General features: G+C 35.8%; 1 protein-coding gene and 1 long non-coding RNA gene across 7 annotated transcripts; both read left to right on the plus strand.

The window, feature by feature from the left end:
- Positions 1-1,102: 1,102 nt before the first annotated feature.
- LOC114871907 (neuronal acetylcholine receptor subunit alpha-7) lies at positions 1,103-115,779 on the plus strand. Of its 6 annotated transcripts, none has more exons than XM_029178486.2 (15): positions 1,103-2,321; positions 2,725-3,087; positions 30,862-31,001; positions 36,443-36,487; positions 51,858-51,967; positions 59,927-60,107; positions 72,917-72,992; positions 74,570-74,764; positions 82,860-82,946; positions 89,200-89,286; positions 111,061-111,170; positions 111,858-112,069; positions 112,191-112,391; positions 112,661-112,795; positions 113,936-115,779. In XM_029178486.2, exons 2-14 carry the CDS (start codon positions 2,961-2,963, stop codon positions 112,743-112,745), a joined length of 1,656 nt encoding a protein of 551 aa, XP_029034319.1. In that variant the 5' UTR covers positions 1,103-2,321; positions 2,725-2,960; the 3' UTR covers positions 112,746-112,795; positions 113,936-115,779. The 6 variants fall into 6 exon arrangements, with proteins under 6 accessions (XP_029034319.1, XP_029034317.1, XP_029034318.1 ...); XM_029178483.2 differs by lacking the exon at positions 89,200-89,286 and having other exon boundaries at positions 1,104-2,321; positions 113,936-114,232; positions 114,373-115,779; XM_029178484.2 differs by lacking the exon at positions 82,860-82,946.
- A 17,527-nt stretch (positions 115,780-133,306) lies between these two features.
- Positions 133,307-134,228, plus strand: LOC114871915. Its single transcript, XR_003788664.2, has 3 exons — positions 133,307-133,481; positions 133,736-133,888; positions 134,129-134,228. It is a non-coding gene; the product is annotated as an uncharacterized LOC114871915 (long non-coding RNA).
- Positions 134,229-144,179: the final 9,951 nt, after the last annotated feature.

Genomic DNA, 144,179 nt, shown 5'->3' on the forward strand with positions numbered 1-144,179 from the left:
GCATTGTGATAAGAGGTGACCCTTGTTTCTCTATTTGGTCCCATTTTCCATGATTTTGAAATAACAAATGTTGACGTAAGTGGCAGTAATCAATCCTATGTCGAAGGATTAGTTAAAAAATCATTTTTTTTTTTAAATGGTTCCTTTGGAAAAGTTGACAGTCCTAGAATCGTTAGTAGCTTCAAAAATTTGAGTAGTAAGTGCCCTTTTCTTTAGGGAAACCTAGGGTGCTCGCCTCAGTTACTTGATTCGAGATCCAAGTTGACTTGAAAATAATGATAAAACACTTTTATGTTGTACATATATAGTAACCATCTCCGATCCTTAAACTGAATGAATAACAAACATACTGCTCCTGAAAAATCTAAAAGTCACAGGTGTTTATCATCTAAACTCAACTTGGAACCATATGGCCGAGGTCTCAGGATATTTCACAAGTAGTACAGGTGAAAATCACGCAAAAAGGGGGGGGGGGGGACGGTAAGAAAGTAGGTCGGTAGGGGACCAAAGTTAGAAAAACGTTGAGAAACACTGGGCTAAATGAGTAGTCATTGTCGTAATGATTACTTTGAGTAATCGAGCAGCTTAAAAATCCAAGATAGTCGCAGGTGTCGGTCGGCCAAACGACTAGTCGTTGTCCTGTCTTCGTGCGTTATGTAGAGGCTGGCATAAACGAGAGAAGAAGCATGTGTAGTGGTAGGTGTAGGTTGAGCTATGGGGGTTCGCGAGGTAGTCGAACGTAGCGCAGCATCCGGCCGAGTGAGAAAGAGAGGAACACGTTTCTCCGGTACACAGTGGTGGGCAGAATATTGATCTGTGGGGTGGGCTTCGGGGATGGTGTCCTCGAGCCTTCTACCCCAGGCCACCCACTCTGCTGATCCTTCTCTGTCTCACCAGAGCCACCCGGCTGGTAGCCTCGGCGGTGGTGGGGGGGACGCTAGTTGCGTGGTGGTCCAGTCCGCAGCTTCCCGCGAAATCATGGTGGGACCGAACTGCGAACGGTAGGGGTATTGTTCGGGAGGGGATGAAGAATGGTAGAGGGAAGGTTGTACCCATCGTGGAAAGCCTTACTCGCGTCTATATCGCGGCCGGTAGCTGCGAGTCGCGAGAGAGCTCGACCGGCAGCTCTTACACGACCCCCGACCGCCTCCTATTTCAGGGTACTTTCAGTTCCGTTTGGATACCCGATCACAGAACGAGGTGGTTTTCTCCCTCCCGTCCCCCTTTTCTCTCTCTCTCTCTCTCTCTCTCTCTCTCGCTTTTTCACTCGCCCACTAACGTTCTCTCTCTACCATACACACACACACACACACACACACACACTCTCTCTCTCTCTCTCTTTCTCCTACAATCACGGCCTCTCCGTCCTTCTCCTTGGAGTTACCCCTCACTCTGTCTACCTAGCTGTTGCCCCTTTGGCTCTATCCGCGCACACGCCTCACTTCTGTCCGCTTCGCCTTTTTCTCGACCGCTGTCTCAGTCTACCGCGAGTCGCCTACGTCTGCTTGCAGACCCGCGCGTGTCACAGTGCATCATCGTCATCGAAGGATCATCTGGTCGGACACCGGCCTGACTCTGCCACGTAGCGACCGGTGGGTGCGATATGTCGGCTACTCGTGCCTTGTGCGGGAAAACGCGAACAACGTTGCCGGAACGTCGTTGAACTCCCTCTGTCCAAGCCCACCATGGACATCGAATAGGGATGCTGTCCACCGAGAACGATGCTACTACCTTGTCGCGTACGAGAAAGGTTAAACGAAGTGGATTTCACGTAGATAGGGAGCAGCACGCTTGGCCAAGTTGCCTAGATACGGGCAAGCACCGTGTTGCGCTCCGGTGAAGTAGGAGGAAGCGAAAGGAGAGGTGGTGCTAATACACGAAAGGATGGAGGGTGCGGTGGACGGTAGTGGGACGAAGAAGATGATGCACGAGGCCGAACAGGCTACCAACGCAGGCTCGTGCTGCGTCCAACAATCGCGATAGCATAGTAGCAGCCTTCTTCGGATACAATCGCGTCTATGATAATCTCATGAGAAGCGTTGCTCGTCGAAGCAACACTGTGGCTGGCCGGCTGCTCTCTAATAATAATTTGCCTCGCTTCCTCGTCAAACCTCGAAGATGTGCTTGTGTCTCTGACAGTGAAAGGAATACCTAACACCTGTGAATCGAGTGTCTAGCAAAAAAGAAACTCGTGAAACTTTTTCTCCCTTTGTATACGCCGAGCTGGATAACAACGAGCCTTTTCTAAACAACGCCAGGATAGGGGGTTGGCGTGCTATTGATAAATGGTGGCAGGCGGCTGATGCCGGAAACAATTGTAGGTACGTTAGGAGGAATTGTTAGCTTTTCACGAAGAAATTTGCTTACATTTTCGGACTTTTCAAACTGCTACGATAATTCGAAACAATGATGATGGGAACACGTGTTGATGATAATTTCTTAGGAGTCATTGGCCACTGGGGAGAAACCTCAATAAATTTCTCAAAATGAATCTCAAATCATTTGGTCCAATTTTGAAGATAGACTATTTACAATTTAAGTCATTTTAAGTCGTTCTATTCTCTAATATCCAGTTGAACCCATTGGTGGTCACGAACTTTGACCCTTTCGTTTCAAAAAATCCCTCCCTCGAATTTCTATGAAACGAATCAAAGTCTAGGAAACGTTAGCAAGTAGTACAATAGCGTCTGGAGCAGTTTGACACGGTATAATAATTATTTGCAGGAGTTTCCTAGAATGCTGAACGACCGAGAGGACCTAGAACTCTAGCCGTCTGTCATTGGACTGGAAGAAAGTTCCACACCTCTTATCGTGCATAGTGATGATGGTTGTATGTGTACGTACGAGTGATTATGATGTTTCGAGTCAGTGATAGAAGCGAATTGACGGGTAACCGTTCGTGACGGTGACACGTAAACAGTGAAGTGAACAGAATACCGAAAGCCTTTTGCCAATAGGAGATGGCAAGTCTGCAGAATTCATTCGCGATGGCGAATCAGACGAGAGCTCTGACACAGATGCGAATAAAGCTTTGTATGGTCAGCGCTGGTCTCCAAATAGTCCTTTTGCTCACCGTCCTACCTCAAGGTAAGTTCTCAAGGCTTCTCCTTCAATTGAACCTGGCTAGGTGTGATACCCTTCCTTTGGGGCTCGGGTTAGATTACCTTTAAATTTCTTCTTCAAAATTATTAGAAAAGTTTTTGAAAAGGATAGAAATCTTGCGACCTCGTTCACAGTTTCCGAATAGCGGTTACCACCTTGTAAAGTGGAAATCCAAAGTGAACCTTAATTAGAGGTGCGCGAAGCTTATCGGCACTCGCTTTCAAAGCTATTCCCAACTCCATCTACTTCTTTCGTATGTACGCATTCATTCGATCGAACGTAAATTTCTCCTGAAACGAAGACGGTAGTCTTCGATCGGTCCAAAAAGCAATAGACTTCACTGATTCTATATACATATGTATTTTGATATGTTATCAGCCGCTAAAAGTTCGATAACGCGATATCGCGTGTTCATAAAATTTCAATGGTCTATCTTTCCCTCGACGAGCAATGGTCGACAGTCTTCCAGTGATTCTGGTGCAGTTCTCGCGAAATTCAACTCATCATGGCACCCGCAGGATGAACGATTGTCGATAAAACGTGATCCTAGGAAATTCGCGACGGAAACTAAGGACAGATTTAATGGGATACCGAATATCGAGCTAGGAGTATAAGGAGCATGGTTAATGGAGTGGAAAAATGTTTGGTGCAGGCAAACACCCAGTATTCTTCATCATTATTTCATGTAAATAGGTTTCATAATGTATTACTACTTGGAATCATTAAAATTGTCGACGATTCTGCCTTTTAAAAAATATTCCCTTTATTAAGTTAAATCTTTTAATTTTGTTCATGGAAAAATCTCCATCCTCTTAAGAAAAATTTCTGAAATTTGTTTTTCAATAATTTCGTTTGAATATTAAGGTATCCTCAAGATACTTTATTCGCTTCCTAATGCACTCGTATACATTCTTCCATCGATAAATCCTTCATCGAAAATAAAAATACACAAAGGAAACGTTATTACACGGCAATACCATTTTAGTCGTTGAAGAATGTGCTTTCGAAGGTCGAAGCTCGCACATATCTTCCCTCCAGTTGGGAGATTACAGTCGATAATAAGTCATCCGATTTATCGCCATGCTTCCGTTGAAATATCCCCTCGAAGGGACCAGATTTTCTAGGGGGGGGGGGGGGGGGGGTGGTGGTGGTGGTGGTGTCTACACCCCTACTGTTCGCGATCGTGAGTTATACTCCTGGCATAGCGTGGAAAGCTTCCCGGCAAAACTGGCCGAGACAAGCGCGTATTTTTTCATTTTAAAGGTTTTACCGCGACCGATAGCTGTTTCTCAATTATTTATCCTGGTTAGAGCGCGGACCAGGAAGAGATACCGATACTCATTTCTCAGCGGGGCCAGCTGGACTAGCCTTGACAGAAATTCTACGTTTCGCCAATCTGTCGAAGAACTAAAACAGCTGCCGGAATGTACATTGTGTGAGAATATAGGAGTGCGAGAGCTAACGCGAAGAGAGAATGAGAGAGGCGACAGGGTTAAGCCGACAAGACTTACCGACGCAGAACGGAAAAACATTTTTCCTCTTGGTGAAATCTCTCGCTCGTAAGCCTCTCGAGCGTTACTCCTTTCAGTTAATGCCCGTACACACGCGTATATACGTTTTACAGCGATACGATGGGGCGTGCATTTTCTACGAATCAATATCGGCCCAGTTATGAACCTGTTTCGAGTCTATTGCTAATGCAATGCAAAAAGACACTCGTCACTCTTACGCTAGGTGTTCTAAAAATGTATTCCATCATTTCCGATAAGATGGGTACACATTTCTTTAGAAATATTCTATTTTAATACGTTCCTGCCTAATGAGGCAAGTTTACTACTGTCAGATAGGTAGGAACCATTATTCAAGTTGGCATCAACCTCTTCCGAATCTTTTAATACATAATGCGATGCAAGAAAACGTGTAAATATACGCAACTAGGCTCGAACGTAAGATGATGATTTAATTAATCTAAGATGACATAAAAAATTCGGAACTTTTAGTGAATTTCTATCTCTGTCAAACTTATACTGACGATGAGAAGAGGAATTTATGAATAAGGTGTATACAGTTTGTTATAACTTCCGTTCTGTTAGGAAACTCAGTGAACGGAAGCTATAAAGGGGACGAAGCATCGTTGTGTATCCATGAAGAGCACGTTGAAGTGGGTACACGATTAGTCAGTTAACATTCTCCGAAGCACTCAAGTTTCAGTAGATTAGCTTTCAGTCGTTAACTACTCGGCCCGAAATCTCAAGTAATCAAGCTTCAATAACTTTGATAAGGAACTTGGGTCAATATCGTACAATGTTCGTGATGATCAATTAAATTTTAGTATCTCGATGAAAATCATTCAAATGAATGTTGATTCGTTCCCTGTAAGAGTCTTAAATATATTAACACTTTTAACGTCCGTATGTCATAGGAAGATAGCGAATCTGGTGCCCGGATGGGTTTAATTTAAACCAAATAATGGTCCTAGAAAATCATCTACGGAGTTTGGAAAAATTCTGTTCAGCGAACAGTACATATATTGAATCGATCACGTGTTTATCTGTCTGAGCGTGTTCTGATTTGGAATACAGCAATACCCAGCAGAGAAATGAAACAACTCGATGGCTAGAGCAGTCAGCCGACAAACGAAATATTATATACACGTGTATGAATCTCGATTCAACGGTTCGATCAACCGAATTGCTTGTTCTCGTTAAAAGAAGAAAAAAAAAAAAAAAAAAAAAACTGGAAAAAGAACAAAAATTGACTTAACGTTGGTACAAAATTCCCTGTATCACCCCGCGCGTTTTGCGCTGCATGGATTTATACGATTTCGCGTCGTGTTTGACAGAGTGAACGATATGTAGGTACCAGAGGAAGGTTTATTTTCTGTTTGCCACGTGTACGTGCGAGGCTAGCTGTTCCATTTGATTCAGAAAACGACTTGCACCATTAAATCAACCCAGCAATCGATGCAAGACCTGTGGTAAAATTCTCCTCTCTGGAAAAGTAGAAATGTTTCGCAATTTTCATTTTCAATTTAAGTAATTGTTTCACCGTCAAATTAATTGGAAAGCTTTTTGGACATGGCTTTCCATATGGTTTCCCTTGGGTGTTGGCCCAGCCTAGAAATGATTAATAATCTGTCGTGGTGCTGGAAATTCCACTAGCACTCTGTTAGAGGGCATCTTCGTTCTACCCTCAATGCTTCACAGCTCAAGGTTGCTCCTTTTATTTAAATCGCCGCCATTTATAACGTCAGAAAGCACGTTTAATGGTGATTTATGGTAACACAGTCTACTGGGTCAGTATTGACCCACACCGATGCATCATAATCGGTCAGGAGCGCCATGCATCTGGACGCTCAGGTTGCCCCCCATGGGACACCCTTTTTTTCTCTACCCCTTGTTCTCCTCAAGTTGCAAAGGGGAGCGACAGAAATAGGCTGACGAAGAGGGAAGATACCTTTTATAATTAGGCCCACGGGCGACGCGTTGCTCCTCTAATTACCTGTCCAACAATCCGTCAGCGAATGAGTAAGTGCCGCCTCTAGACGGTCGCGTTCCTTGTTACAAAGCTTATTCAGTTAGACCGACGAATTCGTAGAAATATCTAACATCATCCTTTGAAGTTCACATTAAACCATCTTCGCATGATCGTTATCGTTTATAAGTATTAGATCAATGATTTTTCAGGGTGACGTCTTATGACGCCATCGGGTAAAGAGAGAGATTACCATTCTATAACGATATCCGCTCTCAAAGTGTTAAATTTTAAGTTGACACGCTATAAGTGTTGTTTTGTGTCATTAAATGATGCTAGACTTTAAGAATCATGCTCGGGTCGCGGCGAACAAGGGAGGGCGAGGGCCAAGAATCTTGAGATAACCTACAATCTAAAGGTGCTAGTACTAGAGAGTCTGTTTTTTAAATTTTCTGGAAATTCAACTCAGGGTGCTTTTATGATGATTAAACTTCCGTATTCTTCTTCAAAATCACGTTCAATCTCGTCCCATGTGACAGGGATTTCAAGTAGACGACATGTATTCACGGTAAATTGCCTCTTCTATAATAACAGCATTATGGATAGCAACATCTGTTGCCTGTTACCTGCAAACTTCCTTCATGTTCGCCATGACTTTGCAATCCCCTATATGCGCGACAGACACGAGTAGATTGCTAATTACGCTTCCCTTGCCTTCCTATAATTTCTTGTAGAATTAAGGTAAATAGTGAAAATTAATAACGAAGGAGACTGGATGATTAAACTCAACGATTTGATCATGGGAGCAATGGGTTACGGAGGAAAATCGTAAAATCGTAAAATCGTAAAATCGTAAAATCGTAAAATCGTAAAATCGTAAAATCGCTGGAGCTTGAAGGGTAAAAAGAAATGCCAGACTAAGGTCGTCAAAAGAAAATTATTTACAACGCAAGTGCCGCCCAAGGTCGTCGTCAATATACCCTTATCTATTGTCTTCAGCCTGTGCCGTTGGCTGATAACGATCAAAATGGTGGTCGATCGATGGAGAGGGTTACATTGAAAACCGGTGGCCAAAGTGTTTACCTAAGAGACTGTAAGCCTCTGTGATTTGAGTAGCCAAGGCTGCCTCCGATATCCACGCCCTCTTAAACCTTGATGCGCATATACCGGTTGACCCAATAAGGATAGCATCGTTACTCCTAGCATTTTCCCTCGATTTAGTCTACTTTAGGACCAGGCTAGATCGAAATCCTGCGAGAGGCTGCAACGAACGGTAAAAGCACTCGACCCACGCCTCGCCTAATACTTGTCAAGTAGCAAAACTTTGATAAACATTTTTTCCCTAACCATTCCTTTCTTAATTAAATTGTTCTTCTTACACGTAGTTACCCTAAATGCCAGCGCTATTTTATCACTTGCTCTATTCACACATCGATAATCGTCGCTTGAATCGAACTGCCCTACAAGGGTAAAACATTGGAGGGATGAGGAAGGGTGAGAAGGGGTGGTAGGCTTGTTGCTGGAATGTGGAGCAGTGTGTCAGAACGACACCCTTCTGTCGCTTAGTCCCTCTGTACTTTCCACCCCCTTTCATAAAGACTTCTCCCCTCGCTAACCATGGATCTACCCTTGTTTCTCTACCTTTTGCTACCCCAGCAGCCGACCCTAACGCCAGCCGCCACTTGTCCCGTCTCCGAGCACCCTCCTGTTTTGTAAAAATTAATTGAATTAACATTTCTCTGTTAATTTTGATCGAAAGTTTTTTTCTACAATTAATTTAACATTAGTTGAAAGTAAAAGAAAAATCTATTCTAGTCGGTGGAAATTCGTCTTCGCATCACAGAAACGAGAATGTGAAACGATGCAGGTTAGTTCTTTTTCCATCACGAGGAGGGGAGAAAAAGTTCAAATAATTTCGCTTCGTCCGCACCCTTCACAATTTCCAGCAGGGAATGAGTTTTCGAGTCAGGAAAAGTAAATAACGTTTTAATTATTGACCGAGTTAGTTCTTCTTACTTTGGTGAATCTACATTCCATTCTCGCGTACGATTTAATCCTTTCGAATAACGTATGAGTTCGGATTCAGGTTAGAGTAATTAATTTTGTAACAACTGTTTTAGCGAAAAGATATTTTTAGAGAGATTATGTACGAGTATTCTAAGCTACCATCGATTTTCAGCAAGATCGATTATCACTTGCCCAATGGTTTGGCAATGTACGTTTCGCGCTGCCATATTTTTTGCTTCCTTCCCACACTAAGGAATTGTCATCGTTCAATCGTGAAATCCCCGAACACCATGGAAACACGGCTTCTAAATGGATGATTATAAATGAAAGTTCTTGGACCGATCGACCGTGAACTATTCTCCAGCTACAACGCCGTTTCTGATCGGTGAATCGCAATAGGGAGGCTGATTTATACCCGGCTGACTAACTCTCGTTTAAATTGAAACGAAACGGGACGAGCTGGAGACTTTTTCCTTGAAATTTTATTAGATTCACGGGAACGATTTGTCGTATTTCTACGTTTAAGCGGCGATACTAGTTTCTGTTCAGGAGGGTCAATAAGCTGTGCCGTAGAATGCGAGAAGATTCGAAGAAAAGACGAGGAAAAGACAAATCCTCTTATTTTTTTTTACTATTTTATCATTCGTAATTGATATTTTCATCGATTCTTGCCTGCGTATCAATCTTTCAACACTCTATTGATCGCTAAACGATGAGAACGGTCCCGTAATATAGGCATATCGTGGTAATAACCGTCCTGTAATAACGATCTTCTTTGACCACCGTCAAAATAAGTGTTAAACAAACCGTGCATATCGATCGATTGTTACACAACACGGAAAGGTTTGACGGGTGTACGCGCAACCAGACGCCAAAGCGAGAAGTATATCAGCAGTGATGGAAGAAGAAAAAAAAAAAGAGCGACGCGGGATTAAGCGGCGAGTAATTATGCGACAAGGTTCACCGTCCGTAGATAGCAATTACCCTCCAGAGGCGGGTAAAGCGTTTTCTTTAGAGGCGTGCGAAAAGGGGAAATACACGGAGCAGCTGCAGTTGCGAGGAGAACGAAATTGCCTCGATTACTTTCCCGTCGCAGCCAGTGAAATATTTTTTTTTCTTTCCTTTCTTTTTTTGTTTTCCTTTTTCCTCCACTCCGCCGCCACCTACTTGCCTCGTTCCCCTTTACCCCTTTCGATACGTTCGCTAAAGCATCATTTGCTCAGCAATCGTTGCTTCTCCCGGTGTTAAAGTTGAAAAAATTTCTTCCCATTATTGACAACATTTTACTAAATTGTACACAAATACCATTGGTCGAAGCAGAATAACATAAACGACATGCAAAAGTTATATTATTTTATAATAAAAGAAAAGAATTGGAAATTAATTTCCAATTGAATATTGGCAGCCAAAGTATTAATAGAAAGAGCAGAAGCTTACAAATTCATTTATTACAAGCAAACGTCTCCTTGATTATTTAAATGCAAATGTTTTCCTGAAAATATTTTTTATCCTTAACCACCAGTACATATTTCGTTTAAATAGTGTACATAAACGTGGTTGCATGCTTGTTAACACCGTAGAACATTCAGCCGATCGGAACTGAATATTTATAGGTGATATCAAAGGGAGATATTGAAGATTGATTTTATATTCATGCTTGATATTGATTATGATAAAAATAGCCTTTCATTAACGTACGTTATTAAATGTTTAATGTTATGCAACGCAAAAGATTCTTGCAAGTAAATAGCTGTTCATTTTGGAAGATTTCGAACCCCTTTCGAAATTATAACATTTAAATTATTTCAAATTATTTCAAATTATTTCAAATTATTTCATACTTTAGCAATAATAACTTTTATTGAAAGACGAAACTAAATGAACGAATGAGAATTTTGTAAAACCTTTGTAAAGCGTATCGCATGAAAATCTGTAGTGACAAAAAGTATTTTATTTTCGAGAGTGAAGAATTAACGCGAAAGATGGAAGAAAAGGTTCGCAACCTTGCATATTTGCGAAAAAAGACTCATCAAAATTCCGTACAAGAAGAAATCTCGTTTCGCGTCTTGTTTGAAGAGGGAGGAGCACTTTAAAGAGCAAAGTAACGTTCGTAGGAAACGTTTCAAAAGAATAAAACAGTCTTGCGCCGAGTATTCTTTCGTGTCTGTTGCTTGTCAAATAGTTTGCTTGTAAAGTTTTCTTGTAAACTGTTGCACGCGATTACGAATGAATGATAGGATTCGAGATATAAGTTTCAAATCTTTTCTCATATTTTATTTCTTATTGTTAGATAGAATGATTGAAAAGTGATAAAAGTGATTTTAAGACGATCATGAATTTCATACTTTTTTATTCGAAATAATAATTAATGATTTTATTTTAATATTAGATACACAGTTGAAACCAGACTCTTGCAAGCCTTATACATATAATCTCATTCTGGCCCATACTTAGTTACCCCAATGCCAGTTCTTTGTAGCCTCTAAAGTAAAGTGAATCTTTTAAACGAATAGCATCGTAAAAAATGGCAGGAAATGACATATATCAAGAGTACGGATTGAAAACATGTCCCTGTAATCGTGTACGCAACTCTGCTAGCATGAGTACAGGAAAAATATGCTTGGATCGAATACACGATGGCGTAACCTATCTACCCTGTCGAGCGAATAATGTCGTGCATCCATGATACAAGTGACGAGCACACCTTCGACGATACCGAAGCGTTTGAAAAATATTTTTCCTATTTTTCCTATTTTTCATTCAAAGGCAACTCGTACAATTGTTTTTTATTGTTTGAAGGCAACACTTTTAAACTTGGTATAATTAAAGGATGGGTCAAAGATAATTGTGTAGATTTTGTAGGAATCACACGTCCATCATTTTAGAATTAATAATTGCTTTCAGTCGTTTACTCAGTTTTAAAATGATTGAACTGCTTTGAAGCACTACTACTTAGTACTTTCAGCTTTATTAAAGCCCTTTCCAAAGTATACGATTAAGAGCTCTTGTTTGCTTTCATCAATTGCCTTTGATTATTGCAGCCATTGTTCCAAATCACCTTTAGTCTACCTTCAAGTCTTTGTAGTTGTGAGTGTACCTTTAATAACAGATATTTATGGAAATTAATTGAAAGTTTCGGAAATGGAAAGGGTTACATAGCCGCCCCGCAGCGGTTCCTTCTGAAGGAAGCCTTTAAACATATAGAAAATAGAAAATTCAAAACTATTTCCATATAAGATTTCCTATTGACCTCATAGTTTCTCCAGAAAAATGATTAAAAGTGGCTTTCAGAGAAATGTATAGTGAAGCTTACGAGAAGAAGCACGATCGATGAAAGGGAAACGGTTCGCTTTTGCTGATACGAAATATTTTCGAGAATCTTTCTGCTGGTGCTCAAGGGAAACGTTAGTTCTTCATCCTCCCTCGATATCGTCGTCATAGCAACAATGAGGGACACGGTATGGTAGCGCGGATAGAAAAGACGTCGCTCCGTCCAGCGCGATACGTTTTACTTCTTTTTCTTGTAGCTGCATTTCTAGAAACTCAATTTTCCAGGCTACTTTGACGCTCGCAGGGTAACGAAGTTATTCTAGCGGAAACGGAAGTAGCACTTGGCTGATCGTCCTACCACGAAATTACTCGCACCATCAACTTTGACCTCCATCTATCATGGAATTTGTCAATACACGTTTGCCACATTGTTGAAAAAATTAAAAGTCTCCTCAGCCAGATAAGAGACGTCCACGTCGAACTTAAGTCCTATTGAGAAGCGACGTTGACATAATGCTTCTGCTCTTAACTGTAATTAGGTCGTTCTTAATATTCCTTGAAGTAGGTCCAACGTTGTTCGACAATAATTTCATGTTAACTGGGATGCTGTGAATAAACTTCGAATATCCGATTATTTCGGCATTGTTGCGAGGAAACGATGGGTGGAACTTAATCCCACATTACCATTGTTGTTTGCACCAATAATATTCAATCAAAAGTCAGATATGATTATTACAGTGTGATTTATCATGCAAATATTTACATAAAATAAAGTCAGAAAGGCAATTAACCTATTTAATATTTTTCTTTTCAATTCGAAATGTCTGAGGTGTGAAAATGAACAAAGGATTTAAGGACGCCATTACCCTGCCTCTGCAGCATGACGCTCGTGCATGCGCAGACGCGTTTCAGTCACTAGCGCGAAAATTGAAACGCTATCAATGACTATTACTGTTTCAAGATATTTTATTTTCTTTCTTAAGTGTAAATAATGATTTCTATGGTATAATTTTGAAAGTTTAGAAAATTTTTGATAAATTTGTTATTATTACCATAATAAAAATTCAAACGCTAATAATAAATATCGTAATATCACTTTAAAACGTTAGATAATGAAAAAAAAAAAAATATAACGTTGTATAATATAATTTTGAAATTTTCATAGGCCTGAAAAATGTTATTTACACCGGAGGTTATTTTAATAGCGATGGTTTACTTGGAAGGGGAACGAAATCTCGCGGCCGAGTTTTTCGAGACTCGTGAAAGTGTTCGGTTGCGGTATCGGTAATCAATACTTAGCCGCGGTGTGTAATTATGGGAAGGGAAAGTAATTTCGGACGTGTCCGGTTTTAATCGTCCCTTGAAACTTTCATAAGTATCCACCCGAACGAGTCTCGATTGCTTATTTAACGAGAAATTTCGGACCGTTTATTGTTCCACGCTCATGAATAAACTACAACTCCGCCTGCTATAATATAACAATTACCAGAGATCATACTAAATTGTTATTAACAACTTGTACCTAGGATATTTACATTTCATTCAAGGTAGTTCCATGATTCATTAAGATCCTCGAGGTGTACAGCTGTGAACAGTCCTCCATCGAAGGGTAAGGATCGAAGAACAAGATTGAGGCTAAATGAGCTTCAGCGTCTCTTTAATGACTAAGGTCGAAAGTCAGCAGATTGAAAGGAAAAGAGCAAGTTGAAAGAGATGAAGACACTTCGAGCTCTTTTGATCGAAGAAGAGCAGAATTATTATACATTTATCCTTTATTCTTTAAAAATAAATCTGCTAACAATAAGAAAAATCTCGCGACAGCTAAAAGTTGTGACTTTGAATGTCACGTAAGAATATACCCTAACCCAATAGAGACAGCAAGCGGCGACGCTGAACAGGGGCGAAGCTATAGATAGAGAGAAAGACGGTGTTAAGAGGGACAGAGAATTTTGGGGTATGCCTGTTGCTATGACAACCATCCGGGGTTTAAACGACCAGGATGGAGGCATCCAGCCATGCTTCCACGATATGGTTATCCACGTGTGTAGAAAAATCTACTCCACTAGAAATCATAGTTGATTTCGCGCCATTTCTTCTCGCGCCTCTTGGCATCGGTTTGCCACAATTTTTATCTTTTTTGCCCCTCCTCGATTTAACCAGGCTACACGTCGGCCCTCGAATTATGGCACGTTTCCAAGCATTCTTTTCGCGTTTTACATTCCCATTTGCCCTGGCCATCGTACAGGCTGCCTTGTAAAAGCATGGATTAGGGCTCGGCAAGAAACAATTCTGGGCCATTTCTTTCTTTGGAAAATTTTCATTCGGAATGAATCGCATTGGCGGGACAAAAACAGGACGTGTATCGAGGGAACAGGACAATAGACTGCATCGAATTCATCCCCTATCGAATGTTCAACGTTCAACGTTCAACGTTCAACGTTCCAGCAATCAAAAGTCACCGTTATTGACAGAGTGACGAAGTTTTACGTCTGTAGAAAGCTGTGAAGCCCGGCATTCGATCGATAGAAACGTCCAACCGTTTTGTATCCGAATTGGTTGTCCGCACCAACGAACTTCCTGCCTGGCCGGATTAAGCTCGAACGCAATCGATATCGCCACAATTCTGAAATTCCACGACCGTTTACAATACCGTTACCGTTTCAACGTACGTTTTCCTACGCTCCTCGATGTTATTTACTCGCGATTAGGTAGTAAAATGAAGTCGTTGCCTAAATGCTAATCGAACATTCCAATCGTCCCTTTATTGCATCCTGTTGTTCTTCTATGGAACGCTTTGAACCTGTCCTTTCATCTTTTAGATTAATCCTTGCAGATGGTATACTGTTTAAGCATTCATGCTGGCTAGTAGGTCAGCGACTTGTTAGAAGTTCGCTTCACTAGCTCACATTTTCAACTTGGTTTATTACTTACGTATAGGAAGTTGGAAAATTAATTGTTGTGGAATTTACACGGTGATTCCATGTGGGGATTTATGAGAAAATAACATTTTAAAGTAACCTTGACCATGAAATTCAGGGTCAGGCCTCTTTTCTTCAATTGTATCTTGTAGTATTCGTCGAGGGGATGAAAAGATTTCCGGATGCCAGAATTTGTAAATCAACCATAGGATTGAAAGCCTATATATGTATTGTCCTATCTACCATCTTGCAACGAGGAAAAAATTTCACCTTCAGTTTTCAGGTCAAGGTCAATTTTTCTCTATCAAACGACGCAGCTTCACCTGATGGTGATGAGGTTTAGTTACAGCCAAAGTTTTATCGCGTCCCCGTTACCGCGAACAACGAATCGAACGCGTATACATATAACCCACGTCAGACAATGGAGGAAGCGACGAAGGGGTAGGTAACTCATGAGGCGAGTTAAACGTAGTTTAAACTCGTCGTACTGTCAAACTTCACCACGAAACCGTCCTTAGTTCGTGCCCCGTACGAGAATAATGGAGGGCTGTGTACCGAGTTTAATTGTCACCGATTGCTAGGGGAGCTTGATGAAAGCATAATTACTTCGCGAGGCTTCCGGAAATTGGGATACACCGATACTCCCTGCAAATATTACGACTCGGTGTGCGTATCCTCTTAAACTCGAGCCTTGCCGTCATCTAACCTGAGTTAGGTTAGATTAGGTTAGGTTAGGTTAGGTTAGGTTAGGTTAGGTTAGGTTAGAGAAAATGAAATTTCCTCTTCACTTTGCTCGCGTTTAACGCAACATTCTACCTTCTTAGATAGTTTGATAGTATGAAATGAAAAATTGTTTAACAAATTTTTCATCAAAACTCCATGTCTAACAGAAAACAAATAAGGTTAGGTTAGTTTGGTAAGATGCAAACTGTCATGGCGGTCATCAGACACGTGAGACACGAAGGACGAGCAATTTTCCTGGGACGATTGTTGAAAAAACAATTTTATATAAAGATATGAAATTACAAAATATAGTACAACTGCTGTTACATAAATTCTGCTTCTGCGGGATGGAATAGTTAAGTGGAAATATGCAAATATTTGTATTTCTCAGAGGCATGCGAGAAAGCTTAGTAGAGGGAAGTTACTACACTGTTTGGAGAGGCAAATATTATGAGAGTAAAAACCATTTTCTTTTTAAGGTGAATTTCGAGATTTCAGATTTCCATTATACATACATATAATACAAGGAGAGTTTGAAGAAAAATTTCAATTAAAATTAAACCTGAACCGTGTGATTGTCCCACTTGCCTGTATCGAAGTTTGAAAATGACAAAAAATTTTCATGCAATATGGTAGAGAGAGAAGAAGTTGCACGAAATTGTGGCGAGTGAAATTACCTGCAATGTTTCGTTCAACTCTCATCACGATTCAAGCACACGCATAAGAGGGAGCAGACCGACTATCAATAACAGAAGTCATAAATATTCAATGCGCGTCGGTAGTCGACTTAGGGTGATCTATTGAAACGTCGATATTCGATCACGAGGCTGGCTGAAGCTCGTGGAAAACCTGGTCGGCCTCTGTCAACCCTGTTCCTCCTCATCCCATCGAGAGGCTTCAAGTATCAACAAGTCACTGCTGCTGGCTGGCAGAAAACCAATGAAAGTGTTGCTCGTTGCTTCGATCCGTGCCACAACGAGCCGGCAATTTTAAAAGGAACTACCTACTGACCTTTCAGTATTATGAATAACTTTGTTCCGAGCACCCTTCATCCAGACCTCGGTATACTCGAAGCGAAAGCCATTGGAAGTAACTGTTAAATAGTACAAAATGGTTTGACGTGCCTTTCAAAAGTGATTCCGCGTGGAGATTTGTTAGATAAATAAACCATCCATCAAATCTGACCTTGACCCATAATTTCAAGATCACACTTTTCCTTCCATTATATCTTGTACTATTCTTTGGAAGAATACAAATTTTCTTGAGTATCACAATTAGAAGCTAGAGAACCTTGGTTCTTAAGAAGTCACTGCGAGCTACCTTTTAAGATGTCCATAATATTCGAAGCTGGATCGAATATGCACGAATCGTTTTGAAAATTTGCAACGGATCATTTTGATTATCCACCGTTACAAAAGCAGACAGCGAGGGGTCAAGGGACACCATGTATCGTTTATGCCTGACGTTGTCAGCGCGTTATCCGCAGGCTACGGTCTCTGTTCTGCTGAATATTTCACGGTGCGTTTTCTCTCCCTAACGACGATGCACTAACGAGATGATAATAAAATATTTGCCGACCTGTGACCCCTTTACGAAACAAACCACGGCGAGATACCAAATCGTTGTACGCGCGAGACCTGCTGTGAATTATAGCTGAATGATTGGTGCTCGATTCTATGGGACCGACACGCATGACATCGTAAGACGACACAGCTAACCGAATCGGGGTTTTCAAAGGGTAATTCAAAATAATTGCTTTCTGGTTAACGAGGGTCTTTAACGACGGAAAACGTGGCCAGTGTATTCGTGAAAATTTATAACCTGACAGAATAGTTGTATCCTTATTTATTACACGCGTCTTTTCGCAGCTTGTCAGGAGCGTTAACTGCAGCCTTTCAGGAGGCAAGAAATTTCATGCGAGAATTTTCCTGCAGTCTCGAGGCAAGGGTGGTTTGCTGCCTCGTAGCCTACATGGCACGTCACGAACGTGTATATTAAGTGTCAGAGAATTTACTTTATCAAACTTCTATCTACATTAAACTCCCCAGCCCACACCTGTTCTTTCCGCGATCTGATTCCTGATTTACTATCTATGTATGTACACGGTGTACTACAATAATATTGCAAACTCGTGTGAGTCGGCGACCGCCAGGTGGCAGCGGGATTGAGTCTATGAGTTCCGGAAAGCGGGGTCGTCTGCCGTCAGTCAGCCCTACTGACGACGAATCTGGCAGACGATCCCGAGACGAAACCGCCCCTTTTTCCTTTCTCGCATTAACAACCATTGAAACGATGATCTTCAAAAGGAACATGTAACGCGATGATCGATATCCTGTCGTATCGTTGCCAGCATTTCGGATATGTGATTATCGCGATACGAAATCAGTTAACTGAACGGGAAAGTTATTAATCCAGGGAATGTGATTTACACGAAACGTCATAAGCGATTTTCACCGATGCGAAACCGTGTTCCGTACGTACCGCGCGCGTCTATTTGCAATTTAAACCTCGTGGGTAATCATACCGTGGATTTCCCTAGGCCGAGGTTATAAACACGAGGTGTATGCAGGTCAGTCAAGGCTGTCGAATATTCTCTGTTGATATTAAACCTCCAAGTGGCTTGGAAAAAATGCCTGCAGGCTGGGATAAGTTAAAAAGTCAGGAATTCTACGAGTGGAGAACCAGCTACGACCTTCTACCACGAATCGTTTTTTCAACCTAATGAGATGTCGATTTCTAATACTTAGCCAGGCCAGACAGTAGCAATAAGTCTCCCTCTAAGGTAATTTAGTTTCAACGAACAGCTATCTTTCTACGATTCTTCTTTCTCCAACCCGTTATTTATCTTTCGTTTCTGCAGAAATAAGTTAGTAATCTACAGTTTGTAAGTTAGGCCGAGTTTCTATCAGGTATCTGGAGGGGGGAGAAGGTAATTCCCAGGTAATTCTCGTGTAAACCAGGCCCTGATACGTCTCTTTCCATCATCCTCTGCATATTCAATTTAATCCGACTAAAAGATTTCTACATTTTCACCGTTCCACGTTCGCTGCGAAATATGAAGAAAGTTAATCCAACGGAGTAAGTAGATATTTGGAATTTGGACGTTGATCGTTGGCGATCGACGAAGAGGCGTATCTCTTCAATTTATTCCGGAGCAACCGGCTTTTGTTGTAAGCGGATTCGAGAGTCCGTCCATTTGCCGGCGGAAGAGTCTGCCACGGATAGAATTCATTCTGTTGTGCATACTATCGATTATTCTCGAGTCCCATTCACCCGCTCTTACGTGTCGTTTTCACTTTGAAAGAACCGCTGCCTACCATTCGACCGAGTCCGTTTCATCTGCTTGCCCTCGTAGATGATGTACCGATCAATTGGAGATCGGTAATCCATCGTTCTGATAATCATTAAAAAAAAAAAACCCATATAGCTTTAATAGCAGGCAGTACTGGGACACTGTTGCGAAAATTGTTTCTGGCGAAGCACCTAGACTTGATGATTGAACTACCAAAAATATTAATTATTATTGATCTATCACTGGGTTCCCGGTAATAAAGTAAAGCGAGCGTGTTGGAAATCGAACGGATCGATGTTAACGCTTCCGGCAAATATGTCTCGTTATATGTAGGTAACAGCTAGTGGATGCATCGCCGTGTTGCACTTTCAATCACCGTCGCAGTTACCACGAAACGAGGTCGATGATTCTCCTCGCATTTTCCACCCCTTTGGCTCCTGACTTGGCGCCTGACTTTACGGGAACGGCTATCTCCGCCACCCATCCACAATTAGGTAGGCGGAAGCGGGAATAACACGAGGAGACGTACAATTCCGGTAAAGAACGAACGCTATTCTCTGAAAACGTAGGGAATCGTTTTAACAGCAGCTTGTAATTTTTCACAATTTTCTTTGAGAAAAGATACATACGTTAAAGAAGTCTTTGTCTACCTTTTTTTTTTACTGTTCAGAGATTTTCATACGATGCGATGGTTTTAATAAATAATCCATAAAAATTTTATATATACTGAATTCGTGATTGCGTCGGTACAACCCTTTATTGGTTTCGCAATTTCCTTCGTATAACCAACTCCACGGTTGTAAAACCACGGTACAGTTGCATAACACTTGCAGTTCGCAGAGTCACTGACCTAAAACTCGAACCTTCCACGTAGGATAAACAAGAATTTTCTCTGATTTTCTTCTTTCAGAAAATATGTCTGTTCGCGTTGTTGAGCGCTAACAATGCTTGAAATTAATATTAACCCTCCGTTGGAAATTTGGTTGGAATTAAAAAACAAATACGACCCAGTGGCAATTGTCAAATTGAACACGGCTCAAGTACGTTGTTTCGGGTACAATCGCTTAAGTCAAATATAACCGCCTGAAGCTGGTGGTGGTATTTGAGTTAGGTTCGTGACTGGTTGCACTTAAAGGGTTACACACGTGTGTACACATGTGCCTGAGTCTGGATAGAACGACGCGTTCGAGGGAATCTATGGCAGATGGAATATCTGAATAACCTATAGACGCCTTTTCCCTTTGTAACCGCGAGTAGCGATGGATTGGAGGAGCTTGCGAGTAAATTTCAACTGTTTCTTCAAGCTTCAAAAACATTCTAAATACAATATTATTCTAAATTCGAGAATAAAAAGTAAGGACACATTTTACAGTGACGGTATAAAGTTAAGAGTCCTAGGTGTAGACGAAGCAATTTGTTAGGTACTTACATATTATGTATTAGGTAGGTAGATTAATAACTTAGGTACATATGTATCTCCAGCCGCTGAAAATTCAGCTGGAGAAACGTTGAAATCAGGATTAAGAGAGCAAAGTCGATAACGCCAACTCGCATAGAAACACTCGACATCCCCGGAAACGGAACAGGGTCTTCCGGGACATAGCGTTAAGTCTGTCCTCATTATCGAATCGGTTGTCGATATTATCCAATCGAATCGCTTTCGAGAATTTTCTTAATGAAGAAATAACTTTGATATTTTAGTGATAAAAGAATATTTAAAGTCATTTAATAGACAACAATTACGCTGTTGTTTATCAAATTATTAAAAATTATAAATAAAATAACACTTATGGTACCTACATCAATTTAAGGATCGAAGCATATTAATACGCGCTACATAATCGTTTATTAATATTTTTACACAATTTACATCAAATAAATTGCAATGAAGTATCAATAATATAGTATAGATAATATTCATCGGTGTTTCCAACTAAAGGCATCGTTAATTTTCACCGATTAAATTTATCATGGAATTGCAATTTTTCGTCGTCGACCTCTGGTAGATATATTGAAATTCGCATTGGTTGGTATAGATATTGGAGCAACCACGAAATCAGGAAATCACGAAATCACGAAATCACGAAATCACGAAACAGCGAGTGAATCGTTCGACGGAAAATAATGATAACTCGAGCGTAATTACGGGTCACGGTCGCAGAGGGAGGTAATTTCACGCGTATCATCGTGCGTGTCCTAAATTCCCCGACAACGGTTGAAACCAATCCAATCACATGGAATTCCAGTGGTGACCGATCCAGTAATACCGTGGCAGCTCTTCGAGTACAGGTGCTCATTATTCCTTCCTCCTTCTGCTTGATGCCACATGCATATCTCTCGTTGACCGACAAAGCACGGAATTCCATTGTGAAACCGTTCAATCTGATAATAATTACGCATTCACAAAATTTCATCGCTAATTAGCGGTAGAAAATATCGTTGGCTTCAACCGTCAACTGCAAACATTTTTCTTTCAAACAAATTATTTGGGAATTTTAGTTGTGAAATCAATTTTACCGTAGAAAATTAAATTAAATTTAATTCAGTTTCAGTATGAAAAGAAAAAAAAAAAATCGAACAATTACTTTTTATTAAAGTTTATACGAGCTATATCTTCCATTTTGTGTGTTACACACCGTCTGTACCGCTACTTCTATTACTTCTGTCACTCTCCAGTGATATTACGTTGGGACTGGAATATGGAAGCGCTCGGTGCTTGTAACCAGGAAACTCATATTCGGTGTACACGGAGTCTGTGGCTACGCTTATTGCTGTTGTCAGTGACTTTAACTGTAAGATGTGCTGCAATGCAACTTACTGTCTCGTCTGCATTGTCTTTATTTTATCGCGAAACCAACAGACGCGAATATTAAAAAATAGAAAAATTTAGATAGAATTTCATGGCAGAAAATTAATGTCAAATAGATCACTTTGAACCTTATAGTTTCTTCATCTTCAAATTTTACCCGTGTGTGTATTCAATATCCTCGGATACAGGAATCAATAATTTCCCAAGCGCCATAATACATCACACGTTTCAGATTAAACTGCCAATACCAGGAAAACTATACTTTTTTCAAAGGCATCTACAACTTTGCCTTCCTCGATTCCCTCAAGTAAAAAATAAAAAGACCAAGTGTTACTCTCTCGAGCCACTCTTCACCTTTCAAAGCAGGACAAAGCGAAGGTCGCTATATTTCTGCTCGAACTACATACATATGTATACAGTTACCAGACTATACCGCTACTCTTGCTAATAACAATGAAAATTTTGAATCAAATCAGTATTCCCAAGATGGCAGCGACCCAATTGCCTTTATCTTGTTTTCTATTATGAGGTCGAAAATATGATTTTCCCTTATCAAAGATCCAAAGTCTTTGAACCTGTTCCTTCTACTTCCATATTAGCCAACAACAAAGGATCACCACATTAGCCGTTTGTTGTTAACGAAGAAGGTTACACTTGCGCTGCTTTGTCGGCAAGTTTCGGTGGGACGAGTGTACACCGTTGTTTCTGGCCGATGCATTGTCTATGTTTTAATTGACCTGACGCTAACGGACCCAGTGAAACCATGACGGTGCGGTGCGGTGATCGCGCATCGATCACCCACCCTGTTGTCTTCTTTATCTTCGTAAACAAACGCTAACTACTTGATATATTATGTATTTCCGCGACTCGGGACAATGGGAGTCTGCGTTAGACAAGTGAACTTTACACGATCGTGAAACTTGATCGCCGAACAAGTTGAGAACATTCGAATCCGATGATAATGATTATTTCACTTATTCCAGAGGATTAAGAGTAACATATTGTATTATTTCAGCTTCGATTTTTCCACCACTTCTGTTTGAAATTCATTTTCTCTTGGAGATTTGTACGGTTTTCCCATCCCCAACTCCGAATATGTATGTATGATGGATTTTGAAATTGCTTTTCAGGTTAAACAGCATAGGTGTAGGTGGCTGGATGTGTATGCAAGGTTAATTAAAATGAACGAAAGACTGCATTTTATTTTTTTAATGTAAATTGAACGATTCGATCGAATTCAAAAGCTGCGTGGATCGAGCCTGATTTTCAATTAAACGTTCTTTTTCACCACTTCGGATTGACCTAATTTCGAATTTCTGAAATCGTTCGTGGAAAAAAGTAGGTCTCTTATGAAAATGTATTATTAATTTGTGAGATATCGAAGCTAATGATTTTTTTCTTTCTCGAGAAATCATGAAACGATTCGAAAATCTGGAATATTCCGAAAAATGTACATCACGTTTTAAAGAGGAAAAAAAATGATCAAACAAATTTCTGAAACAAAGCGAAACTTAAGACGCTGCTAGCCCACTTCTCTATTCACTGCTCGTTTCATAAGTTCATTAACGTACGGCAGACTAATTAACTTTTTTATTCGGCTGTGCAGCTTACTTGGTCGCTGTGTAAGCCTTGCGAAAAGAGAGCTAAAGGTACGGGAAACTGGTGTCCGTGAGATTGCGGTAAAATTTTGGTGTATGAAAAGAAGAGAAAGATGTTAACTTTACGATTAAAAGAATTGAGAAATTTCCATAACGAAGCCAATTTCTTTTTCTTTCTAATTTGAATAGACCGAAATTTAATCTTTGATTTATTCACAGAGACACGATGCTATCGATATTTCAATAACATCGTATATGTATAATATCTCTCGCTTCTGGCCATGGCTCACCATTAAAAAAACATTGAAATTGACGAAAAAAAGAGGCCGCGATCAAACACTACGCGACGCACGACGCGACGACGACGCGACGCGACGCCGCGAATTCAATTTATGAGGCATTTATACGGTACGTGATCGCGAAACTATTTCGCTTCATTGAAACAAAACACGCGATGCACAATTTTCAAGCGAGACGGGAATCAAAGCGACGACGCGACGCGACGTATGAATTTATTTGCACGAGAAATTTCATTCTCGTTCATGGATAGAATTCGGCGAGAAAAAAAAAAAAGAAGAGAGAATTTGTTATGCTCCGGAAAAGTTTAGAGACGGCCGACGCCATTGTTCAACTTCTGTGACGAGCGGAAAATCGAAAGTGGCGCGAACAACTTAAATTAGATTTTCTTCAGGAAATGAAAGAAAGGAAACCTGGATATCACGATGAAATTGAATATTCATCGGTTTCCAAAAGAAATCAAAGCACGTTGGATTGTTCCTCGGCTTACTTTCGTCCCTGCCTTCCAAAGTAACTTGAAACTTCTCTTTCAATTTATGTAGGTATAGTTTTTTGTCCAATTTGATCAGTGGCCGATGAGTCTGACGTGAGTCTGGGCACACTAGGCGTCAAGTGAAACGAACACGACTGACTTGAAGTAACACTTGATTCCGCAAAAAGTCTGAATTAAGCGACGAGAAATTCATGAAACGGTACGGCAGCTGCCGTAGTTTCATTATGGAACGAACCAAGACGGTTTTCAGCGTTCCTTCATTCCGCCCGAATAATTTTCTACATCTTAAAGGATTAAAGGCAACGTCAAGGACGAATTACAAACGACTCGTATCATCCACTTTAAGCTTATTTCCTCGTGGCATCTCATAAATATTAATGCGGCTATATCCCAGCGACAGTCTTCTGCAATTTATATCGTCTAAACAGTGTGCCCGCGTTAAGCCGAGCGTGCCGCACGAAAATTTTCAATGAATTTCGACCGACAAATGCATTTTATCTCTTTCCTATGAATAATTAAAGTCTTTGTCGTTAAACACGTTGAGGAATTGACATGAATTTCCGCCTGAAAAATTAAACCGATTTTTGACAATTTTTTTCAAAAGTCATCACGATGAGGCAGCTATAACTCAGCCATTTTGCCGAATAAAAAATATCAAAAAATGTAGCTTATTTAGCTTGTGTAGCTTATGTAGCTTAAGACGTGTACAAGAAAATGGTTATAACAAATTTTCCATTCGCTTCAGGATTTTTGCAGAATAAATAGAAACAGGCATGTAACTCATCAAGAAGTTTCTACGCAAGAAAATCTTGACTGGTTACAAAAACTTCCTTTTATACAACCATGTGACACATTTTCCTTCGTGGATGCGTGGACGACTAGGGTGGAAGAAAAAAATTAATTAGCCGACCATACCATTAACGAAGCCGCGGCACAAGTAGAGCGTAGGTGGATTAACGTTCGTCCTCTGCAGCTGTCTGCCAACAGAATGCGAAAACTTTCGTCCGACCAGCGTATTTCTCTTCTCCCATAAGGATTAAGCCGTTAAAGAGACGAGGTTGGAATATGGACTAGGCTAGTACCGTGGAGAACGATACGTTATAAATAGGACGTGTACACCCCTGATACGATGTTTCATCGTCAGAGAGGGACATTTCTGCCTCCAGTGATTGGCTGAAGGCGATGCTAGAATGAAGCTTCTACCTTGCACAAAGCCGGCAATTTTTTTTTTTCTTTTTTCTCTATACCGCAATCTTTTTTCTTTTTTTATTGGCAACGATAAATAGGTACTCTATCAGAACTTGCGAAGCAACAGATATTACATACGTAGCTACAGAAGAAATTCGCTGGAAGGAACGGGGGTCGTCTAATCGTTCATGGCCTAATCTCAGACGCGCCTTGAACCGTAATCTCAACCGTACATTATCGGTCAAAACGGTTGTGTCTGCTAATTAGACTCGTGTAAAGCCGAGTTTACATTCTGGTAGGTCTTAGTAAGTACGTAGGACCGAGGGGAAGGAAAGGACTATCCGGGCAGACTAGGCAGGCTTTCTCGCCCTCAGGTCCTGTACAGGCTGTTAAACCCGGCTACTTGCCTGGTGTGAATTCAACCGAAAATCGTATTTACCTACATTGAGCAAGTAGGTATGCAGCGAGGCCCAGTAAATTTCGTCACTGCCTGGGGGTATTACAGGGGAATGAGCATTTTGACGTGAGCTATGCTTTTCTTTCTTGCCCTGGCACTTATGTCCGCAACTTGTGACTTTCCGCGAGTACAATATCAGTTAGGTCACTTGAAAACACGAGTGCATAGAGTAAGAAAATTCCAAGGATGAAAGTTTCGCAATCACTCGTGCGGAAGCTCCTTCAGGTGTCTGGGATAGAGATAGCGAGCAGGTCGCACCGATTTACAGGCAACGTGCCAACACGCGACGATCATAAACCCTTGTACATATTCCGATATACATACTGGCACGTCTGCGAACCACTTCCATATCCCACGCATCGGAGATCAATTCTAACATTACCGCTCGAATGATTCCCGAAGGAGACCTTCCGTACCTTCCTAATTTGCATATATCGCAAGCTCAGAGGATCACGGGCTTTACGGATAGACGATATTCTTCTTTTCAGTTTAGTTTTGAAAATTGACCATCTTGAAAAATTATCGCCATTTTCGAATATCAAATTCCAGATCGAGAAATCATTTAACGTACCTATATTCTCAGGTTATTGCCGGAATTCATATCGCACGCGGCGAACTTGGATTTCAAAGTTTCTCATGGAAATGAGAAGTTCCATCTGCGCCTTTGCGCGAATATTCTCTCTGCATACAAACGTATCCCTCGGAAAAACTAAGAATTAATATCCTCCACGTGAATGTGAAATCGCATCAAGTTCTATTTTCAAGGAAAATATCGAATAAGACGACAATTTTCACCTGCAATGCATTCCATGGGAATTACATACATAGATGCAAAAAATAAAAGGTTCGATGTCACTATAGGAATAATAATGGCGTCACCTCTATCGAGTCAGAATAATCGAATTTCCGATGAAATCGCGGGAAAATCCATACGCCCGCGCCCGGACAAATCGGGCCTACACGTCGCGTCGCGTCGCGTCGGATCTCTGCTGGCAGAAACCCAATTAAGGCTTTTGATTAGTCCGGTTGGGAAGCCGAATTACCGTTCGTTGGATACCTTCCTGGTGACGTAGCATCGCGTTTTCATGACCGCACAACTACTGTACGTGGTCACTTGGTACACGCAGAAACGTGGCCTGTTCCTCTCTGCTTTCGGTTCTCAGCTGCCAACTTTTCTCCCACCTTGTTTACAATGAAACGAAAACTTGCTGAATGAGTTTTTATCATACATTTATATTTTACGGATCGAATGTCTTAAATATAATACTGTCTGCCTGACAGAAAGTTATAATAAAAAAGTTTCGATGTTACATTGAACCTGAAAATTCACGGTATATTTTGACAATTTTTTTTTTTTTTTTTTTGAAAAATAGTCAAGTCAGTGAAAGATCCATTATATGTATACGTTTTGTTGTGTGTACGTATCTCAGGCTGTATGGGATTATTTTTCGATTTTCTATAGTTAACAAAATGGCAGAGATACAATTACCTCGCTGCAGCTCTGTTCAGCCTCCCCATTGAAAAGTAATTACTGTGAGGCAGCTGTAGTTCTGCTATTTTGTCAAATGATATAAATCCAAAAATATTTCCGTCTACATTGAAGCATGGCCAACAAAATGGCTATAACAGATTTTCCATATAGGTACTTCATGGTTCTCTTCCAAAAAATTATCAAAGATTGCTTTGAAGAGAACCCAGATAAAGCATGGAAAACTTGTAATTTCAGTGTAATTATTTAACCAAATGAAATTCGTCGGATTGTAAATGACCCATAACAACGTCAGTAGTAGTCTGATATCGTTGCAACTGCAGCCCTGTATTCGTCGCAAGTTCCCCGCAAATAGAATTCTAAAAGAGTCAATATTTGCAAGAAACCGTGGAAGTTAAAGGTGCACTTCAAGTACTGTACACGAAGTAAACATAACGTAGCGTTAAGTTAGAACTGTCACAGATACAAATGGAAGTTCGAAGAGCACACCAGTCGATAAGATATTCTGTTTACAGCATGATCAAAGTTACGACATAGAGTGGAGTGAGGTTGGGTTATGTTCTTCGTTGGATCAATGAAGCTTTTCTCTCTTCTCCGACGAACAAATTACATTTTCTCATCGATACTCTACATCGTCGTTGTACATATGTACGTGTGCGACAACTTATGCGCGTCGTTAACAAACGTAAATTGAACAAGCTACACTCAACAAGCTTTTCCTTCTGGGAAACTAGTTGAAGAGCGTTGACAATGCGAGTAATCGGCCTTAATGATGTACATATGTACAAATTCTGTACAATGACGCTTCAAAGTTTATTTAGTAAAAAATTATCTCACCGCTTGAGAACCACTGCCAACTAGGAACTGGAAATTCAAGGGTCGTGCATACCCTTCCATACGAATGCACCCTTCCAGTTTATGCAAGTTTCGTACATGGTTCGTCTTTGTTACTAGACACGGTTTATAACCTCGAAACATTCTCAGCGTTTAGTTCTAATCCCTTGGATACTGTGATACCAGCATGGTTCACGTTCTCCGACAGAAGTTGGCAAGGGACAATTATAATTTTGGTTCCTCGCATAAGAAATGCAAACTATGGGTCGGAGATTTTCTAGAAAATTTTTCCTACGGGTGCTCATCGCTGTACCTTATCTCACCAATTAATTAGCTATCAATTTATTTAACAGCCTAATTGGAAATCGTGGCAGACGCAATCAAATGGACTGACACAAATGACGTAGGGTCTTCATTACGATTGATGATCTTGCTAAATAGAACAGGCATACGCACGTATGTATGTACAATAGATTGACACCGTAGCTCCGTGGAATTGCATTCATAAGCTGGTGATCCGCGAGTCATGCAGTTTCGGTAGCTTAACCTCGAATATACTATTCCTGTTATCCTGCTTATCAGCCGGCGTAAACTACCACCTCCAGTTAATTAACTGTCGCGAGTGCTAATTCGGTATCCTCGAGAACTTTGCTTCGAACGTGAAACTGTCTTCGCCAGAAAGTTTTCCCATTCGCGTTCGCTAACGCTTTGTTATCAGTTACATTCTCCTGTAACTACAGGGTGGTGATAAGTGCAACGGGAAGCGCGGTGTCAAGAATTTTCTTCATTTTTAATTTACATCTCGATATCGTAGCAGGCGCGAGTATTATTCGGCTAGGGTTATAATTTCCGGCATGAAAGTACCATTCATGCGGACGATCACCCGCAGGCAGGTTGCCTCGCCAATGGCGCGAAGAACGTTGACATGGAAGCTGCGAAAAAGACACCAACCGTCCCCCATTCACGCCCGATACACACACATATAATATATGTAGTTTCGTCCAGGTGTATGTACAACTACTCTGTAAGCGACATTTCTTTCCCTTTTCTATTCTTTCATCCCTCTTACTCTTACTCTTACTCTTACTCTTCCTTCTTCCCTCGATGCAGCTGAGGGGTCTTTCAACCCCTTGCACAGTCATTCTCATTAATCTAAATCGACGCTGACAACGTTCATCCGAATGAAACCACCGCGATCCTCTTTCAGCCTGCCTTTGTGGCTAACTACATATTAAAAGGCTCATCCGGTGTCTGGTTAGTCAAGCCTGAGGCATCGTGATTTGTAAATCTGGCCGGGACGAAATTGTCAGAAACTGATCAGTCACCGGTTATTACACGCGCAGAGTGTAAAAAAAAGTTATTTTGGAGGAAAGCAGGAGCTTTGGGACTATAGAGAGTTTTTCGGAGAGCGCGGTTCGTTGGCAAATTGTGGCGCTCGATGAACTTTTTTTCCTCTCAACGAGTGCTATAAAATATCAAGAGGAAAAAGCTTAGCCTTGAATCGTTGGGTCAAGGTTACTTTTATAAAAGTCCTCGCATGGAATTCCGGTTAAAAGCTATGAAAAATTATTTCCTCAAGTCCTGTGTCTTTGTATTGGTTATCCATCGATTTGTAAAAACTTCCTGTTGAATCGGTAGCGTAATCATGGCTGCCAAGCTTCTTACCACGCGTTGGTCCATCCAAAGGTTGGAACGGCCTAGAATTCATCGATCCCATCCCTTTTATTTATAGGCACACTTTTACCTTGATGGAAAATAAGACCGCGCCGCACGCCGCGCGCCGTCGTGGATCGTAGGGATTCATAAGGGAACATGGTGTATCATTAAATTGTCGCCGATGGTATGCCTCTAATGGAATTCCATTTAATCAATCTCCGAGTCACCGAAATTTTGTTGCATCAAAATGCTGTTAATGCAGTCCGGATATCTACGCCACGAATTCACGGCACGCGAAGAAGGATTGCCGGAGAATATCATAACGAAGAAATTCGCAGCACGATTGATAGGGGAAGGGGGCGAAAGAGGAGGAGGAGTTGCTGGCAGCTGAATTTTCCAGGAAAGTTCGGTACCGGGAACCGTAGAATGCCAATGTGCTCGGGCGAAGGAAATCAAGAGAGATCAATATATTGGCGCGAATGGTAGACGCGGAAGAAAAAGAGCTGGGTAGCTTCCGTTCAAATTTGGAGAACTTTTCCCACATTTCACGACCATGTTTTTCTGTGGAATCAATAAAGCGTTTCAATAAAAATATTGAGATGAATTCTGAATATTTCAAGAAATTTTGCAGGAAATAAAAAAATAAGAAGGGGGAAGAATAACGAATCCTGAAGGGGTTGGTTCTTCAACAAATATATTTCGGCTGATCCCACACGTGCATCGAATTCGCTGCTGGCTACCGCCATTATTCTCCTCGCAGACACAATCCTGTTGCATTCCGCATTTGACCCCAAACCCGTGGCGGGATTCTAAAGTTGTTCAGGGAGCCTCTGCCAGAATAAAGTGTAGGCACGCGATCGTACGTCAAGTTCTCATTGTTACGGGGTCCTCCCGGACCCAACTGCAGTTCAGATTAAAAATTGGTGTAGTTTCAATTTGACCCTGGACCAGAACACATGTACAAGGCTTAGGAGGTTTGCCAAGGGATTACACCGGCTTACTAGCTATCGTTGCTCTGTAATATATTGAATCCGCACCAGTATATCTTCCCGAAATAGAGGGAATTTTTGCTTAAAGTAGCGATTTTATGCTGCAGCGAAGTTATTTGTTTCAAAAAAATATCAGCCCATCAATTGTTATGTAACATAATTACGGAACCTTCTGATTCTAATTTATGATGGCTATTTATTGTAAGAGATTCACCCCTTGGGAATTACTTTTCTGGTGCTTATCATGATTTATTCTTTGTTATAGAGAGTCTGTGCGGACATCACGAGAAACGTTTATTGAATGAGCTGCTGTCGACATACAACACCCTGGAGCGGCCTGTTGCCAACGAAAGCGAGCCTCTCGAAGTGCGATTTGGCATCACGTTGCAGCAAATCATAGACGTGGTAAGTTTCTGTAACAATGCCAAATGGAAGAATTTTCCTTTTAACTTTTAAAACCCTTTCGGATAATCATTATATTATGTAGGTAGGTACATATATCGTAAGCATTTTAGCGAAACTAAAATTATTTTGGCTTTCGACTAAGTTCCCAAATATTAAGTCCCAAGCTCCGCGTTAAAAAATTCCAAACTTCTAATTCCCAAAGTTTCAAAGTTTCAAAGTTCCGAGCTTCAAATTCTAGAGTGTCAAAGATAAAAACTTAAACTTCCGGAGTTTCAACTTTCACCAACTGCTATCAGCCAACAAAAAAAAAAAAAAAAAAGAACCAATAACAGCAATATCTCCAAGGATCCCTCTTGACTTCATCACCATTTATCATCGCCAGAAAAATAATTCTACATCGAAAGCTGACGAAGTTTAATCAATACCGTCTCTGTTTACGTTGTTTTTATTCGAAAGTACAAAATACCAAACTTGCTCATTATTTGACACTTCCTGTCATCCTTTATCCCCGTTGCTTCGATCTGACATCTCCAGGGGGCGCAAAAACAAGATGTTTCTATTTCTGCGTTGGCTGGTGTAGAAACTCGCGTTTCCTTTAAGTCACATTATTCAAGCTGGATTTCAGGTTTTGCCCCTACGCTTTTTGAACGATCGTCACTCGTGCATTTCTTTTTTTTTTCCTTTTTTTCCTTTTTTTCCTTTTTTCCCTTTTTTCCCTTTTTTCTTTTTATTTCAACCGTCTCTGGCAGACGCATCTCGTGTTTTCGCTTCCTCGAGTCGAACGACTTTTTCCGTCGTTGATTACTTCCGCTCGCGACACAGCCGCTGTATTTTCCACGATCTGTTTCTCAGTTTTTTTTCCTAAAGGAAATTATTAACAATCTAATGACAGGTCCTGTATCGTTTCTTATAATTACGGAGGATGGTGTACATAGTACAAGGATATTTCTAAGGATGGTGGCGACTGGCTGTTAAAAGGAAGAGTGCATAAAGTAAATGGTCGAAGCAAGGGTAGCCAAGATGGAGAACGTAATGCAATCTGCCTCGTTTACCTTCCTTCGCCCACCCTATTCATTCCACCCCCTGGCCGAGTCTCTTTAACCGTGCTGTCATTTAGATAAGACCGATATTTTCACGTGCAAAAACTCACGCAGCTAATCTTGCCGGCTGCTTATCTTTCACGCAAAGGAAAATTGCAAACACCAAGGAAATTGTAATTTTCCATGGAGATAATTTTTAGAAAATTATCGCCTTTATTTTCAAATTCATTTTGCTCTCCGCGAATGAATGGAAAAATTTCGATGAAATCATTACGGGTTTCCATCGTCCACGTTATTTCATTCGGTTCCGATCCCGGCAAGCAATAGGCAGACGGTTGAACCAGGAATAAACGAGCAATGAATGCGGGAGAAAAGAAATTCGATCGAATGGTAACAGCCAGTACTCATATACCAGGCAGATAACTGTTGGTGTATGGAGAAAGGAAGCACAGGGTCATGATAGAAATTTTTCATATCGTACTTTCATCGATGGATATTTATCTGTATACGTACATACTTACACATATGGGTGAAGTAAATACATGAAACTGGTCTTATTGTATGTGCCTACATACAGTTTGCAGGCAATGGAAACGAAAATGTTTCCAATGTAGATCTTTTAATACAATTTTGCTGGGAGAAAATGAAAATGGCAGAGGCTGGAGATAATTTGTAATTCTTTTCATGCACATAGGAATGATTGTTGATTAAATTGGAAGGAAGTAAATGTGTTTCTCAATCGGGGGAATGGAATTCTAGGATAGCTTTGGAATTTCGAACCTGAGGATTGGATCTTAGAACTTTCTATTTGAAACTTGAAACTTAAAACTTATCGTTAGGGGGACTTAGAGAGAGAATTTGGAACGGTGAAATATTAGAACTTTGAACCTTCAGACTTGGAGAACTCGAGATTTCAGACTACATATAACTCTCTCTATTTCAAAGTTAGAAACTTGAATCTTTGATTCTTAGGATTTCTCCAGACGACAGACGACCGTTTTTCGGAACTGCTATTGTATATCGAAATCGTATGCCGAAAGACCGCCAGCGAGAACAGACTCAATCCCGCTGCCACCTGGCGGTCGCCGGCCAGAGGCTTTAAAGAGTATGAATTCTTTTGCAACCCACTGTACGTACTACACCATCATTACCTGAATTGTACCGTCACAATTTTCAAGTTAATCCTTTCATCCCTACTTCGTGGCAACTGTTGTCACGAAAGAGATTAATAGAATGCATACATACAGAATTACTCACAGAAGATAGACGATAAACCCGGTTGACTCTTGCTGCACAAAAGGGCGAAAACATCCCGTGGAGAACAAAAGCAAAAGGGAAAAGTGAAAAAAAGATTTGCGTGGCAAATTTAATTTGCTCGGTTTCACGCGACACGGCCGGCCACGAACGGGGTCAAAAGAAATTTCATTGCGAGCTAAATTACAATTTTCCCGAGTACAGCCTCATTAATGCGGCCGCGTTCAGACGTCGAAGTTTCCGAATTAAAATCGCGTTTAATCAGAAAACTTCAAAAACAAGTGAAATAGAGAAAAAAGGGGGTCACAGGGCAAGAATAAGGTCGTGTTCAAGGGAGAGGAGAGGAGTGAAGTGGAGACTTAAATTTCGCTGATCAGTCCCTTTATTCCGTTCCAACACGAAATGACGAAAGCTCGGTTAATATGATGAGCCTTGCTTTACCATTTTATAATTGCGATGCTGATGAAAAAGCATCGCGTCATTTTTCTGCCGCCTTTGAAGAGCAATGCATCTGTGCTATTTCCATTACATATAACCAACACGCATAATAATAAAGTTCAAGGTTAAATGACGGTTTCAACATCACCGGCTCACAATGACCGACTCGTTTCTCAGACTTTAATCCCCGAACTGATTGGACCGGAGGTGATCGACTGACCGGCGCGGCGCGGCGAAGACAAGTATAAAGTATCCGCATGGGAATGGAAATTCTGTGTACGAGTTTACACGGGCGTCCATCTGTTTTGGTCACGGATTCAGTTGGGTTTCGTTCTACCTCGAAATATCCAATTAAAATGGCGACTGACTACACTACGGAAAATAGGGAAGGGTGTTCTGACAGTGACGGATAAACTCCGGTTTGTTTCTATTTCAACTGTTGGGAATTTAAGGATGTGAATTTTCAAGTCATCAAATTATATTATCAGCTTTCTATGTTTTAGAATTCTATGTTTTTCACCCATATATTTAATCTTAAGTTTTAATCTTGTATGATTTTTTAATGAAAAGGTTTTGATGTACCTATTACAAGAATAATAATTTTTAAAAGAACAGTGTGAAATTTAACAAACGAAGATGATACGAAATATAAAATTAAATTACAATTGTGGCTCTCTCCATGGTCCGCTGTCCGAGATTTACAGGAATTATTGTCTTATCAGTGCAGCAGCGATGGAAAACAAAGGATCGTGATAATGGTTCGCGATAATAGTTACTGATAATGGAATATTGATTTTTCTTTAAAGTAAAGTAGCTTTGAATATTTAAAAGTACTTCATACATGTTAAGCAGTTTAAATTTACGTGTAGGTACATATCTATGACAGTGTAATTTGGTTTGATGAATGTTACGCGCTTCACCCATTCATCATTCCATTGATAACAAAGGAATAAGAGATTTTAAAGCAATATTTGTTTAAATATACTTTTAGATTATCATATCTTACAAATATCATTAAACGTAAAAAGGAAACGTGAAAAGTTTCGATTTGAAGATAACAAAAGAAATCGATAAAATCCCAGGATATCATTGCAAAAAATTCGAATAATCTAATAACCAGTTTAGTTAGCCTGAACATCTATAACGGGGTTTGTTTCGCAATGATTGATTCGATAATTTCATCGCTTATCGATTTTCAATCATCTGGCTCGCTCTTCCGCTACGAAACATATTAAATAACGATTAATCATAACAGTGTCAAGCACGAAATCATTTTCATCGTAAAACGGATACATTTCCATCTTCTACTATGACTGAAATTTAATGTGTAACGCAAATTATCTCTTTCTTTAAATGTTCGGTTTAAAAAATGATTTCCCCTGATTAAAATAAAAATGTAAAAATGTAAAAATGTAAAAATGTAAAAATGAAAAAATAATTGTTCTAATGATTATTATTCGTCACTAGAATTAATGAAAATTTAAGAAACTAAAATTTGTTTGAAATAGAGGAAATATCTGATTTTGTAGTTACCCTGTCGCATGTGCTTCTTGACCGGAAAGTTTTACGCACCGACGATCGATCTAATTTCGCTTTGAGCCGAACGGAAAATCGACCTTGGATCTGATTTCCACTTTGAAGTGGAAATCGAGCGTTAATTCGATTTCACTTTGAAGCGTAGACACAAGTGTTGTAGCAGCTGGCTGCATCAATATTCTATTCTCTTTTAATATCAAACTTTTATGTTAATAATAATTACATACTAAATGAATTCAAAAATTTTAAGTTTCAAAGTTTCAAATTTTTAATTTCTAAATTCCCAAAATTCCCAAAATTCCCAAAATTCCCAAAATTCCAAATCTCTATTTGCAGTACACTTTTATCACCTCCCCTATACATATATGTAGAAAATAAGAGATGTATCGGCGGACGTTTCCCAAAATATTTTGGATTCCACTGCCAAGGGTAGAGGGTCGCACAGGGTTGTAAAACCCGACGTGAAGTTGACGACAGTGGACGAGACGATTTCCGCGACGAATTCGCGTTAAATAATAGTGTAGTTCTAGTTAATTAGTTTAAGTAAGTACACCTTGATAAGCTAGTACAACTTATATGTACGATATATACATGTGTATAGAATTTATTCCTAGGCGTCACAATCATTCATAGCCAAAATTTTAATTGAAATTCTTGCAGTAAAGATATCGTGGCAAGAAGTGTACAGTAACCAATCGGTTCAGCGTGAACGTTTACAAAGCGGTTTGTCCATTGACACCATCCTTGCTATGTGCACGTTTTATAAATCACTTTGATGTTCTGATGAGTCTGTGGGGCGGAGTGCGGTTCCCTACCAAGCGTTTGGAAAACGAACGATAGTAACAGCAATTTGCGGTTATTGGCTCTCTAGTTTTCGACGTCGATTTTACGATTTTACGATTTTACGATTTTACGATTTCCCAGATCCACCTCCCCTTCAATGACCGTTTTTCCCCAGATTTTATAAAAATACATAGGACACTACGTGTTGCACTACATGTGTCATTCGATAACACTGCGCGTTTATTTTTCAGGTAAACAAAAAGTATGAAACTTGGTCATGTTTGATTTTTCTAAACAATTCTGAAAATAAATTCAAGTATTGTAGAATTGAAGAAAAATGTTGTAGAAGAATTTAGATGAAATTAATTGCTGTTTTCTCTGTTTTTGCAGGATGAGAAGAACCAGATATTGACGACGAACGCGTGGCTCAAATTGGTAAGTGAATCGAAAACAATTATTCATAAAAATATGTTTTTAAGTTCCTAGATTCTTAAACATAACATAACATAACATAACGTAACGTAACATAAACATGTTATTCGCTAACATAAAATTCCACTCGATCAGAAAAATATTGAAATCCCTCGCAGTAACCCAGATACTAGATAACCTAACCTAACCTCCTCCTTTTTCGAAGTCGGTTAAAAACAATCCTTGTCCCATTTCCCTATACACTTACGACCCCCATTCGAATAAAATCAATGAAACTGATGCTTTTCGTTATCACGTATCAGTTCGTACTCAGTCAGGGAAACAAGAAGATGTATGCCTCATAGTCGCTTCTCTCTCAGTCATTCATTTTTTCCTTTCTCATTTTTTAACATCCTCTTTCGTGGCAGCTTCGTGTTTCCCTGGGGTGCGAAAGGAAGGTACGAGGTGATTCGTCGGCCACGAAGACGAGCCTGGAAAGTAAGATAAAAGGGAATGGGAGGGCGAAGAGGATTGGGGAAAATCGAGAGAGCAGAATGATGCACTCTTGCGTCTTTCTGCAGCCTAGGTTGTTGGATCGAGATGAAAAGGACACGCGGAACGTTTTCTGACGTTCCGCTGCTACGAATAAGGGAATTGAAACGAAAGCCTTGGGAAAGCGATGGTCGCGTGCCGTTCACGGCTTTTCGGCTTTCTTCTGATACTACGTGACAACTACGTGGAATTTATTCGTAACTCACTACGACTGCGTCACCTATGCACACATGCATGTATTTTTATAAAATATGCAAGCTATTATATATAGCTGATTGGAGACACGAGGAAGTGAAACGAAAATTTTCTTACACGTTGCCTCGTTTCTGAGAAAATTCATTTTCCATATTCAGCTAGTCATAATAATTTGATCATCCGCTGTAAAAGGATTCGAAAGTCAAACAGTCTTTCGATATCCCAGAACCGGAAGATAAAGATTCGCTTGAACTACGAAAACCAATATGGTAGGATCAGCAACTTAATTAATTGTTAAAAAAAAAAAAAAAAAAAAAAAAAGGAAGGAGCTCCGTTTCTTTTCCTTCGTTGATCGATAGCCAATATTACTTTCGGATGGATCTCATCGTTTCCCGAAGGCTCTCCTTAACTATTGCCGGGAACGAACGTCCAAACAAAAAGCAAGTCGAAAAGAGCCTGGGACACGATCGGTTTTTCAGAGGGAGGAGGGTAAAGAGCGGGTGACGAGGTGAAAAGGGATAAGAAACGGTGTGACGAATTGGCTGAAGGTGGGAAGAGGGCAGGAAACCTTTACCGTGGTTAGAAATCAATTCCACGGAGACAATAAAATACCTATAAACCCAAAAGCCGGATGATATCGACACCACGTGATTTAACGATCCAGTTAGAGTAGTAAGTGCTACTGAAAGGCATAAATTAACTTTCATTTGCACAGGGTGTAAGAAAATCACTTCTTATGACTTTTATAGTGCATTTCATACAAAGATTTGTTTAAAAAAAAAAGAGCCTCAAAATTGATCTACACTAGTGGAATTAATTCTGGACACTGCATAAAAATATTCTTTATTTCATATTTGTGCAGTAAATGTAATATTTTTATCGTGATCTATAATGTTTATACTTAATATTTTCACATTTTGAATTTTCATAATTTGAATAAATGCAAAATTTAAGTAAAAATTTAACTGTCCAGAATTAATTCCACTAGTGTCATTATAATTGTGATTGCATTGATGGATTGCAAAGGTGATCAAAGGCTTTGTTAAATTCTAAAACCACCATAAATGATGCAGTATACCAGCTGCATCGACCTTTATCCAGGAAGGTCTTAACTGGCTAGAGAAACTTTCGAATATCCGTTTATTCATCGGTTGGCTGTGCATTAAAATTACACCGGTGAAATCCGTCGCTAATGATGAAATTTCGCGGAAGAGTATTAATTCCCGTGGCGTCGCGTCGGTCGCTTTGAAGTGGCCAATCAAAACTTTCAAATGCATTAAGTTAAATGGAATTTCGAAACAGCCCTCGAACGCAACGTGACTGGCCTAATTTGTACCCTATTGTAAAATAATCCAACGACTCCGGCTACTCGAGATATCTGAGCGACTCGATATGCCCTTTGATCCCGAACGCTATCCTAAGGCATATCAAAATGGTTGCCTCACGCTCCTCGACGTTTTTCAAGCAACAGTCAGTTGTTTGACGAAAACTACGCTCACAATGACGAATAATGACTCCTTGAAAACAGATGAATCGCGCTTGGTTTGCTCGAAAGCCTCCCTTGTTTCTCCCTTCTTTTTTTCTTTTTTTCTTTTTTTCTTTTTTTCGTTTTTTCTTTTTTTTTTTGTACACGGTCAAAAGCATGTTCCGAACGAGCACTTGTGCGCGCGAAAGGCCGAAAAATAATTCAGACCGAAGTCTACGTTTTTTCCCGTATACAAAATGTTGAATGCCCTCCTATGGAAACATTCCTGGACAAAGGATCAGGCAGAAAAACACTCAGACGAGGACAACAAACCGACGCGACGCGACGGTCGAACGTTGGAAATGGATACCAAGCCTCTTCCGACAAATTTTTCCGACGACAAAATCGTGCGCTGCGCTTTGCAGCTTTTTCCCCTTTTTTCACGTCTAGACTCTCGATAAACGTGAATGATTCTAAGAGAACATTTTAAGGCCATTGTTTGTTTCGAGTGTGTCCCACGAGGGATGTTACGAGGGTAAATTTTGTGCGATGCGCTTCAAAACGGTTTCCAAAAGCGAACAACGTATCAGAATAATTGCGCGCACTTTGCCTTTGACCGAGAGCAAACGAGATTGACGAACGGACCGTTATGGTGGCTCTTCATCTTTCTCGCGGAACAAACGGGACGAACAGGTAGATGTACCGGTACCGACATGGTCGTACGTTAGCACAATGTGTGTACATAGAAAGTGGAAAAGGTTGTCGTAACGCTCGTGCGCCCCTACCTTCGTACTCTTTGCCCGGGGAGCGGGCAACGTCGATCTTTAATAACAAGTGATTTCGGTGCTTGAATTTAAAAAAATTTTTTTCTTCACGCCATTTTCAATGAATTATAGACGTCATTTTGGACTTGAAAAATCAAAGCCACCCTTTGAAAGAATCACTTCATAATTTGTTCAGGTGAACTTCCTGATTATTTTAAAGTTCACGACTCGTAATTTAATTCTAATTTGAATTTTTCATATTTAAACCAAAGAAGAATAGGTATATTCTTCGCCTTATCTCGTAGCAGGTGAGCACCTTTCTGATTATTATCGGATACAGTTTGCATTTCGCGAAGGGCATTGCCGCTGCTTTGAATACGCGCCTGTTATTATCGTTTGGCCAGTCGATAAAAGTTGAAAACGAGCAATTTCAGCGTAGGAAAACTCCCTTATCCGCCTTAATTTCAACTTTATACTCCGCGCTACGTATGCACGGTAACAGCCCCCTTCGGAGTAAACATTTTGATACGTTTTTCTTTAAAACATCAGATTCTTTGCCTCCTTACAATCTCAATTCTTGTTCCATTTTTAAAATGAGTCACATTATTATTGCGATATTTTAAAAATAAACTTGCATAATTGATTAAACACCATGAAGAGCCATGTCGTAACATTTTTTTTCTCTAGTACCATGTCGTAAGAATTTTTATTAAAATCTGCAAATATTATATTTTTATGGAAAACCTTGAGCATGTCGTCTTCGTGTAAAGCAGCACTTTGTATAAATAATTAATTAGAACGTATAGAAGAAGTTGTTGCACAATTTGTAATAGGGCAAAGACAACTTTCAGCAAACTTTCCTTGTGTAAGAAGTTATCTAAGTACTTTAACATTAAGTAAGAAGTACAGTGACAGGCTGTGTACCCTCTCTACTTTCGAATATTAGGTTGCATTAAAGTGTTCCTCTGACTTCAAAAAGTTTCTGTCAAAAGGCTGACTTTAATTAATAAAATTGACAATGTGCCGCGATTCAAATTAAGGGGCGAAAATGTTACCTTCTCACACGCGAGGGGGGCAGTTAATATAATCAAATAATTCAATTGCACGCGTTTCACCGCAACGTTCCCCAAATTGGACGTCTAAGGACATGGATTAATTAGATCATGTGTCACGTTAAACGTTGCTGCCTTTTCCGAGCGTATAGTAATGGGTAGACGTGCGACGCGACGCGACGCGACGCGACGCGACGCGCAAACAGGGCGGACGCAACGGGCGACAGATGGAGCAGGAATTTCCGGGACTGTTGAATCGTAAATTCATCTAAACGATTAAATTAATGACGAGGGAAGTAATGACTTGACACGGAATAAAGACAGCTTCACTGTTCAACGAGTAAGTGCATACGTATAGTCTATCCGCAGAGTCGGCGACACACGGTACTTATGCGTGCACATTGTATTCGTATTGTGTAGTATTCCTAACACACTTTTAGATTAGAGTCGTTGCCATAGAATTATGGTACCAGACGCTTGAAATACATATCAAGGTGCTGTCGGGAAAGTCGGCGACACACGGTACAATGTAGAATCTGAGGCTTCCATGGTTTGCTTCTGAATTATTGTACCATGGTTGGTGTGCGTTAATCCATGGGATGATTCCCTTGATCAATCTCCGCCTAGACGGCAATAAATTTTAACGTCGTGTTAACAGTATCGTTCTCCATGATATCAAGTATTCCTGTTATGGCTGTTGGGAAATTGCTTTGCTACAGCTGTTCGATAAACTTCCCCCATTTCTGTAATATTCAAGACAATGAGAAATTGTTTGTTAACGCTAGTTTTAACCTTTGGTACTTAAAATTTCTTCATTTCTGCCCTGAGTTTGACAACTATTTGGATCGAATGAAAAATTTATAAAATTTTATTTTCATGGAACTTTAAATCAATATCAACTACTCTAAGTACCATATTGAGATACTGTCCATTTGACATGCATGCTATTCTCATTTATAGTAAAATTATTATTTGCGTCAATTTTAAATCATCGGATTCTTGTAAAGTAAATTAACTAATTCTTTTATTGTTCGATGAGATTCATCCTAAGAATGATTTCAATCATGATTCTCCTCGAGAGAACAGGTCGATAATCAATCAAATGGGCTTCCATGCTAATCGTTTACGAAATGAGTTTGTTCTCGTCGGAACTATTCATTCTCTTTCCGCGACACTTCTCGTGACATCCGGTCTAGACGATCCAGATATTGCAGCTAGGAATTGTAAAAGGTGACTTGGTAAATTGAATTCTCCATTCGTCATTAAGATGAAGTACATATTCGATTGTTAGTGAAACTTTAAATTGGTTCCAATGAAGAATATTAGAGAAGCATTTACACAGAAATTTTCTGGAAACTTTAAGCTTTAGGTTGGTACGTAATAAGTAGTATGTACCATATTTAACGATATAAATTTGAGCCAAAATATTCCAAATTCAAATATAGTCATCTCACACTTGCGCTTCTCCTTTCTAAACTACACACATATGTATACATATTGTATACAAGGTGTCTTACAATTTTCGATTTCGTGTTACTTGAAATCTACAGGGCGTCGTTAGAAGTGACAGGTACTAACAACCCACGATACAAGGGAATTGGATTGTCCGAAATCGCAGCAGGTATCCGTTCTATCCGTATCCCAAGGGATCCTCAGGTGGATCCTTCTTTTTCCAACGTTTCGCTTAGGAGCTCGTAAATCAGTCAATCGTAACTGCTCGAATTCTCCTGCGGATATCGTAAGCTGTGGAACGAATTCCATTGTAAGGGAAGATTTAAAGGATACTACCTTTCTGTCGGTGCATCCGTTAAGAAACCGATTCTGTGCAACCTTAGGAATTGAATTAACCTTTGAATAGCGGAGTCTAGGTCAATCGAGACCTAAATTTACAAAACGTGTACCTATCCGAGGATTAAATGGAACGCTATCAGGTTATTTGAAAAATTCTCTTTACATATAGGTATCCTTTGAATTAATATTTGACTGTGAGCGCAATCAGTGCTACGTCACTCCTGTTCCTAATCACAATAATCCTTTGACTGAATTGCGATTGACATTATATTGCGCATCTGCCTTATTGTATGATGATCTGGACATAATTGAACCATTGAATTGATGCAAATCAATATTCCCTAGTGTCTGATCCTTAAATTCCAAATCGATTAATTATCCAGCAACCGCGTACATTCTTTGAAAATTAATATTTATTAAATTATACGACTGGAATAACCCCATAGGAACAATGCACGACTTTTTATCCATCCTTAGTCGTGAACGTAATTTTATAGAATCTGCATAGACGTAAATGTTTACCCAAGTTCCATGGTGTAACGGAGCTCGCTGGAGCGTGCGATAAATCCAGTTGGTATGCAAATATTTGAGCTCAAACACGCACATTTCATTTCCACGAGAAAGGATGATCGTTCAATTTCGAATCGATGATTTACGATTGTTTTAAAGCTATAAGTTAAAAATTATGAAACAAACTTTTCGGATATTTCATATAAAAAATGGTACACTGGTCATCTGATTTGTCGCATAAATGCTTTATGCGTATATGAAATTTGGAAACGTTGAAAGTCTGAGAGACTTATGGTACATCAAATTAAAGCTTGGAGCTTTACGAAAATAGCTATTATAAGTGCACCGTTGATATTTTTAATACAAAATGACTGCTGCTCCGTTGAAATAAATTTTACATTATCACTCATTATGCAGCATTGTTCGTTGCGATCCGCTACCAGCCATTTTGTATTAAGACAGACTTTGTATTAAGTAAGTACTTACTGGTGTATAGCCATTATCGTAAAGTTTCAACGTTTCATTTGATACATATATTATAAATGCAATTCTGAGATGTCATGAAGCTTCTTATGTCATGAAGCTTCATCAGAATTTTAACTAGTTCTATTTTCTAAGCTTTAAATTTCTTAAATAAAGAAAGAATCTGATGTAGCAACCATCTGAAAGATTGATATTTCATTAAACGATTTCTGGAGGTGTTTCAAGTTCCTTGGAAATAGGGCTGACAATGATTTATGTGCACTGAAAGTCGTTGGTAATGGCGAAGGAAGGATTGAAAGGATTTCAAGATACACGTAACTACGTTGAAACAACTAGCAATTGTTCAAAAGACAAATCCAAGCACTAATACATTTATCCACCTCTTTCAGTACTTAATTATACGTAGTTCAATATAGTAATATACGTAGTACAACATTTATTATTTTCTAACGAATACTGAATTTTCATGAATCATTTTATAATAAATATTTGATTTTCTAATACTCTTTATAATGTTCTCTTCTCTATCAGAATTCCAATGATCAATTCGATTAATAAAATGATAAATAATTGCAATTATTGCCTTTGAAACGATTGAAATTCTCATCGAGATTATTGCTAATGGTGTTACCGAGTGGCCATGAATATCCTATAATCTTCCACTGAAATCTCGTTAGTGCTGGATTACCAAAGTTCCATACTTTAATTGTTTATTCCAAATCCAGATAAGTCCTGGACAACAGAATAGGATAAAGATTAAGTATCATGTGTTCTTGAGCTACAGGATTATCATAGTAATCCTCATCTATTAATCATTTGATGGCTCATGCTTACACATTCAATAGTTCATTCGATAATTCACAAATTTAATTTATTAATTATTCTATAATTGATAATATTGAAAAATTGTTTTTGAATTGTAAGTCAACGATCTTTGGCCAATAATGAAGCATAAAAGGAAAGGTCTGTGGATTGGTTTACAATAAGATGAATAAGCTATGGTAAAAATAATACAGGTTGAGGTTGAAACAAACTCTGAAGAAAAATTAGAAACTTCCAAGAAGCAACAGGGACTGCTAACTTGTTAATTATTTAATTTACCAGCACACCTTTCAGAAGTAAGTGCATTCTTGAGAAGTTAGCTCAGTCTGTTTCCACTGACGTGAAATCTCATTTCTTATAACGTGTAACAAGTTGAAAAATGAAAATAGGGAAAAAAGAAATTACATTGCAATTTATATATCTTTTTCTTTATTTCGAATGAAAAATTTTGTTAATTGCTATCAATTAAAACTTAAATTGTTTTCCGATGGTTTTTAAAACAGTTTTTCTGCAATCTGTACACTCACGAAACTTTAGTAAACAGCTGTTCTGTTTTGTATTATGGAACCTGTTACAACTTCCAGTTCACAGCTACATGGACCGAGCGTTGATTGCTCTTAATTAAAATTCTCTCACTCGAAAATTTTCCAAATTTTCTTCACTTCGAAGCACAAGCTGCCACTTCTTTCATATAATTTTGTAGAAAAACAATCCTTGCCTTTACTCGTACAATTTTAATATAGGTACTTAGTTCACTATTTCCACATTTACCGATATCTTTTTTCAATCCATACGTACTTATTCAATAAATTTATCGCCATTTTGTTTCCTTTTTCACCTCTTTAGATTTGAAGTTGCAGACAAAAAGTCTACTTAACAAATACATGTAAAGAAACTTTCAATTTTCTTCTATACTTTTTCGCGAAAATCATTATCGAAATTTTGATACCTCTATAATGACAAAAACAGTTAGTGTGACAGGAAGTTGATTAATATCGGCCATTTTTCTTCAATGTATCATTTGTTACTTTTTAATATTCTGCTATCAGTACACGGACAAGAAAGTTTTTCCGTTGCCACGTCAATCCACTGTACTATACAGTTAGTATAGAACGGTTAAAGCTGGTTGAATATCGGATGATTAATGTCCGCGAGCAAAACTTACACTGAATTCTTTCCGTAGAATTGTTACCAACTCTTACAAACTTTCTTTCTGAAAATCATCAATCTACATTGATTCGGTTCGTAAGTCGATATACTATACTATTTGATACTATTTTAAAATTTACTATCCATTATTACCCTTGCATGCACGTCACCTGCGCGTCCGGGCAACTGAGGGGCACGGTTTACAAAAAAGAATTTTATGCACAGTCAGAGTTGTTATGCACAGAGTAGAAGTGGTTTCATTGGTTGCCGTTGGGTCGATTAAGCACCGTATGAATTTTTAACAAGCCCAGGCCACTGTATCACGTAGATACATACATATGTACGTATTAAACCCGGTGCATTTGGCATGGTTGTTGGTTAACCCACAATTTATCCAGCCGAATCCACAAATTCTAGTCAGCTTCTCTCTCCAAATAGCAGCCTCTGTGCGTTTACACTGGGCCTTCACTTTGAGAGTGATTTAGGCAGCGCCAAGTAAGTAAGTAAAAGGGGCTAAGGTTAAATACACATAACATTCTCTATTAAAATGCACCGATTGCCGGCAATTCATAGCTCTAAACAGCAATTAAACTTGCAAGGTGTTGATGAAAATTCTTGAAATTCGATTCAATGTTTCTTTGAAATATGCGATGATGTAAGAGGATAAAGGGTGGTGTTTTGTAAAATTCACTATGTCACGATGTTGTCGTTTTGTAGATAGACGGAAACGGATGCCAGGTATCACGAGCATATATTTGCCCAGTCGAGACTCTCACGAGAGACTCCCACAGCGTAGTACATACATACATATACAGAAATTGCATATTTGACGAGTAGCGCGGGCGAGATAAATCGTCGCAGGAAAAAGATGGACGTTTCGCAAAGGGCATCCTTACCAAGGGGAAAGTTTCATGATAAAGAATAAAGAATCTGAAAAGTGAAACTTCCTTTGTCATCAAAACGTCATTCAACTTTCCTTTTCAAAAGTAAGAGAAAATGAAAATTACTGATTCATTGTTTCTTCTAATGGTCATCGGTTCTAATGGTTATTTTCCGTTAAGAATATTGAAGGGGCGTTTATACAATATGTATCGCGTTTCAGTAAGGTTTAAGCTTTAAATCGATATATCGTAAGTGTAATTCGATGACACTTTTCAGTCATGGAATCGTCAAAGACTAAAACCATGTTCCGATTGAGAGCTTGTTTTCGCAAGGAAACAGCAATTGAAGCGTGTCCTTTGGCGGATATCCGATTTCAGAGAAACGATAACGCGTGTTCGTGTATCTGTTCAAGAATTCACGCTAGGTTGCCTTTGATTCCCGGCCAATTAACGGCAAGGATTCACCGAGTATCGCTACGGAGGATTCATCCAAGTATAGGTACCACCGTGGTATTAAACGATTCAACGTTGGTAGCAGGTGTTGCGATTTCCAGGACGAGACAGGGGAAACGGTCGTTCGACGCGACGCGACGTCCCTGGAATGCAGTAAATTCTCGGGAATAAAGAAGACCGTGTGTTCTTTCACGAGTAAATCGAATCTTTTCACGGTTTATCGTTTCAAAGGACAGATACTTGGTTTTCACGTTTATGGGTGGTACCAGTGTTTCCACATTTAATAATTAAAACCATTCGGTGGGCCAATCGTCGTGACCCAGATCTATGAAATATCAACAATGGTGTATTTATTACAAATTTAACACTTCGGAAAAATCAAAGGCTACCCTTGACGATTTTTTTCCTCTTAAATCAATTAAGGTTATTGGTAAAATTATGTTTGTGTGCATAAAACTATTGTCAAATTGCACATCACATATTTACTAGCTTATTAACAAGTCCAAACAACACTCTAGCAATTTCTCTTTTTGTAAAAGTTTCTCCACTTGTAATTGTTGCCAGTTGTTCGAATTGAAACTACACATTTCAATCAATAGGTAATCAAAAAACAATAATTAGCCACTCTCAATGAGACTACTGTTCATGTTTATTGAACAATTGGAAAAGTACAGGCATCGTAAAAATTGAGGGAAAAATGAACTTTCCATAATTCTAAAATGATACATAATGGTATTCCAATCTGATTATTATTGTTATAATATCTCTGTTTAGTTTTAAATTTTAGATAGGTTAAAAATTAATAAGAATCATTTTTTCGAGTTTTACGAAATCAATGAAAAATTTGTATAAACGAGAATTTATTGTTATACAAGCAAAATTTCAAAAAATATATGTATGTATTCTCGACAGCCGTTCCTATTGAAAGACTGAAATTATTTTTCAAAATTGGAATTGGCAATCGTAGCTTGAAAAAACTAAAATCGAAATATGAATCTTTTGTATTTTGAGATGAACAATTTCACCCTATCAACACGGTTTCTAACAAAAACTCTTTTGTAACAATACTGATGAATTGTAAGTTTGGAATCATTATATGAATGTTCAATTTATTTTAAAATGAAATTAAAGAAATATTTATTATAAATTAGAACTTTAAAGGATTAAGATGAACAGCATTTAATACGGTAGAAATTAATCCTATAGCTTCCAGCTCGTTTCGGAATTATCCCAATCGAAGCTTTCAAGTTGTTCTTGATGCAATTAGGGTAACTGGTAATATTGAAACACCTTGTATAATTTTTTCAAATTTTTCTGCAATTTTCTCTTTTATTTAAATATTCTGCTATCTTGTCATTTTCCATAAAAAAGTCAGTGTTAGAAAATTCCCTATGGTTGGTTGAGCGTTCGAATAAAAATAAGGAATAACAAGGCGAATAAATCAAGTTAAGCGAACAATTTAAGCAGAATACACGCTTTGTATCCTTTCTTTTGAACCTCGTCGCTGGTGAAATAATTCTTGCGTAAATTTCAACCTACACATACACAATGCATTCACGTTTACATGCAATAAAATGCATGCACACCAGTATGTGCATTCATAGCAAACCAGCTGTGAAACGCATGACATACCAACTATCGTTTAAAATAAGACCCATCAGATTTTCAAGAACCATTTTTCCTTTTTTATTTACCGCCTCACTTTTGCAAAAACATATTAACTGAAAAACTGAAAATACATTTAATTATTTATTATTACATAATGGACTGATTCATCTGAAATTTGGCAACAAAATTTTTCACAATTTCAGTTTTTAGAATTGTTAGATTAAATAAAATATATATAAAGAATTTTTAATTAAGGGAAATCTTCAATGAAAGAAACTGTAAACGTGAAAAATACGTATAGGTGGTTTCTTAATAAACTTCAAGGTTGGGATAGGATTAATAGAAGAGTCAAATGTATCACTAGGGAACACGAAGGGTTTAAATGAAGAATTCAAGGTACATACGAGCCGTTCCTCGCTTCTGACACACCCGAAAACCCTTAATCTATCCGAAGGCAAAGCTTCACACAAGTTACCCTATGCGAGGGCAATCTCCTCCACCGCATAACCCGATAATTCTAATTATCCTAAAATGATCAATAATTTCACTCCTCCTCGAAGCAAATGCGCTGTCGCAATGTATAATCGTACCTCAAAATTCCTGCACAAAACACACATGCAATTTTAACGTCATTTAGGAAACTGAGAAATCAAATTTCATTTTTGACAATTTATTTCTCATAAACCATGAAGTACACCAAAAAGCTATTACAGGCATTTTGTTGTGTATATTTTAAGGTATACAAAAATGCTTTTGGATCGTCTGTTCTTAACAAAGTGACGAAAATATATGGGACCAACTTTAACCCACCATATATGTAATTCGCATTTGTGTCATAAGAATTCTGTATGCATGCCACAAGAAAGAACCAATCTTCTCCTTTGAAATGGTTATAGTTGCATGTTGATGAGCCATTTGGTTTTTGAGATATCATAGTTCAAAGAAAAGCACAATTTTGGACAGTACGATAACAGTGTCTGGTTATCGACTACTGCGTCGGTCAGTGATGGACGCTGAGTCAGCGTGTTTTTTTTTTTTACTATTTACTACCTACTACTAGCGTGAGTATTTCCGAGGCAAGAAAGTAGGTCACAGCATTTCCGAGAATTTCAAGCGTCATTCATCTAGGCCTAAGCGGTATTTTCAAAGCCTTGTAACTTGGCAACTAATTGAGTTACTGATTGGCAACAAAGTGCATCTTTTGAAAAGGAATAATTTTTCTGATTATTCAAAATTATTCAATCAAAATTATTCAAGGTAAATATTATCATTAATAAGCAAAAATAATAAATAATATTTTGTATCTTATACTGAAGCTGAAAACCTGAAAAGGTTTCAGATTATTATTTTAATAATTTTCAAGTTACGAGGGTTAAATAAAACTTGTGGTACAAATTCAAAAATCAAAATTTCTTACTATCGCAATGAATTCAATGGATCGATATGGTTGTAACCGAAGTAGATTCATGGTAACAGTGTGGTTGCGAAAGATCGCCAGCAATCCTGCTCCTTAACCGAAAGCACGCGTTGCATTAATGCACCTGAGAGGGCTGGTCAAGTGCATACGTCCACTATTGTGGTCATCCGAAGATGGATGTGGTAATCCATAGCAGCTTGAACGATGGGCATTTGCAGGAGGATAATCCAATTCAGATGTATCTGACCCTTTCCTATAGTTGTCTATTTTCTATACAAAATTAATATCGAAGGAACTTTTCCTTTTCAATTCAAATAATTTAGATGTTTATATTTTAGAGGTCTATATTTTCTTTATTTAATATTCAATCGACATTCTTTCGAGCTTCTATAATATCTCACCGGATAAACATCCATAGTAAGGTGCAATCGTTTCTCCATAAAGTATCTTATGGAAAAAGGAAACACCTGGGACCGGAAGTTCTGTAATTTTACCAGAGAAACAAGTTATCTATCGATCGATAGATAAAGTAAAATTTATTTATCTTTTAATAATTTAACATATTTATTACTACTTGTGTGTAGTAATAAAATATTATTTTCTAGTTTGTTTATTTATATTTACTTGACAAGTGAAAATTTGATGATTCACTTTACGTTGATTTATTTTTATAACTGAGAAGCTGTTGAAAACTTATCCATGCATAAGTGAAGATGTAAAATAAGAAACTTGAAGGTTCCAAGAAGAAATCTTTTATATTGTTAGACCTTTCTTCAAGATTCCTCTTTGACTATTCCTGCGTATACTTGAAAGACTAAAATGGCTTCTATTGGCACAGATTATCACTTTATACATATAATATTGTAATTTATAAATTAAAATCAAAGTTACAAAATTTTTCTAAAATCCTGAAACATTTTTATCTTGTCTGAAATAATTATGATGAATAAGAAACGATTCTCCATGATAAGTGGCGTTAAGTAATGGATGCACCGTCATACTGCAGCTTAAAGGCCATGATGGTATTATTACCTAAAAGGCTTTCAGCAAATATAACGGAACGACTTCTCATTTAATATTCATGATAAATTTACCTTACTATGTTCCTGAAATTTTAATTTTTTAATGAATTGTGAGCAATGCAAATAATGTCTTAAATAAATAAGAAACATGATGAAGCTTTTAATTGTAAGAAGATATGTAGTAGTAAAACAATCCATGGGTACTAAATTTATTACCAAATTTCAAGATAAAATAAAAGAAATCAAAATGAAAACTGTCCCTTTCGAAATTATCCAATGACAAATTGTGTACCACAAATTTTCTTAGATGAGTTAAATTCGACTTAGAATGAAAGGCAGCAGGTCAGGTGAAAAAGAAAAAGGGTCCGTATATTTCAGCTCAAGCAGTGACTATTTTTTTTTTTTTTTCTTTTCGAGGAATGCGCTGCGACCTAGTTTTATGACGTTCGTGTGCAAACTGCATAGAAAGCACGTCGTTTTATAATGTATACTTCAATTTCCGGGTCTGGACGGTGAGTCTCGGCGTTTGCTCATTAGATTACGCGGCTGAACTGCACAAACGAGGAATTCAGAGGGGTGAAAGTTCGCCTCCCGTTTTCTAGCCAGGCCTACAGAGATACGCATCGTGTGTCTGCCTCGAGATTCTCAAGTCCCTTGCCTTTTCTATGTACCGACGACGATTCCTGTGGACCATGCAAACGAGGCGTAACGAACGCTCTTTTTCAAATAAAATTTCGTCTCAACGGACCCCGCAGAGTACTTTCTGTTTGATGCCTGTTCAAGCTTGCGGAAGGAGTTTCGTATTTTCGAACAGTAAAGGATCGCTTTCTATCGTTTTTCCTCCTTTTTTTTTTTTTTTTTTTTTTTTTTTTTTTTTTTTTTTTAGAGTCCTGAAGATTTTTGGAATGGTACTTCATCGTTTCTGTAGGCGTTTAACTGGAGGGGAGAGGATGGTTCCATCTCCCCGGGACGCCCAGCATGCAGTTTGAATATGTAAAAAGTTCCGAATTGCGGTATGATAGGTTTCTTTTTCTCCCTTATTCTACATTTCAAAGTGAATACTTTTACGATTTGATGTCAGGTTGACTATCGTGTTGGCTACTGTTTGAATTCACCTGCTAATTTCCACCTCCAATGGCCCATTTCCAAAATAAATAAATAATTAATCTTATTTCGTTAATGTTAAAAGCTTGTTACTAGTTTACTGACAACGTCGCTCGAATGTTTCAGGAATGGATGGACTACAACCTCCAATGGAACGAATCCGAGTACGGAGGCGTGAAGGACCTTCGAATTACACCAAACAAGCTTTGGAAGCCAGACATACTCATGTACAACAGGTAACTGAATCTTGCTCCATTTACATAGGGAATTCAGTTTCGCACGGTAAATCGAGAGAAACCCAATTAAACCGGCTACAAAACAAAAGTAAAGTTCGAAAATCCTTTAAATCAAATTCCATTTTATTTTAGACACTTTTTTTTTTTTAAATAAAAAGCTGTCCTCGAAGGATCGAGGAGTTAAGGATTTTAAGAATGTTTCAGAGATCACCAGCAATAATACATCATCGAGAATGAAATTTACTTACGTTCATTTTTGTTTGAAAATTCAATAAACTAATTGATTGAAATCGTCGATGGTACGTAAAGAAAAATTTAAAAAACAGAAAATTATCCCAGTGTTGCTTCGCATCTTAAAATATACATATATATTTTATTTCACACACTGAAACACGCCTATAGTATATTATTATTAAATATCCGTGGATTGCATGCACCAGTATTTTGTACATATTTATACATAGTAGATAGATATACCTCCCTGCAGAATTTTTTAATCCTAGTCTGCTAGATTTTTATAATAAATTTTGAATTTGTCACACGAATCAGTTGATTTTCAAATTAGTTGGTTCGTGTTCGCTACATTTTAGTACATTTTATACATAAATTACGCGGAGGCATTTATTGCATTCACTTCAGCCATATTCATTTTTTTCCAAAACTGGAAGAGCCATGGAGTTACAGTCAATTTTTCTGAAAGTGTAATGTAAGAAAAAAAAAAATTTAAGGAAATCGAATTTTATTTGATGGTACTCGCTCATGAAGGAAAAAAAAATAAATGTACAGGGCGGCTCAAAATAAATACACATTGAGAAAATAAAAAAAAAATCATTTCATTAATTTATTTATTTGGCAACTAGTCTCCGACTTTGCAGAAATTATTTACATGGATTTTCATTTGAATCAATAACCCTTTGCAATATTTGAAGTTATGTTTGTTACAATAAAAAATAAACGATTTGAAAATTTCTCCTTCGAGTACCAGCAAAGGAACTATCGCCCAAACACTGGGTCGACTTTGATGGATGCGAACGTCCTTCAATCACAATAGAAGAAGAAAAGTAGACTTTCAACGTCATGGCTTGCTTCTATTCTCACTTGTTCACACAGCCTCCTAGATTAATTTAGTTCTAGATATTTAATAGGCCTGCAACTGCGGGGCGAGCTAGCAGGAAGGTAGATGGTTCTAACTTAGGAGATATTCGGGTGTCAGGGTACCCATGACAGATTCGGACGCATGAAAGTTTGATGGGAGATGTAGGCAGTCTCTCTCCATGGTCCACCGACACCTCGGGTGGAAGGAAATGGCTGTAACAGGGAAATCTTTGGCGGAGGTTGCGAAGAAGCTTATATATAACAGTTAACTGACATTGAACTGTCTCGTGCAGGCTATTCAAGCCCAAAGCTACAGGGGCGACCATACAAGACAGCCTTCTCCTTCTACTTAGAGTCCTGCGACATTGGGGATGGCCCTATACGTTCCACGAGATCCCCATGCTTTCGGGTATCTTACGGGCACCCGGTTCAAATCAATAGCCTAGTCCCGACGTCCTGCTGGCCCGCAAAATTGATACGCCCGCTGCTCGCCTGCTGTCAGCCTCGGATTCACCATCGTCCGCGGCGAAATCGATCGACGCGACGCGACGCGACGCGTTGAATACACCATTCGCCACTCCGACGAATTATTACGCATTCTCACTGTGAGACCACGTCACGTAGGCAGCCTGCATAGTTGCGGAATTTCCGATCCGCGACCATGAATAATGGATTAACAAGGGCGACGGGTGGTTTAAGCTAAGACCAAACGGACATCTTCGGAACTTCATTTCGCGCTTTCGGGGTTAACTTGATAGGTACTTCCAGTCAGTTTATCTCTGAATCATTTAATTCGACTACCTAATCCAAACCGTATCGCGGTAGGAAAATAAAAAAGACAAACGACCGAGTCGCAGACGAAACGCTGAATCCTCTTTCAATGGCTGGCCAAGTTGGTCAACCGGTAGCTAACGTGAACCCAGAGAATTTCGAACGTGAATGGGCGTGTTCGCAAAGCTAGATCGTTTCAATTAATTGAACACACGTTGGGGAAACTTCGGTTTCAACCAGTGATCCAATGGGTCAGCAGAGTTCCACGGTTAGAAACTCGACGTACAGTTTACTTAAGATTAAACGAACGATTCGATAAAAAATACAAGAATCAAGTGAAATATGTTTCTTGTAAAATGGCGAATCTTCTATTCAGAGGAAATTCGGTCGATTCGCGGTAAAGGCAGAGCGTTACATGTATCCGTGAAGGTGTTCGGATGAAACGGATTTTACGAGCTGTACGCCAGCTCCCGAAGCTTTAACCTTCAGGTTATAGCAGCTTAAATTCAGTAGTACCACCTAAAAGTACCTTGAAGCGGGATTCGCTTTACGGTTTCGCAGGAAACACCTTTCTCTTTGGAAGAAGTACTCATAGTAACTGTTCCCCAGGGTACGTACGCCCCGCTACTAAATGGGCGCACGCTACCGTCTTATTTTTACCGAAATACGATTAGCAAAGTTGTAATCAAACTCAAATGGAACGGTGTCCAGTTCAATTTACCGCAAAGTTGATCCAAGCCTTGATGTTTGATCGAGCAAATTTCGCTGTTCATATTTGTCCAGGCAAATTTCATTTCTGCCAAACGTTTCGCCAGGAAAATGTAACGGGGGATTCGACGGTAAATTTTGTCATTTTCACCCTGTTGGTTTCGACAATATTTGTTTAATCTCGTTGTCTTCGAACAGCTGTTGTACCGTCGCGTGCTGCGCGCGTTTAAAATTCCTCGGTTTTCCTGTCGCTGCGCCATGCCATCAAAATCAAAACACGTAACCGTGTTTTGTCGTTCATGTAATTAACATCGTTAGCGCGAACGTCATAATGAGTATTAAAATTTACGAACTCCACCGTGACCTGGGGACAATCAGATCATCGTTAAATGTTACATGATAAATTTTTTACTAGGAGTATACAAAGTTTCCATTGGAAAAGTTTAACCCCTTTTATACATCATAATTAACCATATTATGGAATTTAAAATGATGAAAAGTTAACCCACTGATGGTATGTACCACGTTTGAATACGTCGATATCCCCTATTCACACCCACAGCCTTTTCTTTTTTCTAAAATTCATACTGTTCCTGCAGGCCTATGAAGATTTTTCTTCAAAAATTTCTCCATCGTAGCTTCTATTTTACCATAGTACACCTTTCGAACATCTTGGTCATTCCTGACCCATTTCCCTTCATCCGAAGTCCAGAAGATGTGTAGCTAAATCAGTTGTCAGTATGGTGATAACCCTGTATCACCCATAAACGACCATGAATTCGTCATAATTGCATTACATGCTGTTCCTGTGGTGATCACTCGCCTTAATCGGCTTAAGAACCATAGGATTGGACGTTGATCGGAGCGGGTAACTAGTGATGGTTTTTGGCCCGAGCTGATCCATTACTCACTCTTCAAGGAGCTACTTCAAACTCCTATGCCATTCAAAACTTGAGATATGACCTGAAACAATTAGACGTTTGGCTCTGTAGAATTTTGCATAGGTCAATCTAGAGCAAAGGAAGGACCCCCTGTAAAGGCAAGCCTTAAAGCAGGAGTTCTCAAAGGAGGACCCAGCTACCCGATTTGGGCTCTTATGAAATGATGACTTGCACTTATATAGAAAATGGAATTCCTATATTATTTGAAATTTCGGATATAACCCGTCCCCATTGAGTAGCTGAGTCTATAGGATCCTGTCTAGTCCTCAGGGAAGGGGAGGATCCAACAATCCCATTCAGATTCTTATCAGATGATGGCATGGAGACTCCTTGGTAGTTGTACTTATGGTCAAATTGAAGTTCCGATACCATTCAAAACTTGAGATATGACCCAACCTATTTAGAGCAGCCTAGGGGCAAGTATCCTTAGGGAAGGGGATGATCCAGCTGTGAATTGATGTCATGCAACTTCCTAATAATGTATCATTACCTACTCAATACTGATCGACAACACATAATACTATTAAATTACTCACAGTGACGTCTTGGTCTCACAGTCCCCCAACAGTGTCTTCCTTCACCTGAATTTTATCTGAAACAATTGAATGCTGATCTTTCTGATCGCGACTGATCGCGACTGATCTCGGAATCTCACAGGCCCATGGCGTTGGCGATGAAGGGTATTTAGCGGGTGGCAGCGGGTGTAATTATGTGAATAAAATTAATAGAGACGCGACGTCAGGCCACCCCGTTACTGCGGGCCACCGCAGCACCGGGCCCGTTGCCCGCTCCCTCTGAAACACGCGCAACACGTAGCCCAATGTTACGGCATTCCAGTCAAACGGCTGGAATACCGGTGTACGCGAACCACTCCAGTATCGCGATCAACCTCCTGGATCGAGCCACGAAATCCATGACCCATTACACATCGGTATAGACTGACATATCTCGAATTCATGGGTTTGACCGAGATGGACGTCGTCGTTTTATTTGTATAGACTGGCGCTCGAGCCCCGTAAGTGCTTGTAAAGGTACATCTTGAAACACTTAAACGTTTGTATCGATTCAATCCGCGATATTGCGTGATGGGTCATTCGGGAGGGGAGCATCCAACATTTGGCAGCGTTTCTATATGAAATTTCTCGGAAAATAAAATAAAATGTAACAGCATTGAATTCCTTCCCAGAAAGTATCAACTTTTTTTCATCCAGAAAGGTATCTGCTGAGTCAGGGAATACCATGAGAACATAAATTTCATCTAAAAGCAACGGTTGCTCGTGTAAAACCGCTTCGAAGCGGAAATGAAAATTCTTAAATCGAATCAGCAGCGGTGTTGGTTTTCACAGGAACTCTAGTTTCTCGTGAGTTATCCTCGTAATTGAAGCAGAACACAGAGAGAGAGAGAGAGAGAGAGGGTGGGTGGCTCGGCGCAGGTTGTTGCACTCGCGAGAAGGAAAGTTTTCGGTGGTAGAATAAAGAAGGGAGCGGGTATCGCGGCATGGTCGATGAAACCTCAACCGCTCGAATTTCCGAGGGAAAGGCAACCCACTTAAAACTCGCTCAAGACGAACTTAATCCGGTCGAATTGGAACACGTCGCGACGTTGAATGTCGAGATTAAACGTAAATCGTTTCAATGACGAATAGGCTCTTGCGAACAGCTGATTAATGTTGATCGTGTGGAGGCACCTTTACGGCCAGGAATAATGGTTATTCGTGAAACAAAAGCACGAAACGTTTCGCCCGAGTGCGAGTTACTTGTTGCTCGACGCCTGCTCTTCTGAATATCACCGCAGTAGGCATCACAAAGGGAGGAAAAAAGAGCGGAAGGGTCAGCGATCTTCATCCCGAAAGCTAGACAATGCCATGCAAAGATCGCGTCTTTGTGCGGTGGCGAACAATCGACGGAAAGCGTACCTGCAGAATTGGTAAACGACGCTGTACCCAAGCGATGCTTTGTTAATGGCCACGTGAACGGGAAACGGAAGGCTGGCAAATTCGGCGGATGCTCTTACAATTAGTTACTCCTATTACATCTATTTATCGCTTTGTCATTTTGTACATTTTCAAATAACTTTATATCAATTTATTTATAACAACTGCCAATGGTGAGATAATCATTTTGTTTTTCTTTGGACGTATAGTTTCCTATGTGACAGTGATATACATACATATGTATAATGGTGGCGACGCGACGCAACGTTTCAAAGCATTTGTTGGATTCTTGCCCAGTCGAACAATCAAAAATTATTGAATGGCTCCAATGTATAACGATGATATTTCAATATTCAATTTATTTGGGAAATATGAAATAACGCAAATATTTATTTTTTATTACTTTAGTGTTATGCAATAATTATGCATAATTTACAAAACTTGTTCACCTGAGAATGTTGAATACAACGTTTCACGTATAATCATTTGTATATCCAGTATAATTTAGTAGTAAATATGCAGAGAACATTAATTATTAATACTCAATGGCCTATATTTCTCGACAAATTGTATAAAATGATAATAATTGAAAATGAAATGTTTATTTTCTTTCTTTGAATAAAATATTAACACGGTTACATGGGGCATAATTCTTCAATTTTATAGTAAATAAATAATGATGGGGTTACATGTTAGAAACAGCTGTTCGCAGAGCAATATAAATAATAATACACAAAATTTGGAATGATTATAAATCCAATAATTTGATAAAGATATCAATCATAAATTTTCGAAAGATAAAAAATCAGACTCTTTCATTATAATATCGGATTATGTAAATACATAAATGAAAATCTTGGGTGGCAACGATCATTTTTACTTCGTTATATGTTTTTATTTTTGGAGATTTGAATATCAAACTGATTTAAATATTTAACATATAAGAATTTTTACATAATCTTAATTTCAATTCTCGAATTTCTTATTTCTTCCAGCAGGAAATAAATACTCGCGATAGAATCACCTTATCTTTATAAAAACTCTTCTGTTCTTCGGCGTTTCTTCTCTCGAATATTTTCTCCCTTTACATTTCCCTTTTTCTTTTCCTAGAGAAAAGCATCGTAGCCATCATAATGGCGGAGTTACTCTTCCGAGATGCACAGATGGTGCAAAATAAAAAGACTACAGTATTTTGATGTTCTGAAGCTCTCACGAGTAGCATACATATCATGACACATCCTTTTTCACTGCGACGATACCTGTTAAGCTGCTTTTCAACAGAATATCTTTTGTCAAATGAAACGGAGAATTAATTCGACACTTTGTGATTGAAAAATTGAAATTTTCCATATTTATATGGATTGAAAAGCGCTTTGAAATTTCCTTTTGGTCATATCGAACGATTCAATGATTTATAAATGAAAGGTGAATGATTGAAAATTGTTTCCTGATTGAAAAACATGAATTATTGACAAAGTTAAAGCTTTCTCTCTGTATTTTAGAGGTATTCAAATTTAGAATACTTTCTTTGAATTAGGTACTTTTTTGTTGAAAATTCAAAAGATTAATATAAAATTATTTACATCATATAACCTTCCTCCTTTAACTGGAGCATTGTTTTAATAGCTTCAAGCCTTTATGAGGTATTCTACGATTTGGATTTAAACGTAATATGTACCCTGTATATTGTTCTAAAATCTATGCCTTTATATTCGTGAACAATTTGCGTTTAAACTGGTGAAGGGTGGGGGGTTGATTATAATTAAATTAATTTCGAGAGTCTCTTTGATGGCTCATCGTTTGCATAAGTCTGATGTACGAACCTTTAGATTACAGTGTAGGCTTGGACGAGCACAAGAACGTAAGTACTTTAATTTCCTTTTGCTGCGCCGCGCCGCCGCGCCGCCGCGCCGCCGCGCCGCACCGAAGGCAGCCGGTTAAAATCGTTTCAAAGAGGGAACAAAGTGAAAAAGCTAAATGTATTCGACGACAGACGACTCGACACAGATATTCAACGTTAACCATTCAATCTTCTGATTACACTAAATATTTCAACACTTTCCTTTGTCTTAAACACGTTTAGGATGATCACAGATGTCATTAATATGAAATATTTATATGAAAATTTTAATTCATTAATCCTTGACACATTTATCATATTAGAATTAATTATTATGAGAGAAAAAAAGAAACAATAATAATCCACAAAATGGTCGTTGCAACCCTTAGAATTTTCCGATACCCAAAATTAATTTTCCCAAAATAGAAAAAGGTTGAAACAACACAAAAGATCAAAAGTAATAAAACAATACCTTACAGGAAATTTATTACAACCGTTAAAAAGACAGCTATTGTTTAAAAAATTTAATTAAAAATTGATATCTACCAAAATGATCGGCCAATGATTAAGAAAAACTAAAAAATATGTAAAAATACGGGTGAATCGTGACTAAAAAGAAACGCGATTGAGGTTGATGACGAGAATTAATGATGTAATGTAAACATATTAGTGCGGATGAGGGTTTCGACGGGACGTACCAAACAAACGTGGTGGTCACGCATAACGGCAGTTGCCTGTACGTTCCTCCGGGCATCTTCAAGAGCACTTGCAAGATAGACATCACTTGGTTCCCCTTTGACGACCAACACTGTGACATGAAGTTCGGATCCTGGACCTACGACGGCAACCAGGTACACTACTGTCTCCACTTACACACTATACACGCTCAAAATACACACACCAAGCACCATATACTCTTACTGATCCCAAATTTCGCGTTCCTCTCCTTCGATAAACAAAAATCTGATTTTTCAAACTTTTTCACACTTGGCTCATTCAAAAAACATAATATCGTCATGGAGAGAAATACTTATATTTATTTTTTATAAATTTAAATGTTAGATATCAATTACTTATAGGTAGGTACATATAAATATTATATAATAATCAAAAAAGAATTCATAATGAAATTTAATTAATTTCAACAAAATTCTTAATCAAATTATTCTTTGTATTATTAATTACAGTTCATATTGAAATTTTTATCCGCAGTATGATTGTATAGCATATAAAACTTTTTATCTAAATGTTTATGAAGAATATCAATACTTTTTTAAATAACTCTCCATTAAAATGTTAATTTGAACAAACGCTTCATTCCTTTCCCCCGATAAATGATATACATAATTGGATTATTGTACCTATAATATTTAATATTTCTTCTCGTATTTTCAATTTCTAGAGTATTAATTGAAGTTTATTGAATTACTACGCCAACTGCTTATATTAATTCCTATGATGAAATCGATACTGTATTTAATAGAGTAAATTAATGGCGAACATTATTAAATTTTCAGTATTCAATTTCATCAAAATTTGTATCAATCTATTGTTTTATGACATAATACAATATTATCTGAAAATCGCACTTGTAATACATTAATTTAAAGCTCAGAGTATCGCAAAAAGTACTCCATAAAAAGCTCATCGATATTCTTAACACAAAATGAATGATTGCTATTTAAATCGAATGATGATGTTTTTTTGTCACGAATTATTAGCTTGATCAATCGATATGAAACAGCCAAAGTAGATATCAGTAATGACGTTTCATTTATAATGATTCTCTCGATGACGTAGGAATCGGTGCCAAGATATTACCACGATATTCAACCTGCCAGAAATGTCATCACGATCCCACTACATACCTATAAACTCCCTCTTCAGGCTTCTTTGTCCGACACAAGAACTCAATGCAACACAATAGCAACGCTCCATAGATAGCCGTTCGTTCTCACGCTTCGTAGCTTCAGCTCGGATTTTTATATATAATATAGGTATACATATATTTATAGGTATATTATATATATTATGCACATCTATCAACATACATGAAATATCGAGGAGTGGGAAGAATGATAACATCCGGTTGATAAGAATATCAAATCACCTCTCTCGCTATGTTTTTTCCTCGTTTTATCATTTTTTTTTTAAATTATTTTTTATTCGAGTTTTGGAACTGCAGTATTTAACACGTGAATTTCTCATCCGTAGCTGATTCACGCGTTAATTGTATTCCACTTCCCCGAGGCTGATTACCGCCGGAAATGTGTAGCGTGAACCATCGACGGATTAGAACTGGTCCTATTCAATTATTTCCGAATTGCGGCCACTTCAGGTAATCGTCATTAACCAAACGAACAGTATTATCGACATTATAATGTCGTCGAGTGGTTGCATAGATATGTTTGGGAATTTTTTCTGGAGAAATCATGAAGTGTATGAAAAATCTGTTATATAGGTACATTTCATTTTTCATATCTTAAGCTATAAAAGTATGTTTTTGGATTTTTTATAGTCAAAAAAATGGCGATAACCTTTTAACTTACATTATTTCGATCATTTTTATAATGAAAAGGTACATTAATTTGAGGAATGGATAGTGATTTATTGCAAGGAAATGAACAAGAGAAAATGAATAGCTTTGAAATTTCCCTGAAGTATCGTATTGGCTGCTATTTCAATTGAAATTAATTTCAAGCGAACGAAAACAGTCCTGTCAGCATTCCAATTTCATTCGTCAGGTTTCAATCTTTCTGCTAGTGAAACTGAAGTTATTCATTTAAATGGCTATCACATGATTGATACATCTCATCGTCAATGAGCAACTAATTATATGTATGTACATATGTAGGTATGTACTGTGTTTCTTCCTAAAAAGAATTCAATAAAATTAATTAAAATATACAATCATGAAACAGAGGGACAAAATTTTATTTTACCGATGTCATAAATTAGACAAGTAAACAATATTTCTGATTTTAATTAAAATTTAAACTGAAGCACATTGTGTTTGACTAATAGCTGACTTGTACTACTTACAAAAAGAAATTTTAGTTGTTGTAATTACTATTGACAAGTAAACTTGCTTGTATCTAATTATTTATAAAATGTTAATGAATTTTTTTTTTGCACAATTAAGATCATGATTTTGATTTTGCACAGTTTGCAATATCTGAAGCAAACTGGCCCATAAATAAAATATGAAATGGCAGGTTTGTCTCCTCTATGAAATTTATGCAAAATACGTTTAGTTTTTACCAGTTTTCAAAAGTATTGTTCTCAAGTAAATATTTGTTTATCGATTAGTAGGTATCGTTCAGGGGGTTCTGCTGTTAACAACGATCGAAATAAATCGAATAAACGTCAGACAAGCCTAACGATAATGAAATGTCTAACGAGATATCAATGTCTGTCGAGGCGAATTTCCGTGAAAAGCTTCACCTGCCAACCACCATTTTCCAACGTTAATTATCCTTGACATCGGTTGTCATTTTCTTTTTTGCACTCTAAAATTAACACTGGGACATTAACAAATTTATTGACAGTTTAAAATCTTGACTGCAAGCTTCTCTGATTTCGTAGTCCCTGATTATGAGCCTTGACTATTCGTGTTTAAAGGGATTTTTAATAATTATTTAATATGGAGTATTTTAATAATTAAAATTAGATAGAAGATAATTTTTACACGTAAAATTTGTAAAATTAAATTTTACTTTAGAAGTACTTGAATTTTGAAATGGCATCAAAATTTTATATACATACTCCATAATTTATTATATTTTTTATGGAAAGTAGGTCATGGTAGTGCATAATGAATTTGACATAGAAATTTGTTATTAATATGCAAAAGAAGTATAGGTAATATAACAAGTTGGGAATTTGTTTTTAATATACTGCTATAAGTTGAGTCATGAATAAATTTTGTTAGAAGGTTATGTAAATTTGTAGTATTACAATTATAATAACTATAAAATTGGATATTTTATAATGGCACAACCAGCCATTTTGTATAAAAAATATTGATAAAACGTTTATAGAATCATTTTCTTCAATCATTTTGCAATACTTTTATGTTATCAAATTTTGTCAGGCTTTTAGTGAATTTCTTGTCATATTAAAAATTTATGTAACCTATTAACATCCAACAGATAGAAAAAAAATAATTTACGATTCAAATTCACGATGCATTGAAAGATTCTTCTGTGATAAAGAAGATACCAGTTCTTTAGTTTTGTGTATGTATGTAAGTAAATAAGTACATACTTACGTTCTTCCTCACTGGCGAGAGAGGATCTGTATCTGTCATAGAGAACGATAACGATAAAGAGGGTCATAACATGCAGAGATCTATATTTTACCATTTCACCCACTTTTCGAATGTTTCACGACTGTTTGGAGTATAAAATTTCAATAATGTGAAGAATTCTGCTTAAAACGCGATGTCTGGCGACATCTTCTTAACGTTTATTACGATTTCTTATGCGTACGATTATTATCATAAAATATTTCTTTAATTTTTCTAATTTTCTTAGAAATCGTAAAAAAGAGTTTCATCGTCAGTAAAATAACAGGATGAACGTGTTTCCATGAAAATCGGATATTTACGAGAACACAAAAGGCGTACGCATAACAAATTCGTGAACGCAATCTCGGCACACGAATTGGCTATAAATGTGTTCGAACATCATACACGTATAGGTACAATATATACCGGTGTCGGTATTCACCTCTGGAATACCTATACATACATAGAAAGCAGGTGCTACGATGCGCTGATGTCGCTTGCCGGTGTTTCTTGCTTTCTTATGGAACATATCAGCCGAGCAGCTTTCCGTTATACCATCTACGAACACTGGTACACGAAAGTATTTGAAAATTTACAGTAAATTCCTAAATAGGTAAAATTCCTACTTTAATTTAAAAAAAAAAAAATAAAGGAATGATGAGATTGGATGGGTAATCTATGCAAATGAAAATTTAATTTAGCCACAAAATTATAATATTAGAACAGTAACGTGGTTTCATAACAGAAAAGTATCACAAAATAGCGCTTATGATACATCAGCTTAAAGCTTAAAGCTTAAAGCTTAAACCTTAAAGCTTACCGAAATATGCACCATACTCTCCCTTGATTGAACGCTTCTCATTAACGAATAAAGATATTGATGATTAACTTTTCCCAACAAATGACTACGCAAACGTTTCATTAATTTTGTTGAATCAAATAATGGACCAACCAATTTACAACTTACTCATCGTCAGTGTATGTAACTCAATCTTCCATCTAATTACAAAATAATGATTTTTGATTATTATTTATTTTAATTATCAATATATTAATGTTTGAATACTTTCGGGTACTAAACCGCGTGTATTAGGAAAAAATAAAAGGAGGAAAATATGACCCATACCTGACCCATATACCCTTCTCCACCCTCCGCACCGTTTACGGAATAAAACCACCCCGTTCCGGTGGAGATAGAGAAACCCAACAGTGATAGGCGGACGTAGGGAAACAGGATGACACAAATGACCCAGAATATACTTATACATCTATCACACACAGACACATCGACCAGTCAAAGCAGGGACCACGTGATTATGTCTGAGCTGGAAATTGCGACTTCTGCATGGAATTAACTGTCACGTGGCTCTACTATCGACTCCACAACGATCATCTTTCAATGATCGATATCCTTCATTCAAATCCCATAATTTCTCCAAGATTTCTGCTGCCTGTTGCTTTCGTTTCACTTTTTTCAATTAATGCAGAGCTTTGATGAAATGCATGACTTTGTTTTGGAAATTGCATGAAAAATCAGTTGCTATATTTGTTGGAGGAAAGTGAACTTAATTACACCGCTTCGAAGCTGAAAATTCATTAAAGCATATTTGATGATTTTTGGGGGAGAAATCGTGAAATAAACAAAGATCTGTTATGTATATTTTTTAGTATATTTTTCAAGCTAGACTAGAATATTTTTGGATTTTCTTTATTCAGAAAAATGACGAAACTACTTACAGCTGCCTCACAATGTTTACCTTCTGAAAAGAGTGTCAACTTTGAGGCAATTGTATCTCCGCCATTTTATTCAGTAGAAAAAATCCAAAAATATACTCGTGTACCCCAAGAAATGTACTATAAAATGTATGTAACAGATTTTTTGTATATATCATGATTTAAGAGAAAATAATTACCAAATTGTCTTCCATGATTTTTCGTGCTCAAAGTAATGTAATCCCTTAGTACTTACATAAGTATAATTTAAAGCTAAGTTAAAGTTTTAAAATAAATATTAAATAGCAGCATGTGTATTCATTTTTATTATTATTTTGTGAAGTAGAATATAAATTTAATATTCAAGGAGATTTGTATCATTATATTTTCTTGGATGACACTTTGGGTGAGTTACTACAGTTAAAATAATTAATTCTGCTTATGAGATTAAGAAAAAATATATATTTTTTTTTAATTCTATTTAGCGCAGCATGTTACTCGCAATTCTTGTAGTTTTGGGAATTTTTAAGAATATTTTGACTCTGTTCTTTTTTTTCATTAGAATTTGGCATTTCAAATAAAAGTAGTTTTTTTTCTTTGCTGTTAATGCAATGTTCAATGACTTGTGTTGTTGAGAAATATTTTATTGCCGCAACAACGATGTTTAACAATTAATTTATGCTGTTATACAATAAATAAAAAATGTGCAATACCTCGAAAATATTGTTTACCTTAAGAAATAATTGTCAATTGATTGAACAATTTATTTAACAAAGTCAAAGTAGTCTTAAAGAAAAACAATATTTACAAGAATATATTATAGTATTTCTAAAACATGTTTGTATTTCTGAAAATGAAAATAAAAATTAAGGTACAATAGTATGATAGTAGCTCATCCTAATTGCAAATTATTTCACTTAATTTATTTTATTATTAAAAAACTGTTGAAAGAATCTTTCTTTGTAACATCTTTTATGTTTCAAAATCAATTTCAAAAACTTTAACTAAACCTGTCAGAAGTATCACTTTCCTCCTAGAAGAAGTCGTTCCGTAAAAATAAATTTCTAAAGTATTGAAAGGAACGGGTTAAATTTCAAATTTTTCAGTTTTCAATCTGTATTCAATTAAATTAAACTTTTCTTTTTTTCCTTTTTGTTGATTTTCAATTTGATTCATCGTCAGTGACAAGATCCCCATAGTAAAGACAGTAAGGCAGATACGGGGATCAAGTTATTTACAATACTTGTAAATAAATGTCGACCCATTGCCCAGAAACCATGCAAAGTTTCCATGGTGGAGTCGATAGCTGAGTGACGTTTCCATGCCAGCCAGTAGCGAGCTTTTGCTCTTGAAATTCTCCGGTCTTCTGGGCATTGATGAAGCCTGCTACTGTAAATCAATTCTACCCTATCTCTAGTGTTTCTCTCTTTCTTTTATTTTTTTGTGTGTTTTTTAATTGTATTATTGTTCATTGTTATCATTATAATGTATATCAAAATTATTGAAATTCATGAGGTGTACATTATTAAAAATTATAATAATTCCTTTTTATCTGATTCAGACTGTTTTACAATATTGAGTTACATTCAACAAAATAAATAATATACATTTACTGCTTTGAAAAATCAATAATAAAATTAAATGTTCTACTGTATAAATGAATTAGAAATTATTTGAAGATGTCGAAAAGTATTACCAGTATACAAGGTACGTATTAAACAAGTGTCTGGGTAATGAAAATTAATTACCATTTAATGATTACATTCATCGAATAACAGCTCATTAATATTTATTAATGCTAAATTAGGAACAAAAAAAATGACACATTTCTTTAATTAATAATTCTTATTCCATACCACACGAAGTGTCTATTATTAAATACATATTCCTATGCATTTGAACGGGTGTTAATTCATGAAATGTGATTTGATGCTCACAGTTTGACCCCGAGGATATCTTGAATGATCCGTAACAACATCAAAGCCTACAGTTTGTCAGTTCCTATTGGCGGTTGGGTCTGTTATCGCGGAAGGGATAAACGCGATTAGGTTTATGATTAACAGGGAACGATCAACAAACGGTGAACCATCTCCAGTGCAATTTCATGGATTTACGAGCTGTCTATCAGCAGTCTAGCGACAATCGTAAACAGGATACGAGCGTAAGAGCACGGAATTCTCGTAAAACATTAATTGCCTCGCTGCTATCTACGATAAAACGATGTTGTTACGTTGGTTATTTCAATGTGTCCCTTTTAACTGGGCTCTGTTTAAATTTTATAAAGTTCAAGAGTTTTATATGTACATATTAAAATAATAATGTCCATTCAACGTAAATTTCAAAGAGAATTAAACTGTCGTTCAAGAATTACAGCACTTTGCTCCTGTCAAAGTAAGCTTGAAATAGCTTTTATTTATTTGTTTTATACATGTTATTGTATGTTGAAAATCAATGAGCTCTTCATTCGAATTCATGTAAATGAAACATCCCTAGATGCATATACCTTTAAATGTTTTTCACAGACTGGTAATACTTTTACTTCAAGAAACAAAAAAGTATTGAAAAGAAGTTATTCTTCCTTTAATTGTTTATATTTTATTTTAAGAACAATTTTTGGAATCGTTGATTGTTTACCTTATCTCACACCCCCGTTCTATGTAATTAATTAAATATTGCAATTCACCTTTGAAATTTGCAAAATAATTCAATGGAGAGTTTGAAGAGCGAATGTTCACTGGCTACGCTTAGGCTAAGTACCTATTTGTTACGCACACACCTGTTAGAATCCCAATTGCACAGAATGTTATTAACAATAATTATAAAATTCATTTTCGAAACACTAATTATATTAATAAGTGGATCGTCGAAGGTTGAAAACAATTTAGAATTTTCACAGTATCTATAAACTAAATTAATTAAATTTAATTATTATACAAATGGAAATATAACAAAGAGTGTGAACATTACTAAACAATTTTTGAATAAAAAGCTACCTGTGGTTTATTCAATTCTGCTGTCAGGAATGAAATTTTTGGAAACCGATATCAAAAGCTTCTGTTTCGAAATCCAGGTGGATAACGTTTCAACAGAATTTTCCAGGGTTTATTTATAGTAAAACCAGTTTCCCGAATTTGATTTCACGCTCGATCAAATGTTGTTTTATTTGCAAACCTCCACGAGTTTGAAACTCTATTCCCTGTTACATTCAGGTATTTTCGGTTTAGTTTCAAAAGATTTCTTGTGAAATTACAATATAACCGATACTTTAAAGGTATAAGAACATTTATTTCTTATTAATTAATATAATAATTATATGTCATGTTATTAACAATAAATTGGTTAACTTCATTTTAGTTAAGAAGAGTAGGGTGGTACGGTCCCAGTTTGTATTACTTACTTACTTACTTACTTCGTTAGTTGCGCCGCGGCCGCGAGAATGTAAACACGATTCTTATCTTTCTGATCCTCCGAACAGAACGCGTCAAGTTTGCTCCAACACACACAATTCACCATGCCCTTTAGTGATTACATTTCAGCAATCGGTACGTTAATTATTATTACTATTATTATTATTATTATACGTATCACGAATCATTAGTTCCAAATTAGTTAATCAAATTATTATATGACACGTGTAATTGAATACGAAATTCTATAGATTTGTAGTAGTAATAAATTAATTCCGTGGTTAAATAAATTATTTAATAACACGTTTCCCGCAATTATCAAATTCTGAACTTGTAGGATTTGAATGACTATACATAGGTAAACGTATTGAACGTATTAGGTTAATTTTATTACGTATTATCTCACGGAGGCGATAATTCCCACACACGCACGCACACTACTCTTAATATAATAGTTTATAAAATTATTATTGTAAAAATAACTTTATTATTACAAATATGATATTCGGTAATATGTAATACGTTTGCCCCATAAATTCATGGCTAACGCCAATTTTTTTTTCACTGTTATTCAACTGGTGCAACACAAAATGGAGTATGTACATAGTAAAATTTCCCATAGAATTGCTAAGAAAGCTATCAAATACTATCGACAAACAACATAAGCTTTTTACTGTTCAAATACTGAATGGTAGTAAGAACAGGTGTCGATCATATTGCCAGTACTATTGAACGTTTCTTTCTTCATCTGATATACATATACATACAATAGAAGTTGGTAAACAAACATTTGGTGATTTTCTGATGAAATTTTTCTTCTCTCGACGACCGAATACGCGAACCAACCACTCGATACCTAACTTTCACCTGTTGCACGTGCAACCCCTCCAACGATGTCTCCAGATACTTTACCCCCATTCTTTTCTCTTTCCAAAACAAACCACTTCACAAGCTTCATACTAGGGTTCTTTTTCGACATTGGGTCACTTCAATCTCCTATACAAATATGTACCATTATAATTGTAGACGTACAGTTGTTCTGTTTATATTTCCACTTGCTGCGTATATCGGTGACTTCAGTTAATTGACATGAGAAGTAGAGGTCATTTCATGACAAGATTTAATTTTACTTACGATTAGAAGTGAAGCTTTATAAATACCACGACGATCCACTTAACGGTCTCCATTTCTGTAGAAATTCCGAATAACACGAAAAACAAGTGTACGTACATAGATGTTAGCAGCTTAACGATTTACTCGTGTGTGCGAAGCAAATTCATTCCGTTCGGTTGCGCTCTTACCTGCGTGCCTCGCCTACCGGTACAAAGTAAACACGACACGTTCTAATAGAAAATAAAAACTAGCTGAGCGAAAAAAGAAATGACACAAGGCACACGCGTAAGACCTCAACCATTTACCCACCTCTCGATGATGATACATTTAAAGCATCGTTATCATCCTTAGTCCTTAAGTGTTTCTTCGCGAGGTGTTGGTAAAAAAATAACAAGGAAAATCATCCATTTTTTAATGGCGTTAATTAAATTTGTATGTTGGAAACAATTCTGTTCGTTCGAAGGTTGTAATTAATGAGTATATTTATTCTGCAATTAAAATAAAAACATAATAGAATATGGTAAAATGGACGATTTTCTTTTATATGCGCGTCGGACTCTATTATTGTTAATTTCAAAGAGAAATGTAAATATTCTTAATTGAAGAAAATTAATCAATACTTTCTGCCTCTAGTAAGACACAATGACAGCTGTTTTTCTTTTTTCTTTTTTCTTTTTTCTTTTTTTTTGTTGTCGATCAAATTGATGAAATGTTAAAACATTAACTTTCAAATTACATATGTATATAAATTAATTGTGAAATACTAAAAACTATTTTCTTCAAAATTGCAATAATTATTAAAATTTATTTATTAACAAATTCGATGTTCCTTTGTGTTTTACAAAACTTATAAAAGAATTTTTCCTAATTAATTTAAGTGACTTACCATAAATAACTAGATTTCAAACAGCTGTCATTACAAGCTGGTGTAAAATGTAGTCCGAGCGCATTTCATCGATTACTGTGTCGCATATAATATACGTGTCCCCACATGACCCCAAAGCTCATTCAAAGTGTAGAGAAAATCAAGAAGGAAGTTGTTCTCGAACACCGTTTCACACGAACCCTTTTAATACTGATTTCAAGCCCTTTTCACCAACCCTTTAGCCACCTACCCTCACCAACCACTTGTACATCACAATGAATCAACATTCGAACGGCTAAATATAGTATATTTAATGTACAACATGTGTGTGTGTGTGTACGTGTTGCATGTACATATTATATCATTTATGTAAATTTTCCGATCAATATGTAAATTACCAAATATGCGTTTTTAAGTGCACGTGTTCATCCTTACCTCACTTTTATATACAGACTGTTTCATAAAAGATGTACAGAGTTTAAATTTAAATATTTTGTTGAAAATAGAAAACTATCGATGATTTTTGTCTCATTTTGTAACTTGGAATTTTGTTTTTGAGATGAAAAACATTTTGAACCTGAAAAATCAGTTCTCTTTTGATAATTTTTTTTTATAAAAAAAATTTGTTCTATGCAAGTATATACAATATTTTAAGATGTAAGAAAATATTTTTGAATTGTTTTAATTCAACAAAACGGCTACAGTAGAAAACCAAAAATCTAAATTTTCTACATAAATTTTGCTTAAGGAATATGTAACTGATTTTTGTGAAAGTCTATGGTGTACATCTTTTTCGAGACACTGTGTATAATTTGCAATGTTTAGAGCTCCGTGCGTAAATAGACGGATATCGTCGTAACGTGTCATGCATTCAATTGATCGGGAGCTTCGTCACAATTTTGCCACATTAAACTTGCCATTTTACGATAGCACAGATTCATAGATTCACCTTGATGATGATGGCATACGTTTTTCACTTTTTTCATTTATGACGATATCCGGCTGAAAATGTTAATCGCGTTTCCCATCACTGAGAACGTTAATCCTTCATCGGTGGTTCTCAATTCACTGCACAAATCTCATCAGGGATTTGATAATTATTCTGAAAGGTCGATCAATAGCTTACGAATTATTCCAATTATATGGGGGTTGTGTTCAGTCATCACTTTTAGTGGGAAATTATATATTCGAAAATTGCTTTCTTCATCACCGATTTTGAATTAACTTGTTCACTGTATATAAATCGATGAATTTAAAAAGAAGAGTGCATATTTCAGCTATGAACATATTTTCGTATAGGATGATCCATTTTAATCTCAAAATCAATTATCTTTCAAAATGTTCGTTATTTGAAATACTTATTTTTCTATTTTGAAATTGTTCTACTATACATTTCTATTCTTGCACTCTTTTTGTGGAACCGAATTGAGTCTTCAAATTAATAATTTGAATTTTCGAATTTCTTTAAATCTGTCGAACGACTTATTCAATTTTCTTAGCAAAAGTTGAGGAACCTTTCCAATGTTCTTTCTTTCAATGGGTCAAACTTTATCGCGGTTTAGGGATGAAACAAACAAACTTTCTGACCACGGTAAACGGGATGTTCGATTTAAACGATCAAGATTCTCCAAGTAATTCCGATGAGCTTCGAGGATGGAAATGGTGATCGTAAAAGTTGAAACGGTAGACCACCGCATCTCGTTTGGCTCTCGATCAAAGAGCAACAGATACGAGGGGGGCTTAAAGGAAACCATTTAAAAACCGTTCGAGCAGGGAATAAGTACCCTTACCGAAGTTTCCTCGTTCTCTGCTGTTTCTTTAAATTGCAATAAAATTCTCTTCAGCGAGAATTTTAAATAAAATTCTGAAATTTGATAAACAAATTCTTTTTATTTCACATGAAATACTGGGAAGTTGATCATGAAGAGAAAAAAATCAATTGGAAATGCCTCGAGGTGTTTCGAGGTGTTATCCTCACGATCAGAGACAAAAGAAATTCGAAAATGAGATTTCCTTTAGGAAGAAAATGTCTGAAATGTCGTCAGAGAGTTCGTTGGAAATTCAGGATTTTTACTTTTCTCGATACCATCGCAAGACTCAATCTTTCAATCGCCATCGATTTCACTCTTCGCCATCGTGTTCCCTTTTATCCTTTCCCTTGCACGAATGTGACTGCAAAATTAGTGATAGATTGCACTACAAATGCACGTGTATTTGTTCTGATTGTCAGTATAAAAGAACATATCTGCTGTAATTGAATTTTCACTTTGACAGGTGGATCTGGTGCTGAGTTCAGAAACAGGCGGTGATCTGTCCGATTTCATTACGAATGGAGAATGGTACCTTATTGGTAAGTTTATTTTTCGAGCAGTTTAATTTATTCATAGACGAAGAGATTGAAGATTGTTTCACTCCTGAAAAATCGGTAACTTTTGATACTTTTTTCTGGAAAATATATGAATTCCTCAAAAATATTGCCTTTGAATGAAAGTTATTCATTGTAAAGTCACAAATACTCGAGTGTCTGTCCTTCAGAATTCAATTTCACCTCTTCGGCATTCTTTTCTCCGTATTTTGTTCGGTGCATCGAAACGTAAAGGCACGTCGCGTCGTCGCGTCGTCGCGTCGTCGCGTCGATGAAAATCGTTAAGGAAGCAACATTTCTGTTATCCCACGAGCAAGAAGAGGGCCCTGAAGAGTTTCACCGTGTTTCCCTTTTACGAGCTAAGTCTTTCGAACGATTTCTTCGATTCTTCGTGGCTATTTTTCCGGCTCCTCTTCAGCTTCGTCGATGATCCTTTCCTCGCTTATGAAAGTTGCAACTGGTATACTCTTTCCCGCATTCTTGCGCGACTTGGCATAGGAAAAGCACGCGGCAAGGAATTCGAAATGCGACGGATGAATAATGAAGAGAGGAGAGGAAATCTTGGCGAATATGCTGGCGTGAAATTGCATTAATAAATTTTGGTTTCTTTGACACGGCTAGGCAACGTAGCGCGACACGACCCTATAACCTGAATACCTTCTTCATTTATGACTATCAAGAATTTTCAGTGGGGAACGTCTTGGGTGTTGTTAATAAGGAAAGCCGAGAAATATTTACTTTTATAAATATCGAGGAAAGTGTTGAAGTGTTTTAATTTAATTATGACCCACTGTTAGGACTATTACTAATTAAAATTTACAAATTTTTTTCTATAAATGTTACGTAATAGAAATATTAATCTCAATATTAGACGAGTAAAAATGTCCCACAGGTGTAGCAACAAGTGCTTTCCTTACTTTCCCCGCCAAATTATTGTTCTCCTGATAAACCTGATCCCATAATTAAAAATCTTACTGTTACTATGACCATAGCAATCATTTTTGTTACTAAACGGAAGAGTCAATGTAACAGTTTGACTTTCTTTATTAAGTTTTTACGTTCTAACCAACTGTATCATATCGATCGACGCGACGTTAACTCCTTTATGAAACGACGCAAAATTACGTAGACATTTTGTTCGTTTCTTTTTTCCGCCTGGTCACCAGTTGAAACAACGAGGACAGTTAAAATTTTTACGCGACTATAAACGAGGTCGTAAGATTTCCGGTGGATGTATTCTATTCGTGAAGGCTGTTAAAACGAAATCACGAGTGCGCTCGTATTTTTGTGGTTGTTAGATTTATGGTTATACCTCGAGTTTTCAATGCTCGCGTTATTTCGAATCTTTATTTAAAAAGTTAGATATTGTAATTTTTTGGAATCTCTGATAGTTTAATAAGTAAATATTGGGAAGGGAACGAGAATACCAAGACTTCTTATACTAGAACCAGCTGGGACCGATTAAAAGCGAATAAAAATCGATCTGTATCGAGCCTCCAAGACCTGTAACATTAATCTCTACCAAATCGACAATATAAATTCTTAGTTTTCTTTTGTTATAGGTATGCCAGGGAAGAAGAATACCATAACGTACCAATGTTGCCCCGAGCCATACGTGGACGTGACGTTCACCATACAAATTCGTAGGAGGACCCTGTATTATTTTTTCAACCTGATCGTGCCATGTGTGCTGATATCAAGCATGGCTCTTCTTGGTTTCACATTGCCACCAGACTCCGGGGAGAAGCTGACCTTAGGTAACGTAACTCATAGCATGCCTTGCCTGCGTATCACACCAGCCATACACACCTGTTCTTTTCGTTTTCTATCTTCTTCCGTTCGTTCTGTCGACTTGTGTACACGACATGTATCTTATCTATTTATCTCTCTATCTATCTCTTCCTCTCTGTCTATCTCTTTTTCTACATTATGTATGTATGTATGTATGTATGTACATACACATACACCGGGAGTATTGCGAATTCTATTTGATTGATTTCACCAAGTCGGAATGCGTTACTATGACACATACTATAATATGTATATGACTGTCACGCGCGTTTCATTTCGTTTCGACGACGATTGATAGGAACGTGATCGACTCCAGTTTTTTTTTTTTTTATTAGATTTCAGTACGATCGATGTCATTGACAAATGTCGCGACGACAAGATGATCGAACTCACTGATAAGAGTTTACAGTTTACAGTTTACAGAAGGTGATTGAGAAATGGCAGATTTAGAAATGTAGACAATCCGAGATGATTTCATGACATAAAAGTTGAACGAAATGCCGCTTATGATGCATTAAATTAAACCATAATTCCTACTAAAACGTGCCAGTTAATATCGCGCTTTATTAATATCCTTAATAGAAAATGGCTGACGCTTCGTTAAACTAATATTATTCACTAACGAATACTCAATTTTCAATGGCTCATACCTATCTATCTCCCGAAATAATGATGATATTAATAAAGTGATATTTTGTAATACATACTTATGTACTTTTATGTCATGAAATTGAAATTGTATAAAACTGATGAATGATGCTTTTGTCAATGATACCGATTGATTCTTTATCGATCACAAAAGACAGGACGATACCTCGGACGACGTTTTCGATTTTTATCGATCATGTCGAATAGTTGGACGTAGTAGAACTAGCCGTGGGATTTTTAATTTCAAAGGGAATCGCCTTTGATATTGGATCAATAGTCATTCTGTTCTTCTTCCAACATCTGCTTCGTTTCATTAATCTACCGGAAGAGTCTAATGCAGATATTGACTTCCTTCCGATTTCTCCTTCTCTTAATTAATTAATTAATTAATTAATTAATTAATTAATTAATTTAAATTAATTTAATTTAATTTAATTTAATTAATTAATTAATTAGCTTTCGAAAGAAAAACAGCGATAGGAGGATTTTAGGTCGTACTAAATTTTGCGTAAAAAAAAAAGGAATTCACGAGTCTATTTGGTATTCTTTCCGACAGTCAGTAAAACACCCGTATCCACGGATGCGAGGTGACCATGTATCCAAGAAAGCCTCCAGCGTCGCATGATTTCAATTTTGGATAGGATGGATGCATCACACGGATTACAACGCGGCTAAAATCTGTACAGAGCAACGGTGCACGATGTGCATAATGCATTAGGTCGGCGGTGAAGTTCGTCGGGGTCGATGTATGCTTCATGAGGCCGAGAACGATCGTCGCGTATACGTCTTACGGGATGGTAGTCTGGCTTCTGCGGCTGTCAGCCCGTGGACAACCGATTAATTATTTCAGAACGACGCGATGCGTTGCCAGAACCGTGAAACATGAAATGTCACCCTTTTCCAGGGGATTCTATTCGGAGAATCAGATTGTACCACTTTGAAATTTTTTCGGAAAAAGTGATTAAAAAATTTGGAATAGAATGGATTTTTTTGTACGTTTCTTACGTTATCTAAGGATACTTTTGGATTTTTTATACTTGGAAAAATGACGGAGATACAGCTGCCTCAAGGGAACCACTTCTACAGAAAGTGATTGTAACTCCGTCATTTTGATAATTATGAAAAATCCAAAAATACCTAAATGTAGCTTAAGATATGTATAAAAAAATGTATGCATATAACAGGTTTTCGATTGATCTTATGGTTTAAAAGAAAAGGCTAATTTGCCAGGACGATGTGGTGTAAGACACCACATAACTTAAATAACGAAAGATATAAAGCAGAGTTGAATGTAATAAAAATATGCTACTCTTTGCTGGTTGAAAATTGTGGAAAGTCTATGAGTCTAAAACTTTCGTGGTTGGAGTGGCAAACGTGTCAGGAACTTGAAAACTCTTCGAACCATGATGGTATCGCGTGCAAAACTCGGCTCCATAAGTAAGGAGTCCTTGAAACGTGAAACCCTCCGCTAGTTCCGGAAACTCCAAGGTGCATGTTAGTCTTCGTAGGTCAGGTTAAAGGGTAATTACACGAAGCTGTCCTCTTCATAGAAGAAACTTTCCCATCGGGTTTATCGTTGAACCGCGTTTGAATTTATCTTTCCTCACCCGATGATTTTGTGCAAGTTATGAAAACACAGATGCTGCAAACACAGACGAGCCTAGTTTTCTGAGAAACAACTTCGCAATGGAAATTCAATTTCCATTGGCAATGACAGACAGGGTCGGAATCGATCCTGGCAGGGATTCGAAAGCTTGTTCCCAGTGCGGACACAATTGTCCGCTATGCACATACAGGCTCCGTTGTATACATACAAATAGGAACGTGGCCTGCATCCCAGCCGTCCCATGAGTATGGACGGGTATATAATTTTCCGAACACCGTCCAGCCGGGAAAACACCGTGAAAATACACCGTCTATGGTCAACGATCTCCTTTGGGGATGGACACGTCGCGTCGGTCTATCTATCGGTGGTCAACGGGATTTTCACTCGGTACAGATTGATCACAGTGTTGACATTAGAAATATCATGTATGATACATCAATTTAAAGCTTAAAGATTCATGAGTATAACGGCATCATCGATATTCTAAACATCACAAAATGAGTGATGTGTCATTAAATTATACATACTACAGTGTAACTCCATCCTTTTGTCGGGTCTTGTCGATATACACATATGTATACCTACATACATATATGTACAAGATCTGAGAATATAGAACCCAGATGAAACGCCATCATTTTTCCGCCGTCATCCTAAGTACTTGGGTATATGTACTACAATAATTTCATATGTTAGAAAACTCTGATTTCCTACAAATGGAGACGAGACATTTTGTATTATACATATAGCGCGATTCATTCAGTAAGGTTTAAGCTTTAATTTGATGTATCATAAGTGTCATTTTGTAAAATTCTTATGTTATGAATTTCTTTCGGTCTTTTCACGTTTGAAAATCAGGGTAATTGATACACAGTTAGGTGAAATTAGAGATAACTATGATTCCGAAGGTATGGCGAATAATCGGAATTTCTAAAGAGAATCTTATTTCTGATCTGACTTCGAAGGGAATTCGTTTTACATCTGGATATACCTGAGGCTATGGACGATGATGAAACTCTGCTGCAATGGAATTTCTATGATATTATATTCTCTCTTCCTTCGTGTCGGCCATTGGCTGAGCTATTAAGTAAGAACAGCTGCACACCGGTACAATATTCCGAATAACTTGATATTATGAATACGTTTGGGAAATTCGACGAATTACGGGCACCTGGGAAATTTCCTTCGATATCGTTGAAAATGAAATGCTTTGATTGTTGAATTGCAAAGCAAATGAAACTTTTACTACTTTTCAACACCTCCGCTTACAAAGAATCTTAAACTTTAAGTTAATGTACCATGAGTACCGTTTTGCAAAATTTTTATCCCATAAATTTCAATTTGACTCATGGTTTGCTATAATGACTTTTACTTTTGTCAGCCATTTTGTATTTAGAACATTGATAGTACTCTTATATAACTATTTTCAATCATTGATACGTAACAATTCTTCATTTATGGAGATAGACTTTTCTGAATCACCCTCTGTAGTGGGCGGAAAATGATCCAGAAGTTTTTCATTCCGCGAAACGTTGCATAATCAAATCCTTTTCAGGATGAGCATATTCGTGTGTATGTGTTTGTTGGCAGAGAACAAGGTACGAAGAGCGGGAAATGGATGGAACAGCGCAATTAAAACGTAATTGCGGTTCGTTTGTCGGGCTATGTACATGTCAGAACTGCTGTCGTCGAATCAGAAGAAGGATTTCTTAAAAATTATCCTCGTCACATGCAATTTCAAGGAGATAAAGGAATCCTATTTACAACTCTGATTTTGACTGATTAGAATAATTTTATTTTATATTTAGACAATTTTTCATTCGAAGAAACATTAATATTTTTCTGGATATGTTTGTTAATATTTCTTTTCTTTTTTCCTCTTTTTCTTTTTGTTTATTTTTGAATTCCGAATACTTCTCAGAAAAATTGTTTATTTTTCTAATAAGTGAAACATTTTTTACAACAATTCGAGATTGGCAAAAGATAGGAACCATAAATTCCTGTAAAGAAATTGAGGAAAAGTTTCGTGTTTCGAGATTCAATTCAAACTGGAAGCTTATTAGGAATTCAAGCAACGAACCATCGAGCTTTCGAACCACTTCTTTTCCGGTGAGCACGCCTTGAGCTATGCCCTTGATTGTTCGCGATTATATCGAAGCATACCGTCCCAATTTCCGCTACCGTACAATCAAAGTCCACGGAAATCCTCCACGAGATACCTTCGAGGAAGAAACGAATTTTCCGCCATTTTCTAACACGGAAGTCGATTGCTTGGTGATACGTGAAGAAATTTGCTGACTTGTAAGGATTTACAGCCACTCTTCTTTATTTCTCAATCAGTTGGTTTTCATAATTTTTTTAAGGAGAAATCATAGAATCAGTGGAAAATTTATTGCACAGATTTGTTATAAATTCCTCAAGCCATACGAGAATATTTTCTTATAATTTGAGGGATAATAATGTTAATTCCTTTCGACTTGTATCAATTCCAATTGTGTATACCTACTACCACCATTCGTATCCTCAATTTTAAGCTCCAAGATGGAAGCTCAGAAGTCGTTTTATTCTCATCGTCGCGTCAGTCTAATAGAACAGCTACCAAAACTATCAGATTTCCTCAAAGTTTCCCGGAGTGACTCAAGTTCTCTTCAGCTGCTGCCTCTGGAACAGATACAATGTAAAGTGACAACAATAGAGATCTTTCTTATCCAGATTTCCTACGGGAATTCACTTCCGTTCGTCAGGATAAATTGTAATTATTATGCTTGCCGAGTGTGAATAGACTTCGGATGATGCACGACCCATCGCCATTCTCATTTCAAACATGAATAATGAAATATAAAATACCGTAATGACGATGAGCGATCTTATTATTAACCGATCTTATCCATGATGGCCAACAGTTTATCATTATGGAGTAAAAAGTGCAGCTCTTTAGCGGAGGCGTTATTGCAACATCCATGAATGAAATTTCCATAATATTATGCCGTTGTAAATTCCGGCTGGTTTCGGCACATCGCGAATTTCATTAACCGGATAAATACGGAGGGTGTGCAGACCTACCTAGCATGTTAAGGCTAGCAAAAGCGACACCGACCCTCTTCACGGAAAGTGTATTTGATTGAGAATTACCATGACAAAAGGTTCGCTCGTGTCTGTGCCTGTGCCTGTGCCTGTGAATACACATGAGCCAAGTGAACGTTCTGTTGGATGAAGGCTGGGGCATCATTTTCACAGACGGATTCTCCTTGTTAGACCTACAACGTGTTATAAGATTCGTCTATGATTTGTCAGAGTGCAATCGAGGATTTTGGTACTGTGATAGGAATGAAAGTTTCAGAGAGTTTGAAGGTAACAGTTAGCTGAGAATGGGTTTAAGCTGAATTTGAATAGGATTTGAATTGGGTATTCAGGGTGAAAAGGTATTTATTCGAGTGCTGATTAACGAATTCATTGATATATTGAATATAAAATTGTTAGAGTTTCGTGATCGGTGACAGTGTTCACGCAAGCGGTAGCCCGGCATGCAGTTCGAATATATGTATGTATGTACAAATGTAAGTACATACATATGTACATACGAGTATAGAAGTTTCGAATTGCGGTCTGTTGTTAGCCCCACTGACGACGAGTCTGTCAGACGATCCCGAGACAGAAACTCCTTTTTCTCCCCTCTCTTACAAAATGGCTGATGGAAAATTAAAGCAAAAAGAATTTTAATTTTAATTTAATTTAATTCAAACTTATGACTTCTGCTGAATAATATTATAATTGAATAGGTACACAGTGTCAGTTACGTGCGTGATTAAATAGCAATGTAACTAAGCGAAATAAATACAAGCGTTCGAAGCTAATTGTAAGGAACTAATTGCCAGCTTTCCTCGACCCCATTTTCCATCCACAGACCCAACAAGCCCGGATGTTATTGGCGGTTTGCCACCTGCAACGGATCCACCTTGTCGCGGTTCGTCGAAATTTCACCTCGAACTCTTATCCGAGCCCTGTCGGTTACAGCTTCTGAAGGAATTAAAATCTCTTTGCAAAGAAACACGATCCAAATGTTTCTGTTTAACTCTTGAAAAACGGATACCTAGACACTAATTAACAATGGTAGCTGTATAAACAACCTAAAATTCGTGAAATCTTGATGGTTGCATTAAGTACGCTGAAAACTTAAGTAACTGTAACAGTACGAAACATCCTTGCGTTCAAAATACCATAACCAGAAACGTGTTAATCCGCTTTCTAAGTTCCACGTTATGGAAATTATGGAAATTATGGAAATTAACTTGGTATAACGGTGTACGTGTGCTTGCACGATAACAGCAATATTTGTTTGAACGTGGACAACGATAAACTAATGTTTATCTTCCGTCGCGTGAGTTCTCTCTGATAATGGACGCGATTTGATGAAAGAAAAGTGTCGCAAACAAAATAACACTTATGGCAGATTAAATGAAACCTTAAAGTTTATTTAATGCGTTGTTTCAACGTAGAACCAGCCACTCTGTATTTAAAATATTTATTACCGTCACTTTCCTGAGATTTTATGCTTCAAATTGATGATATACCATAAGTGCCATTTTGTGAAACTTTTCTATCATGAAACCATTATGTATTCGCTTTCCATGTGACGCGTAACAATTTAATACATAGGTTTCCTATAAACGATTGAAATATAATCACCCAATCTTTATAATAATTAATGAATAATGACATGTATAAATATTAGATTTCAAGGATCATGCGTTGGATCATGCGATTTTGAGTAGGTAAGGAGTAAGGGGAAAGAGAAATTGAAATTAATGGAAAATTCGGCTTGACTGAACAGAAATTATGGAGGGCTGGATCGTAAATGACGTCGGTTATTATGTAATAATGCAATTCCAGACACGTTAACCGCACCGCGTAAAGTTATTAACGAGTGAGCTGACTCTGTGTTTGCAGCATGGCTTCGCAACGAGTTACGCGGCTTGAAATACTCGTTGACGCGTGCGATTATGGTCACGAAATCGTGTAGGCTTGCAACCGGAAATTACGGAATCTTTGGTTCACCGATATACTCTGCGTTATAACGCAAAGGGAAATCATAAAGCAGCGTGAAATTAATAGTAATAACGGTTTGTTGAAACCACTTTCATTTTCAAGATTTACAAAGTAAATTTTAATTAGTGGTCTGCTTTATATTTTTCGTATTTCATGTTCAATTTCAGCAACAAAATTTCTTTGAGAAGGTGTAATTTTTTAATTGACGACATTCTATTTCTTCAAAATTCACAAGGGTTGTGATAGTACCTGGTATCAATTCTCACAGGCTAATTTATTCTGCAATCTTTGTTTTCAAAAACAATTGAACTTTGAAATCGTTCATCGAACTCTGCTAGACAGTTTGAATTCTTCCCAAAACTTGGTAGAATTTCATCGTGAAACTTTAAAAGACCCTTCAACAGGATAAGATCTAACCAACCGAACGACAGTATTACCCAGAAATTTCAGAGAAAAGGGATTTTCATCGAAATTCAGGAGAAAAGCAAGGGTTTAGTGAAAGGAATTTAGTTTTGATGACTCTTATATTGTTGCTTAAAAAAAAATTTGTTCAATTTCATTTTTCATTCCTATATCGAACCGATTGGAAACTTTAATATTCAATTAATTAAAAATTTTGCAATTTCAATTAAAAAAATATTAAATCTTCCAATAGTTATTCTTAATTAAATATCTTCTAGCATTGACTGCCACATATGTACGTAAAAACTGATCGAGTATTGTTGAGTGATATTGTAAAAAATCTTCTCAAAATATCACAGGAGTGACGATTCTGCTGTCGCTGACAGTATTCCTGAACCTCGTGGCAGAAAGCATGCCGACGACCTCGGACGCAGTTCCCTTAATAGGTACCTATTAATTATCCCCGTGATAATTAACGTATTTCAACCCTGGCAAAATGTGTGTCATAGTCTCTTTGTTTCGTGTCCTGTAAATACATATGTGTGTACACCACCATGATGTTTTGTGCCTATCGTTACGCATTCACCTTGAGGTAATAATCATCTTTCATGAAAATTACACGAAGATGAATTAATAAAATCTTGAAGGTCGTTCAGACTTGTCAAAAAATTTCTTCTATTTTAATTTATGGTTTGAAGAATATGGGACGCCATAAAAATAACAATTTCATGGCTCTTTTGAATCCAGAAACCATTTTAACACACCCTGTTTATCTGATCACTTTTCGTTCTGATATTGTCAAATTTTTGAAAATTATTCTTTTATATTTTGAAAATACAAGATGAATGAAAAACGGCTCTGATATTTTAGCTTGATTTATAATAACAAGCAATTTTCAAATTAACCGTGCTGGTATTAAATCCGGTTTATCGGTTAAGAATTTTCATATTTTCCATGAGGAAAATAGGTTTCCACGCTAACCGCGAAAAGAAATTTAATTTTCGTCCGAGTGGTTTGGTCGAGTTGCTGTCCGCCACTTTCGGGTCGACAAACTCCTCCTCCTGATTTCCGGCTGTAATCGAATGAAAAATTCTATTTAATCAGGAAACGAATTATGAACCACTTTCACGTATGAAAATTGCAGGACTTAGAAAATAAAAAAAGTGTTCTACAATATTTTAGAAATTTGATTGAGAAATATACTGGAAATTATGAATTACTATTATCGTTAATTTTCCATCGTTTTCAAGAGACAATTGATATACCAAAAATCTTTCAGCAAACAATTGGAATGCAACTTGAACGAGCAACAGTAATGCGAGCAATTCTTGCATTAATTAACGACGCATACTCTCGCTTTAATTAAGCCCAGTTATCGTGTTCGCACCGCATAATAAGCAACTACCGATCGAGAGGAACGCTCTCGAATCGTTCGGTGAAATTTTCGTAGAAAACAATAAGAATTTTCATTACTTTCAAATAAAACTTAAAAATTTTTTAAATGAAATCAAACATTCACAACCCAAGCTTGTTAACAAATACACTGTTAAACCTGTTATTAAAACTATTTATTTTATGAATTCAGAGCGAAAAGTAATGAAAAATAAGCAGGAAATTCTTGAAATGAAATTTGAATAATTTGAATTAACTCTTGGTTGTATAATTTTCTTTTAATTTTAATTTTCTATAAAAGATATTTTTTATTTTTTAAATTTATTTATTGTATGATATTGAAAATTTTCAAGGGTACGTGACACAAAATTTATTTCAAAAGTGATTTTTTTTCTTTGAACATCCCTTTTTAGACCCCTCAGCCTTGTGTGACATTAATGTTTAGATAATTACCCCGTTGAAAAATATTATCTCAAGATAAATAGTGAATTTCTCAATTGCCCATGAAACCGAGTCTATACAAATGGAATTACTATGAAATTACCATGGAACAATTATGATGTGATTAAATACCGCTGATACTTCCACTTTGTATTGAAAGTTTCTTGGGCACCTGTAAATCTTCTTCACCCTCATAAAAAAGTGCACGGTTACTTTGTTATCCCATTTTTTATGTATTGTATTAATTATTTATAATACTGTCCTATGACAGTCCCATGTGTTAGAAAAAATACATTAATTAACTCAATTATCCCCATATTCCGGTGTGATACTTTAGAGAATTATTATTGGTAGCAGCGAAACTCGTAGGTATATTGCTGTGTTAATTGCCTGTTGAAAGGTCCCATAGTTAACCCCATAGTCTACCGTTTTACCCTTGGGGGTTTAGCAAGGGATAGTCCATCAGTTTATCGGGAAACTCGTGCAAACAGTAAGTTCAATTTCATGCTTTAATACGCGTTATTTATGCTATAACACGATCAAACATTGTTTAAATTAAACAATTCACCATTTTCTTATTTTTTTAACTGACACAGTATAGGTAATACTTGTCTGAACGATCTTCCGGGTGTATTGAACCTGAAAAATCAAAGTCATTTGTGATTATTTTTTTCCAAACAAATCATGAGATAAATGAGAAATTTATTATATAAATTTTTAAGTATCTTTATAAGGGATATAAAAATACTTTGGAACTCTTTTTGTCTAACAAGATAACGAAGATACAGCTGGTTCAAGATGGCTACTTTTAAAGAAAGTGGTTTAACTGAGTTACGATGAGACAGCCGTAACTCTGCCATTTCGTAGAGTATAGAAACTCTAAAAATATTCTCGTACAACTTAAGATATGAACAAAAAAGTGTATGTAACAGATTTTCGGTTTAGTTTATCGTTTAAAAAATAAAAAATCATGAAAGATGGCTTTAATTATTCAGATTCAGAATGGTGTACCTCCGACTAATAGCACCTCAAAGACGATTATAAAGACAAGTAACAGGGAAAAAAACAGCGATGGAAGAAGAAATCAGTTCATTATGAAAGAAGGATGGATTCTTAAGTTAGGCTGTCTAGATCGAATTAGACTCTCTTGGTCACTTAGGCTAATTAATAGAAACCTCTATCTGAAATTAAAAAACAAAAAAGAAAAAAAGAAAAAGTTTCAAACCGATTAGCGCTTACTTCTTTATTTATTTTCCGGTCCCATCAATTCTCCAGGGAAACCAATAACCACGATGTGGCCACACTTCCCAAAACAGTTCCCAATCAACCCGAAGCAACTGTAGTGGCTGAGAAACTTTCTTTGCCGGGCAATTAGCGGGACACGTGGTCTGTCCGGGGGCAAATTAGTTGGTAACGAGCGATCGGTGAAACTTGAAGCTTTTCGTGACTTCGATCGAGGGTTGCATTACTTTGATCCATCGCGGCAGCTGTTTAATGAACATCGGATCCGTGGGCAATTAAAAGCCGTCGGTAATTTGTTCGAGTGTCCTTTTGCCAATGGACGGGAGAGAGTTTTAGAGATTTAATGGGAATCTTTAAGTGAACTTTAGTAGACGCTGCCTCGAAAGGAATTGTTTATTTGATGGGTAATTAGGTTTCTGATTGTTTGAGGTGATGAATGTTCAGTTTGAGACGAAGAGCAATCAATTTGGAAAGTTTTCGATCGTTTTAAGACTTAACCTGCACTTTGCAGTATAGTAGTGTAGGTGAATAATTTAGCCTTGGTAGAGATGACAGCTTCCATGGATTTTCAATGAAACAGGGGTAAAACGATAAGTTATAAGGCCATATAGTAGAAGTTGAGTTTTAGAAGTTTTTCCAGTGGTTTTTACGTTTTGTGGGAATCTCAGTAGTATAGGTCAACGATTAATACCCAACAGAAGTAAGCTGACTTTGAAATCTATGCTCTCAATAATTCTCAATAGTACTAATATGATAAATTGTAAACTGAGATGTTGAAGGAATTCATTTTTAGGAAGTTTCTTAATCGTTTTTGGGTCTTATATAAATATCAGTAGTGTAGGTCAATAATTAACAGCCAAGGGCAGTGAATTGGAAGTGAAACATTTTGTTACGTTAATTCTGAATAGTAACACGATGAACTATAAACTTATATAATGAGAGAAATAAATTTTTATACATTTTCATGGTTTTTTCAAAGTTTTATGTAAATATTAGTAGTATAGGTCAATAATTGACGCCCCCGAGAATAGATTTAGGCTTGAAATTGTTTACAATTCCTGTTTCCTTGAATGAAAGTACACTATGAACCGATACTAAATTTTTATAATACTAAACAATTTATGAAGTAAATTGCATCACACTGTCAGTGGTCCCTTTATCCTTATCTTAAATCAGCTTCAACATTATCCAATTTCCTTCCAACCTCGACCGTTCACCGTTCACCGATCACCGCAATAATTGAACATTTTCCATCGACCCATTTGCCCATGCCCATTACCTTCGGTCCAGCAACACTAGAAACCATCGATTTCACTCGGTTACAAAAAAAAATCCAGCAAGCATACAATTTCAGCCGGGAAAATCAAGCGATTTGCTAATTCTCCGACCGGTCCTTTTGCAATCTGGTTACGTTACACGTTCCCATTATGGTCGAAAATAGCCCAGTTCGATAGAACAGGAACGGTGTTACGCATAATATGATCCCCTCCCATGTTCAATGGTCTCTTTGATTTCCATTATATTCGACAATCAAATGCCATTACTTGGCCAGTTTCACAGCAACACGAATCGTTCGAATGGAAATAAATCAAATAAATCAAATGTCAGATGGGATGAAGAAAAAAATGGTCCATGGATAGCGAAACACAATAATTTTATGGTTTCTAGGGGTGTATAGACGTTAATGAGTAAAAACTGAAAGGGTGAAATTGAAAATTCATTTCCGGAATAATTTTCAAAAGGGTCATTTGTGAAATTGCATCGAGCACGTCGAGAAACTAATTAATTTTCTCGCTTGTCAGCATATTGAGCACTCCTTTGTTTGTTAAGGAATGTTGAGTTGAACGCTTGCATCAAGATAAAGCGACCTTCGCATCAATAAAATAATTTAATTTATCATAAAAATAATACATTGCTTAAAAGCCTTATGAATATTACAAAGGTTGATCAGTAGTATAGGTCAATAATTCCTGCCTGACGGTCTCATTTTCTTCAATTTCTATTAAAAATCTTCAATGGAAATATTTGAAATATTTTTTTCCGCTTTTTTCTATTGTTATATTAAATTTAGTCACATATTTTTGACGCTATGTGTAAAAGGTTCCAAATTCTCCATGAGTAATTACAATTTTATCTCCAAGTTCCTGGTTTAAAAGTTTAATGGAGCAACGAGCAAATTTGTGAGAGCTAAACTGGAGCAATTAACAGCTCCGAAGTATCGAAACGAATTGAATAAAAAACCTTTTCCCTTTTTTTCTCTCTTTTTGAATTTGTTGTGCATTGCCTGGTGCTTTATTAATTCTCTCCTCTTTTTCTCTATAATAATACCTTCCAACATGCTCTTACTATAAGAGACACAGAATTGTTAAATTATTTTTTAAAAGTTGAGAAGAAAATAAGTTTCAACAATTCATACCATTATTTCTTAAATGGCAGTATTTAAAATTTCTTTGCAACCACAGAGCGTGATAACGATGAAAATCGAAGGGTTATAATAATTCGATCAATGGCACTCTTCGATCAAAGTAACGCGAATTACCTACATTTCAGTAGACGTCCCCGATGCATTTGAAGCGTAATTACAAGATCGTCGAGAATTCGAGCATAAAATTGAAAGGATTAAATTTCACAGTCATTACCGAGAAAATTTCAACCGCGATGAGAGTATTACAAGGCGCCATTCTTCAAGGAAAGATATCAGAATGGTTACCCGTTCGCCCAGGAAAGTTATCTGCTTGTTTCATGGAGGACATACATAATATGTATATGGTCGAGAAACTTATTCGATTCCGAGGGCCACCCTTCTTTGTTTTTCCATTGGGCTTACGTTAGGGACAAAGTCATTTCTCACCGCGCTGTCAGACAGAGAGTCTACTGTCCTGTTCCATTTCAGCTTGAAATTTCTCCAAATCCTGCTGTCCATGGCGCAGGACTAGCGTATGTAGGAGGCGTCCATAGCAAAGAGCTTACGTCCTTAAGCGTACATGCTAGATGCAGAATTAGTTTTGCAGGCGTCCAGGGGCGTCCATAGCGCGGAATTAATGCTCATGGACGTTGATAGTGTCAGTTCGGACGCCTTCAGTTCGGCCCGGGGACCGCTAGGTGGCGGCGAGACGACGGTGACAGTGTTCTCGCAAGCGCTCCCCCGGCATGCGGCTCGAATGTATAAAAGTTCCGAATTTCGGTACAATAGGTGTCCGATAGGGGGCATGGATTTTTCTCCTCTCTCCCTACAATAGTGCACCCGACCCGACAGGTGTGTCTTTTTAGGCGTCCGTACCATAGGATTAACATCCATAGACGTCTATAGTACAAGGCTAGTGTTTGCACGCGTCCGCAGCGCACATGGCGGGTGTCTGTAGGCGTCCATGGGCGTCCATAGCACAGAATTGGTGGTGTCCATGAACGTCTACAGCACTGGACAGACGCGCGCAATACACACAGGGCAAAATATGTGTCTATAGGCATCTACAGGAGGCAGGCAGGCAGGGGTTATCCATAAGCATCCATATCCCCAGAATTTGTGTCACGGACGAGTGGGACAGAGTGAGATTTTGGTTAGGTTTGTAAAACGATGATGATATGGATGATGAAAAAACACACAGGGCTCTACGACTGTTTCAGGAGTGACCATCTTGTTATCGCTGACGGTGTTCCTGAACCTTGTCGCCGAGACTCTGCCTCAGGTCTCCGACGCTATACCTCTGTTAGGTACATTGAGTTTCTGCAAAATAGACGTGTGCCAGTGTGGATGAAATATGTTTCCCTTTTCTATTTTCTTTCCTCTTCTTTCTTCTAATGCTCGATGACGTTTTTGTTGCTTTCTTGCTTGAGACAATGATTTTCACGTTTGGCTTTGTTGCATCTTTCAGTTTGAAGGGTTTAGCGATGGAGATACTTTGTTAGTGTTTGATATAATTGTTATTTCTTTTTTCTTTCTTTTGTTTTCTTTTTTTTTGTAATTTTAGATGGAACAGTGCACTCCATGTTTCGTTTTCATTGAAATGAGAATTATATGATGGTTAGAGGTTTGTTGTATTTTACGATAAATATTTATGTAGATTATACAAACATTTACATTAAGACACTATTAATTTATCACACAATTTACATTTTAAATTAAACATAAAAAACATAAACAACAGATCTCTTTTTTCAATGTTTAATAACGATATTTGAAATTCAGTTGAATTGCAATGCAACGAGGATTCCCTTTCCTCAATTTAAAACGACCTTCCCTTGTCTATAGTTCGTAAACTTCCATGTGAACTCGTCGAGACTTAATTGAATAAGTTCACGCGATTGTTCGATACCATTCTGTGTACATACATACATACCGGAAATCCTCTAACTAATCGTAAGTAGGGCGGGTTCGTCGTACACTTGGTCGAATGTTGTCATCTTCTTACCTAGCCGATTTTTTTTTATCAGTGATCAAACACGATTCCCTTTCAATTAATTTCCCTGGACGATCCAATATCGCGAGTGTCATCCGCGGCGAAGAAAACGCCGATTTCTTTGACAGAACGGAATCGGAAGCGGAACACCCTCCGCCGGAACAAAGACAGGGTCTGACAACGAACGAACCCGACGATTGGGGCATTTTAATTTACTTCGATCCTCCGATAAAAGCTGTGCCAATCTAAATGGACGGGTAGAGAAAAAAACGTAGAAAAGTAAAGGCAGCAAAGGACGTTGAAATTCAACGGAACACCGCGTTTCCGGTCAAAGTTTTCAATGCAATAACAAGCTGAAGCTTCTCGACAGTTTCCACCGATACACCGATGTCCAAACTTTGTCGAACGATCATGTTTTGCTATCTTTTTGCCCTTCTAGCTTTCGACAGCAAATGGCGTTTCACCTTTTTCCCTTGAAAATGTCCAAAGGGTCCTTAAGAGGATGATTTCTGAACAATAGTTGGAACATTTGTATTCTGATGAAATTCTGGCTTTTATTTATTTCTAAATGTTATTTGTCAGAAATTATAATTGAACGAATTTCGATTGACGAAAATCGACGTAATATCATACGAAATCATCTCTCCACAAGTAAAGTGCTCGTTAATTGACAATGTCATGCTACAAGGTTGTCAGAGAAGTTCGAAAGGTGCCATGCTGTCGGATACGTTCACTTAATTATCGTACTTAGCTTGAGAACGTGTAAGGTAAAGTGAGGTTAAATGTATTTGCTGTTCTCTTACCTTCTGTACCTCGTCTTCGAATACTTTTATGGGAAATGATAAAAATTACGAATTTGTCGTTGCGAAGAAAGGTCGACGAGAGAAACAACGTCACACTAATTCGCAGACAGTGTTGTCACAGCAGGCTTACAACTCGTTTCTCTCGTTACATTTGTGAGATGCTTTTACATTTTCTCATTTCACTCTTTCCGTGTTAGAAGATAGTATTTTCTCTGTGCCCGTCTTACCACCTCGTGAAATATCACTTCGTGTATATCTTTTCGCCTTTCAACCTTCATTTCTAGCTATGTTTGAAATGAGAAACAATTTTTATTGAAAAAAAGAAACTATTATCATTTCTTAGAAATAGCTTTACAGTAAGATTCAATTTTTCATCATTTTTTCTAGAAAAACTGTGCCGACTTTGCTAAAAGACTCGGTTTAGGCGTTCCCTTTCAAAGGCATCACAGCGAGGCCGCTGTAGCTTCGCCATTCTGGGTAGTATAGAAAATCTAAAAATATTCCCCCATAGTTTAAGAAATATACAAGAAAATGACTGTAACAGATTTTCAATATACGTCACAGCTTTCTCAGAAAAAATTATTAAAAATGTACGGAAACGTAATAGGTGTTTTAACGCATGTTCATCTATTCAAGATGAGTCATTAAGGAAGTTGACGGTCGTTTTCACGGTTTTCCATTCAATTCGTACTTTTTTTTTTTCTATCTCCGGTCATTACGACACTCTTCCTACGACTATATTCCTTGGTGGATCTCCTTTCAAGCCCGGGGCTACCTCCCACCGCGGCGAGTACTTTAATTATCCTGGCCTTTGTCCTCGTGTGCGATATTAAAAGCGCATCTGTAGGGCTTCAATTATATTCAAAAAAGCCCAGGAAACCGGCGCCACTTGTCGCAGACCGTTTCCTACGCTTTCATCTAACTTCCGCCATCACACTTTTCATTTGAAAATCGAGGACAATGCTGTTTAAGCGTTTCTTTACCGACCAAGATCGACCCACATTACATCCTGTTTAAATGATCAAAATCTGATCTGACTAACGTGTTACAATTTGTTACTGGGTCATTGTAAATCTTCATTAGAAATGGCTTACATTTTTGGAACCATAAGACATTTTTAAATCATAAATGGAATGGATTTCTTAATTACTGGGCCTCGATAAACCATCAAACATTTAATTATAAGGCACATTTTTATACATTTTTTATCGATTTTAAAATTAATCATACAAATGAGTGCACTGTTCTATATTATTAATTAATTAATAACCAAAATTAAAATGAAACTTGAATTCAAAAAATTAATCACTATGTACTTATAGATATACATCTTTAAAATGCTAATATAATTTTTAATTTGTATAAATTTTTATTTAACCCTTGAATAGCAAAAACTGGATCCGCCGTCCGAGGGTTAATATCTCAGTGTGTGTCTAAATCGTGTAAAAGGGTACAAGTGTGTTTTTTCTTTAATTGGTAATTAACGCTAGAACAACCAACACTTAAATTAAAATTAAATTTAAAAAATAAAAGATGAAAAAATGAATAATTACTGTAATTAAAAAACTTTTTAGAATTCATATTTTTGATAAATAATTAGTGCTTGGTTATTTCAGTGTTAATGATTCAAATCGTTCTGAATAAATTTCTCAATTATTGTATCATGAATCCATGTTTAAAAATAATTCTATAGCAATCTTCTTAGAAAGTAAAAAAAAGAAAAACAGGCCGTTGTTCTCAAGACAAGAAAAAAATTTCTGTTCCTTCACTTCTTTTATTTATTTCTTCTTTTTTTCCTGCTCACCTACATACGCCAGCAATTCTTCTTCATTTTATATGCTTTCTTTTCTGTTTTCCATAAACACAAAACTGCCTGGCTTCGTGTCTCTTCGAAAGGACAGAAATATTTAAATTTTTAATAAGTAGATGTCTTTTTTGGGGGGGACTATACAACCCCAAATGAAGATTATATGTACATATTTCAATAAATACAATTAGGTGTACTTCTTAATATATTTTAACGAGAGATATTAAAAGTTTATTATTTCGAATTTCTTAGTAATCAGTTACTTGAAAATTTGATAAAATGTTAGTTGATAATGGTTAGTTTAAATCTTTAAATTAGCCATGATGTATTTTCCCTAAAATTTTACTAAAATTCATTTGATACACGAATTTAATAATGGAAGTGGTTCAAGTCGTTGTTTTGGCTACAATTGTACCGCACTCGAGTGAAGTGTACTTGTATTTTCAACAACGGTTGTTTGAGTGCAAGATATTAATTTGGGATAAAAGCTTTTGTTATCAATAATATCTCAACTCTACACAAACTTTCCTTTAATCTCTTTTTTATTTAATTCCAAAGACTCTGGAAGCTTTCACGTGAAAGTTGTATTGTTCAAAAAATTACGTTCAAAGTATCTTATAAATAAGCTTTGATTTTTTCGACGTATAATCCTTTAATAAATAATAAAAGAGTCCTTGAAGAGGATCAGAATAAATGGTAAAAAAAGTAAATTCTTCTAATAATTGAAATTCCTTCATCATTATTGAAAATTATCGAAGCTATCTGATTTTCAATAAGACTAACGTTATCTGGAATGGAATAGAGGAGACGTTTAAGAGTCGACGATCTATCAATTTCAGCTCAGCTTAAAATTCTTCATACATAAAAGATTCGGTATTTAAATGAGTGTCGAAAGTGTTGAATTCTATCTCAACATTGAAATTCTATCCTGAAAAGTTTTCATTGAAATAATTCTATAGGTAAAGAGTAAAATATTCTCTAAAAAATACTGTAAAATATTGAAAATCTAACAATTAAAATTTTTCAAAATTAACCTTTATACGAATTTTCTAATTTTTTCCTAATCAAATATTTGCATTAATCATGCAACAAGTTACACAATTGAAAATAAAATTAGATTATATTTTAATTACTCAAAATACTAACATATTCATAAGAAAAATATTAAATGAGAACGAATCCAGGCTGAACATGGACGAATGGACAGATTTGTTAATCACTATAGTTAATTTATTTTCTATTTTGCATTCTAGAAACACCAACTATCACTCTGCTATTTCTTTTTCCCCTTTTTTATAATTTTTATATTTCTTTCTTCACCTTTTTCTGTGCACAAATACACAGTCACTTTGTTCGCTTTAATTAACACATTCAGCTCGGAAGAAAATTTAAAAATACTTTTGAAAATCAAAAAAGTCGAAAAAATAAATTTGAATTGCGCGTGGCATCTTATGACGACACCCGTACTGAAAGTGTTAATCCACTTTAATAATAAAATTTGTCGCAAACATATACATTCACACTTGGATTTGATTTACACCAAAACACGATTTTTTCGATTTCTGAATGTGAAATTTCTGAAAGGGTAGAAATTTTGTTAACAATTGTCGTTTATTGAGAATAGACATAAGGAAATTATTTAAAAGGCAATAATTTGTTTAACAATACATAATTTTAGAAAAATGTGAATTTGACCAAATAGAAAAGGTGATGCTGTTAATTACAAAATATTGAAATTTACAATTCAGATTTAAATAAAATGTTAGTGATTTAGAAAAACCAATCAACATTAAATGATAAAATATGTATATTATACAATAAATTACAATATTAAATATCGTAATTTATTATTGTATAACTGGTACAAGAAAGAAAGTCCACTTAATATTGGAAAACATCCTGCCACCTGTTTGACCCAGGATGACAACTTCCAAGTTTTTATGCTGTCGTTTCAATCCAACTATGATCTCTCACAGAAACGTGCTTTGGCACGTGTAAGTATTATACTACACCGTAAACTTTACTTTTGATATTTTAAGAGAGACATCACTATCAATTGAATTTTATTTTATCAACCTGTAGAGAATTTGTGCCCCCATATAGACGTACATTGACACTGATAACTCAGAGTCATCTTTGACCATTTTTTCTGACAAAACCATGAAGTGCATAAAAAATCTATTATATGTATGTATATTGTACATTTCATTCTAAATGTCTCAGACTATACAAAAATATTTTCTATTTGCTTCATGATTGCTTCCGGAAAAAATTATAAATAAATAAATGGCTTTGATTTTTTACATGTAATTCTTTAAGTGTCAAACACTTTCTTTTAATATATGTAATGAAAATCATTTTTCTTTATGATACCTTGAGAAGAATAAATGTTTCGTCACTGAAACATCCTTTTTCATGCTTCGAAAGGAAAAAATAAGTGGCGCCACATTATTCTTACTTTATCGAGCGATGTTTTTTCAACAAAACCGTGAACCATTACCAAGCAATTAAAAGAGAACAATGATGGAAACTCGTAAAAAAGAGAATAATAGAAACTCGTAAAGAAGATTAAACGGTACCAGAAATTTATAACCAAATATTTTACCATCTGGCTGGGTGTTAACGTTGACACTAATCTTCCTATTAATTACTCGAACGTGGATGAAAATTTAATTACTTGTTTCCTTTTTCCTACATTACACGGTTTCTGCACTTAAATAGTATCTACATCCGGTTTTGCCAAATGTAATTCAAAAGTAAAATTGAAAAATTCAACTTGGTTACGTGGAAATTAATTTTGTTTTCCTTTTTCGTCATTTAAAATAAATTGGAAACGGGAATTCGCAAATTGTTCGAGCGTAATTTACTTGTAATGAAGGCTTTCATTGAAACGACGAATTAATGAGTCTGCAAAGTTCATTAATCATTGAGAGAGAAGATATAAAAAAAAGGGAGTAGATTTAAAATTGATAGAAGAAACAAGTTTATACAATTAATAAATAATATTTTTTACTCTAGGGATAGATTATTAAATTTTTAATTTTTCACCTGAAAACATTGTAAACATTCGTTAACTAAGACCGAATTTAATTAGAAACGGTAAACCAAAATGAACTTAACAATAATAGCTTTGACGACAATAAAATGCAAAGAAGAATAAAATGATTGAATTCTTCGCTACAACTCGTCGTACTTGCCCTATTTTCTAGTCTCTACATAATATAATGAGGAAAGAAAGACGACGTTGTTTCGCTTGAAAGGCAGGAGCTGTCTGTTCGGGTCTATTACTAACAGCTTGCTAAAAAGTAATTGATGCAAGAATCGCGCCTCATCCTCCTTAATTATAATCACAATTACATTTTATTCCTTGACAATTCGTCCTCTTAAGAAAGCCTTCAGAAAATTAGTATTTCAATTTCTTTAATGATTTGATGTTGATTGGTGTAATTAATCAATAAAATTCCTAAATTTTTCATTCATATGAAAAACAAATTATTACCTTCTGATTTCATAAGTTTAACCCTTTGAGTATTAAGGAAGATTCATTATAAAATCAAAGCAATTTGTGATGATTTTTTTTTTTTTTTTTTTTTTTTTTTTTGAAAAAATCATAAAGTGAATAAAAATCTAATATACACATTTTGATGTATATTTTTTAATCACAGATACAACTGCCTCACCATAACTCTGTTTAAACTCTCTTTTTCGAAGGAGTTATCGTGAGGCAACTTTGCCATCATTTTGACTACAAAAAATCTGGAAATACGTAAATGTAGCTCAAGATATGTATAATAAAATATATGTATATAACAGATTTTTAATTTCCTTCGTGATTAAAGAGAAGAAAATTGTAAACTAATGACACTGTCCAAAACGTCGTCCACTGACAATATGTCTTCTTACACCACATCTGACCCTTGAAGGACTGACCTGAAACAGTGACGTGACTGACTGATATCGGGCCATATTTGACCCATGCCTAAATCTTTATTATACATCCTTCAAATTAAATTTTTTAACGCAAAGGGGTATATCAAAAAAATTTTGATTATTTTATTAATAGCATGTATGGATTTCTTTTATCAGTAAAAATATGGGTCAAAAAAGATCTAACATCGATTGAACGAGGGTTAAAAATACCAACGAATGACGTAGAAAAAAATATCATTTTCTATTTTAATTTAATAATTTCATTGCTGCTCGTTCTGACGATCTCTGCTCATTTGCATGACGTAATTATTTATTTATTTATTTATTTATTTATTTATTTATTTATTTATCATTACACACTGTTGTTAGTATTAAAATAAAAAGATAAAAGACACCTAGATTCGTTATATTACTATTTGTTGATCTACGAATAATTTTCCTGTATCTATGATGCTGTCTGATGGTCGAATTGATTATGTGTATCTGGCGAGCTTTTTCTCTACTTTCTTATCGTCTGTTTATTTTGTCTGGATCTGCTGCTGCTGCTGCTGTTGCATAATGGTTACGAAACATCGATTATTCTACATATAATATTTGAATATTTTACTCAATATACAGGGTGTACCAAGTAATAATATCTATGATTTTTTTAGACATTTCTTTGATAGCTTTCTAACATTATTTTATTAAATTAAGGTCTATTGTAATATTTTCCTATTGTCCATCTTTCTACTTTTCTATGTTTCTATCGAAAATTCAAAATCCTATTGGAAATTTTCTCTATTTTTCTATTAGAAGTTTTCCCAATTGCCTAATTTCTTTTACAAGAATAGTAAAGATAAATTTTAGAAATCTGAATTTTTTGTTCTTTAAATTTGTTAACTTTTATTTATAAAATATTTTCCTTAAACTACACCAGATGTGTATGGAAAATCATGGAAATTTTTATACAGAACACCCTGTATTCGTGTCACAATCAATCTATCTCTATCTGCCTCTATTTCTATTATAACTGTCTCTTTCTTTCTTCTACACAAATCTCTATCTATCTCTTTGTATCGTATATCTACCATATCTATGCAATCTGTCTTGTATCTCTATCTGCCGCGCTATTTATTCTATTTCTGATTTGTTCATTCATTCTATGCTAGCTGCTGGCTAATTGGGTTTTTCTTAATGAAAGTGCCTGTAATTATTATATTCAGACATTGCCTGTAACACTTACTATTATATACGCTTTCCACATTCTATTATACGTTCAATCGTAAACACGTGTAATGTCTGTTCATTTGATGTTGGTATGTTTTGTATTACCAATCAATATTTCATTAATTATAGCAGCTAATTATATATACATTGTGTGCTACAAAAAATCAGCATCGTGCACGGTATTGCGATATATTGTATACATATTTTTATTGGGAAATGTTCGTAACAAATCAATTACTGTATATGTATATTAAAAAAAAAAAAAAAAAAAAATCACAGGTTTAATAGATTTCCATTTAGTGCCTTTTGTAATTTTTGTAGAAAAAGAAATGAAAGGAATGGAAATATATAGTTTCAAAATAACGTATTTGCAAACAATTAAAGGTTTCTGATTCTACAGTCGTTAGGTTAATAATTACGAGGCCCAGCCGCAATTACGGGAGCGTATTAATTCAAGCTTTATAGAGCGTATCTGTCTTTCTCGGTGCCGGTAGCGACGTTTAGTGCAATATGACCCGACGCCTGCCAGAATTACCGAGACAGGTAAATGAAATTGGCTAAAGCTTTCTCCTTCTCTCTCACTCTTCTTCCATTTTCCTTTTCACCAACGTCGAAGCTTGATCTTCCTGTTTCAAGCTTGATCGCTTTCATTTTCATTTCTCTGCTTATTCAGAGTTTCCAGGCATTTTCTTTTACAGGGTGTTTTAACAAGGAAATTTCATGTCCTGATATGTACTCTTTTGAAAATTTTTATTTTTTTGTTTTAAGTTTTGTTTGTAAAATAGTATTTTTTGGCATTTTCAAAAATAAAGCCTTATGTACCTACATATTTTTCGTTGTTGCATCATTTTTATTTTAATAAAAATAAAATAAAATTATAGAAATCGCTGATATAAAAAATAATCTTTTTTATATTATTAAAAAAAGAGAATGTTTAGAAGTATTAGACAAAGGTATTATAGAATCTCTCGGGAGCTTTAAATCATCCACTTCCTGTTCCTGATTCTATCATTTCATTAACGCACCTTTTTCACACCGTTTTCACGTGACATTTACAGCACGTATCGTCCCTTCGCCTTTAATTCCATTATCATTTCTAGCTACCTCGTATTTTTTACACTTTTTAACCGTTCTCTCATCAATTACAGAATGAAAAAGTTGAAAAAATATAGAACAGCTGGTCCTATTATTTAGGATAAATATCATATTGGATATTTTTAATATTTTCCTCTTCGAAATTTTCCAACAAAAATTAATTCCTTTCCCTAGATAAGCTCCAGAAAGTCCTGGTTATTTCCATTTTCTCGGTATAAAAATGAAATCCTACTCACCACTGCTAAATTACTGAAGCTCAGTAATAAAATACTACCCACTCAGTTATACTTCCCTCGAAAGAATCCACATACTTTTCACTTCTTTTTCTTCCATTTAATCATAAGCCCCAGTTTGCAAGCTTTCATTCCGGTCCTCAATCTATTTACCCCTGTCATTCTCTTCTTCACTCTCGTTAATTCTTTCAAAGTGTCCCCTCATCTGAAGTTTCTTGCTCGCTAAGCCACGTCTCACCTTGTCATCTTACCTCTATTAGTTGCTGCTACGCCCTGTTTACGGCTTATTTCACCTTATCTCAGTCAGATACATCCAAGATACTCTCCATCATCTTCATGGATATTTTTTGCATAAAGATGATAAAAATGACCGAAAGTAGACAATTTAATTTTCAACATTATGCGCTCTGTGTATTTGCAGCTGGGTACAAAAAAAGTTTTTTATGAATCACTGATGATGCAAGTCCTAGAAATTAAAAATTAAACAAATCGTTCAAAATAGGGGTAAATTAGATCTTTAAGAGAATTCTGGGAATCGATACATTTTATTTTTTTCTATTTTTAACTAGATAGTGTCAGTATCTTTGAAGTTATTGGCACTGATGACAGAAAATAAATACCATGTAAGATGATTTTAGGCAAATAGACGTTCAGTTTCATGCCTTCTATCGACATCCGTGTCTGTCGAAACTGAAAGACAAAATATCGTATTTTATGCCAATATTAACCCTTTCATAACGTCTTCTATTAACAGAAAATTGAACAGAGTCAATAAGTGATGGGCAGTCAATAGTTGAGGTTGATCTAATTTTTCTTCGTGAAGCTTCATTTTGAAAATTTTTTCTAAAATGGAATTAAGGAGCTGCAGAAGACAGAATAATTAAAACGGTCCCAACCACGATGATCCATGAGTAAACGAAGAAGACTGTCGCTCTTTTGAAAACGAGCAACCCTTCAGATGCAGGACTCTTTTTCAAATGGCCAGTAGAGATAACGAATCTAATCGGGACACGATCTCCCTCTTTGATCCTGACGAAATTCCATGACGGAGCAACGGAATTACACGGACGGACTATGTCCGATAAAGTTTAATCTGAAAACGATCCACCATTTCCAATCCTCTACACTAGGTTTACACAACGTTTTTTAGTGTTAGGATTGATGGAATGATACTTCTTTCTTTCTTTCTTTTTTTTTTCTCTCTTGCGTAGGCGACATGCACGACGTTGCTCCGTTTGTAATAATTTAAGTTGTAAAAGAGAATTGATTAATCATTGGGTTTCCATATCGTAACCAAGGTTAATTATATTTTTAACTAGAGCAGGTTAAAAATACAAGAAACCCTGCCATGATACGGATTACCCCTTCCTGGGACAGAAATAACCCAATCCATTCCAACAGCCCATGGTCCAGGGGTTACTACTCATCACCCTTATCCCTGGAATCCGAAAAACACATCTCAGAGCTTTTAAATCCTCTCGCCAATTGTCAGCCCCTCCCCATTCTCCATCTCGCCGACCACAAAGAAGATGGCTGAAAGCGAGGAAAGGGAGACAAAGGGAGATAGAAAGCAAGTTGAAAGTGGAGAAAGGAAGGTCGAGAAAGGGGTTGGTTGGTCCTTATGGTTGCTAACAAACAACCACCCTGGATCTTGAACAAAAGGATCCTTCTCAAGGTAGACGTAGACGTGTTTGTCCGCCATCTTTTCTAAACCCTCCTAGTCACAACGCACGAGTGCACGTCGTCTACGGTGATCCAGGAAGCAATCAATCAGCACGCGTGTGTGGATGTGTGTACGTTGTTCCAGGTGTAACCATCCTGTTGTCACAGACGGTGTTTTCCCTGCTGGTGGCCCATGTGTTGACACGAACCTCCGAGGCGGTGCCACTTATAGGTACCATTTTCCACCATTTTGCTACTTTCTATCCTATCTAACTTCCCGTTCGATGAGGACACACGGTAACGAGGAACCTTCCTTTTTTCATTTCATCTTCCAGAACACCCATTGCGACAGGGTCTCGATCTCTACACCTGCTCGATGAAAGAAAAAGTGGAGGATTGCGTGAGTTGCGAATGAACGAGACAGGTGGTTCTGTTACAGGCAATGTCTGCTGTAATCGCTGCATAAAGGCCGAATATAAATATGTAGTATATTTATCACGCTTTTTCGCTCACCAATACCAATCTTTATTAGTTCGACAAACGGGATAAAATTCTCCTATATTCGTTTTTTTAGTTGACACGCTGAGAACTGTGTACATACTGGTCGATATTTCTACCGCGAGTCTCATAATAGCAATCTAATCGGCCTTAAGGCGGCGCCGCTTGTCCGCGTTTAATTCTTATGGCTTTTCCCTACTTCCCATAGTTATTTAAAGCTTTCAATTATTTATCTATATGATTTTTTCTAAGGAAACAGTGGCCTCAGAAAATTTTTTATCCCTGCCAGTACAATGAGAGAAGGAATCTGACCTTGAATTTTTGGGTCAAGGTTTGGGACAATTCCAAGATTTCGCCATGAACGATTACTGTCTACCGTTCATCATTAACGATTATTAAATTTCTGTAATAGACATAATGTTTGTGCTTATGGTAGGCACTTTATAATTGAAAGCTTTGGGTAATTACAGTGATTAAGGTAAGAAGAAGAGCCCTGTGAGCACGGTAACTGCGTTCAACGATGATTTGTCCCGTCGAAACTTCTTCGATCCCTCCTTTCGATCATCAGCCCCCGGAAATCATTAGTTTCAATGATTTTTGTGCATAAGATCAGTCTGTTTTCTGGTGTAGAATTATCATTTGAGATAATTAGGAACGTGTTGAAGTCGGATCGAATAGTTAGACGAGGAATGGAGCAGTTCCCGTGTCGAATTCTCTATCAATCTTTCTATCTATCTCTTTCGCTCTCCTCTGTTTGTCTCTCTTTCTCTCTGTCGCTGTTGCCTATCTTACGATTAGATTTATTATACCTCTACACTGATCACAGACACATCATACTTGCATCGTGACCTAGGGTTTCCTAGGATCTAGGGAGGTTTTCGAGTGGCGTTTAGCTACTGCACGGTTTCGTTGAAACTTTTCCTGGACTTTAGGGCGTCTAAACTATCCTTTTTCATTACATAAATTGAATTGCCAGCGATTTTTCTTGCGAGGAATACAGTTTGTACTTGAAAAGGTCAAACCTTTCTTTAACAATTTTTTGTGGAAAAACCATAAGGTCGATAGAAAATCTATTATATGTATACATTTTGGTTTGCCTATTCCTTAAGGTATACGAGAATATTGTTGGATTTTATATATTTGACAAAATGACCGAGCTGTAGCCCCGATGAAATAGCTATCATGAGGCAGCTCTATCTCCGCCATTTTGTTGAATAAAAAAGATCCAAAAAATTCCTTTTGTAGCTTAAAATATGTACAACAAAATGTATATAACAGATTTTCTGTCCACTTCATGATTTCGGCAGAAAAAAATTATCGATAATAGATTTGACTTTCCAGGCTACTCTGTATTATAAACTAAAGTGATAATCCATTGAATACTATCAATCATTTTATTTATTTTATTTAAATTTTAATGATAACATTGACTTTCCATTGATCAAAACCGTAAATTGTGTCAGTGTGCAAAGAATTCCTTTAAAACTACCACTTCAATTCCACGGAATGTTATTTTTACGCGTCCAACAATTTCCCGACTGTAATCAATCGTGCTTCAATTAACATCGTAATCTCTGGAATTGAATCGATGTTTCCTGAACGGATGATTGCTCGAGCATGAGAAACGGATTAACGTGGACCGGAAAAAAAAAAAAAAAAAAAAAAAAAAGAAAAAAGAGAAAAGGAAAGAAAAAACAGCAGATGGTTAAATAGTAGAAAAACTCTGCGTTTCTATTAAAATCTAATCTGCGAATCGTTCACTTCCTTGATTGAAACACACGTGAATCAATTTACTTTTTATTCAAAAATAAAAGATTGTACAAATATTTTGCGATAAACGTTATGCCGTATGAGGCATCATACTTTCACGATTGTTTTTATTAAGAATTATTAAAATTCTTGGTAAGAGGTTATTAATCAAAGCCGAAAGATGATAAGTATTGTTTCTCAGCACAATGAACGGAGTTTCCGGAAAATTCGCCGAACAAGTTCGTCAGTTTATATTAAACTTGGAAACTTTACGAAATAATATTGCCGAGCTTCAAACCATGTGGACGAAACGTTTCCCATATTTTACCAATGGAAATATACCCTTTCTCTGCTTATTAATTATGTCGGGGCTGCTTCAACCGTTTCTATTTGAAGGAAAATCAGCCAAGCAACTTCCGGTATTGCCGAGAAACCGAACTGTGTTTACACGTGAAATATTAACTTGGTTGAACGATGTAGTGGAACTAAAGACATTTTAAAATTTTATTTTAAATAAAGTTTTATAAAATCATTTCATTTTTCAGTGGCTCTAGAATAATACAGAGGCTCGAAAAAATCGTTTACGTGTACCGAAACAAAGCGTCACAGCTTTTTGCCGGCGGAAGTTCAAAGGAAACTTTGACAGCCGTATGCTTCTTCAATCGGGAACGGTTTTGCATATCTCATCCATATTAACGTGCGAGCATATCAAATCGAGGGGAAAAAAGTGAACGTCGATTATTAAAATGTTTGAGAACTTTTGGGGCGAACAGTATTTAAGGATGAATTTGGAGAAGTTATTGCAAAAATGGTATTAGGATCTTTTATAAATTTTTAAGTCTATGCAAATTGAAAATATTCAGAAAAATTATTCAGTGAATTGCATTGGAATTTTCTATTTAATGAAACTGTGAATATAATTACATTAAAAAACGTTTAATTAATAAAAACCACTATATTTTTTAATAACAAGTGTATTTGAGAAGGAAATTTGTAGCAGAAATAAGTTTTAAGAGATATTACTCATTTATAAGTAGAATAGATCAATGTAAAGTCAGGCATTTAAAGAAAACTATTTAAAAAAAAAAAAAACACATTAATAAGCTCTAATGGTTCATTAATTTTCAATCATTTTATATTACACGTAAAGTTAATTGAATTTTCAACGAGATATCCCACACTTCTACTGCAGTGCACTAGTGATAAAAAATTCACTAGAATAGGTCAATAGAAAGTCAAACCTTTCAAGTAACTTATAAAATAAAACAATTGCAATCTCTAATACTTTATTAATTTTATGTTTTGTGCAAAATTACATGAAATTTTGAACGAGGAATGTTCCAATTCCACTGCAGTATGACTTTTACTCAAAAATTCATTGAAATAGGTCAATAAACTTTTTGATATGCAAAGGAATCAGCAACCAAAGACATTAATAAACTCTACTAGTTCACTAATTTTATATTAAACATGAAATTATATGAAAATTTAATTAAAAATGTAATAATTGTAGTGCAGTGTACTTTATAATGAAAATTTCAGTAGTATAGGTCAACAGAAAGACAGGCATATAATGAAACCCATAAAGCTGCCTAATTACAAAGTCTGATTCACTTCTAAAATTAATAAATGAATATTAAAAGACATATATTTTTATACAATTGAACACAGATATAAAAAAAATCGTTAAAAAATGAATTGAAATGAAATTTTCTTAAGTGTCTTAAGTATCTTCTGATGTTTAACGAATCGATGCTGAAGTAATTACTATTTAAACATAGAAAATACAGTATATTATTGCTTTTTAATTTCCTTTTTAAAAATATGTTAAAAGTCTCATTTATTTAAATAAATTCATGTTCGTACGAAATCGTCGGTTGGAAACGTCGCTCGTGCACGACAAAGTCTATTCTAGGCTTTCAGCTTTGCTTCTGCTAATAAGTATTGTATACAATTATACAAATAATACAATATTGCATAAATTTAATAAAAATGTAGATTTGCTGCATCAAAAGCTCTAAAGCAAGAAGATACCCTCTTATCTTTCTCTTTCCTTTACTCTTACTCTATCCTTTCATTTCTGAAACTGCCCTTAACTCTTAAGTGGTAGGTCTATTACAAATTTAATTAAAAAATGGGAATTCCATCTTCATAAATTTTTTAAGAAGCTTAGAAGACAGCAAAATTTAAAGATTGGCACGAAATTCAAAGTAAACAAAACCGTTTAACTCTCTAAAATTCTTAAAATTCTCAAAATCGCCAATAGTTGTAAAAATCATTGATGTCACCCTATGTATCACGAAACTGAATTATATCAATTATCTACAAAGAAATTTAAAATCAGAAGCTTAAAGTAAAACTTTCAGCCAAGTGAAACAGGAAAACGAATCCCCGATTCTTACCATTAGAACAATTTAAGTAGATCCTTCAGGTCATGGACGTTTAAGTAGTCTTAAAACATTCTTTTATACCTGCGGTATTATCGAACAGAAGTAGGAAGCTTAAGGTAGAGTTGGTAATACGTAATTCCGATAATCTGTTAGTCTGCGAATCGAGATTGCAACTCTAATACCACTCGAGGGTTAATCTCTATCTCAGCTGACCGCACACTTTCTTCTATTATAATACTTGTAGTTTCTCCTTCTGACGTCTATAAAGACAAGTCGTTCTCGACTGATTCCTCTATCACTGTCGCTGGTTCTGACTCTATTAAGCAGATGCTCTCTTACTTCCTGTTTAAGGCTGACAATAAATAAGTACTGTTGTGACACGAGGCTCTAGAAATTAAGACTGAAGCTATACTTTCTATTGGGTTGCTCTCTGCTATTTAGGAGATTCTATGATGTAGTGCATGGAACATCTAACCCTTTGATTGCTAAGGACGTATATATACGTTCACATTAGTGGAGATTTTAGGTGGATTAGATGGATTCGTGGAAGTATTTGAATGATGCTCCGTTGGACCATAAAGAGGGTCTATAATAATATGGTCCTTATAGGACCTTTTATAGTCCTATGGTCCTTAAGATCTCTGGGGGTTATGAGCGGAGCATACTTTCTGGCAAGTGCTCCATCACGGGCCTTGTTGATATATACCTATATATATAAGATCTGTGAATATAGAACCCAGGCGTCTGAGGCAGGGTTCGATCACGTCAGCCCCACTGACCACAGTTCTAGTGGACGGTTCCCGAGACGAAACGCCATCATTTTTCCGACGGCATCCTACAGATCTAGTAACATATCAAAGTAACACTGTGATAATCCTCAGAACCCCTCTCTCTCTCTCTCTCAGTCCTACTTTTAGGGTCATTCCTCCCTTCCCTTATAGTCCTATGGTTCTATAGGCTTTCAAATCTCAGTAGTAGAAACTGTTCGACTATCACTCGAATACTTCCAAAATTCATCATTAACTTCAGCACTCAAAGGGGGTACAAGACACATCTCCTCTATCTACAGTGAAAAAGCAATATCTATTGAATGAAATATAACTTTCTGAGCAATTCTGCATCTCTCACTATCGCCATTTCTCCAGCATCCCTCTCTTCCTATCTTCTTCTTCTTCTTCTTCTTCTTCTTCTTCTTCTGCTTCTTCTTCTTCTTCTTCTTCTTCTTCTTCTTCTTCTTCTTCTTCTTCTTCTTCTTCTTCTTCTTCTGTCGCTGCTACGTTTCCCTGTAACCACTTCTTCTCATTAGTTCCACTCACGGCTTCTCTGTACACGAAGTGGCACCGCTGAACTTGCAGCTGTAGTTACTTTATTATATCGCGTGGCCGAAAGAAGATGTGAAACCGCGAAAGTACGCCGACCATTTCCGCGTGCTCCTGCACTTCCTGTCCGACAACGACGTTGCACGGTGAAGGAATAATAAACGTTATTTAACTCCGTTTAACCGCGCTTCTCGCGCCACCACGCAATTGGACGAGACTAATTGCGAACCACTGTTTTTATGTACCCTCGACTTTTAGAAAGTTGTTTAATTAGAGAGGATCCATTGTGCTCGTCGAGTCGCGAATACCTGACGCGTTACGAAATATTATTCTTTACCGGCTTGTTTCTTCATCGATATTTATCGTATTCTCTAGCCAATACAAATTCCTATGGTTTCTACCGATCCCACCGGATTGGGAAGAAAATAAATTCTGTAGAAAGCAAACAGGGATCGTAATGCGCAACGGAAATGATCGTAACGCGAAGCGGAAACCACGTTACGAGGGTGATAATGTGAAATCCGTGGTCGCGGAATCGCAAAATGCTGTTACGCCGCTCGAATAGCAAAGCAAAGTTTCTAACGACGCGACGTCTCGTTTGGAATGACACAGAGGCTGCCATTGAATAACAATGTTAACACGTTGACTATCAGCGGGTAGAAGATGCATTTGAGATGCCAATCTCAATCATTTTAACGAAAGTTCCATTCTTTAACAGGACTTCTATGAGTTTCTGCTGAATATTTCAAAAACCCATAAAAGCTATCACAAATAATGTTCTTCAAGTAATTCTACTTTTTTTGTTTTTTTTGTTTTTTAAATAAACCTCTCTACTTTGGTATGGAAGTAACTTAACTGTGTCTTATTTTGGAAAAATGTTAAAAGTCTCTCCAATGTATGATATCCTTTGAGTCTATGGCTTCATTTGATGGTATCCGATGGAAAATAGAGCAACAGCTGTAGGAATGTCTTATTTAAACCTACGTACATACATATATCTATCGATGGAGCTGCACAGGAATCGAGGGTTAGGTATAAAAAGTCAAGTAGAACACGTTCTCTTCCAGACTATTCTTCTACTCCCACTTCCGTTTCCGTGAAGGGAACGAACTTCTTCGAAAATATCTTTGCAACTTTGACGAAACATCGGCTTCGGAGAACAGTTCCAGCTAACCCGGATGTACGGTGCTTTAGTTTCCGCTGTTTTGTCTCGTCTTCTGCACAGAAGGCTACGTTCCTTTCATTTTAAAGGGGTACATATTCTCCATTTTGCATTTGGTATTTTTTATAAGAACCAGAGCAATTTTCTGATCTGTGATGGGACGTATTTGGCTCCTCCATTAGACGATATTAATGTTTGATCATAAACTATTCTAGTTATTATGAAAAATTTTATTATTAATATCAATATATTTTATTACTCTTTCAGTGATGATGACTCGATCATCCTAATTTCCAAATGAGACAATTTTATACTAGCATACGAAAATTGTAATAAAAATTAAAAAATGAGAATCAAAATGAATTCATAATTAAATTCTACAGGTTTACTTCACTCTTTTCTTTATTTATTTGTTTCTTCAATGTGGTAATATGTAGCTGTAATTGAATTCGTTTCATATCGGTGCAAGTTAAACAAATTGAATTTAACCAAACATTTGAAAAATTGTTCCACTGTATCTCCCATTGAAATTTCTGGTCGCGCACAATCGATCCTCGATTGTTGTTGAAATAGTCGATAGTTTAGATAGTCGACGTTCAAACAATCGATGCTTTATTGCATATTCTCTTTTCATGAAACAAAAAAACAATGAAACCCCTCTTTCAAATTTACGTGTTGTCGAGAGCACTACCCTATCTGCGCTTTGACGTATTCTATTTTTCCATAAAAATGTCAACAATTGCTGGGACAAAAAGACCCCGATCAGTAGTCAACGTGTTAATGCGAAATGTTGGAAAACTTTTTTAAACAATGCTCTTGTTTGAACTACAGTCCAAGCATACCGTGTTTGGTGAAAGCGACACAAATACTGGTAGTTAACTGCTAATTAAACGTGAATTGCTAACTGGACCGTGTAATGGAACAGCCAGATTCGGATTGGTGGAACGAAGGACGAAAAAATATACCTTTTTGCGAACGATCATCGATGGTTAATAATATTAAAATGTTGAGAATCTTTTGCTGGGTCAGAAATAAATTATCCATTGAAGAATTTCATATTACTTTTGATAATTTATACAAATTTAAAAATTTTATTTTTAATATTTTATTTAATTTTCTCTTTTTCTTTAATATGTCAAACATTTTCTTATACATGTGTTCTTTTAGTGTCATGGAATCACCCATTTCTTTTTAACATATTTCGTTTTTTTCTTTTCCCTTTTTTTTTGTAGCCTGCGGTGTTTTGTTATTTAACAGTTTAAGTGCAAAGTCATGTTCCTGTTGTTTCCTACTAAATTTGATGAATGTCAATGGACGTACAATTGTCAAACTTTGGTTAAGCCTTATAAAATTGACAGGTGAAATATAAATTCTATTTTTAACGAAAAAACTTTCCATTAGAATTAAATTAAAAAAAAAAAAAAACTCAGTTTAAAGGATTGCACCAGTTTGGACTTTTGAAAAATCGAATAGTTTATAGAAAACTCTTATATTTTAAAAAAGCTAAACAATAGCTTTCATAATTCTTTATAATCCTAACAATTTTGAATTTTACATTGTGTCCAAGAAACACCCATTCAAATTGCAACCTCTTATAAATTATTAATTTTTTAATTTTCTCGATTCATATAAAATGAAAATACATTTCTTTTTGTTGCTATAAAGGAATAGCAGTATTTTTAGATTAGAAAGCAAGGTATGCATCGGTTAATCATTCCAGTGACGGTTAGATTGGCTCCAATGAATCTTTTATGAATAATCCAGGGTTTAAGAGTCATCCCTTAATCTCCCTTTCTTTTTTTCTTCGAATATTTTCGATGGCAACCATTTATCTTAATGACAGGGAAATCGCGACTCGATGATTAGCATTAACAACGGATTTGCATTATCAAAGATTTCTGATCGAACCAAATGAAATGATACTAAAATGGCACCAAATGGTCCTTTCTATAAAACAATGTATTATACTTACCTCTGATTATATGCAATGTATAATACAATCTTCTGAAGTCTAATAATTATTAATTACTATACACAATTCTATACAACATTACTTACAAATATATAAATATGATAATCTTTCTAATTAAGGATACAATTACATCTCCCAGTAAGTCTGTCGCATACCAGCATTCAATTTTCTTTTATAACTTTCTATTTAATTCTTCATATAATTGTTAAAGAATGGCTTTGATACTTCAGGTGATGTATGATCTCTTAAATGTATGTAGCGTATTAGTGCATTATTGTAATTGCATTCTATAGCTGCATGTCTGTGTGTTAGATATTTCCTTCTTTAAATATCCGGTAATTCAATGTCATACGTAGTCGTTAATCATTTTCAGAGAAAATATTGTTACAGTGTTTCTCAAACGCTTTGTAATTTGTGCTTTGCTTTATATTTCCAATATTTGCTGTATATTAAACTTTTCAAATAATCTAAATGATTCGGCACCTTAATGACACCTAACTGCCTCTTTTCAAAAACCTCTCATTCCCCTCTCGACACCAATAAAACCTCCGAACCGAAAATTGACCTACCAGAGCACACGTACGAAAGAGTAAACAGAGAAACGCGTTAAAGGAACACAGTAACAAGCTTTCTCGACGTTTTGCGGTGTGCCAGCGCCTAAATTAAAAGGTTTTTACGAAACCGCTTATTTGTTTTATACCCGTACGAGCTTTCGTAACGAAATATAGTTTCTGTTTCTTGTTATCCAAGCATGCTCTTCGGTCCCTTGAATGTTTCTTACAATTTTCATTTCCTCGACCGTGTATCCTTCGAGCAACGAGGAAGGATCTTGAGAACTACGGCCTTGGGTCGATATGGTACAAATGAGAAGACAATGTGTGATTTAAAATAAAAATGTCAGAATTGAGAGTTTAACAAGCGATATCGCGTGAACGACACTGGAGAGTGTTAAAGAATTTTTCAAATTTAAAAATTATACTTTTTCTTATTTTTATTAAAGTTATTAACTCTCAGTCCTACAATTATTTTGGTACCTATGCGTGCGAGAAGATAGTCATTTAATGAAATGAAAGATTAATCAAAGGGTTAATAAAAAGTTGAGAAGTTAATAAGAAATGATTCGAAAAGGAAGGCTCGTCTAATCTTTCATTCTTAACGATTAATTATTGAGTGTAAGAATGATCCATTACCGTGACTAATCGCCTCCTTTCTGTGTGTTTTTATTCTTCGGGGTATCTTCTGGAACACCCCGAATTCAGGGTCATACTTCAATTGCATCATGTTCATGGTGGCGAGCAGCGTAGTATTGACGGTGATGGTGCTAAACTTTCATCACAGATCACCGGACAGATACGTGATGCCACAATGGGTAAGAATGATAATTAACATTCCTTTATATTCATTGAGAACATTTATGAAAACTTTTCAAGTCCCCTCTCCTACAAAGTATTGTTTTGTTGTGGTTTCGTATTAGTAAATCGTGTCAAACTTGATAGGTTTTGACGATTTATTGTGGATTTAAAACGATGCGATACTTTTATGTCATGAAATGGTGAGACACTTTGTATGTTTCAAAATCAGTCGTTGTTTGCGGTTATAATGATTTTGTATCATAATTTTGTATCATAAATTTCAGTAACCTTTAAGGCGATGTATCATGTCATCAAATTTCGTATGTTCCCATTGTAGGATAATAATTTGTAGAAAAATTGCTACCGTATCCTCCGTTCTACCTCCTACTTGCTTTTACCGGAAGTGACGGCAAAGAGGTTGGAAATTTTTCGTAGCCGTAGGATTCTCGTCTCCACTTGAAGCACGTTTCACGTTGGTTTATGAAACTTCTAGTAACCAACGGCCAAGAGGAAGTGCTAACGCCTCGAAGGCACTTTAAACTTTCAACAACTAAAGCACTGTCTTTAATGGCTGTAATGGCCACTGCGGATGAGAGCAGACCTTTTTTTTCTTTTTCAAAACGAAACCATGAGCTGTATATTTTGCATACGTCTGACACGTTTCCGGATAAACTTATCACAGACTGTTTATCAATTTTATACAGATAAAAACGTTGTTTTTACAATGGCTGCCATGTTTGCTGCGCATGAGTCGTCCGGGGAAGATCACCAAGAAAAATATCCTGATGAGCGGTCGGATGAAGGATATGGAGCTACAGGAAAGAAGTAGCAAGAGTTTACTAGCGAATGTTTTAGACATCGACGATGACTTTCGTCACAGAAACAGCGGAGCAAATCCTCCTTCCGGTTATATAAGGTAAACTTTAATTCTTTCCTTAACAACGTTAATATTTCATCAAATATTTTCATCTGTCTAACAAATCTTCTTTTGCGAAAGAAAAATTCAAGAGTGAAATTTATAATAATTAATTTGATAGGTCGACGTACGGCACACCGTTGTCCACTGGAAGACCAGCGACAGTCGAGGATACGTCCGCGTCGTTACCTCTTAGCGGTATGCAAGAGGAATTGCATACAATTCTTAAGGAATTACGGTTCATTACGGATCGTATGAAAAAAGCGGACGAGGGTGATGAAGTAATTAGCGATTGGAAATTTGCCGCTATGGTGGTGGACAGGTTGAGTGCATTTTAATATTCTCTACATTTTTTATGATGGGATCAATAAAAAGTTGAACACTCGCTTGATCAATTTAAATCGATGCTCAATTTTTCTTTCCTTTCGCTAGTATTGTATAGTGATAACGTAATTCAGTTCTATTAGGTGTTAATCATTGACCTATACTACTGAAATTCTTAAATACATAGAGAGGAGGTGATTAAAAATTGTTTCCATTTTCTGAATTATTATATTGTAGTAACTGACTTGGAATTCTTTTCTATTGCAGGCTTTGTCTGTACACATTCACGTTGTTCACGGTTCTGGCCACGATAGTCATATTGTGTCGTGCGCCACACATAATCGTCCAATAAATAGACTGCCCCGGTCAAGTCACCGAAAATATGCACAAAAAATGCCAAAGGTAAACGTTTAAAATATTTTCCATTTATATGTATGTAAACACCTACATACTGACATTTTATATCCCTTTTTCACATTGAAACTTTGATAACTTTTATGAAAATCAAACAGAGAACTGTATATGTAGGTATCACTAGTTTTTCTTCACGTGTAACGTTATTTTTAACGGGACACAAGGGACACGCAGAAAACGAAATTAATGCAATACGGAAATGTTAATTTTATTTTACATAACGAGTTCACCTCGTTTAGCTACATGGATAATTCCCAGGAATATCAGACACCGATGGAAATTGTGGACGTAACTAAATTGAATTTTCGAAAATTTCTCACCAATTGTTGTGCGAATGTCATTACGAATTTCTAAAGAATGCTATAATTTTAGAATTTTTTAGAGCTTAAATTTCGAATTTTAGGATTTTGCAAACCTAGAATCTTGGAATTTCCAAATGACCTGATAAAATTGTAAGACAAAAAAATGGTTACATTCATTAAAGACAGGTTGGTTAAGCATCGTCATTAATACTCGTGCACGCGATTCGCCGCGTCATTTAAACGTTCCCGAATACCTACCCTATCCATCCAGCTAGCTGTCATTTCAAAAAGGAAACGTCCGCAACGTAATTTCACCATTTCACGAGCCATAGCCGGCCAGCCATTTGTTTACGTGCGCGAATTCACGTATTCAACAATCTCGTCGGTTAATTCAGTGCTGGAAAACGAGGCCAGAACCCAGTAGAAACACTCTCTGACTACGGGTAGGTCATTCAAAACGGCCTCCGTAATACGATGTTAAACTACCGACTCACCTCTTTCTTAGACTTACACTGATGGACTATAAAATATTTCAAAAATAAATATTATACTATATTAGAAAAATTTTCATTCACTTTGTGTCTTGTAATTATTTTAAAATTCTTAACAATTTTTAAGATCTTTCGAGTCTATAAAAGGACCATTTTTCATTCAGAATACCATCCTTTTCACCTCCTAACTAAAGAAATGTCCCCATTACCCTAAAATTGCTCCCAAACGTGGAAAAGAATTTCCAAATCTCCATAACTAACCCATACTTTCTCTCTGTCTCTCTCTCTCTCTCTCTCTCTCTCTCTCTCTCTCTCTCTCTCTGTCTGTTTTCTAGAAACGACGACACGTGGATTTCGAGGAGGCTGCAACGGGAGAGCCTGACGAAGACAACCATCTCCCTTGCTTTATATCTCCCTCTTCTCGCTCTCCCATCTCTGTTCTCCCGTTTTCTTCTCCGGCCAACGAAAACGGAGAAATTGGACGCGGAGCTTCCGGTTGAGCGAAGAGGAAGCTGAAGAGAAGAGGATGTTCCGATCTGTAAAAAGGATCAATTTCTTCAAGTAGGAATGAAATGTCACGGGAGGAGGACAGAGACGCCTCGACATTACTGTTGACAATACACGGCCACGTTGTGCGTTCACTTTCTTCGGTTACCCTAACTTAAACCTAATTAATAGACCGCTGTCACCTTTCTCTCCGGATAGAAAAAAATCAATGTTCGTCATTCAAATCATTTCGGATGATTTTCTCTCTTTTTTTCTTTCCCTGTAGGAATTCGAGAAACGGTGCTGTACATTTCTTCGGGAGAACGTTGTCGCGGCCTTTTTCAAGCATAGAGAATGAACAACAATAATAGTAATAATAATAATAACAACAAGAGAAACAACAATAATAATCGTAATATATTAATATACTGTTAAGGATTATTGAATGATACTATTAACGATACTTGTGTTAATAATGAGAATAATAAGTCACTCGTATGGGTCACTCGTGGAACTGATACGGTCTTTATATTACTGCCATAAGATACTCGAGACAGGGGTGTCCAATGTTCTCAAGAATTTGTATCGTGGAAGATTGATAGGTTGGGAAACCTGCGTACACGAAGGCCATAGATCTACAGTCTTAGATAGAAGAGTAAAATCTGGCAAATTTTTTCGATTGAGAAAAATGTGAATGAGAGGGTATAGCTGCCAGGTACGTAATGAATTTTTCTAAATCAAGTCGATTCAATTCAATACAATTTCGTTCATTACTTTTTTGCAATTCAATTTAATTTAGTTTTTAACAACTTTAAAAGAAAGAAATCATAAAATAAAAAATCTGTTATATATGTACATGTATACATATTTCTGCACACATCTTAAGGTATCCGAAGATATTTTTGGATTTTCTGTATTCAACAAAATAGCAGAGCCGCAGGTGCTTCACGGTATTTACTTTTGAAGAGAGCGCCTAAGAGTATAGTCACTGTGAGGTAGATGTAGCTGTGCCATTTTATTGAGAAAAGAAAATCCAAAAATATTTTAGTATACGTACCGTAAGATACGTACACCAAAATGTATGATTCAGATTTTTCATCAAGTCCACGATTTCTATTTAAAAAAAATCATCAAAGATGCTTTAATAATATTTTTAGATTCAAACTGGTGCAATTATTTTCAATTCCTTGCAGTTCACTGAAAAAAATTTCAGTTTCCTTCAACTTAACTATCACGTATGTATCTGTCAACTAGTAACCATTTGTCACTAATGATTTCTTTAAAAATTAATCCGACCAATTTAGACGAAAACGTCAAGATTGTACCTATTCTTCTAATTGTAAGAACAGAGTATAGTATCGTCAACAAATTATGATATGCAAATCAGTTGCAAATCATCAGGAATTGGAGGGAATGAAATAACAGACAAAAAACTGCCAGGTTGGACAACCCCTGCTTTCCGTACAGACACGAATCTGAGTTATCGAAGAATATTCTGATGAATGATTTTTGAATTGAACTGCGAGAAAGGTGTTTGATCGCGCGATTAAAGCATACCCTGCTTACCACTTAATTTTACCGACCATAAAGAAGTACTTCAATGACTGTACAAGGATCTGAATTTCCTCTTTGAAAAAAAATCAAAAGAAATTTAATTTTCTAATTAATTTAAAAAAATTATTGTCGTCTTAATAAATTAATTTTCGATCTTCAATAAATTGAAATTACTTTTTAGTAAATTAATAAACAAGTAAATTATCATTTGAAACTTTTTTTTTAAATAAAATTTGAAAATGAATAGAAAATTAAATTCATTTGCTGTCCTATTTACGGTGGATTAAGGTGGATTAAGGTGGATTAAGGTGGATTAAGGTGGAAATACAAACGTAAAAAGAAATATTGAATAGCTGAGGACACTCGACAGGATCTTGGAGACTGTCATTCGTTGAAGAGGCTTTTGACTATAATCGACGAAAGATAATGGCACAGTTTCCGGTAAACGTGGAGAACTCCTCAAACGTAATTAGCTACTTGATAAAAGAAACTTTAACTCCGGCAAGAATTCCTCAGCCTTTGAATAAACTGAAATCCTCTATTATTTTAATAAATATAATATTTATTTCAAGAACTGAAAAACTAACATTTTTTCCAAATTCACCATCGTAAACAACGAATGTAAAATTAACAAATATTAATGAAAAATTTTATTGCAAATAAAATAACAAATAACTGGAGGGCAGAAGTACAGTCATTGATCTTCGAATCGCACAAAAATACCGATCAATGTTTATTTAATTATCGTGACTTGATATATTTTTCCAGTAGCATGGCTGTACGGAATGAAAGCGAGAGAGAAAGAGAGTATAGTATTAAAGTCGTGTAAAATAAAAGAAATTCTTTTTTAATTCGAAAGAATCAAGAAAATTTTTCTTTTCGAGCCAATCGAGGAGATGAAGTTTATGTCAAATTAAGAATATTAATGCCGCCTTTGTGTAATCATTTTTTATGAAAATTTAATTACTTTTATATCATTAAAAAGAAATAATAATAATTTTTATTTCTTCTCACAAAATCCATCATTTCATATTACACGACCAGATAATACGATTGTTCTAAATGACGTGAAACAAAACATAATAATTAATAAATAATAATGAATAACTTCGAGGTGTTCTGACTAAATACTCAAATAAAAATAAATGTACATAGAAATAACATGTTTGCATGGCGTGGGACTCAATACATCAATAGCATTGTAATTAGGTACGGTGTCATTAATTAAATTTAAGATTAATTAATTTACACTAGAACTTTAAAGTAATAATATTCAGAGGGAAATAAACCAAAGAACTTTCTAATAAAGTGTCACGTTGAAATTTTCTCAAAAATATTCGTCGATTTTTGTTCGAATGACGTGAAATCAAAAAAAAAAAAAAAAAAGAAAAAAAAAATAAAGGGAATGGAGCGAATCGCCATAACTTGAGAATTTTTCCAAATTTTCTCTTGGGAAGCTTTACTTCCGTCTTATTGCTCGTAATCACCGACAATCATTAATTGCGATGGAAGAAATTGTGATAATTATTTAATGATTTCGTTGTGGCGATTGAGTGGTCAGTTTCGAAAACAACGAAATAATCATTGAAATCTTAATAAATATACCTATTTCATCGAACAAGATCGACAATTTTGATGATTTAACACATTCGCGTGATATCGCCTGCTGATAATGTCCAGCATTTGAATGTTGAGGCACACAGCAATCGAATCGTTTCTCAATTAAATTCGTCATCTTTAATTTCTTTTTTTTAATTAAAATTCAAGAGAATAAGAATTTTTGGAAAATTTCTAGATATTATTGTATTGGCAAAAACACGTGACACTTGAAAATTTAGGAGATAATTAATTGTAATAATAAGGGAGTCAAAATTTTGATAACGAAGATGATACGAATGCTCATTCTCAAATATCGAGCCTATCAATTATCAATTAAGAAAAATTTCTATCGTTTAAGGGGTTTTGAAAGCGTTCAAAAGAAAGGAATTCAAAATAAAAATCATTGTTCACCGGAAGACGTCATCGTTAACACTACCATTACACAACTATTAACTATTAACTATAAATGCTACCACTACTACATAGTAGGTACTATTGAAAACGTTATTATTATTGTTAATATTATTGTTGTTATTATTATTCTCATCATCATTGCTGTTTATCATCATCGTTATTGTTAATACGAAAAATAAAAAATCGTCATTGCTATCGCTGCTATCATTATTGCTGCTGCACAAAAAAAAAAACAAAAAAAAAAAACAACAAACACGATTAAACGCGAATTTGAAATGTGTATATATATATATGTAATAGAAAGATTTTTCACTTCCGTTCGACACGTTTGATACAAAGTATGTGTATCTATTATAGAATTGATTAATTGATAAGAGGTAAATTGATGAAACAATTTAATGAAATTCGTTATCGTATTCAAATTATAGTATACGTTAAACGATTTGACAAAATTGTTAAAAAAGACACGTTTTTATACAGGGTGTTTAAAAAAATTTTATCCGTTACTCGCAGTGAAAATTTTCAAATCGCTTCACTGATAGAAAATTGAATTTTTTGAAAATATTCATTTCGAGACTTATGTTCGTTCTGTTTAATTTTTTTTTGAAAATGTTGAATATATTTTTGAACACCCTGTATATTGCGTATCGAACGTAATAGGAACACGCACTAAAGATCAATGAAAAGCTCTTCGGTTTTTCATGAAGAAGAGCAAAGTTATTTCTCTGTCATGGAAACTGTGCACAATAAAACAGAGGAGACGTTTGCAACGACGACGGACATTAAAACGCGCAATTTTCTCGAGTATCTTTCCGATAGGATGGATAGATTTCTTGTCTGTGCTTCGAAAAAAGAAAAAAGCAAAAAGAAAAGAGAAAAGAAAAGAGAACGCAAACGAATCCTCGTTCGTTCGATCGATCGTTCGATCGATCGTTCGATCGATCGAGCGTGCATCGTGTAAATAACTTCTGTGATAAGAATTGATTATTAATCATTGCCGAACGCGAAACCCCTTGAGACGAGTGTTCTGTCGACACTGGTGCCATGGAAACAATACTATTGCAATTCATCGATCAACTATCGATAGATCGATCAGGTGTGAATTCATTTAGATTCAACAAATATTATACAGCTGACTTCTTTTCCTATTTAGGACGCTTTAATCTCTTACAATCCGGATGTTGTCATAAGACGTGAAACCTTTTAATCGAGTGTCATCTTAAGATACCTGTCATTGCCAGAAATAATATTCATATTTTTAAATGAAAATGAAATGAAAATGAAATGAAAATGAAATGAAAATGAAATGAAAATGAAATGAAAATGAAATGAAAATAATGACTTTGAATTGTATTGTAAATTTTGTATCATGGACGAAAAACATGGTGTGATAAAAACAGAGATTCTCTGAAGACAAGTGTTTAATCGATGGAATTCCCTAGATGTGCAACTCGCTGTAGCTCAATTTCGACGAGCCACGTCACGTGGTAGAATTTAACGCGTCTTCATTCACGGATAATTGCTGTCAATTACGTGTAGATCTGCTTGACGAACGAAGGCGGCCAGGATACCGGAAATGTCGGAGGCTTAGCCTGGGAAATTGCCAATTTACCAACCAATTACGAACTTGAGAGCGCGAACGTTTCATACACAATCTCACGAAATTCCTACCTTTAGAATATCCTTTACCTAGATTTAAAAAAAGAAAAAAAAGAAAAAAAGAAAAAAAAAGAAAAAAAGAAAAAAATTCATAACGTAATAATGAAAAATATTCGACCTTAAACTTTCGTGGCAACAAATTTCAATTTTAATATACGGATTCTCTTTGATTGCATTTAACATTAAAAAAGGCAATTAGTTAATTAATTATGACTTAAGATGGCACCACTGTCGACAATTAATTAAACGTCAACGCGTGGTCATACAGCACTTGTTACAACATTAAATAATAAAAAAGAAAGCGATCTCTGAAATTGTAATTAAAAAAAAAGAAAGACAGAAATCATATTAACATGCATAATATACACTAATTAGCGTGTTAAGAAATTATTACACGCTAATGAATGAGAATAGGACGCGAAGCGCGTATGTATAAAACAAAACGATATGTATATTCCAATCAGGTATAAATAATTATAAATGGGAGTGTGCTTAGGTAAATACGTTATATAAATATGGAATTCTATTAACACATATACATAAGAAAGCGTCAGAGAAAATCACTTTTAAATAGCGAATTAATTAATCAATTAGCACGTTGACTGATGTAAATGAATTTCAATTTCCTACCAGTGAATACTATTTTTCATTCTGTTTTATTTTTTCAATACAGTCAACGTGTTAAGAAACACCTCTAAAAAGGTGTTAACGTTAACCCTTATCGGGTAAATCAGTTTTTTTTTTCTCCTAAATCGTGAAGTAAATGAAAAATCTGAAATATATCTATGTACATTTCTTTTTCAGAATATCTTAAGCTATGTGAAAATATTTTTGGATTTTATTTTGACAGCAAGATGACGAAGGTACAACGGTCTCAAGATGACTACTTCTGATGAGAGCGCCTAAGTAGAGTCTTCTTAAGGGCACAGTGTATCTCTGCCATCTTGTTCAGTAGAAAATATCCAAAAATTATCCTGTATGACTTAAGAAAAATACTCGTATTGTATACTTATATGTAATAGATTTGTTATAGACTTCATGGTTTTTGCAAAAAAAATTCTCAAATATGGCAATTTAATTTTCCAACCCCAATTATTCGAAAATTAATTAAAACTACTCAAAATTGATTTGTACACCTAATAAATATAAAATGATAAAATGATAAAATGATAAAATGATGGTGTTGATATTTGAATCGATTAATCGGATAAAGGTTAACTGAATATAGTATAAAATAAAATTATTATATAATTAATTAAGGGATTCGTTTAATGAACTAAATACAAAGGAATTGAATTAGGTTACACGGGCAACCGAGAGTAGTCTGTCCCCGATATTCGTCTCTGTTCCTAATCTAAATGCAGGTGCGTACGAAGATGCTTGATTTTCTATCGTTCTTCATCGTTTCTCGATCAGCTGAACAAAAATCGCGATAAATATATGTATAATTAAGAAAAAAATTATTATAATGGAATGAATTCTCTTTATTGATAAAAATATACCAGCGAACGTTTGTTTACATTTATATGAATAATAACAGTAGAGACGTGTTACGGAGTACGAAGAAATCGAAGGAACTCAGAATCGCAAAATATACAGGATATTTCATTAAATTGCACACACTTATCGTAAAGAATTAGTTTTAATGAATTTTTTCTTTTTCTGTTTCATTGAAACGAATTCATTCCAAATATGAAAGATACGCGCGCGCGCGTGTGTGTGTATTTTTTTCATTTGCTTGTAATAGGAATATTCAAGAGCCAATTATATAAATTTTTCAATTCTTACCAGAACTTTCGAGTTTCAAATTTAAATAATTGGTATATCAACAATCTAACGATGTCTTTCTTAATTTATAATTTTGCTATACCTTAGCCATTAATTAGATGTACCATAAGTGATATAATTCTTGATACTTTTCTCTCATAAACTCGCATCGGAATTTATAGGTATCTTCCAAAATAGAACTCGTTCGTTAATCCTCATTCACTCTTTCAACCACGACGTACGAATCATTGAAAACGTGAACGAGATAACGATGAAGAAAATAAATAAAATAAATAATCGACCAAAAATAATAATCGATGAATCTGAGTTCGCGCGATTTGTCGACACACCGCGATCGTTGCATGTCACTCGAAATGACGCACAATGACGACTAATGAATAAATCCCGTGCATCTATTGACCATTTGTACATAATTATATATATATATATATATATATATATATATATATATATATCTCTACGTACACCTACACGAACACATACACATACATATGTATATCACAAATCATGTAGAGTCAGAGAAACAATATCTTCAAATAATGAAATAATGAGAAATTTTTTATTAATGAAACCAAAAAAAATTCCTCAACTTTTATTATTTTTAAACATTGTGTTTATTATTTGAAAAGATTGTTTCTCACAAAACTAACCGTTTCCAAACGGTCGGTTTTTAGATATTAATTATTATAATGAAATGTTGCTCGTTCAAGCAAAAGAAAAAGGAGGATAACATATGAATAAATAAATAAATAAATAAATAAATAAATAAAGCCGCGCGGTATGCTCAAACTGTAGAGGAAAGTTTTATCTCTGTACACATGCGCTTAAGAGGACTCCTTTAGAAATAATTATCGCATAAAAAAAAAAAATAACGTTTTCATGCGAGGTCGTTATGTTTTTTATAGATTGTAAGATGAACAAGAGGCTTTTGGATCGAGAATCGCGTAGCACAATGATATCCTAAATTGCAATGTAAAATAAAGGAACGTGATTGAAAATGAAATTTATGCTGTCTGAAATCTGTTGTGCTGTTACGTTTCTCGTTTTCGTATGGAAAAGAAGTCGGTTAATGATGTGTTTCGTTTGATATATGAACGAGGTGATTGTGTGGTGTTAAGTCGTTGCTAATTAAATGGTCGAATTTAACGATTCAACATTTTTTCTATTTCTGAAAAGATTAAGTTTTTTTTTTTCTTAATTTTCTTAATATTTTATTTCGAGTACTTTATTTAAATAATTAGAATTTTATAACGCAGTGGTTGATTGTTAATTGAGAACTTCACAGGTGAGTTTATATAGCTATTTTTATTAGACTTCAGCCTTTAATTCGACGTAGAGTATTATTCTTTTCAATAATACATTTTAAGAAACTTTAAACTTTAAATGAATGTATATTTTTTCTGTCATGAATTCAAGCTAGAGTTTCGATATTGACTATTTAACATGCAACAACTTAATATCTTTATTATGTACGTTATTATTATTTCATATCATAAGCTTGAATAAAATCAATCTTGAAATTGAAGTGAACTTCTAAACTCCGCAACGCTTTTTTAACAAGAACAAAAGAGAAGAAAAAATTAAACTATGTACGTAAAAATCCGTATTATCTTCCGAACTAAATATAATATTTACCTACAATGATACGAAGAATTTAAGGAATAACGTTAACGATTACCGATACGATTTAAATAAAGAATAAAAAATGCTCGATATAGAAAAGTGCAGGATTGATTCATAAAAGAATTATGTATATTTCAGAATTTTAGTAGAATTGTTTTGAAGAGAAAGAATAAAATAATAATTTGAAATTTCTTTTTATATAATTGTTCAGGTTGCATCAACGCAAAAAGGTTCAATAGGCAATTGGCAACCACTATGCCATTAAATAAATTAATATAATAACATAAATAATAACAATATCTTTAAGAACAATTAGGATAATTTCAACTAAATTAATGTTGTTCAGAATTTTATATGAATCTTGTTTTTAAGTTCGAATGAAAAATTTGTAATTTGGCGACTGCACACTATTTCTGAGACAGACTCATTTCCACCCACGCAATGACGATGGCAGTCAATATCATTTCTGAGGATATCGACAGGCGTTCACGCTTTGTTGAATATTATTTCGCGACGCCACTGACGGAAAAACGAACTTGTTTCTGGGTCGTCTTATACAGGGTGTCGCACATCCCAACCTACATATTATACATATGTAATATCGCCAGAACAACACAAGACAGAAAGAAGGAATAACATTTGATACCTTTTTTTAAGTATTAAAAAAATTTAGAAAGTATTAAGCTGCTTGGATCGAACATTGATTGCTTCAAAAGGATTGCTTTTTAGGGAAAACTGAATTTTCCATTAAATTTCATTTTATTCAATTAAAAAACACGCCTATACATAAATATCTTAAAAATTATATGAAAATCAGCCTTCATTTTTAACATATTTTTAACATAGAATTTAATATATTCTGGAAACAAGTTCAATTTACCCCACTTCAAATCTGAAAGATTAAAACCATCTTTGGGAATTTTTTTTTACATATACTGCATGTCTTCAATTCACAGATATCTCATGATGGCTCTGTTGAGGCGCTCTCTTCGGAAGAAGGAGTCTATAACTGCTATTTTGCTGAATATGAAAAATCCAAAAATACTCTAATTCATTTAATAAATTCTCCATCAAAAATTTCACAAAGATGGCTTTAATTTTTCACGTTACATCGCTATGTATATTCAAACATATCGCCAATAGTTGTCATGAATTTATTACTTTGCGCCAATGTACAGCCTCGTAACTTGAAATCCGCCTTTAGAACGAACTGCCGCCACGGAAAATAGTCTCTGACTATTGCATCGCCTAGAACAGTGGTTCTTAAGCCAAAACCAAAATTTAAAAATTCATAGGAATTTAAGATAATTACACTACCGTCATACAGTTTTATTTTCCTTCTATAATAATTGTTGATGTATGCGTGTAATTATTTTTCTTGTAAATACAAACGAGGGAAATAGTAATATTGTATAATGAATTTTATAACGAACAAACGAACGAACGAACGAACGAACGAACGAACGAACGAACGAACGATGCGTTTCATTCGCTTCCTGTTAGAAGATACATATAGCTAAATAATCTATTATTTCTTTCTTCTTACTTTGAACAACTAATAATTGTATAACTAATTTTAATGATTTTTCATGAATTAACAATTGTAACAATTTTCTACGATTAATTTCATCTTTGTACATCAAAATAATTTTTTTGTACAGAACCCAAAATGACATGTGCATCACACACAGTTGTGTTAAATAAAAGAGTAAAATGATGTGTTAATGATAATCAACATTCTTCTAATCAATTTTAGCTTCTTCTGTTCTTATATTATTATAAAAATCGTCCGTAACAAAAAATATCCAGTCTTTTTGAATCTGTAGGCACTGACCCTACTGGTATAAATTAGTCGCGTCACACTGCAGTGCTTCAGTATGTCTTCGGACGTCATGCTAATAGGAAGGAGGGTACATATATTCTCGCTTTCGACCGCAGCGTCATCTATCAAATCAGGGCTCAAACTACTCAACGAGTTACCAATTGGTTTTCTTAAACAGGGGAACACTTATCGATCGATGCCTTCAGTTGTCGGTAAATTGTCGACTTATCGATCAATCCAGTGACTACAGATCTAAAAGACTGGACATGCCTTTGTTTGACAAACTTGTATTCACTTTGGTAAACAAATCATTTGAAAAATGTAACTGAGTTATTGTTTAATTTACCCAATTTCATTTCTGAGTTATTTATTTAATCCTCGTAATTTCTTTTCTTAGCTATTTATTTAATTATCTTAAACTCTTCTATCATTTTAAGCTCATCAAAGAAGAATAAAATTAATTATGGGCCTCGCACATTTAAGCTCCGGGGTCCCTGACACCCCGGATACCATAATGCCGGTATGCAAAGAGTACCACTGGTGCTCCGGGGTCCCTAACACCCCAATATGAAACAGACCGGTATGCAGAGAGTCCCGTCGCAAAGGGGTCCCTGGCACCGCTAAATAAAAAATATTTACAGCCACTGATTCGAGTAAACGTAAGTAAAGAGAGGTATGTAAAGGTAAGTTTACAAATTCGGTTCCTTTTTTTTTTTTTTATCTTCTTATGTCAATGGCACTGCTCTGTTTCAAAAAATCAATCGGTAAGTCGTTGAGTAGTTTAAGCCGTTTTTGTATAGATGTCGCTGAAATAGAATTTGAAAGTAATTTATGGCGGTTTTTTTTTTGTCAAGCAAGTATTTTAATCATTTTTCGGTCTTGTGTTAATCTACTAATTATCTTAAATCAAAGGCAGTCAAAATTGTGACCTAAGCTGACATTGCGGTGTCTGGGATCCCTAAAATTATGTTTCTAATATATATGTATATAACACTTTTATTTAAAAATCATACATTTAACTTCAGGTACATCTTTGTAATGTTTTGCAACCTTGAGTAATGCTTAACCCAGACGCCGCTGATCAAGAGCTAATTAATTTCGATTTTACAATCATTTATTAATTAAGTTATTGTTATAGCTATAAAAATTTACTGTTTTTTAATTTTCATGTGGTGTATGAAGAAATAATAATTGTATTTTGATATAAATTTAATTTTAAATAATAAAATAGAAGTTAAAGTTTTTAATATCTAAAGGGATTTCATAATCTGTCCTACGTATTAACAAATTGCAATTAACTAATAATCAAGTTAACCGTTAACAGGTAGAACGAGGTCAGATCTAACAGATGGGGAAATTTATGTATATCAAAGTGCTCACCGACGCATGACTAATTAAACTTTGTTAGATTGGCTAAGTTTAATTAACGTAAATTCGCGTGAAACAAAATTATCGTCTATGTTGATATTTTTACGTATTTGTTTTTACAATCTCTTCTACATTCTACGCTGTTTTATGTACTAAGGGAATATCATAATTCTAATAAAGCAAAAAGAGATCTATCTACCCTATTTAACAATTTCATTAAAATCGATCTTTAATATTAAAACCATGTATGTCAAATTTCTATTTATATTTTAAAACATGATCAAATTAAAATTAATTTATTCAATGATACTATGTATTGAATTATTTTACTATCCTTTCAATTTTTCAATTATTTCAAGTTCTACACTGATCAGTGCTGCCTCCTGTGAACGCGGTATAATCATAAAAGTAACTATCTTACCACCGCAAGTTAACGTTTCATATACTTTTTAAAAAATAATCCAATTCAATTATACCAGCGATATATATTTAAAATATCCTTTATTTTGAAACTATCAAAGCAAATAGGTAGCTACATTTGAATAAATAATAAAAGAGGAATTTCATGTAGTTCATTAGTGCAGCAATTTTAAATTCGTGTACTTACATAGATACATATAATTAATCATGAAGGTGTAATAGAAAAATTTTAAAACATAAAACTAATTAATTTTTAAATTTATATTATTAACGCTTTTAAAGTCTTTGAAATTTCTACAAAGAATAACATTTTATTTTTAAGAAAATAGTAAAATAGTAAAAATTTATCTATTTTATTTATTGGTGATAAGTAATATCTTAAAGTGATTGTAATTATTTAAGAATTCATTTTAAGGTGTTAGATGTATACATATGTATATTGTATAACGGAAAAGAAACAGTCTAGTTAGCTAATTTACCGGACACGTATGTAATCCCCAGAAATAGTTGTCCCAATTTTACCCGACCTGTCTACCTGTCACCTTGTTATGTTCCACTTAAAATCTGCACTAAAAACACAAACTTCATTTTATACAAAATTTTGAACTGTTATTTATAAAATTATTTCAACTAAAATGAAATACATTAAATATTAACAATGATTTACAATAATAGATGGAGATCATTATAGATAAACAATAATGGATAGATGAATATTAATTTAAATGCAATTAATATTTCTAAGAAAATCTCAGTAAAGATTTAATGATGTTCAGTAGGTAAATTATAATAGATAGTATTAAATATAACTTCTACAACTGATAAATACGACAGATTCCATGAACGCGAAAATCCTTGGGAAGTGAGGCTAATTACTAATTAGTAAGGCGAATGTAGAAACGCGGAATAATTAACGCGCACGAGCAAGCACTGTGCGAATTGTTTAACTACATGTCACTCAGTTATAACTAGTTTAATCCTGAAGAAAATTTCTCGTTCCACTAATGATTAACGTTTAACTCATCCGTTACAAATTGACGTACCTATACATACATACATATATGTAGAAGTCATAGGTAATATTATATCAAATTATTGTAGAAATGGGAATGTTATTCAAATAATATTTAAAAAATATAATTAAGTAGAACTTAAGAAGAACTTTTGTTTGATGATTAAATTTGTTTTAGGTTGTATTTAAATATAATTATTATTAATAAAAAATAAAATAACGCATAAAATTGTTTCAGGAGGCGCGGCTTCCTTATAGTAGCTACGCCTACCAAGTGCTTATTGGTGGAGGAGTTTCCCGCTAAAATTTGAATTCAAATTAAAACTGAAGCTAATCAACAACACTAATTAATAAATACTCATTATAATTTCCATATCATTGGCTCTATTCTTTTTATTACAAAATGACTAAAGTGACCCTCTGGTATTCCACCAATACTCACCGAGACGGAAATCGTATTTCAATAAAAGCTACGATCGGGAACAAGGTAAAGTAATAAAAAATGGCGAACACCTAGTGGAAATCCATAGTTATAGATATTCTATCCACCCCTGTGTCATCGAAGGGAAACGTGTATGTGTACATACTCTGTGGTAGCCGTCCATGAGAGCGAACGTGTATGTACACAAGCAATGGCGCACCCTTTGTGCTAAAATTAGAAGTGACGAAGCGTATACTCACTTCGCTGGCTTCGAGCTTTTATTCACTGCCGTTTAGACATAACGTGTTGCAGGCCTTTTTCAATGGCGCAGACAGAGAGATGATGATGATGATGATGATGATGATGGTGATGATGCTGATGATGATGATGACGATGACGATGATGATGATGATGACGAAGATAGAGGGATACACAGTATCATAGAGAAAGAAATGGTGCGCGATGAAGATGGATAGGCGAACAGGGTTAAAAGAAACATGGCAGGGGTTAATCGCTATAAAATCTTCCAAAGGGATTCCAGAAAATCTACCTTGCTTCTTTCATACAGATTTCAAACTTCATTTTAGGGCTGAGGTATCATAGGTTGTTAAACTATATGGCTCTGCCTGTTGAGCGCGGGGTCTTAAGATGTTATCAGTAAGTGCTGAAAGTAACTGATAAAATTAATCTAATTTCGTTGATATAGTTATTACTCCTGTTAACTGTACTTATAATTAAATAATAATAGTAAGTATTAATAATAATTTGTGTGAGATAGGATGCAACAGGGTGACATTTCGAGCGTACATGCAAGAGGGTAAGATAAATATACTCAAGCGATCCCAACTTATATTTTCAATAAAAAAAACAAGTTGATTAATATTAAAATATTCCCAAATTTCAGTATACATTCAGTATAGACATTCTCTAAAGTTATTAATTAAAAACCCCAATTGACCCTTTTATTTTACAGCCTGAAATTTAATTTCACAATTCTTTTAATCGATTAGAATAAAAAATTAAAAAATGGACGTTTTTCAAATGTAAATTACAGAAAACACTATGAGCCCAAGTAAATAGATTCATTTCAAGGCAACAGTAGCAATTCCTTTATGACAACCACTTAATTAATAACGTCGTGAATAATTCAACGTCTTAATTACCGCTAAGAATATTTTGTACAACTTCCTGCGATCGTTAATTATCCTTGGGAATACATATATTTTTATTTAAATTAACAAATAAGGGAATTTCATTTATGGGATAGTATTCAAATATTTAATTAAAAATATTACAATTTTAAACCAACACTTTCCATATTTTTATTCTTCAACATTAAAATATTCCGTTTCGATAAAATATAAATCAGTGAAGTTTGAAAACTTAGAAATTAAATAAGCTAACAGAAAATTTTTAAAACTTTAAACATTTGAGATTTCGAAATTCCTAAGTTCTGAAATTTTTAAATATTGTAATTAACAAATTAGAGGCAAATCCTACAAGCAAGATATTATTATTTCGTTCTAATTATCATAAAGTTTTAATCAACCGGCAAACGCTAATGAAGCAATCTCATTTAATTCTCTAAATCATTAACGCTTAATTTCGATCGATTATTATTTAGATTAGTGGTATCATGATAGGCACTATAATCTTGTTTCAACTATGTATATGATTAATCAACTAATAACAAATTAATATACTTAATCATCTTTAATAACTTATAGCTAATTGTATTTAATTAATAGATGTTTGTATACCTGTAGATACTTTGATACATATTTACACTTTCTGTATTCACTTTGATGTATTGTAGTACAAGGTAAAAGTAAACACCAGTCTACTTCACAGCTAAAGAAAAAGCACGGAAAAACATGTATTATACATATGTATGTATAGAATACTTAAGACATAAAACGCTTGGTGATAAGTACTTACGTTAGAGTGATAAGAGAGGTACACGCGAGTCTTAATTTTTCGTTTGTCAACAACGCTGATAACACACTTATATTACTAATACTTTAATCAATAACTGCATGTATATGCATATTATGATAAATTTAGAAATCTGGAAAGAAGGGTTGACCCTTGGATATATGGAATTTAGAAATGTATTTGAAAGCTTAGAAATTTGGAAAATTGAAAATTTAGAAACTTACGATTAGAACTCTCGTTAAAAGCAGCATTTTTATTTACCAAATAATTTACAAATAATTTGCGCATATTGATATTAAAAATGACAATGACGAAAATTCTCTCGAAATCACGATTGCCTCTGGGCTTCTATATTTGATTCATCCGTGTAATTAAACGCCAGCATCGGTGCAGTATTTGATTAAAAATTTCATAGTCGCTTTCGCGACACGAGTGAAATATTCAGCTTGACGTAAAATCGCTCTTTATCTCTGCCGACCAACGATAATAACGATACTGGATCATCCGTGATGTACCATAATACAGATTAATTTGCATACATCGTAACAGATACACGTATTTATTAAATTTGATGTTCACTGATCTGCCGAGTTAAATATAACCCATCGTATAAAACGAGGAAAGAAATTTTATATTCAAAACGTTCAGGACTTATGGCGTCATAAGATTGCAAGACGTCAAGTCCCCTGGGCAATTTTTCGCCCGAAAAATTAATATTTTCGAGACTTTAAGGAAAGGAAATTTAGCTGGTGGTTGTCCATTGTTTTGAATCGTGGTACAACGGGGGTGAACTAAAGGATATTGTATAATAAGAGAAGCTGCGACTTTATAGCTGGTACGAGGAATAGGGATAGTAGTGACACAGGACCAGGGGAGGTTTTGGAGGTATTGATTTCCCAAGCCCGGGACCTCGTACCATCTGCAACTCAAACAGCTCGTCTGAGATACCCTTACGTGCTCTAACTCACCCCATAGAAAATCGTACAACTATCTTCATCCATGTCTATACATACTAACACATTATCGTTGGGACTTTGATCTTGTCATTGAATCATTATGAAGTTAAAAAAAAAAAAAAAATTTCTGATATTCATCAAGAGCTATGAATAGATATGTATCTCTCATTTCTAATGAACGATTAAATTATATAATTAGTGATTTACAAAAAAAGTGATCAAAGATGGCTTTGATTTTTCAAAAGTTTAAAAAATTTAAAAAACTTCCTAATGGAAATAGTGCTTATGAATGTCTCGAACAAATATCATCGTCCCACACATTTCACAGTCTCAAAACAATAGACGATTAGTACTTAAGTGGGTCAGAGGTGACATGTCACCAATTCAGAAAGTTAGGCCAACGACATGTCCCTGGGAAACATGGTCTTGTTATAGTCAATATAAAACTTCCATTATATTTATCAATATCACTGTTTACCACGAAGCGTTTATACAGTTATTTTCAGTAGACTTTATACTTTAATTTGATACGTCACAAGTGGTATTTCGTAATATTTTTCTGTCATCAAATTAAATTAGAATTTCAATGTTTCAAAACTGCTAATTTGCAGAATATGCAGAAATTGAATACCCTTCTTTTATCATACAATTATTTATTACTTTCCTCTCGTTAGGAATATCAAAGGTGCATTTGCATGGTTATTTCTAGAAGACTTGAAGCTTTAATTTGATATTCTATAGTTGATATTTTATGATATATTTCTGTCATGAAATCATCTGACAATCAGAATATTGACCATTAGATATGAAAGGCTCTAATATCCTAAACTCACGTAACATATGTGCATTAGGATATGTACCAGTACCTAACCTAACATACCACCTTATCTTTCTTCTAATATAACGACCAAATTTTCAAGATTATCATTATGGTATATTTGTATCAGAATGATAATTTAAAGATTAATAATTAATTTTATAATATCTACAATGTGTAGAATAACTTTGCAAATGACCGCTAGAGACCACGTTAAAGGAGCCTCCTACCTTTTCACTTTATTTCCGTACATAATCAATAAACGTTCGATCGGGTGGGTACATTTCCGAAGTGGCGTCCCGACGCTCACAGGAGCGTCTCCTTTATGGATGCAAAGACAGAAGAAGATCGACAAAAGCGTAACATGAAGCTACATCTACAAGAATCACAATCGTTTTATAAATAACCATCTTTATTGTACTATGGAGGGTGAAAATGGCCTCGAGGGGTTGCTTGTCCGTATGTATATTTTCGAATTTCCTACGGAATTCTATGAAAGTTCAATGGGAGAAGAATGGTTCTATCTCATTGGGCAAAGATTTACAGACTATTTCTCTATTTAACATCCCGCAGCCTGATAGCGTCATAAGATCAAGGCAAACGGGAAAGCAAGTGACATCTTAGGATCTAAAATTTTCAATGTTTAGAAGATTCAGAATAGAAAATATGAAGGTTCGATTTTTATTAACTATATAAGTTGTGTTTATTAATAATACAACGTGCGTTCCTTGGGTAGCGCAGGTATCGTATATAAATAACCAGTTTATTTGTCGTAGTCCAAGGAAAAAGACAGGATCGTTATCGTGGTGTATTTTTAAAAACAACGAACAAAGATGATGTTGTTTTTCATAAAAGTACAGATGACAGATTTCACATAATCGCAATGACAAAATAGGTAAATCAATTATTTGGTATACAAATAATTCGGTACCTTTAATGTTGTACTATTTTTTTCTTCGAGTATTTCATAGATAAATGGAAGATTTAAAAAACGAAATTCATTCCCTTTGGGCGGAAGGGAATGATCCTCGGGTCTTAGGGAAATGCCCTGCAGGCAGTCATATGTATTTAAATACATCTTGCCCTAGTCCTACCAGCCCAGACCTACTTCTTAAACTTGTCCACGTCTCATTCCGAGCAGAAACGAGCGAAATCGTTGGCGGACATAAATATAGAAACGGTGGGTCGCGTCGTGTCGCGTCGCGTCGCGTCGGTCGTCCAGACACCAATGGTAGCTCGCAAACACACGTGCCATTGCGTGGGTGTGCTCTATCTGTTCGACTGGTTTCTTCGTCTTTGTTGTATCGTTTCCTTTACGATGGAAAATTTGAAGATTTCCTGAGGCTGCAATTCTATCCCGATCTCGGTAGTCCTCCATTTTGTTCGACACGTGGTGTTATTACCACAATCGTGTTAATGCACTTAATTCTGGATTGGCGAATCCCATGGTGAGGATTTTCTTTGGACGGTGTCACGTCATGTTACGTGCACCGTATTTAACACGCCCACGGGAATTTATTTCAAGCGTGGCTGGCGCGCTGAGACGATTTTGTTTTTGAAAGGTCGATGCCGGATTTCCTTGATTTTTATAAATATTTTAACGATGGATCAATAACCGAGTTACCTTTTAATATTTTCATTATACGTTTCAACGTTTGAATTTCCCGCCAATTGTACCGTTTAATAAAACATGGTACCCAGGGGCGCTCTTAATGGTCCCGCGTTTTTATTAAACTAAAATCTAATTACTGTACAGCGGTTTAATAACTTGTATCTTGTTTCTTTTTTGTTTTTTTTTTTTTTTTTTTAATTTAATTGGAAAGATAGGACGGTGGTTATTCGCTTGATCGGGCCAAGGATGTCGTCGGGTATCACCGATAGCCACGAATATCTGGTAGACCGCAAACGTATACAGATATCCGTCGTTTCGTGTTGGCTGTCACGTTTCGATAAGTATTCTGATGGATTTAACTGGACGTGCGAATTGACGATACGACACGAACCGATGTAAGTATGTTACATATACACTCTACCGTTTCATTTCATTCTTTCGGCGTTGCGTGGCAAACGAGTTCGTTGGAGATTCATTGAAAAAGTTCAAAAGGAAAGTTTGCAACGAAACTTTTGTCCGGATTCAACGAACCGTTTTATCGGTGCAGTCTCAACTAAAGACTAATATGATTTCAAGCTTGAAACGTGACGATTCTGGGTTAAGTGGGTTAAAATACCAGGTCGGATGTAATATTGTGATTTTAATCCAGGGACAAGTCTTTCTAGTAGGATTTTCAACTGTTTGAGGAAGAGAATCGTAAGAAATCGTCTGGGACCCTGCTGGGTTTTGAGGTCATAAATGGCTGGACAAAAGAGGGAGACTGTATCTCTTAGGAAGATTCTATGGAACTGGAATAGGAATGGTGATTAGTATAATGATAACAATCGTAATGTTATAGACCTAGGGGGAACATGCGAATAGAAAGTTCTATTGGGGTCCATTTTTAGGTAAAATAGTGATTCGTCCAGAATTACTATTTCATAGAGAACAGGGGAATTCTCTGCACCTTTCCTTTAGTTTACCTAATTTTCTTTTCTTGTTATCCCTCAACGAGAACCTTTCATTCTTTCCTCATTTATTTACTCCCCCTTCTCGTGTACAGAAGGAAGAAATATCGCGTTTTCTCGCTCCCTGGTGGCTGCAAGAAAACGAGGAAAACGAGAAAAGGAGAAAAGGAGAAAAGGAGAAAAGGAGAAAAGGAGAAAAGGAGAAAAGGAGGAAAGGAGAAAAGGAGAAATGAAAGGTTGCAGCAACGCGGAAAAATCGAAAGCACCAGATGCTCTTTTTTGCTTTCTTTTGCTCGCTGAACAACAGGGATGCATCTCACCTTCTAAATATCCACTCAGTGTGATATAAAAAGAAAAAGAAAAAGAAAAAGAAAAAGAAAAAAAACTTTATAATACTACTATATGGAGTGTCTTATAATTTTCTTCGACAAGTGTATTTTAACGTTCCTTGCGTTTGATCGTGACACGTTAATGACGTCATTGGACCCACTCAGCCGATAGACGGAAGTCATCGAAGCGATAAACATATTTATTAAGAGGGGACCTTTTTGTCGCAAGGCGAAGCATTCTTGCGCTTAATGTCTGCCTCATTATTCGCTTTGTGAAAATTATCAAGAATCTATAGATGCCATTTTTGGTCTCCCCTTTTTTCCCTGATGAAATGTCAGACAGATAATTTTCGAAAGAAGCCAAAATCTTTTTTTTCCTTTTTTCCACGAAAAATGACCTATATAACTTGTCACACAGAGGGTTCAGGCAATTTTTTAATAATTATGAATAAGAATAGGAATTTTCTCGCTGTTACTAATCATTTCTAAGGAAACTATTTATAGAACTACATGACCCACTTTGTACGCAACAGTTGTGACGACTAAATTCTGCAGAAAACAACAGACATATTTGTCACAGAGTACCCATAATATCACAAACGTAAGAATAAGCTGTTAAGAAAATGGATTAATAATTCCTGATTTGTATTTATCGAGAAGAACAATGTTAATACAATGTTCAGCTGTTTAACTAATCGCAGGTAAGAATTTTATTTCGACTATAAAAAAATCACTGGTCGTTTCACTTATCTGGAAATATTGACGTTGAAAGGGAAACCGAAAGGGTGCATTAACTAAATTACAGTGCAGAAACCGCTTGAATCGGCGGGTAGTATGCTCGATGAAAAGCCATGGATTTATAAATTGTGTGGGCATAATTAGCGAGAAAATTAATGAGCAATTAAATATTAAAATATTAATCAAGGTAGATTCGTGAATTATTGAAATAATTATTATAATTAGAATTGCATTAATGAAAAATAACCTGAAGGATCTTTAATGTTTGGTTGTTAATATTAACATTTATTTTGCAACACTTTTAACATATGTTTCTTTGTTTTTTTAATAGGGTACAGGAAATAATATTGTTAAATTGTTATAACTATCACCTGTCATAGTACAAATTTCATTTGTATCGGAAGCAGTGAAATGACAAATACCAATTCGTGTTTTTTTTTTCTTTTTTTTTTTTTTACAGTTACTCGTTATATAACGCCTCCGAAACAATACCAACCTCGTGTTACGTGATTTCAGTAAATTTGAAAGCTGGATCGATGAATGAAAGCGAGGCGTTCATGTGTTGCAATCGTACTCCCGTTTCCGGTTGAATGAACAAAAATAAAAGAGTAAATTTCCTTCGTATTCAACAAAGTTTTGTTGAACAACGTCGAGTTCGTATATTTATTTTTTCGTAAATTAAAAATCACGTGGATAATTTTGCATCAAATTTAACTCCTACTTTTCTTTAATTAAGCTTCGGGTTAATATCCTTGTATGTAGGTAGATATTTTATAAGTTTAGGTCACGATTGGCCCAGATTCCGTTGTTCAAGGGTTGAATCTATAAACAATTGAGGATACTTAGGAACAATAATTTGGTTGATATTTATCTGAATTGTAAAGAAAAATGAAAGAAGGCAAGGGATCATCCTCGGGTCAAATCAAATTTCTGAAACCCCACGTTGACCTTCGATCGACATCTTACACCTGTATGAACCTCAAGATTAGATTGGATTTGAACGTGACGCAAGAACGACGATGCGGATCAAGGATGAACGCGACGAACCGGTTGAACAACGTTCATGGGGTTCACAAACGATCACACGTTCTATTTATTCTTTGCCAATAACATCTATTACCATTAAATTTATAGGTTTTATTTACCAATATGGTAATATGGCACAATTTAATTATAATATTATAACATTAACACCTAATAATTCTCCTCAAACCGGTCAATACTTTTACTATGACTTTATAGGTACATACTATTACATTGACCGTGTCGTCTTATGGGTCACCATCAGGTCAACAAGGTTGGTATCTTATGACGACATCCGTTCTCGAAAAGCTAATGATTAATTAATACCTACTTAATAGTCAGTTGGTTTTTATTATTTTCGAATTTTCTTTCTTTAATTAATACTTGTGGTAATTAAGGTGTTAGTTGGTAATTTTTTCTTTGATATTTATTTTCAAATTGGGAAACGGAAAGGAGAACAGTTATTGAGGTTGATAGAATGACACTGATGCTTACAGTGTCAATGATCTCCGTCCCTGTACAGTTTATTTAGCATTCTAATGGAGTGTAGTAGTCATGCGAAAATTGACATTAGGTCATTACTGGATACCTTCGACAAGGTTAATACCCGTTTAAGTGGCATATTGTCATTGCCCTCACTCACCACCGCTATGAACCTGAAAAATCAAAGCTATTCTTTCATCATATTTTTAACGTTAATGAAGCAACACTCGATATCGCGTGAGCAGACATTTAGCATTGTCAACCGAGCATGCGATATCGTGTGGAAAGCTGTTTATTAAGTACTCTTAAATTCTATCAACCTCCTGCCCTAATGATCATCCCTAGCCCAAGAGCATCGATTTGCCCGTATCACCCCTATTCTACCAGACGTGCAAAAAAATATGCCGTAAAACACGAAAAGGCTCGTAAAAAGCATTCGAACTTACGTTAGGAATATTCTGGAGTCAATAAAATTCGAAATGGAACACGTAACACGGTAGGGAGGAAAAAAAAAAAAAAAAAGTTCCTGACTTTCGACACTGTAAATCGTCGCCCTGGTGAAACGATCGGATTCGCCTTCTTCTTCGTTTAATACGATTTATGCCCGATCAAGGGATACGAAATTTCATGGGAAATCGAGGAAACCAAACGGGAAATGTTATCCTCTCTAGGGTTAGTAGTCATGCGAGACACTCCGATCGATGCTGCAATTAATAATAATCTTCGTCATCTTCGTCGAGAAACTGGTCTAATTGAAGAATTAATATTATTCAAATTATAATTTAAATAAAAAATCCTTATAACTCGTTTCTAATTCCGCTCTAACCCGAACGTGTTAAAGAACCTTTATAAGTATCCATACGTGCACCGTTCCTCGTTGAATAACGCTATTAAACGACGTGACGCGTTTGAATGGTGCAAATTATTGTTTAAACGTGTGCTCCAACCGAGTTTCTAGCTGGCTGTGAATCGAAGTTAGCTTGAAATTGAGCACCAACTCGATTTAGTTCGTACACAAAGGTGCGCATGCACATGTTTGCTTTGGACATGTGTCTGTACAGACACATATCAACTAAACGTGCTTTTATCGCATGAACTTATATGTAGATATATTAACAGGAAACAGCACTAGGCGTGATAATTGCATTATGTTCTACTTGGCAAACAATTAGAAGTTGCATATCCTCTTGGAACTCTATACTAAATAAACATTTATATTATTATTTTAATATTATTTATAGAAAATATTTATTGCGATCTAATTTTCAACGAAACTCTATTTAAAGGAGGAACGGTGAAAAATTTAGAAAATTACATTTAAATCCGAGATCTAACATTTCTATTCACGCACATACACGTACTTACCTGCTATTAAAAATAACTGACGATGAAAAACAACAAAACAAGGTATCATAGAACAGACTGTTAAACTCTATTATAACTATTTAATTAATTTATTTGTATTTTATCGTATAATCACTCGTAAGTACCGGGGATACGTAAACAATCAGCTCAAATTAGTTTAAATACAAATAGCCTAAAACACATCTGTTTGTTTACATACTTGATATTATTATTCACAGACAGACTTTATCCACGTCTCGGTTCACGATTTATAATATAATTATTTTACTATATAATATTTATACATATACAATTGACCCGTATTATCTCGGATCGTAGACGTCAAAGAGGCCGAATTGGCAACGAACAAATATCGGCTAATTCGGCGACTTCGAATCGGCATTTTTTAAATTCATTATTTATTTATTTATTTATTTTCTTTTGTCATTTATATTTATATCTATATCCATATATATATATATATATATATATATATATAGATTCATTTGAATTATTTCTTTAGGTACTTCCTTACGGGCGATCAGAATGTTACGAATCGAAAAGAAACATCGAAACGCTATGTCGAGTGTCCTAATCTTTCCTTGCCATTTAATTATTGCTTTGAAACTATAGTTTAAACATTTAATATATTATTCACTAACAGCTTGTTCACGGTATCGTTGCTAATTTCATTCGAATGTTCATATACGATCATTGTTAACGAGGTACACGTTATATTTCTGCTTGGACTATACAATTTCCAAAGTATAGTTAAATTTCGAGACATGGCACAGCCATGGAAATATGTATTCAAGAAAGAAAAAGATAATCTGAAATACTCGTGTACCCCCTTAAGCTTAAGGTACCAAAAAATGGTCCTATTGGCCAAGATATTTTGCCATTTTATGTATATACATATATGTATACCATGATACCATGGACCAGCGATTCGGTTCGGCCATTTAACTAACAGCATTTCGTAGTTTCTTTTCGTTTCTAGTCTCTGGGTCAACAGCAACAGCAACAGCAGCGTGGCCCATAAAAAGGTACCTTTACACGTTGACACTTATAGAACGATAACGGTCGGGAGTAGTACACTAAAACGGGTACAGAGCATTCTTTCGTTTAAATAGTCTGAAAGATCGTGTGAGATGTCGTTTGTTTTGTGTGAAGACACTTTTGTCTACTTGCGCACGGTGGACGATTTTACCTAACGACTATCTAAAGATCTCTCTCATTCTCTCTCTCTCTCTCTCTCTCTCTCTCTCTCTTTCCCTTTCATTCTTTATGACCCCCATACACCCCAGAAAAATATATGTTATGTTATTATATTATATGGCTTTGGTTCCAACCGTTTCAAATCTGATAAACGCGTATATAGGCGAGGGATTCTTTGCTTGATTGTAGGAAGAAACATCCTTCCATTTTTCAGAGTTTGGTTGCAATAAGCGACAAACATCATTCATCGTAGGTATTTCGCCATATCGAAGGCGTTATTTTAATCTAATCCGCAAACTGATCCGGGACATTTAACAAATATTACACAAAATGAAAATTTGAAATTTCCAAATTTCTTTCTTGCCCTTATTGGTTATGACTACCGTTACCATCGCGTAACTACAACCATAAAACACACTTTGGGATCAATAGGAAAATCTACTGGGACCATATTTTGGTTTTCGGACTTTATCATATTACATATGTAGAAATGGCTGACGGAGGAAAATATTATTCAGACGTAGAAAAATCGTGAAAAATACAAAACTCCTTCTAGGATTCAAACCTGGTCCCTTCGCAGGGGAAGGTTGACTACACCAAAGTCATACAACAACCAGTTCATCTGAATTTATCTACGTATAAATGACACGGAAATTAAAACGATTCTATTCGGTGATATTAATGATTGAAATTATGAGATTTTGTGTCATGACAATGAGATGCGAGGTCGTGGCACACAATTTTTAATGTCACATAACCTAAGGTGTTTACTGATGCGAACAGTGACTACCATTTATTATACTAAACACGATTTATCCGTGCATACTAATGGAAAGTAATAAAAACCTAATTTGAGTGATTTATTTTAATTAATAATTCAGGAACGTTTATTTTTTAAATGATCAAAGAAGGATCGATGATTTAACAGCTGCGAGTCAATAAATATTTTTCAGATCTTCCTCGTTCCCATATACATACATATACCATTGCATGAATCATTGTACAAATATTATGCAAAAACGGTGATAATGCAAATTCACGCGATAACGCGTTGACATCTGCGAACATGGAAGATCCACCATACATCTGTAGATAACAAGCTACTATGCCTTTCAAAATTCGACAATGTTCGAGCTTCCGTTACCTGGGTTTATACCATAAACGAAATTTTCAAACGGAAAATTAGGTCTTCCTAAAATAATAACTACAATATATTCTCTAGAGTCTAGACAATAAACCCCTATTTAAGAATGTCCAGTGATAAAGAGACGAAAATAAATTGATATATGTAATCACGAAAACATGGAGATTCAATAACAGATTACATACATATTCTCAAGTTCGACAAGTCAGAGACAATTTCGTCGAGTAAAATGAAGAAGCTTTCATCTGTAAATAGGTATTGTAGTGGTAATATTATGATTGTTCGTGCACACACGATTACAGTACAAATTTAGACGCATCAAGAAATATCTATAGACGAGCCAAGGTTGGCTTTTTCACAAAGTGAAACCGCACCTCCTTCTATCGTCCACTGTTCTATTTCGAGGATTTTCTAAAATTTATCGCTCGCCTAGTTATATACCCGTTGCCTCCACTAATACGACTCGGGCGCCATCAATTGGGATGCTATGGCACGCTATAAACAATGCACACGTGATTCTCTGTTGCCTCACACAATTTGCTGTGACGTTACATTGTGTGAGAAAGATCGAGACTGGCCAGAATCCGATGATTCCTTAGACAAGTTACGTTTCAATAGAAGATTTAATGATTATAATGAAAATTTAGTAAAATGGTTAGAAAATAAGGAACCACCATTTTGACCGTATGACAACGGACTATTTTAAAGAAGCAAAGTGGATATCTTGAATTATTTATGAAATAACTTTGGTTTCTTAATTGTTCATTATATGTAAATCATTTATATGATCGTTTCTAGATGTTTTATATAAACTTTAAATTGGGGTACCACAAGTGCCATTTCATGAAACTCTTCTATCATGAACTTGTCTCTCAGAATGTGTCCATCTAAAAATTGGCCATTTTCCAGTAGTTCTATTTTTATTTTCTTCAGTTATCTCAGGCTAAGAATATTAATGAATCATTTATATGATAATTCTCAGGAGAATTTTAAGTTTTAAGTCGAGATGCTATCATCTCGTATCATTTTATGAAACTTTTCTGTCATGAAATTTGCAGGGAAGAGGATCGTAGGATTACGTGTAGAAAACCATCAGTAAATCAATAAACAGGACTACCTTTAAATTATATAATCTTTACAATAGGATTTATTTTAAATTAATATTTACAAAAAAGGGAAAAATGAATGGTAACTTGTCAAGGTATAGTGATAGCAGAAATATTGACCTTGGTGGAGCTATAATGTTCCGAAAATTGTTAAAATTATATCAAGTGATATTCTACTAGTTCCTTTCTATGCTGCTAGAAAGAATCAAACGTTAAATCTAAATAAAAAATAAAAAATAAAAAATGACAGACTATATTTCTGCAAAAACTATACCACAAGCTGTTATCATTTTCTACAATATACATGTTGATAGGAATCGTAGATTTACTACAATAATCACAAGGCGAGAAGAAAGAAATTCCTCATTTACAAATGACCCTCCCCCATCCATCATGTACATAGAAAAAAATCATTTCTTTATCGTCAACTCACAATTATTAATCGCTCGACACGTGACAATCATGATTACACATGCACAGCTAATGTAGGACGACTCAGATGAGATTGTAAGTCGTTCGAACATATTGGTTCTTGTCAATTGGATTCAATCGATCCATAAAAAAATATGCCTTTGTACTGGATGGTTCAATATTAGTGCGACAGATTTTATTCTCGATGTTCAGATCGTAATCTATAAAATTTTCCTGCTATTACAAATAATGATTCTGTCCGGTTTAGTCAGATCAATGATACAGTGTCGAGCACGGAGACTTCCTTAATAAAAATATTATTGGGAAAAGAGGGTCCATCACTCGTATTTTACAATTAAAAATTATATAAATAGAATAATCATTATTCTAATTAGAAATTAGAAATTAGAAATTAGAAATTATAATCGTTCAGACTCAGTATAGTACATACATGGTAACTTCTCAGTATCATAGCCACTGATAGGACCTCTCCTACGTCGCCATTTTCTTTCGGAAAACAGACTCCATATTGTCCATAGTACAAGAAAATTATTTGTCATGGTTTTCACAATTAATACCAAATGGATATCCGTCAACAGAACGACCTTCAAAATTGATCTGGACCATGAATTTTTAGGCGAGGGTCAATTCTGAGGGTCCAATCCATATTTTTCTATTTTTCTTTTTCTTTCCTTGAACAAAAGAGGTTTTATGGGAAAGAAGAATAATGCGATCTATACGTGTCACAGGCACGATCCTCTTGGTTCTATAGCTTCTCGAATTCTTTAGGGATCGATGCCGATAGGAGAGGTTAGGAATGACTGGTGCGTGTGAAATGGATGATCGAGACGCTTGCAACGACACAACCAGATGATGCTTTAGACACGAGTTAATTAATTTTCAGGGAAAACCGTTAATTATTGTGAGTTCAAACAAGTGGTCACGCGACTATGATATCCTCAATCCTCATATGGCCGACATATGTATACATATTTTTCACATTTTGTGTGTGATTTCTATTTTTTACTGTTTTCAGTAAAATTTGCTTGCTACAAATAAAATTATGACAACAGTAATTTCTTTATATAGCTGCAAATATTTTGAATAATTAAGATAGAGAGTTCTATTAAGACACATTTACCAGGATATGCCCCCATTTTGTATTATACTTAAATATTTTCTACAATGATTAAACACACCAATCAATATAAATAAATACTGATATAGAGAGCCTCTGAGATTCTCAAGAGTTCTTAACACATTCAAGCCCGGTGTAACAGGCATAGCTCAGCCGAGATAAGACAGTCATGTGAAATTCATAAGTTCCTTTTTTCGTAAATTCATTCAAATATTTTTGTGCAGTTTGGAATTTGTAATACAGGGTGGCGCCATAAATCGCCTAAAATTAAAATTTTATAAATCTATCACTATGAATAATTTTTCAAAATTCGTTTCCCTTTCCTTGGGACATTATGGTTATGGAAAATGTCATGGGAAAATCTTGTGCTTACAAAATAAGAAATAAAAATAATTTCTGTTATCTGTACTTTATTGTATAAAAATATAAAGGAACAATTAATTAATTCTCGGAGTTAAATAATACTTTATTACACTGTTAAATATTTAAATAGTATAAAGTGATTTATGGATCACCCTGTACAAAAGAGTAATAAATAAATCTGCACTTTTCATAAACTATATGCTATTTCTGTAACAATAAAAAATCAAGAAAAATCAAGAATCAGAATAAATAATAAGAGATTCGACAAAGATACATAATTATAAACTATAGGGAGCTGGAATGACTGCTTGCTAATGGCACAGGGGCAAGGGGGTACGAGCTAAGGTGGAGCACGACCAATGAGATCCGTATTCCTTTCGCATGCTATCTTCTTTCCAGCTCCCTATAGTACTTATATGTATATCTACACATTCGAGGTTCGTAGGCCCCTTTAATATCCCACCACGACTAGAAGTAGAAGTTGTAACGGATGTAGTCATAAGATGTCATGCTCGATATGACAGAGACGCGATAACAATATTGATCGATTTGAAGATCAGTATACGATCCTGAGAGCATATCATCTTATGATGGCACCCGGTGCTAAAAGTGTTAAGATGTGCCCATATTTTTTTTCCATCTATTGTACAATCGTATGCAAGGATGACTTTTCTCGTTAAGAACGTAAAGAAGATCATCTTTCCCTTAATCGAAGGTTGCCATCTTTGCACGAGGGTGTACATGAGTTACATGAAGTACTCTACTGAGGTACAGCTCGATGAATAGATTATCCACGGGGACGTTTAAGTACGTGTACACGTTCATTGAATTACGTGCGGGTGTAATATG

Source organism: Osmia bicornis, chromosome 1 (assembly GCF_907164935.1).
Source record: "Osmia bicornis bicornis chromosome 1, iOsmBic2.1, whole genome shotgun sequence".
NCBI classification, from domain to species: Eukaryota; Metazoa; Arthropoda; class Insecta; order Hymenoptera; family Megachilidae; genus Osmia; species Osmia bicornis.

Coding starts and splice junctions, on each gene's coding strand:
- LOC114871907 (XM_029178486.2), top strand. CDS start 2,961: ATGGCAAGTCTGCAGAATTCATTCGCGATGGCGAATCAGACGAGAGCT. Junction 36,488..51,857: donor CGAACGCGTGGCTCAAATTG/GTAAGTGAATCG, acceptor CGAATGTTTCAG/GAATGGATGGACTACAACCT. Junction 60,108..72,916: donor GGACCTACGACGGCAACCAG/GTACACTACTGT, acceptor TCACTTTGACAG/GTGGATCTGGTGCTGAGTTC.